This window comes from Bombyx mori, chromosome 5, assembly GCF_030269925.1.
Source record: "Bombyx mori chromosome 5, ASM3026992v2".
In the NCBI taxonomy this organism is placed as follows: Eukaryota; Metazoa; Arthropoda; class Insecta; order Lepidoptera; family Bombycidae; genus Bombyx; species Bombyx mori.
In genome coordinates this window covers 8,497,281-8,641,459 of record NC_085111.1, presented here as the reverse complement: position 1 = coordinate 8,641,459, position 144,179 = coordinate 8,497,281, and the positions used below count along the sequence as shown (strand labels likewise).

The following is a 144,179-nucleotide window of genomic DNA, read 5'->3' as shown; positions in this document are numbered from 1 at the left end:
TGTCCGGAGCTCGATAATTGCGAGGATCTCAGCTGGAATTTTTAAATTAATTCAAAGGAAAAATAAAATTAACGGAGTTAGCGAAGATTAAATTACACTCGTCGTAATTTATGTCAAGAAAGTTCGGATGTAGATCACCGCATCATGTTTTTACGCAAGGGGAAAATAGGGTTCCGGAGGAGGCGAGAAAATGAAACAAAAACATGAGCGAACACCATCTCTATATAGTAACATCAGGGGGTAACTACGATACACGTTACATCAAAATATTGAAACTCCTTAATCTTGTAATACTGTGTGTTTATTTCTCAGAGATAGCTTTCTTTTCGTAGCTTAAATTACAAATATAAGAAAAACAAAATATCCCGGTCTATTTTACAAATATAATATATAAATAATATAGCTTGTATTTTCTTGCCTAGCGGTGTTGGTTCATTGCACCATTCCTCATGACGAGAACATCGTGAAGGCAAAAAGGGATATTTTTTAAAATATTTAGATCTTATCCTAGGTACTACCACCATCTGGCGTGTAGTTTCAACTATCATTGTTCCGATAGTTTTGTCAGTGTGCATAAAAGCTTTGCCCAACATCTTAAGAAGCCTTAGGCTTCGACACCATCACTAGGGACAATCTATTGTGGATATAGTTTTTATTTATAAATGAAATTTTATAATATTTTTTTGTTAATATTTCTATTGCTATTAAGATTTCTTTTTGCAAAATATCTGTATTCTAAATAATACAATGCATAATGTCTTTTGTTTCCTGCCATTAATATTATAAAACTAAGTTTATTATAATAAATTATTATTTTTGCAGTAATCCATCTCAGCCTTCTTTAAAGTTTGCCGGTTTTTCTGTCTAGTACTAGTTGTTGCTATTGTCATTCCCCACATCATATACACATCACATACGGTCTTATTAATGTAAAATGTATTTAAGAAATGTAAATAACCGTATATCTGGCTGAGAAAGTTTTTATTTCTTCTATTCGCCATCTACAAACTACAAAATCTTTCAATAAACATTTGCCTTACGACCCGGTTTTGCACTCGTAAAAAGGGTTTGGAGAACTCCCTTAAACTCATTTGAACTTTTGCTCTAGGAGATCCGTTTTTTCGACAATTTAAATGTGAAACAGAATATGTAAAGAAAGCCGTATGTATATCGGTGATTATTTAAATTTAATCTTTGTTTATTTATAATATTTTTTTGTATGTTTTTTTTTTTTGCATAATTGGAACTAGTATTATAAATGTGAATGTGTGTGTGTGAGTGTTTGTTTACCTTCATTTCTCTTCGAAACAAAGCAACCGATGTACCTAATTTTTAAAGCGACAGTATTAGATCAGGCGTGTCACATCGATTACTTTTAATCGTGTAAAAACATTTCATCCCACGGAAAATCACACTGACCCTTTTCCCTGACCACGCGACCGAAGCCGCGGGCTACACTTAGTTTTTTTTAAATAATTAGTAGATGAACTCTTCGCCGTCCTGGTATTCAGGTGTTGCTGGAGCCCAAACTTATTACAGCGTGAATCACAATGGGGTTGACAATCTCAATTGAAATCATACATTTATATGTATGATCCCGTCTCGAAGCTGTGTTCCTTTATTACTTTAAACATGTATTACGAATAAGTCCTGGCCCTACTCTATTTATATACTACTATAGACTAACATATAGCCAAATATAAGAAGCACATTAATTCATGAGCAGATTATGTGCGTTTGCGTAAAATTCTATAATTTTTCCTGAAATGCCATTAACAACAAATTTTCAATCCAATGGGATAAATGGCATATTTTACCACACAGACTTTTTCATTTATTTTATCCATGTTTGCTTTATTGTACACAGAAAAAAATATATCAAAAATGTCTAAGAAGGATATTTACGAACAAAATCAAGCTTAACTTCGACATGAGGTTTCTTCCAGCAAATCACAAATACTAATATCGAGATAATGTAGAAAGTACGTATATGAATACATGAGCCATGTTGATCACATTGGTGAGCTATGAGTGAGCCGTCTCTTCTTTTATAGAAATAAAGAAATACTACCATACTGAAACATAGTCCATACTGATGGTACGACCTCTTGTGAGACCGCACGGGTGGGTAACACCATCCTGCCTATTTCTGCCGTGAAGCAGTAATGCGTTTTGGTTTGAAGGGTGGGGCAGCCGCTGTAACTATACTCGAGACCTTAGAACTTATATCTCAAGGTGGGTGGCGCATTTACGTTGTAGATGTCTATGGGCTCCAGCAGTTGGGCTGTGAGCTTGTCATCCCACTAAGAAATAAAAAAAAAAAAACCCATGAAATACATGATAGAAAATATAAGTTTCTGTGCAGGTAAACAGCTGAAAAGATGTATGGATAGAGTATTAAGTAATAGTAAGATATATTATAAATACTCAATATCCGCACGATCAGCTTTGATAACTCAAAGGGTCCAAACTTAAAGTACGCCTGGAGGCATTTCGTGAATTATGAAGGTTTTCTAATTTTAACTTCGAATTAGCGCCAGTGGGTAGGTAGCGATTTTCAAATTATTTTGCTTTGGCAGCTTTCTGAAGACTTGTTGATCTTTCAAAGGCTTTTTAGGGATCTGCTTTTCGAATCTGTCAATTTAAATTTAGGGAATTCAAATATTTTAACCATCAATTGCTGTTTTAAGTGTTTTAGAACGGAAACGTGAAACAAACTTTTTAAATACAAATAATAATTGAAATTGAGCATTTTTATATAGGCTGTGATTTTATATAGGCGTTTGACGCTATTTCTATTATTATATAAGTTTTTTGATTGTTTTTTTATAAAACTAAGAGGTTTAAGTTTTGATACCTCGGAGAGATATTGTCCTAGCCTTTTTAAGTTTTTGGAGGAATAAATCGTACTACATAGCTTATATAGCTTAACTTAAAATGCGTTATTATAATTTTTTCAATGGTGTAACTGCTACCGTACGTCATTGCTTAGAGTACTAGACAACGTCGCAGGAGTCAATATGCGGAACATTTCCTATTACACGCCCACTTCTTCCTGTGAGTTCAGATACATATAGAGTTGTAGTAGTAATTGCAAAATATATACTTCACATTCACACACAATTATTCACACACACAATTCACATAATTACTTTACAACTATTTTCACAATTATTTTATAACTAAAAAACAACAAATTAAAAAACAATCTTCTCCCTTAAACGTTACCAGAATTCAAGGAAGTGCCATAAATATTTTGTTGAAAATACAACTAGAAGGATCCTAATCTGTGATTTGTAATAAAATAGTTTGTTGATAAGATCATTGCTGGTTTTATCAAAACTAGTGTAGTTTTTTACTTATTTAATTGCATAGTTAGCGGAGCCCATAGATATCACAAAGTGAATTCCAGCACCTTGAAACATAAGTTCTAAGTCTCAATTTCTCAGAGTTATTCAAAGGCTGTTCCATATTTCAAACCAGAATGTATTACTACTTCGTAGCAGAAATCGACAGGGTGTTGGTTTCTGCCCGCACAGAACTCCCTACAACCATCATTTCTAGATAATAAAATACTATCAGAAAAAATAGCAATTAATGTTATTATGTTGCACAATTATGTATGTCACGCTCTTCACACTCAACAGTAACAAAGTATCAGCTCTATATAATTTCAGAGCATATTTTTATTCCAACACAATTTGTAATGGAAGCGACACGCGGAGACAAGAGAGCAAAGCTAGGGCGGGCGGGAGAAGGGTCGCGGGCCGGGGTGAAATTACTTGCAAATTCCATTTACGAACTCGGTGGCCACGCGTCAAAAGAAGCTGAATGCTCCCCGTCTTTGTTTCCTCTTGTCTAGATAGTCTTGCTTTTTAGATAGTAATCTAAATTCTACGATATCATTAAACATAGGATTTCCTAACTGTATAAGATATAATCAAAGAAACTGGCAAGAAAAACTACAAAAAAATTCAGACAAAATTTAATTATAAAAGCTTGGTTGATGGTGTCAGATATTGTTTAGAAATAGAACATTGAAAGTTTCATATCTGTTAATTAAATAAGTAATTTATAATAATCAGCCACAAGTTCAAAGATCTTTTGTAGTCAATTGTAGTAACAGTTTGAGTAACAGTATTTAATAATTCATAAATTGTTGGGTTAAAACAACATGACGCTCTCTATGTGTCTCTTCCGGTGGATGTCGTCAAGGCGATTAAGGGATTATCAGAGAATGAGCAGTACAGTTCTCTGAGTATTGTAGGTGTGCACTGATGAGTACTATTGCCTATTTCTGCTCGGAAGCGATCATGCGTTTCGATGTCATAGGCATGTATAGTTTTTTTTGCACTTGACGGATCTTATCAATTTTCCTTTTATAATTTATACATATAATGAAACTGTAGAATCTAGTGCGTCTGTATTTTTAACTAAATTAATAAAAATAAAAAGACGTAACTAAATCAGAGTAAGATAATACAAACCGTGATTTTAAAATTATTTTCTGTATGTCATGTTTCTATTAAACGTACGATTTTCATGTAGTTTTTTATAGATAGATAGAGATTGCAAATAAATTTTAGTCAATTGAAGACTTTTCGAATTTATTTTCATGCTATTAAATATTAGACGTTACATAGCAAACAGTATTATATGAAAGCAACTCTGTATCTGTTACGATTTTAAGCCCAAATTACTATTCGATTTCGACGATAAATTCAGCATGGAAAAAGTTTGAGTCCTGGGGAATGCTACGATAGGTACCTTTCATTATAATTCTGGGCAAAGAAAACGATACTTACAAGATAAAGTATAGTCCAGGCAGTCGAAGCAGCGGGCCGAAAGCCAGTAAATATAAACAAAAAGCAAATTACTAAGTGAAAATTTACCAATCTAACCTTTAAATCGGGAACATGATCCGAAGTTTCTTGTTTTCAATGTTTGTGGACGTCATGATTACCAATAGGGAGTGAACCTCCGATTGGTATGTAAGTTACGAGGCGTTACGGCGAACTTAGCTCATTACCACTCCACGCCAACGGAATGACAATGCCGAGAATTTTTACTTCATTCTAGTCCGCGCTTATTAGGTGCTCGGAGATGTAGTGGTGAGACTTGGAACTCTCCACCCGGCATATTGAATTCGTTCTTCGCCTAGATCGCTTTGAATTTCAAATGTTTTGCGCACGATCGTGTTTTGCTGCTTTTAATAATTGATAATTCATCAGAACGTGTGACTGACTATAATGACGTGGGGCGTACATATTTCGATATTAATTTTTAATCGACTAAGTCTAAAAGAAACCGTTTCTGGAATAAATAAACCGTGAAAAATGTTCAATTATTCAAATTTGAAAAAACGAAGGAAAACATAAGATTGACATCTTTACTAATACTACATAAAACACATAAGAGTGATAGCACATTTTCTGATAATTTGATGGTCTATATCAAGCAATCTTGTACCACAATATTATTGGTTCTACTTAAGAAATATAGCCAACCTTTAGTCTATGAATAATTTACGCGACCGCAAGCTGTTTATTGTGATAGCGCGCTTGGCTTCACAGCCAGACTCTCATGTGAAATAAAACACGTAGATTCTGCCTCACAATACTAGAGAAACATTATTCTATAAAAAATCATATTCCAAACGATTATAGATTACTGAGGTGTTCAAATAAAATATTATTAAATTCATAAATGAATAGGTCCGGTTTGTAAGCGGTTTCTGAGGCCATGTACGTCGTGACGGTGCAGGTACGAAGAGCCGAACGCAAGAAGTACCATCGAAAAATCGGTTAAAGAAAATCGAGTCAAATTTTAAGAGGATAAGGTTGATAATTATTTGAAGTGGTAACGGCTAGCCGCGGCAGCCGGGTCGGCACCCGGCAGTAAATAACCAGTGAGATCGGATTATTTCGATAAGATCGTAAAATGAAACAAGGCGCGCTTTGGCGAGACGTTTTCTTTTTGAATACGTTACATGTTAACCCGACACATTGCTCACGTAGGGGCGTAAAATGTGAAAGTTTGACTTAGCTCAAATTCTCTGGCATGCGCCGGCTGTATTAGCATATTTTGTCTTGAATTCAGTTATGTTTCTAACTTCAGTTTGGTTCTAAATTTGACCGATATTTAAAATTAACGACAGTTGTTTGCTATGTTAATGATTAGATTGAGTTGTTTTACTTTGAAATAAGTATAGGAATTTGTTGAAGAGAATGTCCTTAGCATATCTAAGCAAAGGCATAGGTCGGCGTATGGAAGCACGCGTGGCGGTTCAGAAGCGTCCGGTTGCAATCTTATTTTTCCGGCGGCTCGCTGGGTGGTTGCCGGCGGCTTATTGCCTACGTGCCACAGCGCCGGTCGCGCGCCGGCCGTATTATTCTATCGAGGGGCTATCGGTAGCGTCCACACGAACGATATTAGTACACCCGACGCTGCCTTCTTCAGATATTGGCAACGTATCGTAAGTAATTCCACTATAGGGATGAATTACATTTTTCATCTATACTAATATATAAATCTACAGTGGTTTTTACGGATGTTCCGTTATAACTACTGAACCATGCATCCGATTGACTTGAAACCTGGTTGGTATCCATGTAGAAAATGCATGTACTTAATGGATAGGCTCATATTTATATGAGTGTTGGACTCCCTAAACCAGTTGCGGGGGCGTTAATGATGAGAATCTTTGTGGGGGTGAGAAATAATAATGTTAATTTGAAATGCCCAGCGAAGCGGACGGGTACAGCTAGTATTTCTATAAAAATAATGCGCATTTACATAACCTCAAATTTTTGTAGTCTTCTGTATAGGAGTTATTCATTTATCACAGTACCTAATATGTATAATTAAATGTACCTAATATGATTAAATACTTTAATCACTTACAAACTTGTTTGAGTCGATTACGAAAACAATCCGTGATAAGGTCGACCGACGGATTATTGTCGACGACGAATATCGTCACGTAAAATTGTTGGAAAAAGTTAAAGTTTATAATTTCTTGGTCCCCGGACAACCTTTCTAATTTCTACAGGGGCGTATCTTGATCTTGAGACAGGGTTAGGCCTATACACGATCGTTGATCCGATAATTTCTGATCCACAGATATTCTCTATGTTAATGTTGTCAGTCGATTATAGCTACGAAGTCACCACAGAGTCATCAGAATATTTGAAAACTAGCGACCAGCGCCCTCGCTTCGCTTTGGAAACTGTAATTTATTATTGATTTCTCCACTATTTAATGGATGTTATTATACTTATAAGTCTTCCTCTTCAATCACTCTATCTATTAAAAAAAAACGCATCAAAATCCGTTGCGTAGTTTTAAAGATTTAAGCATACATAGGGACAGACAGATATAGGGACAGAGAAAGCGACTTTGTTTTATACTATGTAGTGATTCAATGAAACATTTATTTTTATTTTATTCACTGAAAACACAGCATTCGACTGTGAATATCAAGTACTGAATGTCATTTGTTTGTTCTTGATTTATTCGCTTAAACTGTTAAGACTTATTAAATTCTGAAACATGTAATTAATTTAGTAAAGTTTGTCAGAGAGACAATTTACTAAGTTACGATATTTTGTCAAGGAAATTTATATATTTACTTAATAAAATTACAAATAAAATACTGTTTATTTAATTTGTATACTATTTTTTAAATTGCATTCGTTTGTTTGAGGGTTTTAAGTTTGTAGTGACAGCTCTGAAGGGGTTCACTTTCTCCTTATTATTTACCTTTATCTTCGACCGAAAGGGTGATTTTTGGTCCGTTATCTGACGGCTTTAATAATAATTTTTAAGCTCGTAACTTGTATATTTGCTAGCTTCTCTTGTAAATGTCGCTATCGCGATTCACAGGGCTTTTGGAAATTTCTTCTGATCTATCATGGTTACAGCGACAAGTAAAATTTTATTGTTTTACGTTCTAAACGACGTTAATGTTAGTGGTCTGGTTTGAATAGTAGCACGGACGTTATGCATTAGAATTAGGGTGACCTTTTTGAACGTAGGTAGCGGTATTGACGCTGAGACCTTTATGGGTTCCAGCCCTCTTCCTACCAAGTGAGCCGTGAGCCTGTCTGCCTAATTACAGTAATAAAAAAATATAACAATTACTTTTGTTCATACATAATTCTAAAAAAGTCTTTGTGGAGAATTTTAATAACGTATGTATGTAGTCTTTGTTCAAATGATTTCTATATGAAACCACAAACATTCAACAGTCGATCGATTACAAAGAAGTCAGATTCGTTTTGCGATTCATCGTATCGTGTTTGAGGTTGGTAGGTAGTCGGAGTCCCTAATAAAATGAGTGGAGGTAATGTTGTGTTTGCCGTGACGCCCGCCGGAGATGTAAGATAAGGCACGCCCGGCGTTGGGCCGGCACACCGTTCTTCTCAACTAACACCGATTTAACCACCCTCCCGAGTGAATAGAAGCTTTCCTAAACTAAATATTGGCGCCAGTTCAACGTTTTTCATGTTGATTTAATTCACTACAATAATATCGAAGGTGTCGGTAGTTTTGTTCGTTTCGGTAGTTCTGTAATCAACGATGGTGCTTTATAATGGCCATTAAAGTAGCACTGTGATCATTTGATTTTGTGTTTTGTAGCAAACACGTTAAGTCGCCAAATTCTGTAACATAGTTTAATTATGCTGGGTTTCAAGGATTTGTTTTCAAAGCCGAAATGGTATAAATATTATCTCTTCATACAGAAGCTAGATACTGTTATTTACATATTATATTTTTCGGAAGTTCATAGTATGTTAAACCGCTAGGGCTAACGCGGTAATACTGCGGTGACATGCTCCCTCCGCGTTTTACGAGGTCGTTGACCCTGCGTATGCGTCAGGTGATTTGTATTGTAGTACAATTTGATAATGATAAATCCTTCTTCAAACGAGGCTTGCGGAGAGTACTTTATGGTAGGCAGCGGCTTGGCTCTGCTCCTGGCATTGCTGACTTCCATGAGCGACGGTGACCACTTACCATCAGGTGGGCCGTATGCTCGTCTGCCTACAAAGGCAATAAAAAAAAATTGCTAATGTTCAGAGGCACAAGCAAAAAATAGTCATAAAACCATATCAATAGCTATTATAAATTAGCCTAATAAGGTGGCCCCTAGACCTAAAATAACATTGTATGTCGATGCACGGGCACCCACGATCGCGCGGCGCGGGCGCCGGGAGGAGGACTACGGCGCGGGGTCGCGGTTTGACACCTTCTTCGACACATCGTGCAGCAACGCCACCCGCGACACTTTCTTGTTTTACTCTTTTTATAAATTAACCAAATATTAGGTACACCTATCGTATTATTACAGTCCACTCTTTTATTGGTCTACCCCACCCCCACCGGTCTACCCCAGAGCAGTCGAAAACATTGTACAATACATTTTATTGTACAATAAGATTGAAAGGCCCTCTAAATCCAAACGATCAATTAGGTATATTGCACAGTAATACGAACTGCACAATGTTTTCATATTATGGTTATAGGTGTACTCCTTGAACCTTGTACTCCTTCAAGAACTTTGAGAACCACAGACTGAAAAACATTACGCATTACTGGCTCTACCCGATGCAATTAAATATTTGGTGCAATAAAAAATAAGCTAGCTCAATTTTTCATTCAATTATTGCGCAATCTTCAATATTATCCCTAAACAGTCAATGATATTGCCCAATTCGTAATATTGCGCAATATAATTGATCGTCCAGACTGCCGCTTAGCATTTGAAATATGTTAAGTATTATTGCATAATTTTTCGGTAAGTAAGCAACAGGGAGCCCCGTATTTATAGCAACACTCGTTGCTCGTCGCAAATAAATCAACAGTTTTAATATAATTAAGCGGCTGCGTCTAAAGTACGCTTAAAAACTTTCTCGGTTTTAATTCGCTTGTGAGGGATTTTAATTTGGCGAGAAACGGTTTGCCAGAACTTGTTGTAGTATATTTACATACAAGTTTGACACCGCCGCTTCGCCAGCTATAGAAAGACTTAGACATTAACTATCCTGTAAAAAAATACCATAAATAACCTAGTCTTGTTAAACAGTTCCTTGAATATTATTCGAAGATCATCGCCGCAGAAATAAGCAGCGTGGAGTAGTTGAGGCCGGTTGTCACTTTGACACGACTTAATGTGTTGTTAATTGATAATGCCTATTTTATTGCAGATGTCTATGAGTGACTTAGTGAGTTAGATGATAATATAGCATCTTTATCAACTGCCTTTTATGAATTGGTTAGATGAGCTCTAGGCTCATAGTTCATGTTAAGTGATTACTGAAATCTAGAGACCGTGGCGCCACTGACCTTGAAATGAGATTTATGGCTCAATTCTATTGTCTGTCTAACAGCTGTCCCACCCTTCGAACTGGAACGCATTACTGCGGCAGTAGTGGTACGCGTGCTGGTTCATGGTTCACGTTTCTCTACAGTACTAGTACTCTTAGCCTATTTTTATTCACAGCTCTCCCCTTATATTATTGTCTTAATCAGATCCTTTAATTAACTTATCAAATTGTATTTGTGTTCGAAATTGAAACGAATCAAAAATTTTATGAATTTTTTTTACATAAAATACTCAATTCACAAACTTTGTGCACTCATTTTTTTAACCGTATTCGTATATTAGGAAAATACTGACATTCAACTCACTGGCGTTTGAATTTACTGCCCTAGTTCAGGAGTCACGTAGAGGTCTGAAAAAATGAGCCTCTCTGTACTTAGTTACGGCTTCAAATTGTGGACATTTTGTATGATGATGAAAAAGTATTGTAGTTTACGATTGCATTTCGTTAGATATAGCATTGATAATTTTAATTTCAGCATTAGTACTAAAATAAATACTAATTTGCAACAATTAATAGGCAGACGAACTCAAGGTCTATCCAATGTTAAATGGAAGTCCATAGATATCGCAAAGTGAATCCTTCTGTCTTTCTCAAGATAATAATTAGTAATAAAGTTTGAAATCGTCTTGGCCTAAAGGGATAAGATGCCCGGTGCATTCATGTCGAACGATGCAACGGTGTTCGAATCCCGCAGGCAGGTGCTAATTTTTCTAATTACTTTAAGTACTTAACAATTATTTACGATTGACTTCCACAGTGAAGTAATAACATCGTATAATAAAAATCAAACTCGCAAAATTACAATTTGTATAATTACTGGTGGTAGAGCATCTGGTGGGTCCTTAAGGGTAGGTACCACCCACTATTTCTGTCGTGAAGCAGTAATGCGTTTCAGTTTGAAGGGTGGGGCAGCCGTTGTACTGTTAAAACTGAGACGTTACAATTCATGTCTCGAGTTGGATGGCGGCATTAACGTTGTAGATTCTATAGGCTCCGGTTACGACTTAATATCGCCCAACCATCTAAGTTATAAAAAAGAAGAAGATAATACCGATAATAATAATCGATTTCGATTCGAATCGAATAATCAATCGAGACTTAGACCTCATGTGGCATTCACGTGGTGAAGTCAATGTGTTAATATCAGGTGAACCGAGAATTTGTCTGCCCCTGTATACTGTAATAAAAAAAGGTACGTACTTAATTGTTTTTTGCAAAAACCTGTTTACAGGTGATATTTAAGAGCCGCGTTCAGTCGAGAATGAGAAAGTATTACTTTGCACTGCAGCGACATATTTCTTTATGAACCGCTCGCCCCTGTTTTTATTAATTCCTGCTTTCCGGTTTCGAATAAGAACTTGAAAAAGAAATCTATACTAATATTATAAAGAGGAAAGATTTGTTTGTTTGTTTGTATTGAATAGGCTCCGAAAATACTGAACCGATTAGAAAAATTCTTTCACTGTTTGAAAGCTACACTATTCCCGAGTGACATAGGCTATAATCTTTTTTGAAAAAAATTAGGGATCGTTACTAAAACTCCAATAATGTAACCCTAGGTGTAAAAAAATTGCCTAAAATATTCTTTACATCGCGTGCCCTGCGAAAACTATTCATGATATAAAATAATGTACTTCGACTTTGTATAACACATTATTATTTACAAAAAGTGTCGCAACAGCATATGTCTTAACTATTATAGTTATGCCGCAATAAGTGTTTTTTTATTTAAAAAAATAAAACTACGTCAAATATCGTTGAAATGTTTTGTTAAAGACCCGAGCGGAGCCGGAGCGGGTCGCTAGTGTTTTCATAAAAGTATAAATTCAAAGTAATAAGGTGCTATGAGATGAATACTGAATTTTACCGCCCAAAATACTTGCCAACTCTCCACGTACCTACAGTTGCGAGTACATGCTTCTTGCGATACTTAATTAAGTTGTTGATTCAACGCAAGTGTAAGTTTTTTTTTGTGATGCCATTGGTTGTATCATGTAAATTGTTTATTATTATACCACTTCGAAAAAGCGGCACGACACGAGAACCCTCTCATCGTGGCCGCCGGTAACTACATTCCCGATCCTGCGGGCAGAATGGAAAGCAGTCGACGTCGCCCAAAACACGTCATCTCGGATCCTCCCGATCCACTAACGGTGCTTTTAGGTACTTCAAGCACCGGTCATCGTTCTCGTCGAACCCGTCGCTTGCGACGAAGGGCTTGACGAGTAAATTAACTCTCAGACACAGCCCACTGAGTTTCTCGCCGGATCTTCTCAGTGGGTCGCGTTTCCGATCCGGTGGTAGATTCTGCGAAGCACGGCTCTTGCTAGGGTTCGTGTCAGCAACGTCATCAGGTTTGAGCCCCGTGAGCTCACCTACTAGTTAGGGTTACGCTGGAATAGCCTCTCAAGGCTAACAGCTTAGATAGGAAGAAAAAAAAGAGTATTATATATTGTTTATTATATCATGTCAATTTATACTGGTGGTAGGACCTCTTGTGAGTCCGCGCGAGTAGGTACCACCACCCTGCCTATTTCTGCCGTGAAGCAGTAATGCGTTTCGGTTTGAAGGGTGGGGCAGCCGTTGTAACAATACTGAGACCTTAGTGGCGCATTTACGTGGTAGATGTCTATGGGCTCCAGTAACCACAAATGGGCTGTGAGCTCGTCCACTCATCTAAGCAATAAATAAAAAATTGTCCATATACATATATGTAAATATAGTTAATTCAATCGACTTATTAAAGAAATATGTATGTTGCGGCTGTTTATTAGGACGTATTAATCACATATTTTCCTAAATGTTTCTCCATAGTTATTAAAATATGAGAATTAATTAGAAATGAATAATGTATCATAAATTGTATTGTTTCAACAAAAATATGGTGATGACAAAGTATTGCTGCGCATTAGTAGTCTTAATTTTAGTAAGTCGAATAGGGCGGATTACTAAGCCCATATTTAATGAATGGGCTAATTATTAGCATATAAGATCTTCTATATCTATCTAATATTTGATCTAGTATGATTTTAATAGTAAAAAAAATTGAAAATTTTAAGCCATTGGAGAAATGTGACGCTTTTATTAGATGTCGCATAACAGAATTATATTCTACAATTTCATTGTAGCTGAAAGAAACCCGCATGGATTTTGGATTTAGTGCCGATGATTTATTCCCAAAGCTCCGATAGACCGGACAAATTGCGAGACCAATCAATACCGCTCGAAGAATGATTGCACTAGTCTAATTTCTCGATTCTCATTTTACGACGAGTCTGGGTTTTCAAGGCGTCGAGCGTAAAACTCTATTGTTAAAAGTTCAAGTTATGGGTGTTCTAATTTTATTCGGAAATAAAAATAATTATAAAAGTAGTCATTTAGTATAAATTTTTTCGATTTTGTTGAGTTGTCGGCATGATTAAAACCACTTTTACGATTATCGATCCACAGACAAGTGTAAAGAATTTGAAATGTTGGCTGAAGTTAGATGAAGTTATTGAATTCGAGTTTAAGCCGTAAAGGTAGCTTAAATTAGTAATTTGAAGAACTTTCATAAAATGCAAAGACTCAAATTGTAATACTGGTGGAACACCGTCTTTAGTAATGGTAGGGCGTCTTGTGAGCCTATATGGGTAGGTATCAAGCCCCTGCCTGTTTCTATCGTGAAGCGGTAATGCGTTTCGGTTTGAGGGGTGGGGCAGCCGTTGTGCTGTAAAAACTGAGACTCTGAGCTCATATCTCTAGGTGACATTTACCTTGTGGCTATGGGATCTTATTAAAATAATAAAATAATACAAATTTTCAATAATGCGTTTATAATGTCAAATAAAAATGGTCGATTCTGGATGTAGTGGACTGGACTTGGGTATGCCGTTATCGGTATTGATGGCGTCTATAACTATCTTCCATTAGGTTGACATAGAATATTGTGTCCTGCCATAAAATAGTATACCCACACGTTGTTCTGCTTGGGCGTGACAATAACTAGGTAAGCTAAAATATAGAGAAAGCAAAGGTTCATTTTGTTTGCTACGTCGTAGCATCGGTAGAGGAGGCGCTAAAGAATACATTGTACATGATACAATATATTTTCTTTTGTTTCAGAAAACGTTTATAAGCTCAACGATTGTGTTGGGATGTTTGTAAGCCTCATGGTAAGGGCAGGTCGATGCAGATTTATAACTTGCTTGTTTCACCTATACAGCTAGCCTGAAATGGAATTTAAATAGAGACAAAAACTCATAGCGTATGATAGTTGTATGGCACTAACGTTGGGGTATTTAAAGGCGATAGTCAATTAACGCTAGGTTGGCCGTAAATTTGTTGACTCATCTAGAGATATGGGAAATATAATGACGGTCAGTTTTGGTTTTATTAATGGGTATAAATGTTTAAAAAAATATAAATGACCTTGGCAGTCTTATTGCAAACTAGCATTTTTTTTATTTTTTTTTATTGCTTAGATGATTGGACGAGCTCACAGCCTACCTGATGTTAAGTGGTTACTGGAGCCCATAGACATCTACAACGTAAATGCGCCACCCACCCTGAGATATAAGTTCTAAGATCTTAAGTAGAGTTACGACGGCTGCCCCACCCTTCAAACCGAAACGCATTACTGCTTCACGGCAGAAATAGGCAGGGTGGTGGTACCTACACGTGCGGACTCACAAGAGGTTCTACCACCAGTAATTACGCAAATTATAATTTTGCGGGTTTGATTTTTATTACACGATGTTATTCCTTCACCGTGGAAGTCAATCTTGAACAATTGTTGAGTACGTATTTCATTAGAAAAATTGGTACCCGCCTGAGATTCGAACATCGATGCATCGAATTAACACGTATGCACCAGACGTCTTATCCATTAGGCCATGACGAATCAAAATCTATTATATATTCTCCAATCTCCAAAAAGAAAAAATGCTTATGCGTCTTTCTTTAAAGGAAAAAAACCTATTTAACGGAAATGTGTTTTAAATATGTAAAATTAACTTTAGATCTAAGTTAATGCTTCGCCGTTCGCGCAGATTGTAATTTAAAAAGCAGTTTGTAACAGTAACGCTATCGGAAATATCAATTATTAGTTCGTGAACTAAATATTTATTTTATGCGAAGTCCAATGGCAGGCGGGTAGCGCTCCGTTACTTATTTTTTTTTTTATGAATATGCGTGTTCTATTTTAATTAAAACTCCCCCGGTACACTGAATATTAACGGCTTCTTTAGCTTTGTGTTTCCTTTTCAGTAAAGAAATTAGTTTGGATGAAAAATTTGCGAAATTAAATACTTAGCTGCTCTCAATAGAAGTCGAAAAATGTACAGTTTTCTATCGACAGTAAATAAATTAAATAAGGTTGTAGGTTATTTATCATTTACCTCATAATGTGTTTTTTTTTTTCAATATAAAATCGAACTTTGTCTACAGATAAAATCAACGGTTCGTGGGTAAATACTTACCTCATTTATTCAAAACGCAACTGGTTACAAATAACGGTGGAGACGAATTGATTCTACATGTTAATGGCTCATTCAAGAAGTCGTAAAGTCGGTAGAGTTTCACTGCTTAATATAGCCGCGTTGCAAGAAACAATTAGACAACCGTCACAATCATCCGGGAGGTACGAAGATGTGCCATAAAACATGGATATGGCATTATTGTGAACAAGTATAAAATTTCAAACGTCGAACGAATTGAGCTGCAATTTTTATATTGGAATTGAAAACAGACGAGATTATATTATTATTTTAATGGACATTGCTATGGGCACAGTTCCTTAACACCAATGTTTTATTATTAAATTTTTTGCGCCTCATTTGAACAAATCATTAGAAAGTAATATTAAAATATAGCAGACTAAGGCAGTCAACTGATAGAATTAATAGTGGCCCGCGTTGTGCGTTGTACGGAAATGTTCTTACGTTATGCCACGCTTATTAATGAGGCATCAGTAGTTACGGAAACTGGGATATTCATTTATATAGTTCATATTTCAATTTCACTATCAATTTGAAGATAGAAAATCTTTTTTGTGTACATACATACATGAAATATCATACCGCCTTTTTGTGTTTGGGATGTAATTTTATTTGTTTTTTTATTGCTTAGATGGATGGACGAGCACACAGCCCACCTTGTGTTAAGTGGTTACTGGATCCCATAGACATCTACAACGTAATGCCGCCACCCACCTTGAAATATGAGCTCTAAAGTCTCAGTATAGTTACAACGGCTGCCCCGCCCTTCAAACCGAAACGCATTACTGCTTCACGGCAGAAACAGGCAGGGTGGTGGTGGCACCTACCCGTGCCGTACCTACTTTTTGCGAATATACTTGTAAGCTGGGTGGTTTTTTTACATAATTTTTTTTGGCTTAGGAAATAGAGGGCATACGACACGAGCGTACTGTCTCCCTGATGGTGAATGATCACCGTCGTTCTCAAACGTCAGCGTCGCCAGAGCAGAGTTCAGTGGTTCCTGTACATCAAGCTGGCTTTTTGAAAAAATAACTGTCACTACCATTGTATTTCTGCTGTAGCTTCAAAACGAGAAAGTCGTAAAAGTGGAGTTTTTTCTTTCTTCAAGACAAACACACTTTTTTTCGCAGATCCATGTGGCCCGTGGCAAGTGTCGAATAGCGTGTAATATGGCGGATATAAATCGTTGAGACACTGTGACGAGCGGAGCAGTTACACAGGGAATGAGAAATACATACGCGATGCGAGAGCCACCTACCACCCTGAATTTTCCATTTAATTGTTTTGCAGAATGTACCTACCGTTCAAATGAGCCGTTGAGACCGTTCCATAGTTTTAAATTGAACGATTGAGCTCTTAAAGCCATATTTAAAGGTTAAAATAGAAAGCAAACGCTTCCACATTTGTTCTTCAGTGAGTCGCATTTCCGATCCGGTGGTAGATTCTGCGAAGCACTGCTCTTGTTAGGGCCAGTGTTAACAACGCACCTTGTTTGAGCCCCGTGAGCTCGCTTACACGTCAAGGAGAAGCTGAAATAGCCTCTCACAGCTATCAACATAGGTAGGAAAAAAAGTAAAAAAACCACATTTGTTCGCTTTAGATATAGTAAATAATTCGTGAAACAACCAATGAGTTTACTTGTTCTGCAATCACGATACTGGCTTATGAGAGTCGGTGACCATCTATATGACCATATATTTTTATTAATAACCCGATTGCTATCGCTATGTTAAGTCTTCTACTTATACTTTAATAAATTATACGAGTAATGAGCGACTCTCACTACAGCACTATTAGGTTTATTAAAGACGGTTGATTTTCGTAGTATGTAAAATTCGTAGTATGTAATTTCGTAGTAGTAGTATGTAAAGTAAGTTATAATTTGCGTAATTACTGGTGGTATGACCTCTTGTGAGCCTGCGCAGGTAGGTACCACCACTCTGCCTATTTCTACCGTGAAGCAGTAATACGTTTCGGTTTGAAGGGTGGGGCAGTCGTTGTAACTATACTGAGACCTTAGAACTGATATCTCAAGATGGGTGGCGCATTTACGTCGTAGATGTCTATGGGCTCCAGTAACCATGTAACACCAGGTGGGCTGTGAACTCGTCCACCCATACAAGCAATAAAAAAAAAAGTATGTACTCCTGTTGTTATCTCGTATCTGTTTTTGGTGCAATAAAGAATAAAATTTTGGCAAGCCGCTTCTTGTGGTTTCACGGGCCGCGGAGGGCGCCACCCGTTGACACCCACATCGTGGTTGGAGGCGTCCGGATAGGGGTCGGGGTGCAGTTGAAGTACCTCGGCCTCGTGTTGGACAGCCGGTGGGCCTTTCGTGCTCACTTTGCGGAGCTGGTCCCCCGATTGATGGGGACGGCCGGTTCTTTGAGCCGGCTGCTCCCGAATATTGGGGGACCGGATCAGGTTGTGCGCCGTCTCTACGCGGGGGTGGTGCGATCGATGGCCCTGTACGGTGCACCTGTGTGGGCTGAGCCGCGCAACCGGGCCACTATGGCTCGGTTCCTGCGCCGGCCGCAGCGCACCGTTGCCATCAGGGTCATCCGCGGATATCGCACCGTCTCCTTCGAGGCGGCGTGTGTTTTGGCGGGGACGCCGCCATGGGAGCTGGAGGCGGAGTCGCTCGCTGCCGACTATCGGTGGCGCAGCGAGCTTCGTGCTCGGGGCGTGGCGCGTGTCCCCGAGAGTGAGCTGCGGGCGCGGAAGGCCCATTCTCGGCGGTCCGTGCTCGAGTCGTGGTCGAGGCGATTGGCCAACCCCACGTGGGGGCTACGGACCGTCGAGGCGGTTTACCCGGTCTTTGATGACTGGGTGAATCGTGGCGAGGGACGTCTCACCTTTCGTCTGGTGCAGGTGCTGACCGGGCACGGATGCTTCGGGAAGTACCTGCGCCGGATAGGGGCTGAGCCGACGACGAGGTGTCACCATTGTGGACACGACCTGGACACGGCGGAGCATACGCTCGCTGTCTGCCCCGCTTGGGAGGTGCAGCGCCGTGTCCTGGTCGCAAAGATAGGACCTGACTTGTCGCTGCCTGGCGTCGTGGCGTCGATGCTTGGCAGCGATGAGTCATGGAAGGCTATGCTCGACTTCTGCGAGTGCACCATCTCGCAGAAGGAGGCGGCGGGGCGAGTGAGGGAAAGCTCTCCTCACTACGCAGAAACCCGCCGCCGCCGAGCAGGGGGTCGGGACCGGGGTCGTATCCGTGACCTGGCCCCCTAAGAGCTAGGGGTCCCACCCGTTTTGTGCGGGGAGGGACCCAGACGAGGGGTGGCGTGCTCTGCACGCTCACCCGCAATAGGAAGCCGGGTGATGGTAGACCGCGTTCCCCCGACCGCTCTGGGGGAAGGTGTAACGCGGCGCCATCAAAGCGGGCTCTCGGCCCGCTGAACGAGGGAACCGGTGGTCGTTTCGCTGGCGGCCACCGGTCCGGCGTCCGTGGGACGGTGGGATGGATGTAATGTGCTCTGCGTCAACCCTGTCCCGCCGTTTCAATAGCCCCGACTGGGCTCCGGCCCGGTCCGAGGTAGGGCGCCGGTTGTGAGCGGCAGGAGTTTTTAGTGAGGTTCAACTCCCACATACCCCACCTGCCGCGCGGGTGGGGATCCGGCGATTTTCTCCTGTGGAAAAAAAAAAAAAAAAAAAAAAAAAAGCCGCTTCTTGTACAACAAAGTTTATATATATATTACTGTAATTATTACAGTTTATTTGGTTTTCTCTTCTGTTCAAAACAGTCGTTCCGAAGTTAAAAACAACTTACACGAACGCTTTGTATTTAAACGGCTTCAGTTAAGTGTATATCGTCGGATAACAGTCGACTTGCACAATATTCAAATGAAATTGCATCTTTGCCAAAACTAGCGGGAGAACGGCGTCGGTATCATTAATATACAATAGCGATTTGACCCTCCTTGCGTTGTAGGCGCCTCTTTGTTTTTATAGGTTGTTGAATAAGCATTAACTGAGTAATTCACGTAGCTCTAGTAGTGTTTCTATGTATGAAATCATAAGTTAATTTGATGTGTGAATTGTTTTGTTTGAGTAGTAAATTCGTTGTCGCCCAAAGAATTAAGGATTGCAGCAAGCGATGTGACAATGCCAGTATTCAGATTGCGGAGACTTCATTTTTTCTAAGAATACGTCGTCAGTCTTAACGTGTTCCACGATAAAGAAAAAACTTTAAAATTTATAAATTGTAAGCCCACACGGATAGCTATATAAGCTATAAAAATAAAAACATCCAATGAAAACACTTTCTTTAGTACTATTGTTTTTAAAAATAACAATGCATTCCACAAACCAAATTTCCGCGAAAAAAACTGAGTCAATTATTTAACCCTTGCATTTTTAATTGATGCTTTTTTTATTTAAAAAAATAACCGAGCTTGATTTCAAATGCATGTAATTCATTGAATATAACGACATTAGCAAACGTGTATTGAGATCACGCATGGTTAGACTTATCATTTGGCTTCACGAAGCTGTCGTGCGTTCAAATTCCATAAAAATATAAAGTAAAAGATTGTATCACCTCGTACAAGTATAAGGGCGTAAAAGGCTTTGGTAATCACTTAGAGTTAGGCGTGCCGTGAATTTTATTCCAAAAAGAAGATAGCGTAATATGATAAGTATGTTTACACATGTATAATACTTACACATTTTACATATGGAATGAGATACCAGGTAATTACAACTACTTAGATGTGGCACTTACTGGGTGGAGGACGAGGTGGTTACCCACTTTGAGTTATGAGCTCTCTAGGAATGAAGCGTGAATACGTGCCTTCGGATGAAATGGTTTTGATAACGAATTCCCGAAAGATTTTTTTAAATAATTCCTTAGTGAAAATAAATTGAATGGAACCGCATGACTTTGTTTACGTTATAAATATAGCGTGATAAGTGATACTCTAACATAAATAATGACTGACTTGGTGATGCAGTACTTAGAGCCTCTGACCATTAAGCCGAGGGTCATGGGTTCGATTTCCACATCAGGTAAACATTCGTGTGATGAACAGGTTTATTTGCTCTTGCTTTAGGTGTTTGTTATCTATATATGTATACTTTGAAACGTATATAAGTATGTTTGTCAGACTCTGGTGCCTATAGTACAGGGAATCGTAAATTAAGGCCGGATGACAGTGCGTGATTTGTTCCCAATGATTATTATTATTATCATAAAGTTAATTTTTAACTTTTGAAATTGGTATCTTCAAAACACCGATATTAATAGTAATGAAAAAAAAAACTTCTTTATTACAAAAAAACATTCAGTTGAATGGAAGTCGTTGAAGTTGTTAAAAATTCAAAAACAAATAAAGCTAGTTGTATTTGTCTCTCACACATAATAAACAAATAAACCACTAAAACCTATTAAAAACGTATTAAATAAATCTACGTAAAACATCCAAATACGTTCAAATTATTTTGGTAATACTTCACATGTGTTTCGGAGCGGTCATTCATTGGGCCACTACCGGCGGGCAGGCTTGCATCAATACCAAACGCAATTAGTTGGAGTGCACCGTTTTTGATGTAGTCCGCACACCGACAGTAGGTTGAGAGCTATCCTACATAAATAATCCTGTAGTTAATCGTATACGCATTCAGTTCATGTGTACTTGTAGAAAATTGATTTTGCGGTTCGTTCGTGGTTGTTTCGATCTGTTTTTGTTATTAATAACCCTAAAATATATTTTTGTTTTTTTATATTATCAACGCTACGATTAATTTGTTTTCCGTCTTAGATTCCTTCAAAAATCACTAGTAATTATATTCGCGTATAGTTTTTTTTATCTCTATCTTGGGATCTCGGTCTCTCTAGACAGTAACTTTTAAATTAAAGAATTCAATGAAAACCCTTCCTGAGGTCGTTGCGTATGTTATATAAGAAGCAAATAAAATTTTAAAGATTCAAATTTTAATGTTAATACGATAGATATGCAACCGATTATTGATTGTTTGTCTTTATTAGGAAAAGAAAGAAATGCGCTTGATGAGCTGAGAAATGATTCTTTTCTTCAGATTCAATTCATCAAAACATCATTGTATTGAGACAAAAATAATTGAAGTCACAGTGTAAGTCAAATTTTTAGGCTGATTTTTATTGGTAGTTATTTTTGTATATCTAGAGGATGAACCTTCTTACGGGCCAGTTGAAACTTAGTCTCAAAGTGAATAGCGGCATTAATTTGTGATGTGTATGAGCTTCTGTGACCAGTCGATATCAGAAGGGCCGTAAGGCGAGGATACTCAATACCAGGAAGATGAAAAAAACAAAATTCTTCAGAGTCAGAGTATGATTTACAAAAAGGAGATGCTTCATTAAATGGGTATCTTTTCGCCTCATTTCATAATATATAAGTATGGTAGTGGTTGGGATTGACTAGTTAAATGAAAAGTTCCTTCTGGGGTGCGTAAATCTAATACAACATTAAAAAGCCTCGCAACGGGATCGTTTAATTGCCCCTTTGTTGATCCACTCATCAAGTCTGGTTTTAATTCTATTAATTAAAAAGGCTGCCGTTGGGAGTTCGTTTGGAAACGAAATATTTCCATGTTGAAATCTGTCGATGTTTGTCGAGCATTGTTGATTTACGATTTCATTAGTTGCCTGCATTCTGCAACGTGACGTGTATGTAGGGGTTTATTTTCACTACCATTATCGTATTGAACGACTTACTGACTGAGATATAATTTTTATTTTTACTCATTACAATAATTCGATTTTACTGTATAAATGAAATCGAAGAGGAAGATAATTTAAAAAAATCGGTTGTCTGTAAAGTCGGTTTACTAACGATAGTTGAACGTGACAATGTCATAAGAAAATACTGATGGAATGGTTTCATTTTTCAAAAGAAAATTTTAATTTTATTCGTTTGATAGATATTTTGTATGGACAATTCACTTTTCACTGAACTTCATACTTGACGAAAACATATAATATGCATAGCAGCTGTCCACGCGGATGCATCGCTCACTCAAGTAGGAGAGAGACAGATGTCGAACGCTGCCGAACGCGGAGGCCGATTGTGCCTATTTGTCGCTCGTTGCGCGCTCTCGCTTGCACTTTCAAGCCTTAAATGGAACGCCTCAATGAGTCATGTTTTTTCGTGCGTGCAGCCGGCTCTATCGAATTATAAGACGTTATCACGTCAAAAAATGCACCAAAAAATAAATTCTGATGTTAGTGTTGTATAGATTACGATCAAGTTGGTCTAATGAGAGAAGGTGGATAGCACTAAGTACTATTAGTTACTTCTGCTCTATTGAATTGACACTTATTAGGTTGACTTTAAACTGAACTATTCATAAAGCGCTCCTTTTTAAAATTCTACTTATCCGTTTAACACGCTTTTATTAGTTCGGTATGAAACAATCCAATGAAATAGTTGAACGTCATTTTGACTTAATTTATAAAGCTTCGGTTTAAATTATTATTGAAATTTCGCATACTTCAAGGACTGATGATAAAAAAATAATAAAATTGTTCGATTATCATCCTCATATGGATCTTCAGGAGATCGACGGCACGGACAGTTAAAAGTCTTATGCCACGCGCCTGCTGCCTTCCTTGGATACGGTAACCGTTGCTTACGAGAAGGAGACTCCGGAATCGAGCCCTAATTCCCCGTTAAAACCCCAGTAGTAACAGAACCTCTCATCGGATAGAAGAACTTCATCGCTCAAAGTTCAGACGAATAGACCAGTGTAATGATGATTTGAATTGAATGAAATAATTACATTAACAAATACTTCATATACGGATTTAATAATTTGTTTTCACATAAGATGCATTAAAAGTCTGTTCTACCTTATTATGAAATTATCATAGTTCAAAACTAGAAAAGCAAAAAATCCAAGTCAGAAAATAGACTATTGTAACTAGGTTAACTAAAAATAGGAAATAATTTTATAGAATTTAAGTTTAAAAAAAAGTTACAGTTATTGAAAAAAAATTATAATTTAAAAAAGGGTGGAGTGGTTGATGTCAATTATTGTTGTCTCTTCGTGTTAGAGTAATAGTTTATTTTCGTTTGGTGTTTCTAGAATAATTGTCTATGTATGTAAGAATATGGATCTGACTCGCCCACAGACACAGCCCACTGAGTTTCTTGCCGGATCCTCTCCGTGGGTCGCGTTTCCGGTCCGGTGATAGATTATGCGAAGCTTGCTAGGGCTAGTGTTAGCAACGTCACCAGGATAGAGCTCTGTGAGCTCACCAACTCGCCCGGTTACGCTGGCATAACCTACTTAGGCTACCAGCTTAGGTAGAAAAAAAATCTGACTTACACGGAAAACAAACAAAGAAATTTTCTAGTATTCATTTCACTAATTTTAAGTCTAAATATCTGTTTATAAATATGAAAACCCGAGAGCTTATGAGGTTTGCTACCGATTCCTTGCTTTATATATCGGTCAGATAATTGTTTATCATGCTTCATTTACATAAGCATGATGCGTAATGCGCCTTTAATATTCTTATTCCGGTAAAACATAGAGTATCTTTACTTAATATTTCATATCAATCAAATTCGCACGAAATGTTTCGCGTTCAAAAACAATCAAACAGTCGGTTTTTGTTTTTTAATAGAATCGCTCACGTACTGCGAACGAGTGGATTGATTGCGTTTTCCGCAGGCGTCATCGCATAGAAAATATTGCGAATGGGTAATTGCGAATGTAGAATGGATATTATACAGCGTGCGTCGGTCGCACTTGACGTCTGTCGGTTGCGCGTGTCGCTGACGGTTCGCTAACAAATAATATGAAGGACTGAATGCTTACTACGCCTTGGTTTAATGCAATCCGACGTCACTAGTTAAAAACTCTCCGGAAGAGGCAATCATTTTCGGGTATTTGAAAGGCGAATTAGGCTTGTTCGATTTTGTTTTGTTTGAAGAACAGCTAAATTAATACTCAATTTTACTTGATTTCCGACACATATCTAAGTTCATAATACACAATAGTTTTTTTTTTAAATCCGCTTTAAGATATTCAGCCATTTATCATGAAATACCGTCGAATGTTCTAAAGGCTTTCCCGCTTTTGAAAGCGGAACGCGCCTTACTAACTCTCGGAGTGCTAACGAAAATCAGCTCGTATAACATAAAGCATTGCTGATGTCCATGAGCGACAGTGACCAATCACAATTAATGGGGCCATAAAATGTAAAAAAACTATGGTTTTGGAAACTTAGTTTTAGGATGAGTGGTTTTGTAAGGCTAGAAAGACGTATCAACATTAACGCCTATTTCAGCCATGATGTAATCATGGATTCCAATTTGAGTTGTCATCAGTCGAACAGTACGACAGCAATTAGGAACAGGGTTAATTCCGGTAAGAATTGAACTAAAGCCATGAGTTCGTTCTAAATTAAGGACTTCTAAAATATCTCTGAATATTTTAAAGTTTCACTATATCAAGTTCTTTATCAGGAGAATGTTTTGTTGCCCCAACCCGTACGTCGCTGTCGTGCCAAACGAAAATAGTTCTCTCACACTTGAGGTGAGAGAGGCGAAGCGAGGTGGGGACTATTGAATTGAACATTCGCTACGGAAATGTGACCCGTTCCGAGACTTCCGATTCGATTTCGATTCAATGGGTATTTTAGACCCCAGCCGATGCGAGACGGTTGAGTGTGATTTTTTAGGTTGCTGATAATGGCGATGCTTCTTTAGTAAGAGCTGCGGATCGCTTTTACAACGGTACGTAATTGTGGAACGTAAATGAAAATATGGACACAAGTCTTCACTTCAACATTTATTCAAAACTAGCTGACCCGGCAGACTTCGTAGTGCCTCAATCGATAAATAAAAGACAAAAGGAATCCGTCCGATGGGGGACACATCAAAGGACAAACAAAATTGTTATTTTTATTTAATTCCGAGCATTTTCATATTTATCTAACTTTTAAACCTTCCCTGGACTTCCACGAATAATTCAAAACCAAAATTAGCTAAATCGGTCCAGCCGTTCTCGAGTTTTAGCGAGACTAACGAACAGCAATTCATTTTTATATAATAATATATAGATTTCAAATGTTTTTTTTTTTTTATTATTTGTTTCATTGGTGTATTCTTCGGTATAAGTATACCGGGCATCTTATTTGTTAGACAGTACTTTCAAATGTAACTTTATTAGAAAAGGTTTTCCAAATAACATAATAAGTTAATCATAGAATTCACTTAACTTATAGTAGTCTAATTTTCTCGAGACGTTTTTTTTTTTTTCAATGCTCTTTATCGTAGACGCTTTGCTCACAACCGCACGGAGGTTTGAATAGTGCTTCACCGTTTTATTTTTCCAGCTCACAGTAAAATGTTTTGAAAGGACCGATTTCACTTTGCGTCGGCGTCGCCCCCGCGCCCGCATCCCCCGCCCCCGGGCCGACCATTGTAAAAGCAACTACAATCGTACATTATTGTTTCGACGGCGCGGCGTACCTAGTCCTTTTATTCGAGTTTTCATGCAACCGTATCTTCGCGAGCTGAGTTATGGTGATGAAATTAAAACGCAGCAGCGGTCTGAATGTTTTGTTTCGATTGAAATAGCGGCGATAACGTTGTGTCCGTTAAAAGATTACACGATGATACTTTTCAATGCGGGGACACGATTCGTTTGAGCTCCCCGAATGTTTCTTGTATTTTGAATTTATCGAATGTGGCGTATGAAAGTAATATGGATATGGTTTTTTTTTTTCAAATTTCCATAATCAACGAATGTCGTGTGTCTAAATACGATTTATGTTTTCACAATCAACAGTATTTAAAGAATAGAAAGCTGTTTAATCTTAGCCTTTTAGATGTGTGAAACGGAAATAAAATAATTTCATAATAATAATAAATAATTTGTAATAATTAAATAGATTATTAAAATATTAATTGTTTTATGATTTCTCGAAGAAAAGCAGACATTGTAGGTATATCGAAGAGAAAAACAATTCCTTCAGTTCTTCAACCATAACTAAAATTTATATTACACTACAGTAAGACTTACTTTACTGTAACTGATTCTGCGAAGCACGGCTCTTGCTAGGGTTCGTGTTAGCAACGTCGTCAGGCTTGAGCCCCGTGAGCTCACCTACTAGTTAAGGTTACGCTGAAATAGCCTCTCAGGGCTATCAGCTTAGGTAGAAAAATAATAATGAAAGAACAACGCAATAGCATAATCGTCTTTGAAGTTTTCTTCACTATTGTTTTGTAGGAAAACAGATAAATAGGCTGTTGAAATCGTGTCGAATGTTTTGATTAAATAACTTTAAAGTATCATTGCATTTTACTTATTTTTTCAAATTTCGTTAATTAGTAGATTTACTCTTTTTTTAAGTACGAAAATCACAATAAAATAATTTAAAAAAATAATTAATTAAAAATAAAAACAACGTTTCTATATCTATATGCAAGTATACAGTATGCTCTATGTTTCACGTAATAAAAGTTCTATATCATACACATACACAATCAGTTCTTTTTCTTTAATTACATATAGTGTTTATGTTAAATCTATAAAAATTCTAAAATTTTATGCTGACTGCTGATTCGTTTGTAACTACACTGCAAATCATTAGCAGGGAGACGGCTGTGGCCAACCACACTCGCTGTTTGCATTTGTAATTAATACACTGTTTGCACTTCTGATTTACGATAGAGCGTCCGCTCTGCAATACTAATGTGGTAATAGCTTAGAAAATTAACGTTAATAGTGTTATGGAGATCCGAAATTAAATATAATACCTTCAAAGATAACACGAATGCTATTATTCTTTTTAATACGAATAAATAATGTGCATCTATGTAAATAATATTATATAACGGAACGTAATTTCCGAACGTGCGATACCGCCCCCGCCGCCGCCTTACCGCCCGCTGAGACAGAGCTCTCTGAGCGCGAAAACACACGCCCTCAGCGCGCGCGACGACGACCAGTAAAATATTGCGAGTCTTAGTTTAAGTGTACGATTCTCAACTCATTTTGTATTTTATTTTAGTTATTGTGTCGCTTTTATATTAAAACCTCATACCAAATCGGCGTAAACATTATTTCTATATCATCTTCGCCAACAGCCCGGAACAACGAACTCACGAAAACTCACAAAAGCCCGCCAGTCGGACTTGTAGTGTTAAAAATGGCGCCCGAACGTTTAGCTGTGAAGTGATATTTATAAGAAATTATTGTGCCTGCATGAACGATTTGTGTTTTCCTGACTTTACCGACTAAACCGTCGTCAAATAATGCCGCCGAAGAAGATGCCCAACTCCGAGGAGCGCGACGCGAGAGCCGCGTCGCCACCCCACGCGCCGTCGAGTGACGCGCCGCCCGCCAGTGTTTGCTTCCGCCCGGAAGACATCACCATGCTGATCGACACCCTTCAACGAACGCAGCTAGACGCGTTCCGGGAGCTGTTAGATAGCGTCAGGCAGTCGGCGACTCCTACATTCGACCATCGGCCCGCCAACAACTTCAGCCGCTGCAAATCTGTATTCAGCGGACGCGCAGACGAGTCAGTAGAAGGTTTTATCGACGCAATAGAATCGTACAGAGACGCCGCCAATGTTCCCGATGACGTAGCCGTAAAAGGTATTTCCATGTTGCTGACACACACCGCCGCTACCTGGTGGCAGGGTATCAAGCATCAAGTTTCTACATGGGAAGACGTCATCTCAAATCTACGAAGTGCTTTTGGTGATCGCCGCCCACCCCACAGAATTTATGTCGACCTATTCGCAGACGGCCAGCAGCCTATGGAGAAAACCGACCTGTTTGTCGCCAGGGCTCGAGCACTCCTCGCGAAGCTACCTCGAGGCGACCTATGTGAAAAAGTGGAGCTCGATATGATATACGGATTATTGCATCATAAAATTCGTAAACGCCTTCGTAGAGAGGAAATCACCAGTTTCAATGTTCTCCTGCAAAAAGCACGAAGTATTGAGGATTCTACGAAAGAAGCGCATACTTCAAACGCCGTCGCCGAGACATCAAAGGGTGCCGCCGCCGCCGCCCGCGCTCGATTCGAGCCGCCGCGGCCTGCAACGCAGCGTGTACCTACGGCCGCTGTAGAAGTTTCCCCGCGCCAACGTTCGTCAGGCGATAACGCCGACGCCACTCCGACCGCCGAAAAACCCAAGAAACGTCGATACTGTGTTTATTGTAAAAGTTACGGTCATACGCGTGATCAGTGTCGTAAATTGTTATTAAAACAAACCGCGAATGACAGTAACGATAACGTAGTTAGTAAAGTAAATAATATTAAATGTTACGGTTGCGGCGCGAGCGGAGTCATACGTTCTAATTGTTCCAAATGTAGTTCAAATTTTAGCGCGGTCGATTTTATTCAAATACCGCGAACGCGATCGCGAAGTACAACGACCGCTGAGACATCAGCTGTTGGTAAGTCGTCCGTCCAGGTGAGTAATTTGGCAAGTTTACCTATGGGTTTTACTGGGGCTGTACCTGACTTGTGTTTATCCAGTAGTGTTCATACTGAGCGCCCAAATTATGTTAAGTCATCGCTACACACTGCTCAGCCAAGTTTGGTATCATGTAATAATGTAAGTACACTCCCCGTAAATAATAATTTTGCCCGTAAATGTAATGTAAACTCGTCCCATAAACGTGTTGATAAACAAATTGTTTCAAATTTGCCGCGTTCCGATGATACGCCTTTGTTTACATACTTATCTCGTCCTGTTAAGCAAGGGGAGTGTTTTAACCGCACTCATGTACCTAGCGAATTGAAATCAGTATCTCCTAGGGAATTTTGTGTTAATCAGTGCGTCGTAAATAATAGACATAAATGGAAAACGAAACTTTCTCGTCAGTGTCCATCACGTGGTCCGTTACCAACTAGGGCGACCATGATTTTTTCAGGACAAAACCAGGAATTCGATAATAAAAGTAGGGTGACCAAAAATTTTTCAGGACACAACCTGGAAAGTTGTGCACCGGTTAAAGGGACCACAAATTTTAATTGTGATAGTTTTGTCACCTTTTCGTCTGTAACTTCTTCGCAAAATGGCAACGCGCGACGACCTATTTTAGGTATAGAGATTTTAGGAATCCGAGGTAGGGGTTTAATCGACACCGCAGCCAAGCGAACTGTTGCCAGTTCTTCACTCTACGCCCTACTGCAACAGCATAATCAACCTTTTGTGCGTAGTTCTATGCGTGTTAAGCTCGCCGATGGTTCAATGCAAACACGACAAATGCTGACAACGACACTTGACGTGAAATTATTACCGTGTAAAGTTATTCCCATGGAATTTGTCGTATTTCCGGACGCCCAGGATAATGACACATTATTGGGTGTAGACTTTTTAGTAGCAGCTGGTTTAGCCATCGACTTCCATACTTCGACATGGCGCTACCATGGTTCTGAACGAGTTTTTCCATTGGAGTTCGAGTACCCTAGTGACCTCACGCCTTGTTCTGCTGCTGATTTCTTAAGAGAAGACGAGGGAACTATGCTGTGTCCTCCAGAGCGTTAACCGCCTAGCTTCTTTTCTGCAGTGCAACGAGGATGTCTTCAGACCAGGGGGAGCCCCAGTGCCTTACGCTGAACATCATCAGGATGATAGGAAGTAGCAAACCGACAAAATTCAGTTCTCTGGTCCCAGTTACCAAGTAGGTGATCTAGTCCTTCTCTCTACGCACTTGTTAAGTGATGCCGCCAAGGGTAGAACGAAGAAGTTCATGCCTAAGCGTGACGGACCCTACCAGATTAGTAATATCGTTAGTCCTACTACCTATGAGGTTACTGATTTGAATTCGCAGGTTTTAGGGAAATTTCATGTTTCTCATTTGAAGCCGTATCGTAATCAAACCGGTCAGGTCTCAGCTCCAGTACAGCCTCGACGCCTGCGTGGACGGCCCCGTCTTGTTGTTTCTGCCGAGCCACTAACGAGGCGTTCTAGTGACTCGGAGGGGGAGGATATAACGGAACGTAATTTCCGAACGTGCGATACCGCCCCCGCCGCCGCCTTACCGCCCGCTGAGACAGAGCTCTCTGAGCGCGAAAACACACGCCCTCAGCGCGCGCGACGACGACCAGTAAAATATTGCGAGTCTTAGTTTAACTGTACGATTCTCAACTCATTTTGTATTTTATTTTAGTTATTGTGTCGCTTTTATATTAAAACCTCATACCAAATCGGCGTAAACATTATTTCTATATCATCTTCGCCAACAGCCCGGAACAACGAACTCACGAAAACTCACAAAAGCCCGCCAGTCGGACTTGTAGTGTTAAAATTAATGTTTGTCTCCTATGCGTTTCGAAACTGAACCAATTTTGATGAAGCACAGGTTAGAATAACGGCAGCATGGACAGTTTTTCAGGATAAATCTGCGTTTTAGATTATGCATTGAAGAACGGCTGGGTTTCACTACTACAAAAAATATATATATTACAGACTAGCTGGATAAGTTACTTTAATGGTCCACTTGGTTAAGCGGTTGCCGGGGTCCATAACGTTCATCCACCATTAAATGAGAGAAAGTCTTAATTCAATTCTGCAACGAATATCCGAATTTGAAAAAAACCGCAACGCATGCTTCGATGCAAACAAGAGAATTGAAATTTCAAATGCCGATTTTAGAACCTAATGTAATACAAAAAAGGATTATATTAGTAATTAACTCTCTATTTTATCTCCATTTAACAGTTTATATTATTATTTTGACAGCTCGTCTACTAATCAATTGGTGCGTTACCGATACGAGTAGAATAATCGACAATGGTTCTGTGGCGGGTAGCCATCATACAAACGCAAGATAATTGACAGATGCCTGAATCTCGCTTACGACATTTTCAAGATAAAGCGCATATATACAAGTTCAGAACAACAACATTTGGACCGTCGGTCTACCGAACACATATCACCCGCTCGGTGGAAGATCTTCCCTTTCGTCGTTAAGCCTTTCCCAAACTGGTGACCTGCGACGAGATGTGAACACGCAACCTTCTGATTCATCATCAGCGCATCAAGAACTTCGGCTACCACAATCCCCGCATTCTCGCAGATAAAAGCAAGTCATCGACAGTCGTCCCACAGCAAGCCAGCATCGCAACCTCAACAGGACCATCGCAGCCGACTCACCGCGCTTCCTGGTCCTACGGCACGCAACTTCACTGCCTCATCACGCCGTTACAGTTCATCGCAGCCCACGACCGGATCATCAAAGCTTGGGGTCACACATCTCCGGCGTGGCAGCTCTGCATCACATGGACTACGCACGACACGCACGCAACATTCAAGCTCAGTCTCGACTCACCGCAGACTTCGAGCAGCACTGGCGACAATCACGCAGCATTCAGCTCAGTTTCGATTCACTGCAAACTTCGAGCAGCACTGGCAACACGCACGCAGCATTCAAGCTCAGCCTCGACTCACCGCAGGCTTCAGGCAGCACTGGCCCTTGCAAGCTAATCTCAGCACGGACAACGCTAACTAAAAATGACACGACCTCCAGTCTCGGAGGGGAGTGATGTGGCGGGTAGTCATCATACAAACGCAAGATAATTGACAGATGCCTGAATCTCGCTTACGACATTTTCAAGATAAAGCGCATATATTCAAGTTCCGAATAACAACATTCGGACCGTCGGTCTACCGAGCAATATCATCCGCTCGGTGGAAGATCTTCCCTCCGTCGTATATCTCCCAAAGTTCGTTTAAAAAAAAAAACACGTAATGTTTTATTATTTTATTTTTGATCAGCATTTTGTATTGTTTTAACCACATCCAGGCGTTTAATAATTTAATTGAATATTTTATGCATAAATAACGATTTATGTAAAGCACTGCCGTAAAATATTTATTGTCTTTAAAAAACAAACCGGCATATTCATCGCCAATGGACGCAGCGGCGACGCCATTTTGTTGTCACTTGCAACGAGATGTCACATTTTTCATCGTTCGTATTGATTTACTTGTAAATTCTTACGCTTGATTAAGTTGAGTGTTTTGTTCTTCTTCGTCACCCTTATTTATGGCCAAATACTTAAAGCTATGATAATTAAACGAAAATCAAGAGAGCATGTTTAGAAGTTTCTAGAGTATTTGAAAACGATAGTTATAGTGATTGATAATGCAGTAGCAATGTAATGTGTTAGTGTTCCAACAGTGGCAAACAATTGCCAAAGAAGCCTATATTAGCAGTGGCATGTAAAAGAACAGTCTATTTACACCTGAGAAAATGTCAGTTCTGTATTGTAACTGTATGTAGTTCACAGTTTTGACGCTGATACAATTCGCATGCCATTATTTGGAGCCACCAGAATCTCTTTGTTGTTCAATCGCAAATTTACAATGTGACACAAAAAAAATATTACTGGTACCTAAGCCGTTATGTTATTTTAATTCGGTGCGAATTTTAAGACAAAATAAAATAATTGAGTGTACGGATAATAGTATGTACCAGTAAACTAGCAATCAATAAGCCCGTCGGTATTTTCAATTACTAAACATGTAAATTCTTGTTCAAACTATTTGAAGTAAACTAAAAGTGGAGCAACGATTGCGAGAGCTAGAATTGCTTAATTATCGAATGTTTGGGGAAGCTCTAGTTACAGCGGTCTATCCAATGCATGTGCTAATGCATTTATCCCATGTTCGGAATTCTGCGTACTGGTTAATAAACTTTGTTGGTATATCATGGTATAGATCTTTGAGACTGTGGTTCGTAGGATTTCGGAGGAGAGTTCCATGAACAAATCTAGTGGGTCCTACTGTGGTTGGACTGTTATAATTAATCCAAGAAAAAAACACTATATACATCCAACGGTTGTATGAATTCACGCACAATGTAATAATAAAATACTGCCAGTAAATCTTCATATAAAGATTTTTAAATTATACAAAAATGATATTCCTGTATACCTTAATTATAAATTGCGTTGCGTTATATTCATGATCGCATCATTATATAAATGTAAACAAGTAATCTACGCTGAAACTTAAAAAAAAAAATGTTATTATTATTGCCCATTAGATTATCTATAATTATATTAATACGTGAAACAAAAACTTTGTACCCCTTTTTACCAAAATTACGCAGACGGAGGAGTATGAAATTTCCCACATTCATAGAGAATATAGAGGAGTGCAGAAAGATAATAGTTTTTTAAATTATGCATAAAAAATACATTAAATCAATAAAAAGAACATTACACACACTACCTACATGTATTTGACACACACACACACACGCATGCACACTATTTGTTTAATGTCAAACTTTTCTTATTGCTTCAAGTCTGTAGTCAAATTGAGAATAGGTTGAATATTGTTTCTTTATTAATATTTGTCTAAAGTGTATTTTTGGCGAAGTTAATGATTATAGAAGTATAATAGTCTTTGAAAATAGAATCATAATAGTGTACAAAGTTATAATTTCAATTAATTATACTCGAATTTTGACTACCGGGGGACTACTAGTTTCTCATAAACATCTCTAATTTTAAACGAAACAACTACTTAAAAAGACTGCCGCAAACACAACACTAAATGGATTTTAAGGGCATGTTTTTCTCAGTTGAAAAATTGTAGTCGTGTTTCAACTGGCCCCTCCCGTGCTCCTCTGCAGCTCCTCGGCCTGTCAGCTCTCGGCACGACCTCGCTGTCGAGGGCGTGGTATCAGACGCCTGAAGAATTTGCATTTTTAGCGAAAGTACGCAGACGCACGTCCCAAACAGACGGATTGCGCGGGAAGACGAATGATCCAGCTACGTAGATCGACATCGCTCTCATGTTTTGCAGATTTATTATAATAAATTCGAATACTGTTTTGAGGAAGAAATCACAGGCCATAAAATGTTCACTTTAAGCGTTGGCACATTTAACGATCCTCTTCAGAGCAAAAGCAGCCCCTGAAAAAAATACTTACTAGCCACTTATAATTATATAGTCGCTTGTTCTTTAAATGTAGAAAAGTTTGAAACTGCTGTTATTAATAAACTTATAGAGAGAGTAAACAGCTTTTGCAGCGCTGGAATTTTAATATTATTCCTCACGTTGTTTAAAAGCAATAAAAATCGAGAAACTTAGTTTTGCCTGAAAACTTTCGCTTTGCTTTCAGCTTAAGCGAGTTGAGCTGAGTGGAACGCACCCGGGCCCTACAAGGAATGGGCGTGTGCGGAATGCATAATAAAGCAGAAGATTAAAAACTACACAACCTTGTCAATAGCGAATCTGCGTTTGATGCGTTATCGTTATTGAAAAATGTGCTTGCTGAGCGAAATTCCACAAGGGGATAAACATTTGCGACTCGGAACAGTAACAAAAAATAATGAATACATTAGTTGGGTAAATGATACAAAAATTGCATCAATATTTATTATTTAAATATGCGATTTACAATAGTATTCCATTATTAAATATTTAATTTAAACCTCTTCGAAATTCAGCCATGAATCTTAAAGTTTTGACGGGGAAATCTGTTTCTTGTTTTTCGGTCAATTCGAACAAGAAGTGCTCACTCACAATACGATGTTCTTAATCTTGTTTGAGCTCGGTCACTATGCAAAACTCGGGTCGGACACACGGTGTTATGAATTTTTTATACTCTGCCCGTCAAAAATGACTACAAGAATAGTTGTTTCAGTTTGAAATCTATTACATAAAGTGCTAGTTTCAGATATCGATTTGGAGGTCTGTATGTTGATTTTAGAAGGCACAAAAATGATTCTTTTCTCTCACTGTAATGACCTATTTATGTAGATTCTATGTAATATTAAGTCTGATGAATATGTATTTTTTGTTCACCGTAATTTAATTTGCAACGATAGTTTCTACGTTGTGTTAATAAACATGAAGAAAAACCATTTTTATTTAACATCTAATAAAAAATTTTGATCGACTATTTTTTTATTTCTTAGATGGGTGGACGAGCTCACAGCCCACCTGGTGTTGGTTACTGGAGCCCGTAGACATCTACAACGTGAATACCGCCACCCATCTTGAGTTATAGGTTCTAAGGTCTCAGTATAGTAACGACGGCTACCCCACCCTTCATACCGAAAAGCATTACTGCTTCACGGCAGAAAGAGGCATGGTGGTGGTATCAACCCGTGCGGACACAGGTCTGAAGTCTAATAGGTCAAGGAATAAAGTGTAAAAATATCTGGATTTTTGTCTATAATATATAACATTTTGAATTCGTTTCTACAATATCTGAATCATTTCGAATTTGACGATTGAATGTAATTTAATGATACCAGTTTTCGATATGTTTGACAGTTCTATTATTTGAACGTGTGGTGTTCTAGAATATGAAACTAGAAGCAATAAGTATATTTATTACACAATGAAAGAGACCCAGCAATTACAGTACAAATTATTTTCACGAAAAAATTGTGTTTCCACCGAGAAAATTTCTGATAAATTACCAACACGTTATACGCGCACGTTTATTTACTTGAGAGCAATATAATAAGTGTTTTCAGAGGAAAAATGTCTCAGGTGCGGTCCACATCTGAATATTGAAACGAGTGTGATCAGAATCGAGTTGCATTTTTATTGTCACTTCGAACGAGTGGAGCTATGAAATTTTATTATTTTCTTTAAATTTGAACAGAGCGTACCTACTGCGATAGGTATTTGTAATGGTTTTTTTTTTGTAATCAATTTCATTTCTTCTCGAAAACATTGTGTGTGATATGAATGATTATGATGATTTCAATATGAATGATTGAATTTTGAAGCATATTTTCTTTGTTTAGTTCAACAGGAATATACGAAATGGAAAAAGCAATTGCAATATTTTAGTTGGGCGAACTTTTGTAAGTAAAGGAAACTGACGTAAACACTTTTAACCATTTCGGGGATTTGTAGATTTCTCGGTGTACTTTACAAAATTTGCAAACATGTTTCATTGGAATATACTTACTTAGTCTGGCCATAAATACTGTTACAATTAAAAATAAACAAAATATTACATTTGAATTTGGAATCTGTCATTTTTATATGATTGCTCATTGATTGAGTTTTCTCATTTTGGCGCCAATACATTGTACAATATTTTGCGATATTAAAATGCGGTGGGGTGATAAAGAGAACCGAACCGCTGTGATTGCATTACACAAAGTAGGTATGAAGCCAAATGCAATCTTTAAAACTCTCCATACGCTTGGTATTAGTTAAAGGTTTGTGTACCGGGCTATTAATAGGTGCAATGAGACCTCCTCTGTTTGTGACAGAAAAAGATCTGGCCGTCCACGTAGTGTTCGTACGAAAAAGGTGGTCAAAGCAGTAAGGGCAAGGATTTGAAGAAATCCTGCCCGAAAGCAAAATATTTTATCTCGGGAGATGAAGATAGCACCTAGAACCATGTCACGTATTTTAAAAGATGACTTAGGACTTGCAGCCTATAAGAGACGTACTGGTCATTTCTTAACTGATAATTTAAAAGAGAATAGGGTGGTAAAATGGAAACAACTACTGAAGCGGTACGCAAAAGGAGGTCATAGAAAATTTTTGTTTACGGATGAGAATTTTTTTACAATTGAGCAACATTTTAACAAACAAAATGACCGTATATATGCTCAAAGCTCTAAGGAAGTTTCCCAATTAGTCGACAGAGTGCAACGTGGGCACTATCCGACTTCAGTGATGGTTTGGTGGGGTATTAGCTATGAAGGAGTGACTGGGCCATACTTTTGTGAAAAAGGTATCAAAACATCGGCACAAGTGTATCAAGATACCATTCTTGAGAAGATAGTGAAGCCCCTTAACAACACCATGTTCAATAATTAAGAATGGTCCTTCCAGCAAGACTCGGCGCCAGGTCATAAAGCTCGGTCTCCGCAGTCTTGGTTGGAACGAACGTTTCGGATTTCATCAGAGCTGAAGACTGGCCGTCGTCTAGTCCAGATTTTAATCCGCTGGATTATGATTTATGGTCAGTTTTAGAGAGTACGGCTTGCTCTAAACGCCATGATAATTTGGAGTCTCTAAAACAATCCGTACGATTGGCAGTGAAATTTTTTCCTACGAAGTGACCGATCGTAAGCGTTCCTTGTTTGTGTCTTAGCACTACAAGATCTACCCTCTAATTAACATTGGGCAACATCAAGACATTTATTAATACGATAACAATAACTCGACGTGGTATGGACATGTGATGCGTAGAGAGAAGATGCATGTGACTAGGAGATGTATGGAAATGGTAGTGTAAGGTAGAGGGGGAAGAGGTCGACCGAAGAAGACGTGGATGGAGTGTGTGAATGACGATATGAGAGAGAGAGAGAGGAGTGAGTGTTGAGATGACGGCTGACAGAAGACAATGGAAGAGAAAAATTAGCTGTGCCGACCCCATCTAGTGGGGTAAGGTGGAGAAAAAAAGCAATAACTTACGTAATAACTTTTTTCTTTTGATAAATGTTTGTCAAAGAAAAGTTTAGACTGTTAGCTTAGAATATCTCCATCACATTTCTCCAGGTTGGTATCGTGAGAGGCTGAGCGTACTACGATCACCTGTTTGGTTGTAGAGAGTATTGTAAGCGCGCGCGGGTAGATATAAAAATTCCGGTTCGAGGGGTGGGATAGTCGTAAAAATACAATTTATTACACAAAACTTGGTTAAACTTGGTTCTCATGTCTCAAGGTGGGCAGCAGTATTGATGTTGCGATGCTTCTGGTCTCCGATGACCATTTCCACCAGTTAAGAGGTGAGCTTGTTCACCAATTATAGCAATTAAAAAAAAAAAATGTTTTTATCGTATAATATTTCTTCCTACCGTCATAAATACACTTGAAATTTATAACAACAACAAACCGAAATATCAATTAAAAGCCACACTAATTAAAATTTAGTAAATAAACTTTCGTCGACTGAGCGTCTGTTAATTAAATGATGTTATTAATTCATGTGCATGCATGTAAGACGTGGATGTGAGAGGGAAATAAGCGACTGTATCTAAGGATTCACACGCGAATGAGCTACGGTGCAGATTGTTACGAAATGTGCCGGCACTAATGTACCTAATGTTGTATGAAAGGGGCGCTATTGCTTTATCTAAGTCGTGTCGGGAGCGCGGGCCTTGTTACACGATTAGCCGTATTTATACGTAATTCCAGAATGCTTACTTACTGACGTTTTGATTCGAAAATACACTGGATTCTTTAGATATGAAACATTTATTGAGGCGCCTTGGCAGTAAAAACAAACCGTATGTCGTGCCGGCAAATGGAGGGATGCTCTCTCGTGACGTCCTGTCTTCTCTACGCCACTGCTCTCGACATTCGTACTTGTGTGCATGCGCATACAAGACACTTCGTGGTTTCTCTGTGTGAGTTGTGTACTGCGTATATATTTTTGTCAGTTTACTTAGCGCGTCAGCCGCTTGTTTATGTCCCATCGTTTTTCTTTTTAATATCATTTTCTATTTTTTACAGCACATTTGATTAATGCTTTTCATGAATTATAAAATCTTCCGTCAAATCTGATGCTTGATATCGGGCAGGTAACCCGTGACAGTCAATTGTTTTTTTTTTTTGAAAATACATTCGTAGTAAGTGTAGCACGACATATATTTTTTAAATACATTCAGAGTATGTAAGTGTAGCACGACACTATTAAGTAACTAGATTGGTTATTTTTGTAAAGCCTAACACGAATTGAGTAAGATTTCAAGACGCCGCGTTCTTGAAAAAAAAAGGTCTTTGTGTTGATGCAACGCGATTTAAAATTGTAGGCCAAGAAATGATATACAGGATATTATTACTCCCTTTTGCGAAGCGGGAGAAGAATTGCGATCATTTCACTTTAAAATTAGAGTAATCAGTATTTATCTTTAAATTACATATCGATTTTAATGGTTAGAAAGATAGACGAGCATACGATCTGTCTCATGATCCGTGGTCACCGTGGCACATACATACATATATACCTGTATGTAGGTATGTTAGTCAATACCCGGAACACAACAACGGGGCTACCTATCTCCGAATATGGCAAAGTGGCGATCATTGAAAACGAGCCGTTTTTTCATAAAATATATTGTTACGCGCTGGGGTTCGGGATAAATAAATGTTCCACCAACACTTTAAAATTCTCAATTCGCTTATTCCGCTTCGCTTCAGGTGATCCGTGCGCTGTTTCGCTTCGAGTAGTTCTGATTACTAATTAACTGCGTGCCCTCTCTGCCACGCTTTTATAGTCGAGACAAAATCCCTAGAATCCTCGAGAATATTCCACAAAAACCAAGTACTGTGTTTCCGCTATCTGACAATAGATAGCATTGTACTTCTCGAGCGTTCTAGATGCTACTAGATCCTTCGATATTCCTTCGACTATTCGGCGATAGATGGCGTTACTCTTACCGATGTAACAATATGTAGAAATGAGCAGTTTGTGAGTGTCATCGTTGAAACTGGCCGCTACGGCTACGATCGCTAGCGGGCATTCGCTTGGTAGAAAATAACTGTTAGTGGTAATTTGCATTTCACAAACCTACATATATCTGAATTAGTCTAATAATTTGAATATGTGTATCACATCAATTACGTAGGTACTCTTTGACCGTCGAGCGGGTGGCGGTGATACATCAATCACCCCGTTGTCGGCGTGACGCGAGCCTCGCAATCAAATAAAATTTAACTCAAAAGCCTACGTTAAGCCGTCACGTATAACGTATCATTGTTTTCTTTTTTAACATCCAAAGTTTAATCATCTAATGTGAGTGGTTTGTTTCGTGATTGATTTCGTGTTTGTTCCAAATTGTAATATGTAAAATGTTTTCGTAATAATATTAATTTTTTTCTTCTTGACTACTTATGAGACGTCATCGACGATCGTCAGACGATCAGGTGAAAGAATCGCGAAATTTGCAGTTGACTGACGCGACTAGGAAAACTGAAACATGTTCCAAACGTGGAAAGAATTCGATAAAGGGCTTGAGTTTAAACTGTAAATCTTTCTTTAAATCACTATTCGATGCTCTTTCTCGGTGTTTCGTAACTTTGCGAAATAAATCATTCTTATTTAATTTTTTATTTATTTTTGAATATATTCTCCATCCAGATCACTATTCTTCTTTCGGCACAGCTTATCCGCTGTATGTTACAAAGGGCGCCCTTCATACCTTGTTTGAAGACGAACATGCCAGAGTGTTCGGGGAACACCTGATTACTGAGGATGGGAAATTCAGAATAGGCTATTACATATATAGTTTCATGAGGACCGTGTTTCAGTAAAGCACATACATGGTTTGGGGAGTTAATTTACTTATCTGATAAACTGTTATGCTGGTGGTAGGGCATGTTGATGAACAAATAGGTAATGCGTTTCGGTTTGGAGAGTTGGACAGCCGTTGTACTTTAAAACTGTGACTTAGAACTCATAACTCAAGGTCCATTCATTCGTCCTCTCGTCTAAGATATAAAAAACATCATTGATTCATATTAAATTTGTTTTTATTTATTTTTTGTATTCTATGTGAAATGTTATTGTTAATTGATATAATATGGATGCAAAATCTGAATTAAAAGAAATAATTTTTTTTAATAAATTAATTAAATATTCAAATACTCTAGAGTTATAATACACATATATGTTTTATTTACCGCAAATAGTAATAGCGGACGTGCTGCGTGTTTTCACCTTATTAAACTTGTAATTCAGAAATAGTTTAAAAACGTTGCATTTTAACGAGATACAGACAAAGTTGCTTGTGTCTCTTCGTGGTATATAAACTACTAGCTGTACCCAGTGTACTTCGCTGGGCATTTAAAATTAATATTATTTCTCACCCCCACAAAGGTTCTCATCATTAATGCCCCCGCAACTGGTGTAGGCAGTCCAACACTCATATAAATATTAGCCTATCCATTAAGTGCATGTATTTTCTACATGGATACCAAGTTTCAAGTCGATCGGATGCATGGTTCAGTAGTTATAACGGAACATCCGTAAAAATCACTGTAGATTAATATATTAGTATAGATAGATCATAAATCTAAATCATAAATCTAAACTATAGATCTATATAAACTATAGTCAATCAAATTATATACTTAATTAGTGGTTTTGCAGATCCGTTAGTACATTAAATAACGAACGCACGGTCATATTTACTATAGTAGAATAGCAGTAGCATAGTCTTACATACCCGGCGTTATCCCGGTCACGTCATTTAACATTATATCAAGTATCTCATGTTTTATTCCAGTTTATGAACTATCTTAGCACAAAATTTCATTCAGTAGCAAACATCTAGATGTACAATAGATTATGCAACTTTAAAGTTTGTTTTCAGTTTAGTTATTTAAAGGTCAGATTGTGAGCGGGTAAGTTTGTCTGCTCAATTACTATCGTAAAATAATAAATCAAGACAAATAAAAAAGTTTTAATAACGCGAATTATGCTTTGTTTTGTGATTCTAAGGTAATCATTTTATTTTGAATAGGATGCACCAGGTGCTTCTACAAGAAAATATTATCTAATAAAAACTGGTTTAAGAAAATATTAGAGCGGTAAACCGAATGGTTTGCTCCGTATTACTATTTATTGCGTATTAGTAAGCACCACCCTTCATAACTGGGCCGAGGGCTTAATACCTAAATATGCATATGTTCAAACATATATAACTATTAAGCATAAATGAGGGCCAAAATAATAAAGCCTCTAATACGATTCCATTCACCCTCTAAAGTAAGTTCTCTATTTTAGGATTTCCGGTAATATTAGTTTTTAGCCGCGAGCGAGGACCGACGGACATAGATCTAATGATCAGCCACCTTGTATCCAACTACGTCGATTTCTTTGAATTCGACAAACTTTCATATTTCAATATTCAATCATCAATCATATTTAATCATAATTCAATGAAAATTCAAATAATAAAAGAGATATTATTGTGTTGTGTGTATTTGACATTGTTCTCTCATTTTGTTCATTAAACATGCTGTAGTAGGATAAACTTTCGTTTGTTTGTGCTATTGTATTATTATTATTATTTTCAACAAGACAGACATTAAATGATTCTCAATTTTACTCAACCACAAAAATTATCTTAAAACATTTTTTTTATTTTGTTACAATTACTTACAATGAATAGAAGTCATATGTGAATCCAGCCAGCACGAGCCATTAGGTCAAATTTAAATTGTGTTATCGTAAGCACTGTGCTATCTAAGTAAAGTTGTTCAAACTAATTAATCGATAAGAGGAAGGTACTTATATAACTGTAGCTTTTAGCTGGAGCACCTAAAAAGTTACTTGTAGATACAACTTTATAGGCAGCCGCTTGGATGTACCACTATTTGCTGTCAATGAGTGAGTCAGAATCAGACTTACACTAATACTTGGAAGACAACAGAAACATTTTATGACTAGATAATTTTTCAAAAAAGAAATTGCAGTTCAGCATCTCAAATATTGTGCAAGAATATCACAACAATAACATAACGAATAACAGTAGGATTTAAAATTACTTCTGTAAAAATAAATGTTATTTAAAATGATCGTTTTCCGTTCGCCTATCGAAATCAAAACAATGTATACATGCATTTCACGGCTATTACACTCATTCAATTGGCGTCTGTAATCGACAAAGTAGCGATACACTGTTCTGCGCGCACCACTGCTTTTAAATGTATTGCTTGTTGTATTATCGGGATGTCAAAATCGACGTAAAATATGGTACGGAATGAAGTTCAAAGCTTTGAAATGAGAATCTCGAAAATTTTCCCGTTTCTCTTTATGTATACGACTACTTTGAGTTGATTAAATTAGAATTGAAATATCGAACGAAGCTTGGATGTATTGTACTGTCTGATATTTTGTTTCTACGAGGATTCGTTGAGGTTTTGGTCGATAGCGCTGTAATAATAATTGGAAAGTAAAAATAAAAAATAAAGACTATCTAAGGCGTATTGTAATCTCACCTGTATTTGTCGTGAAGCATACATTAAGTTGGTTTGATGCCGATACAAGCGTCTTTCTATACGATTCCACAGGGCTTACGCTATGCTGTCTACGTGGTTCGGTAACCACATAACAATAGATGGGTCCGCAGCTTGTCTCCTCATTCAGAGGCACTACCTAAAAAAACAGCTCAAAATTGAAGTCGCAAACTCATTCATACACACCTTTTGAAAAAAAGAACTAATAACTGGCCATTAGATTTTTTAGCAATCCAATGAATTGATTCATTCATTCCGAGTAATGTTTTTTACGTCAATGGATGTCACATAGCTGTCCAAGCCAGAGTTTGGTATCCATGAGAGGTTATTGATTGACATCAACCTATGTAAGTACACACTTTGATGACCTTTGAAATTTGATGGTTTAATTAATATGATATCTGTATTCATATCATACAAATTAAAATACGAATATACAATATTAAAGTACTGCATTGGGAACGCGCTAGTGATTTAGTTGTTTTTAATAACGAAATAATATCGATAATTTAGGTATCTTAATTAATTCGATAATTTGTACCATTTTATTGCAATTTATGTTTCGATTCAATGTCAAGAACCCACAACCAGTGGGTTAGATTGATCGTTTATTGAATGAGCTATCAATTACTCGAACAATAAAGCCTAAAAAATATACGAATTTATTCAGCTGTGTTATTTATTATTTTTTCGCAAAGAAACATCGCCGGTCTGTTGCACCGGGTGATTTGTAAGAAACCTTCACTAGTTATGGCTCCACAATGATTTGAGTCTAACTTTGATGTCTGTTCCTCAATATGACCCCAAGTGGAATAGCCTGCATCTTCGAGTGATTGACCTGAAAAATTGTCTTGGACTTCAGAAAATTATTTAATTACCTACTATAAGTGTGGGAAATTTCATACTCCTCCATCTACGCAATTTTCGTAAAAAGGGATACAAAGCTTCACACGTGTTAAATAGGTCACCGTGAGGATGTATTCACACATCTAATGACATATGAATACAAATTATCTATTTTATTATATTGTAAAGTGGCAATGTTACCCTTCAAATCTATGTGGGCATTTAATTCGTCCTACCAATAATATTTAGGCAAATTTGTAAATTTTGATTTGATTTTGATTTTTTAAGATAAATTTTATTGATTCGTCGTTGTAATTTGAAGTCCTAAAGGATAAGATACCCGGTGCGTTAATATTGAGCGATGCGTCATTGCCAATGTTTCAATTTCGCAGGCAGGTACACTTTTTTCTAATGAGATAAGTACTTGAGAAGTGTACACGAATGACTTCCACGATCAAGGATTAACATCGTGTAATTCAGACAAAATCCGCAAAAAATAGAATTTGTGTAACTATTGATGGTAGGGCGTCTTGTGAGCCCACACGGGTATGTACTACCACCCTGCCTATTTCTGCCGCGAAGCAGTTATATGTTCCGATTTAAAGGGTAGAGTAGCTCTTGTACTATAGAACTAGGACTTAGAAGGCATGTCTCAAGGTGGCGGCATTTACGTTGTTGATGTCTTTGGGCTTCAATAACCATTGCGGTACCAGATGGGTTATAAGTTCGCTAACCCGTATATGCAATAAAAAAAGTTGAACACTTGCGAAGTACGTATTTCGTTAGAAAACTTAGTAATTGTCTTCGAGGTTATGGATATAGAGAAAGTCGTATAGGTTGGTACTAATACACGAGCATCTTTACTTTAAACCTTTCATATTTTACATCGGCACATTATATTTTAGCCTTTTCACTTTATTTTCTTAACTATTATAATTTACCTAATATCGTTCGGTACTGGAAAGGAAACATCAGGTCGCTAAATCCAATAAATAGGATATTGGGGTCTGGTACTTTTCTATGAAGGTTTTCACTTAGCATTTCAGTTATGAATACGGCTTCGTCTGCCGAATTCACGATTGCCAAGTTTCCTTCTTCGGACTTGCAGATTAAGTATGCGTCATACCAAGATAGGGGCTCTGCGTGAAACTTGTAGCATTTTCCGTTGTTTCTAGGTGTATATGCTGAAAAATGTTGTAAGCTATTGTAGCACAGAGATGGTATAAAGTATCTATTAGTATTTTATTGTCTAGAGTTTATCATTTCAGTTCTGCTTCTTGTATAGTTAATTTCCAAAATTACATCAGGATTGATAATAGAATTAGCGACGTCATATTGAGTTATAGAATTTCGTATTGGAAAAGGTATTTTTTTTAAAGTGCTGTAAAGCCACGGATGAGTTAATGGAGTCGCCTTTAGATATTTATTTTTAATTATATTCATGGATAAACGCGCTCATGGTCCATCTGATGTTACGTGGATACCCGAGGCCGTAGATGTCTCTTTTTGGGTGCCGTCACTATCCTTGATTGTCACATTTGGTCGAAGTCTGAATTGTTTTATACAACAGCTGTCTAACAATTCAAACTGACACGCATAACAGCTTTGTAGCCGAAATAGGGAAGACGGTGGTACAAGATCACAATATCTAAGCCTCAACTATAAAGTTGCATTTAAACTATGCAACTTTTCAGAATTGCTTGAGCTATTTGAGGTTGTTCAGCTTTGAAACAAACTAACTAAATTTCATCAAGGCTACGATTACCACTGCAGCTTGGAAATGTTTTGAATATGTTTCAAAGCATACCCAAATCGAAGTTATTGCACTTTTCGTTAAATTCAATTTCACTTCCAAGTATTTTGCAAACGAACGGGTATATGTCATCGCAGGGCCGATCATCCAGCAATCCTTCTCTGGTCATCACAACACAGTGTTCAGTGCCATTAACATTGTCAGGAGAACCCTGTGCCCACAAAAGCTCTATGGTTGTGCCAGCTATTGATTCTCCTGGAATGAAGTTAAATTGGATTGATATATAATGTGATTTTTAGTCGTCGTGGCCTAAAGGATAAGACGCCTGGTGCATTCGTATCAAGTGATATGACTCCTTGCCTATCTCTGTCATGAAGCAGTAATTTGTTTCGGTTTGAAGGACAGCCGTAGTAAAACTGAAATTTGAACTCATGTCTCATGTCATGGGCGTTGAGATTTTCCATCCGCCTAAACATTAAAAAATGATTTTGTAGTATTTAAATTGAAATTCGATGGTTTATATTTTAAACAGATATAAACCATTGACATGATCGCTAATGCATATTTTTCCATATAAATTTCAGCTAAATAAATAATTGAGTCGCATGCATCCGTATCTGTTTTAGATGATAATGATAAAATATGCTAAACATACCTTTTAATGTGACAAAGTTTCCGTCTGAGAACTTATCGTGTAATCCCATAAATATCCCAGTATACTGGGCTTTCATGTTGCTCATCAGCAATTTAAAACTTTCCATTTCATCTAATGAGTCCGGTATGAACAAATATGTCCCTTCGGCCTCGCATATTTGTCTGGCTTGATCCCAGTTGGTAGCTAGATCGTTCAAGCGGTAGTACGTCTTGAACATCTGGGCCCACATGTAATCCATGCGGAATTTCTGGGCTGATAACATTTTAGGATTTACTCGATCAGCACTGGCTTATCTAGGTTGATTTTTAATTGTAAGTAATAATTTTTAATTCTAAGGTAGTTTCAAATATACCTCAATTAAATTTTTGGGACAGCCTCGTAACGGATGCATTTGAGTAATAAGTGGGGATGGAGGATCTTTGTAAGCAGATTGTTCAGCGGTAGGCAACAGTTTGGTTATGTAACCAGCAATGCTGAAGCTCATGAGCGAATGTGATCACTCACCATCAAGTGGGATGTATACTGGTCTGCGAAAGTAAGAGAAGGAAATGCGCCAGAGCATGTTAATACACTTGCGTATTTCACACTGGAAGCGTACATCCTGGTACATTTTCCGTGTTCTTTGCCAATGATCTGGAGACTCGCTGAAGCTTCTTGTTGTTGTAGTGGCTTTTAGCTTTGCCCAGAGAGTCATATAATTATTTTTATTAGTCTCTTCACAATGACAATACAGACCGACACGAAAGCACTCCATGACACCAAAAAGTATTTATATATTATATATAGAAGTTAATTATTTTCATCGTTATTCCTCTCACCATTTGCACAATAAAATAATATTAATATATTCGACATTAAAAGATCTTTCATCTTCTTGTTCAGAATTAGTACGTGAATGTAATAATATTTTTGCTAGTTATTTTTGAACTTGCATGTATTTGATGGCTTTAGTGAGAGTGCAACTACAAAATAATACCATTCCATTCGTTACGAGTTTTGAATCGATTAATTAAAATTCGAATAGGTTTTTTTTTTCAATTTAGAATCTTGCATATTCTTTTTTTTTTTGTAAAAAACGGAACAAAATTGGCCGTAACTCAGAGACGCATTCAAGTGACGTTCGGTTTCAATTGGCCGCTATCGGTTTCACTCGATCGAATTTAAGATTTCTCTGTATCAGCCGCCGTGATCGCAGTACGGCGCAGACCACCCGCCTCGGTCCTTCTTGCACGCTTATTTGAATCCCCGTTCTGAGCGGCTTCCTCTTCTGTGAGTGTCAGGTAATTATCTGTGTGGCATTCCAATTTTACGATCGAACGGTTAATTCAGTTTAAATCTCTTCGTGTAATACGTAGGCAGTGCCTAATCCTAGTCCCTCGGAGTCGGTTCTCAAGTCCGGAGCAAGTTCGTTAATGTGGAGTACGTCTTTTTGTTTAAATAACGTCGTATTTTATTGGAGCTAATTAAAATAAATAACATTTACAATGCTAGTTTAAAGAAATAAATTTACATTATTGTTTTCAAAGTCTTCTGACATTGATAACTGACGTATAGTTGTTTGTTTTCATTCTCTATTAAAGCATTCTTCAACATATTCAGGAAGAAACTAGCAAAAAAGTAGTTGACAAACACATTCCGTGTCAATTTGATATTGTTAAAGCCGTTTTTTACTGGTGGTAGGACCCCTTCTGAGTCCGCGCGGGTGGGTACAACCACTCTGCCTATTTCTGCCGTGAAGCAGTAATGCGTTTCGGCTTGAAGGGTGGGGCAGCCGTTGTAACTATACTTAAGACTTTAGAACTTATATCTCAAGGTGGATGGCGCATTTACGTTGTAGATGTCTATGGGCTCCAGTAACCATTTAACACCAGGTGGGTTGTGAGCTTGTCCACCCACCTAAGTAATAAAAAAAAGCCGTAAAATCATACAAATGCCTCTGATTAATATGAACAAGATATTTTGCCTTAAATATCAATAAATATTAAATCCTTAATCCAAAATGAATCATTTTACTATTGAAAGTTGCTAAAATGTAATTAGAAAACGTATCACCCAAATAAATTCCATATTGACTTTTTTCGTATTAAAGTGAAATTAAATTAATTTTCAATGAAATCCGTTTCCATATTAGTGTACCGTAGTATCACTGAACAAGTTCGGTGCCAACTCATCAGGCGCACTGGGTTGGGATCTGATAAAAGTTGTCGGAAACTTTCTTTTGCGATATCGCCACCTTCGTCATGTAAATTGGACAACTTGCGGTAAAGATGATGGCTAACCATTAGCAAAATATATGAATTAGTTCTACTTACATGAGATAAAATTTTGTTATTATAGAAGGCTTCATGGGTGTTTTTCTAAATCTATTTTTGAACAAGAAATAAAGAATATTTTTTTATTTTCTTTGTTAGAATTTGTTAGTCATTTCTAATACACTATTATCTATAGTTATATTCAATTAAATATTGTTTTTTTTTCTCCAAAATTAGTTTTTTGTGATGCTTATTTATTGTTTTTGCCTTACAGAAATGATTCCAATCCAACCATTTATCCAATCAATCCGATCATTGTACTAATGCCATCGATATTTCAAAACAATTCACGCTAGGCGGCATATACTGCAGGGAGAGGAATAAGTGAACTGGACGGTGCTATATCTTAATAAACTTACATAAAAATATATACACATGTGAAAAATAAATACCACATAAGATAAACTTACATACGATTAAATACAAATAAATACTAAAAATATACAAGATAAAATGCAAAAGAAGTACATAAGTATTAACAGAAGAACATTAGTATTAACATAAGTATTAACAAGAAATAAAAAAGTATTAACTTCATTATACAATTTTACATTGTTGGGGTTTTCGCATTAAACGAAACCAAACATGTTTTTTTTTCACGGTTCATTTACCAGCTAGAAACCAGATGAAAAACAAAGGCACTTTTCAAATTAATGAAAATGTTAATTCTATAATTTTGGAAACGATACATTTGTAATCGTAATAAATTATTCTTCCAAAAGTTCCATCCCTGAACTTAATTTTCTGAAATATAGAGCGTGAATAATCGAAAAACAAACCAACAACCTGAAACTATTTTGTAAATTCGTTTTGTAAAGTCTCCGAAAAGATTTCACATCAAAGGTTCAAAACTTTTATTTATTCAAAGGGTTCACTGGAAAGTATTGCTTACTTCAATATAATGAAGCGCGTATCCAAACTCCGCCTTTAACAGATAAAAGTTTTATTGAATCGAAGCAGATCTAAAAAGTAAGCAGCCGTCGATACTTTTATCCTTTTCAACCCGGTTAACCCGTAAACCATCTCAGTTTAAGGAGGCATTAAATCGCAACTCAAACAAGAACCGTTACACTGAAGTTAACTCACATATTGCTTTGTGTCACGAACGTTAAAGCGAACCGAGTATAGTTGAAGAGATGCTAAGTCTGAGTGAGATGGGGCATGCTGTATGGGAGAATGGGTGTGGAGGGCGTAAAAGGAGAAAAACTACATCGCTAAAAGTGAATGCGGTCGAAAGCCGCGCTTATTTTCTGCGCTAAGTGCATGGATTTTTATATGAAGCAGCCAGCTCATTTCTGTTTATAAATGCTCGGATGTAAAATATTTCGTCTGAGCTGATTTTTTTATTCAATACACCTAATAATAAGTATGATATTTTAAATTATAAATTTCGTGAATCACATTCATTGAATTACGATTTAACAAAATCAGCTAAAACTTAGACCTCTAGGAGTTTTAGGATTGTCTCGTTTAACTTATTTCGGCAGAGAAAAAAAAGAGATAATTTATCTACAATTTACCTGTACCTAAGTTGATAAGTAATGTATTTCAAAGTGTTGAATACACTATTTAAAATTCTTGTAGATTAATAATATGTTAAAACCGAAAAATTAATTAATATTGTTGATTTTACACAATGTCCAGTTAATTACGCAAATGCACGATGCGGTTCGCAGCCCGTGACGACAGATAATTAGGCTTTTAAACTTGGACCCGGCAAATTGATCAGCCATTAAAAGCGGGCTTTTGTCTGATAGATTATCGGAATAACGCGAAATCAATCTGCTCTATAATCATATTGTTCCTAAGTGCTGACACTAAATAGACGGCCAAAGTATTTTTAAAAGAAATTCATTTATTGAAATTATTGAGAAGGATTTAAAACGTCGGAAGGAAATCTACAAGCAAGTGATCCGTGCAGAAATATAAATATGGTCAATTGATAATTATATTATGACTAGCTGGCCTGGCAGACTTCGTAGTATCTGAGTCGATAAATAAAAGACCTAAACTTTTGAATAAAATAAACTTAAAACAAACAAAAAGAATTCGTCCGACGGGGGACACATCAAAGGGAAAAGAAAATTGTTATTTTTATTTAATTCTGAGCATTTACATATTTATCTACCTTTTCAACCTTCTCTGGACATCCACAAATAATTCAAGATCAAAATTAGGCACATCGGTCCAACCGTTCTCGGGTTTTAGCAATTCATTTTTATATATTTAGATTGCAAAAACGCAATTTCTTCGCAACAATGTTTTTGCCGCCGTTGTAATAATGTGTTTGTAGCCTAAGAGCCCCTCATAGATATTGACAGTCGCCAGACAATAGTCAAGGTCAAAATGAAGATGTCTTGGCGCTAAGCGAGTACCGTAAAACAGAGTACATTCCAAAGTCTAAATGTACATAATATGTAGCAGAAAAGATCAATAACAATACACTGTCCTTGAAATCAGTTATTTGAGTTAGAATGGGTCCACGCTACTTTTTTTTGTATTGCACTATTTGGGTAGACGATAGAAAAGAAACCTTGGGTTTATGGTGTCGGGAAGTTGTATGTATAGCCCCTAAAGGGTGTAGACAGGATGATAAGTGGTCGTCAGAACGCATAGATATTACAATGTGAAAGCCGCCATGAGGTCGAAGTCTCAATGTTGCCTCAATGGCTGTCCTAATCGAACCGAATAGATGATTGCTTCGTGGCAGAAACAGGTAGGATGGTGACAGCGTACAATATGAGCTCCTCGGAGTTCCTCCCGTGGAATAGACACGAGAAAATACACAAAGGTCGCTAGCATTCTTAGCATGTCGTTTTTATTTAAATAAATAAAAAGATCTATCTGATTTCTGGTACATACGAGCGATATTTATTCAATGGTTTCATACTGGTGGCAGGACCTCTTGTGAGTCCGCGCGGGTAGGTACCACCACCCTGCCTATTTCCGCCGTGAAGCAGTAATGCGTTTCGGTTTCAAGGGTGGGGCAGCCGTTATCACTATTCTTGAGACCTTAGAACTTATATCTCAAGGTGGGTGGCGCGTTTACGTCATAAATGTCTATGGGCTCCAATAACCACTTAACACCAGGTGGGCTGTGAGAACGTACACGCATCAAAGCAATAAAAAATTATTATTTTATTGATATTAGAAGTACTTTTTCTTTATGTAGCTATTTATAGCTTACCTATTATTTTTGACTAAACTGTTCAATTTATAGCCGAGTAAAAACCGCATTGTATATTTATAGTCTCAATTAAAAACGTAGCACAGACTGTATTGAGCCACTTTATCGGTCGTAACAGTACCGATTCATCGCTTAAGGAAATAAAAATAACGTGTTTTTGACATTCATAACGTTATTGTAGGGAACACAAGGGTGAGGCCGCACCTGAGGCCCGACGCACTCACAATAGGCCCGTACAATATGCCCGAGAAGTAAACTGAATAACTTTATTTAAGAACACAATAAACCACTTTTTAGTAGAAAAGATCTGAATTGTGTAACGCTGCCTCGACTCGGATAAAAGAAAAATAGCAGGATATATACATTTTTTTATCAGTTTTCTAGAGAAATAAAACTGAAATGTTAGTGGATGTTGTTAGTTTCACGTTTAAGAAGTGTTCTGTTTTTTTTTATCTTTGACTCTCTGTTAACTGTTCTGTTGGGGATAATAGGTTTATTATTTTGTCTTAGACTTAATAATTTTTTTTAAACATTTTTCTGAGTTACCTACTTGAAGGTGATATACGTATGTGTATATTATATATTAGAGGAAGAGGTAGACCTAAGAAATGGATGGATTGCGTGAAAGACGATATGTATAAGAGGGGAGTGAGCCAAGAAATGTTAGAGAGGTATAAATACAGAGGTATAATAATAGAGGAGTATGGAAGGAGAAAACATGTTGTGCTGATTCCAGGTGACTGGGAGAAGGGCAAGAGAATGATGATGATACGTATGTATATATAGTATTACTTGAATCTTTTTTGTTTTCCTACCTAAGTTGATGGTCTAGAGAGACCATATCAGCGTAACCTTAACTAGTAGGTGAGCTCACGGGGCTCAAACCTGACGATGTTGTTAACACGAACCCTAGCAAGAGCCGTGCTTCGCAGAATCTATCACCGGATCGGAAACGCGACCCACTGAGAAGATCCGGCGAGAAACTCAGTGAGCTGTATCTGTGGGTTAATTTACCCGCCGCGCCCTTCGTCGCAAGCGACGGGTTCGACGAGAACGATGACCGGTCACTCTGCCTATTTTTACTGTGGAGAAGTACAACGTTTCGGTTTGAAGGGTGAGGCAGCCGTTCTATAGAACTGAGACTTAGGAGTCATATCTCAAGGTGGGTGGCCGAATTTCGCTTGTTGATGTGTATGGGTTCCGTTAACCATTTAACTTACCATCGCACCGCCCGCCATCAGAGCAGATTTCATTCATACTACCTGGAGCTACTGCGTTCATCCACGGTGCGTTTCCAGAGATCTTTTTTGCCACGTACCATCCGGCTTTGGAATGAAACACCGTAGAGGGCCTCCACGGTGTTTCCCGAGCGCTATGGCATATCTTTCTTCAAACGAGACTTGTGGAGAGTACTTAAAGGTAGACAGCGGCTTGGCTCTGACCCCGGCACTGCTGAAGTCCATGGGCAATGGTAACCACTCACCAGAAGGGGCTGTGAGCTTGTCCACCAGTCTAAGCTACAGCTGAAAAAGGTTAGAAACTTACTTGCCTACATTTACCAAGTAGTTGGTTTTTGATTGAACTATAAGACAGGCGCGATTACACCCTGTATATAGCGCTATAATTGTTAGATTACTCTACGGACTAAAAAAAAAACTAAAACTTAAAAAAAAATCATTAATTTTGGAATTTCCAAAAATAAGGCACGTGAAATTTGTCGAGATTCGTTACGTTGTGTTTGCTAAGCGATCGACATACATAATTTATAATGAACCCTGACGGAGCACTGTTCTGGTTTTTGAATTGTGCGGTCGAGCCGTAAAACTTATAGTCGATCTCGTATTAAGTGGCCGCTGGAGCCTATGGACTAGAGACAACGAATAATTTCGTCCATCGATACTCGCAGCCGAAATCTTATTGCATTGTTTAACTGTCAAATAAAATCGGAAAGTATGACTTCTTCGCGAATTTAATGGGTTAAACGGCTTTATCCGCTGCCGGGCTCACAATACGCTCTACAACACAATTTCGGCTCTGTTATAATCTATACATATAAATAAAATTAAAGTGTCTGTTTGTAATATTGAAATAACCGCTTTTTACTACATGCATATGAATATGTATACGGTACATACACCAAAATATTTTTTTTTACAATTTTTGTCTGTCTGTCTGTTTGTTCCGGGTAATCTCTGGAACGGTTGGTACGATTTTGACGAGACTTTCACCGATAGGTAGCTAATGATATAAGGAGTAACTTAGACTACTTTTTTTAAACTAGCTTCGCCCTACGGCGTCACCCGCGGTGCGACAATAACCGCGGGTAACATCACGGGACTTAGCTATCAATAATAAAATTTAATGTTTCCGAAGCGAAGCGAGGGCGGGTCGCTTGTAATATATAGAATTACTCGTAGTACACTAGGTACCTTGTTCACTATGCGACGGCTCAAACACTATTAGCACCACCACATCCACAAGGTTAGCAACGTTTCTCATCTCCTAGTCCTCTCATAGTTTAGTATTGAAATGAATTTAGGTGGAATCGGATTATTGTATTGTTACTCGGCCGTCGCAGACAAAGGGTCGTGACATCTTATAGCCAAGGCTTGTTCGTCCACTTCATTTAGACATGAATTATGAATGGAGGAGGCATTAGCATCCGTCTGGAGCACGGAGAACGGCACCATTGTTATGCAGATTGTAACCGGATGTCCCCAGCGGCGAGTCTTTCGAGCAATCTGAGATGTTTGTAAACAAACATAATATGTATATCGGGTGGATTAGTTGACGCTCTCGATTTCAAGTAATCGACCAGTGTTACATATAAAATACAGTTGTCAGGCCCCTGCTAAAATTTGTGTAGTACTACTTATGTGTACAGATTCTTTGAATAATACCAACTGTTTGTACTATGCAGAAACATTTTAAATATAATAATATAAGCTTTTAGCTTTATTAAGCTTTTCTACATCCACGCTAATTTTCTGGTGTCCACTGACGAATTGACTCCGATTTGTTTCCGCCTTTACAGTTTCAGAAATATTTGAGCTTGTTATTAGTGTGGGCATTACAGGATAATAAGATGTTTTTTGCGTGTAGTCTGTTTTCAAAGTATATTTTTTAAAATGTGAATGAAAAATAAGATGAAAACAATTGTCATGACTGAATCAAGACGATCCCGAACGTATATCAGTGAGCACTTAAGATGCAAACAGAAACTCACGGACGGCAAACCACATGGGGATTCCCGAAATATACATACGCCTATATTGGGTTAGAGAGGCACTATTCCCAACAAAGATGGCCGCACGTACATTCATCTAGAATGTTTTACGAGTTCAATGCAGTTCATAAAGATTTTTGATTACAGTTTTGTGATTCCACTTAATATCGTTTTTGAGCTAATCCAAAGTAATGTAATACGATTCGTTAATATGAACCGATTCTACAATAAAAAAAAATACGGATGAAATTTTAATGCATTGTAATTGGACCCGGTCACCGTCCTCGTCGAACCCGTCGCTTGCGACGAAGGGCTCGACGAGCGAATCAACCCACAGGCACAGCCAACTGAGTTTCTCGCCGGATCTGCTCAGTGGGTCGCGTTTCCGATCCGGTGGTAGATTCTGCGAAGCACTGCTCTTGCTAGGGTCAGTGTTAGCAACTCTCCGGTTTGAGCCCCGTGAATTCACCTATAAACGTTAGGGCGAAGCTGAAATAGCCTCTCAAGGCTATCAGCATAGGTAGGGAAAAAAAAAGTAATTGGAAGTTTCCGTTGTATGTTTTTATGAATGGCATATTTAGCATATTTTTTTTTAACAAGTGTTTCAAAACATTTTATCCTTATTTATATGGGAATTTCACTTCATGCTAAAGTCTCAGACATTAAGTTAAGGCTTAGTATTTTCTTCGGTTTTTGCGTACCGCAGACATAATAAAAAAACTTTCACTGCTTAATTTAATGTTTTTTTTAAACTGTAATTACATTATTATTATTTCCGACTCTTCAAACTCTTCACAGCGGTTCGTAACCACGAAAACTGTGCTGCAGTATTTGAATCGTCCAAAATAATATAATGACAATAAACAGACTCGGTGGTGCAGTAGTTAGCGCTCCTGACTATTGCGCTGAGGGTCGTGGGTTCGATTCCCACATCGGGCAAACATCGTTCGTGTGATGAACAGGTTTGTTTGTTCTTTATCTGGCTGTTTATTATCTATATACATATGTACATATATATTTAAACATATATGTTTATCAGTCTCTGGTACCTATAACATAGGGCTATATTGGGGCCGGATGAGAGTGCGTGATTTGTTTCCAGATTTTATTATTGTTATTCTTACTTCATAAAATAAATAGCGTGTAATTAAGGCGTAAAATTAGTTTTAATTAAGTCAAGACTTAATAAGTTGAGAAATACTATTCTTGTACCGTTTAGTCAAATTCTTATTACAAGACCTCAATAACAGACGTAGTCTTAGTTTCGCAATGAAAATAACAAAGGCCCAGGTAATTTCGCTAATGCAAGTGGTTACACCCTATCTCCATCGCACTTATACAAGCCTCGCCCGAAGGTACCTATTAAGAGGGACCATACACGGAAAATTGTCAGACCCTCCTCGAAATTATATATTTTGACTAAGTGTTAAATTAAGGTAAGATCGCCTTGTGGGAATTTATAGTCAGTTAATTGTTAGGGAAAATTACTTTCTTGTAATGTTTATGATTTTGCGAAAACCATCTAATATGTAAACTATTGTTTGCACATTGATCTCGATATTTAGTTTCTTTAAGTGATGTAAATTATTTTATTATTATTTCATTTTTGTTATTGAAATTTTTTCCTGCAGGTACATTTTTACAGGAAGAAAAATAGTAATTTCTTTCTTAGATAACAACACTAAGGTTCGTCAATAAAAATAAAAATAAAACCGGGTGATAAACTGAGAAAAAAGATTGAACTATTTTGTCTTTGCTTATATTAAATATATGTAGTTGATATAGACCGTGATATTACTAGTTTTTTTACACTGTGGTTAGTAAGTAGTAGTAAGTAAGTATAATAATATAATACTAAGTAGTAATTGCTTAAAAATATAAGTACTAATTGTATTTCATCTAATTAGTATGTTAATACGTTTGATTGATTTGTAATGCAAACGTCCAAGCAATTTGGGTGTCAGAAGGAAATACTCCACGCTTTTTTTGAATGCTTGCCAAAAACGGGTACTACTAAATTGTTTAGTAATAGTTCAACTTTGTTTATTTATTGTGCGTTTTATTTCATTCGCATTTTTTTTTTATTGCTTAGATGTGGTGACGAGCTCACAGCCCACCTGGTGTTAAGTGGTTACTGGAGCCCATCGACATCCACAAGGTAAATGCGGTTGCCCCACCCTTCAAACCGAAACGCATTATTGCTTCACGGCAGAAATAGGCAGGGTGGTGGTACCCACCCGCGCGGACTCACAAGAGGTCCTACCACCAGTAATTACGCAAATTATAATTTTGCGGGTTTCATTTTTATTACACGATGTTATTCCTTCACCGCGGAAGTGAAGAATGTGAAGAAAGAAGTGAAGAAGTATAAGTAAAGACGATCTCCAGTTTTATAAATGAAAAACAAAGATAAATTAAATCCGTTTATATATTCGTTATGCAGGCATTTCATACATGTCTTAAGAGCGTTCCAATAAGAGACTGTTTACAATACGAGCTCTTTACAACACAAAAAAAAAACGACGACATTTACTTGATTATATTTTTACATTCTTATTAAACATACCTACACATCTGTCTCGCTCGTCCGTACAATATTGATTACAAAATGATTTCATAAAATTTAACATTATTCAAAACTTTAACAATTTATCCCTATAACCTTTTTTTTTAATAATTTACACTTAGTTATGATAACGAAGCTTTAAGCGAAATCACAATAATAACAAAACAATGAACGGAAATGAAAAAAACATTCATTTGTTTTGTCAAACAGACTACTTATTTAATAGACATACACTTCAATAGCTTCTATGTTACGTTTATTTTTTATACTCATAAATAAATTTCGCTTTAGTCTTGGGCAAATCCTATTCTTTTTCCATTTACAATATCATACAATATTATTTTAATCAAAAGAACGTAGCAAATTAAAAACAGTACCATGGACGCCCAAACTTAGTGAAAACCTAGTGTTATCTGTGCTATCTTTTCTTTGAGGTAATCAATATATGAAGCAAACACTGCCTGTTAAGCTGACACTTGATGAAACTAATTCCTATAGTATATTTTCATATTTAAAAGTACATTTACAACCACTTACGAATATTACTCCGTTCCGTGAAAATCGCATAGTCCCTACATTAAACACTGCATTGTTCTCGTCTCAATGAAAGGCATTCACAATTTTAAGGTCGAATAAAAACTCAAGCAGGTTCGTGACTTTTCTCCGTCGAAAGAATATCGTGTAAAACGATTTCTTAAGTCGAGAATAAATCTTTGCCTGCGCGATATTATATTGTCTTTAAGTTGAGGAAGCCCTAACTTTGCACATGGCTTTTGAGGAAAGTTTAGCACGCAGCAAGGGCAAAGGCCGATATTAAAAAGATTGCGTGTGGGGCGGTGTGAGGCGCGGAGCCTGCGAGCGGCCCACCCCCTCCCAGGAAGCCGGCATCCTCAGCCCGGGGTCCTCCTTCCCGAAGCGGGCCCTGGAGACCGGACCGTACATCATTGGACTCCTCAGACGAGATATCGCGGTCATCTTCATCACCTGACTTGCGGTTGGGAAGTTCCATTTCTGTATAAGGAGTAGGGTTCGATTAGTAGTTGTCATTATCATGTTATTTGTCCGCAAAATGTTTGTTGTTTATGCGATCCTATAAATAAATAAAGTGTTAGAAGTTCATATTACCTAACCTAAATCATTATATTAATTGACTTATGTATAACTCAGTTCACATAGTTTTAATAAATTAGGTATTCTTTTTAATTCTTGGAATGTCATCGAAGTAAAATTTGAAAGTGCCGTACCATATAACCTTATATTTCCTTCTGCATCACCTATGGAGTTCTTCGAGATACATTTGTATCCCCCAAGATCACTGCGTTGGATGTTGCGGATGACGAGTTTCATTTGCACGCTGTATGCGGAACGATTTATTTCGCTCATGTGATATTTTTCATTTGAAATTATCATCTCACCTGTAACAAGCAGCTCCATTAATTAACCCAGCATTTGTTCTTAGTCTAGTAGCAGTTTTGGGACTAGTTTTGGGAATATAAGTATGTTTATCTATTTATCAGACCATGTTCTATTTTTTTTAATTTTGTTTATTATTTGTTTCTATGTAGTTCTGTAACACTAAATCTGTTTAGATTGTCAACAACAGATTATTTCAGTGATAAACTTAATATAGTCACCGATGCCGTAATGGCTGAAACTGCCGCATTCGAAATCTGCATAATTTTAATTATTACTAATATTATTTTGTACTACTCCTACTAATCAGTACGAAATTAAATCTTATAATATATTTTCTACCTTACCTATACATTCGTAAAAACTCAAGAACTTTCTACGTCTCAGTATTAGTGAAATAATAAGACCATGATTTAATATTATGTTTATTTCATAGTCCCTTATTCGATAGTCGATACCTTTCCGTCCATTAATATTCGGTCGCATCCTGCCATTGTCCGCCTGATATCGAATTGAAATATTGTTTCGGCATGTCGTTTGCCAAAAACTGTTTGCTAACGTATGCATTCGATATTCTGTTGATTACCACATGTAGACTGTTCAAAATAAATGTTCATTGGATTTCAGGTCGAAACATTAACATGTTGATTTAAGTGGAAGTGTGACATAATATGAACTGTAAATCGTACATTACAAATGGCTTTTAACTTCTCTCCGCACCGGATAATACGAAAATTCCTATATATTCAAGCAATACCGGAAAATACCAACACATATCATCGGCAAATGTCAAAGCAAAAATCATGTCTGAAGTATTTTTTTTATTTTTTTTTTATTGCTTAGATGTGTGGACGAGCTCACAGCCCACCTGGTGTTAAGTGGTTACTGGAGCCCATAGACATCTACAATGTAAATAAATGCGCCACACACCTTGAGATATAGTTGTAAGGTCTCAGTATAGTCACAACGGCTGCCCCACCCTTCAAACCGAAACGCATTACTGCTTCACGGCAGAAATAGGCGGGGCGGTGGTACCTACCCGTGCGGACTCACAAGAGGTCCTACCACCAGTAAAAGTCTGTAGCTTTGGTCTTTGAAGATGTCCCCGTATTTGGAAATACAGGTTAACCTGTCATCTCAGAAAGCCGAAGGTGGAACATTTGTACGAAATGAACAAAAAGCTAAGACCAATATTGATGGAGTGGCAGTATTAAAGAATGACTTGTTATTCCATATGTAAATAGGCTCACGGCTCACCTAGTGCTTGGCGGCTACCAGGACCTATAGATATGAAAAAAAAAAGAAGTTAATGGCGCGAATCACCTCGAGACATCAGGTCTAAGTCTCAATTGTATAGTATGACAGCTGTAGCGGCCCTTCAAATAGAATGCATTACGGCTTCTGTGAATAAAACATAATGATATGGAATACTCCAGAATTAATAAACAATAAAATACTTTATTGTGTTTTCTGTGATATAATAAGAAAACAACATTTAAAGCACTTAATCTCTTTTAAAATTAATATTTTAAACAGTATTATTATACTATAATATTACAAAGCTGAACTTTCTTTTCACTGAACGACAGACAGGTGAGTGATTACGTCTAAAAAAAATCTTTTTTTCAAAACTAGAGAGTTTGTAAAGATTTTAAATAATAAAGGTTTTTCTTTGGACCTATTTAAAATACAATTCAACCAGGTAACTGAATTGCAAATGTACGGAAAAAGATCAAATATGGGATATATCTTCTTTTATGTACGTAAATGCCATATATTGTCGTTCAAAACGAATTTATAAATAATATTAAGATGGAAGTTTATTAGGTTAGATTATATTCAAAGACGTCTGCAAATTTTATCGGTAGAGAGCCGCATTCGAAGACTCGGGTGATTCCGTTGAATTTTTGTCGTTAGCTACATTATTACAGCGGCTGAGGGTCACATTGCTTCCTCGTCGTTCTACATTAAAAATTGCTTGCATTCTTCTTGCTTCGCTTTATTTTGTGGGGCCGGTTTAGTATTTTTTTATTTTGCACAGTCGCGGCTTGTGTAGGTATCAAATTAAATTTTCGTTTATTTTTGGAATGAAATAAAGATCAGCTCTGCATTTTAACGATTTTTGTTTCAAAACGGAATGTTAAGAATGAAAAAAAATACATGTATGAATAATTTATTTTCAGCTTAGTAGGTGAATATTTTTTTTTTTTCTTTTTTTTTTTTTATTGCTTAGATGGGTGGACGAGCTCACAGCCCACCTGATGTTAAGAGGTTACTGGAGCCTATGGACATCTATAACGTAAATGCGCCATCCACCTTGAGATATAAGTTCTAAGATCTCAGTATAGTTACAACGGCTGCCCCACCCTTCAAACCGAAACGCATTACTGCTTCACTGCAGAAATAGGCAGGGCGGTGGTACCTACCCGCGCGGACTCACAAGAGGTCCTACCACCAGTAATGTGGTGTTTATGTGTAACAAAAATAGTTGGTTTGGTAATATTCTTTATGCATTGTGAATTCTTTGCCAATACAACTGAACCTATTTCCTATTTAATGTAATTCTTAGGTGATTTGAGGAACTTGATTGTTTAAATATTTTTTAAGCTATTTCACTGGTGGTAGGACCTCTTGGGAGTCCGCATGAGTAGGTACCACCACTCTGCTTATTTCTGCCGTGAAGTAGTAATGCGTTTGGGTTTGAAGGGTGGGGCAGCCGTTGTAACTATACTGAGACCTTAGAACTTATATCTCAAAGTGGGTGGTGCATTTACGTTGAAGATATCTATGGGCTCCAGTAACCACTTAACACCAGGTGGGCTGTGAGCTCGTCCAGCTATATAAGAAATAAAAAAAATCACATCTTTATGTTGTTTAAATAATGAATTATTTTGGTATCAATTGATATCCATTAATAACTGTGGTCACGGTGAAGACATCCAGTCCAGTGAAGTGACGTCAGCTGGCGCTTGATCGGCGAATTGACCACAAATCTGTGGTCCGTTCGTTGCAACTGACATCTCCGCCAACAAATCCCATCCGCAGATACGCCCCCTTTTGTTTATTGCTAGGCAACTTCGTTAATTAATTATCAATATTCAAGCCGCTATGCGAGCCGAAGTTTGTGACTTTAATTGGAACAGAATTAATTTTGTGATTGGTAAATCAATGAAACGATTAATATTACGGAATGAGGTGCTTTGATTAATTACGTAGTGAATAGCTTCTTTTTAATAACAATAAATGTATGTATTTCGGTGATAGTGGTTTATATCGGATAGATACATAGATATATGTACATGGTTACACAATATCATGATAACATCGCAAACTTTTATTCAATTTTATTTTATGTCGCAATTAATCAACATATAACGTTTTCAAAACGAGCCGCGTATTTCTGAGAAGAGGAGCGGAAACAAACTCAGGGTGCTAGTATTTTTATTTTTTCAAATTCTTAACTTGATTTGAAATCGCCTATAGGAAAATGAAAGGCCACTGGTTGGTCCATAAAATCAGCATTATTAAAATGTTTTTTTTTTTTTTAATGTTTCAAATTAGAAAACGGGTCATTGAAATCGGAACAAAAACTTCCGTATGCGCACGGACGTTTCGCGGGGAGGACACACCCATTCCATGTCGGTCGTGGACGACCGCCGCTTGTCCTATCTCGTCACGGCCATGTATTACCTAATTTAATTTGTAGCCTCCGCAATTTATGGGCCGCAGGATGACTACTCCCATGTGTTCAGTAATGACTAGCCAGACAGATAAATTATTAATCAACCATAATGTAAAGTTTCCTGAGAATCGATACTCAACTTCGTAGTTATTCTTTTGTGGGATGAAAAACGAAATAAACGCTTCGTAATAATAACCGTACCTGAAAGCTTCACATTAAGCCGTGTGAGATCGCGATACTGATAAGCTGATATTTTAATAATTATCTTTTATCAGACAATCAAATCCGCAAAATTATAATTTGCATAATTACTGGTGGTAGGACCTCTTGTGAGTCCGCACGGGTAGGTACCACCAACCTGCCTATTTCTGCCGTGAAGCAGTAATGCGTTTCGGTTTAAAGAGTGGACCAGTCGTTGTAACTATATTCAGACCTTAGAACTCATATTTCAAGGTGGGTGGCGGCATTTACGTTGTAGATGTCTATGGGCTCCAATAACCATTTATCACCAGATAGACTGTGATCTCGTCCATGCATCTAAGCAATAAAAAAATGCGCTATTTCAAGAATTCGAAGGTACCTAATAAATAAGATAAATAAATAAGGCGTTTACATTGAAAGTTAGTGTCACTGATTTCTCTTTGAGTACTTTTGCAAAAAAAATATTGTGTGTTTCAAAGGCTATAAGTTCGAGAATCAGATTGAGTTTATTAATCAAATCTGAATGCCAGTTAAGTTTTCTAAGAAAATCATAATTCAATTCAACATTAAAAAATAAATAAACAAGTTTTTGAAGTTTCCGTGATCTAAACGATAACATAATTTTTTTTTAAATCATAAGTGCAATTCTAGTCTATGGTACTGTATCATTTTTTTTTCCAGCTGATACGTATACGTTATGTACCATGTGCTTGCGAATTACAAAAAGGAAAACTCAAAAAAAAAAAACAAAATACGCAAACTGAAGTTTGTAAATTAAAGAACAAACTTTTTAGGTTTAGTTAAGCTCGTCCCGTCAAACCAGACAGATCTTGTGCAGTAATGTGCGCCTGTAGTATTGCTTTAACTGAAATCGATTTTAGGTTCGAATGAATATTGCGGTGTGTACTCGACAGTAAATATTGTGACTCTAGCCTAAAGCAATTTGAGGCGGGCGGACCGGCGGTCTTTGTTGAATATCGGCGGTAATAGAATTTGGTTCGCTTTTTGCGCGGTCGTCGGGCTGGTCTCGTAATGGCAGGCTCGGTTGCCTTTGTAACTGCATCGGAATCTGGCGACGAATAATATGTGGTCACGTGTGTTTGTGTACTTATATTTTACTCGATTTTTACTGATTTCGTCAATGCTGTAGGTATCTATTTTAGATACATACATATTCCTATAGTTTTGTCATTATTCATAGGAAATGTTAACGATGTTTGATTGGAATTATTAGTGTTTTAATTTAATGTAAATCTTTTAATGAAATCAGTTCAGAATTGAGCAAAATATAAAAATGTATTGGTTTTAATTTTTATATTTTTGAAAAGACATTCATAACAAAACATGAAAGTTACTATGCATTTTTGAACGGATCTGCTTCTAGCTATTAGAACTGTAGACATACCTAACGTATTTCTTTTATAATTAGTACATTATAATTGAATCGACGTCCCTATCTGCGTTTTTTGGAGATACTCGTTAAGTTTTACATTCATAAAACAGCAAATATAACATTACGTTGTCAAAACAAATAAACTGTAAGTACTCTGCGTTACTTAAAGTATTAAAATAATATTATGTACCATATACGTACGTACATTGCTACTACAGTTAATATTTTACATTCTAAATGTTTACCTAAATTTGTGTTGTTTTAAAAGTTAAGTAGCAATGGACTGACTGAGTAATTTATTCAATTAATCAAAAAAGATCGTGGACCGCACTGCGAAAAAAGTTTTGCTCGTTTTGTTGGGTTACAGTTGGCGAGCACGAGGATCGCTCACACATGTTGCGGCCGATGTCGTTCCGTTAGTGTTGCCAAACAGAAATTAAAAGAAACCGAGTTTTTGCCATTTCGCGTTGAGAAAGCAACTTTTTTATTAATATCATTATAGATTATTAAGAAAAATCTTGTAATTATAGCTTAAAATAAATCGTGTAGCGTATCAGTTATTAAGGTATTTAAATTTTAGTACGTACTTGTGTAGCACAAGTATCGTGGCATTCGGCAAACTATGATTTAAGATCTAAATTCCTACGTAAGGTTGAAGAAAGCCGTTTTGTTCTCTTTAACGCGACTTTCGAACCATCTTATGACTTTTCTGTTAATTTTTTTTATTGTCCTTGTAGACCCTAGGGTGAATGGTTGAGTCCTTTGTCCTTGATTAAGTCCTAAGCAATGCCAGAGGTAGAGCCAAGCCACTGCCTACCATTAAGTATTTTCCGCAAGTCTTGTTTGAAGAACGACATGTCATAGCGCTCGGAAAACACTGTAAAAGGGAGCTCATGCCAAAGCGTACGTGGCAAAAAATATGTCTGGAAAAGCACTGTCTATGAATGCAGTGGTTCTAGGTAGTGCGGATGATCTAGATGATCTCTACTCCTGTGGCGAGCGGTGCGATGGTAATGATGAGATGATAGGATCATATTTTTTTGATTGCTTAGATGGGTGGACGAGCTCACAGCCAACCTGGTGTTAAATGGTTACTGGAGCCCATAGACATCTACAACGGAAATGCGCGACCCACCTTGAGATATAAGTTCTAAGGTCTCAGTATTGTTACAGCGGCATGGCTGCCCCACCCTTCAAACCGAAACGCATTACTGCTTCACGGCAGAAATAGGCGGGGTGGTGGTACTTACCCGTGCGGACTCACAAGAGGTCCTACCACCCGTAATTACGCAAATTATAATTTTGCGGGTTTGATTTTTATTACACGATGTTATTCCTTCACCGTGGAAGTCAATCGTGAACATTCGTTAAGTACGTATTTCATTAGAAAATTTAGTACCCGCCTACGGGATTCGAACACCGTTGCATCGCTTGATATGAATGCACCAGACATCTTATCCTTTAGGTCACGATGACTTTTACAAAATTTCTATATTTATATTACATTTGCTTTAAATGACGTCCGATAAGTGTTTTACAAATGTGTAGAATAAGTCGGTGAGATATAGATATAGGGTAACACTAAATGCAACGAGTAGGTTGTGAGTGCGGCGCGCAAAACGAACGACGGGCGGTAAACCGTAAATCCATTCCTAACACGAATTTAGTGACCGAACGTTGTCGCCAGGTCTGGGAGTTTGTTACACCATATTATCTAGTGCTGGATTAAAAATTTTTATTTCGTAAATAAAAAATTGGAAGCGTTTCTTGCTAAAATCGCGTACAATATTTATTTATTCAATAACCGAATTTAGTGACCGAACGTTGTCGCCAGGTCTAGGAGTTTGTTACACCATATTATCTAGTGCTGAAATAAAAAAAAATATTTCGTAAAAAAATATTTGTAACGTTCATTACTAAAATCGCGTGCAATCTTTATTTATTTAATAACGTTGATATAGTTAATTTAAAAAGTGAAATTAGAGGTAGCTCGCATTCATTATACATATGTATGTCGGAGAAGCCACAATTATTAACACCATCGTCAGACATCATAGGGGCGAATAGGGTGATCGAGCTTAGCAGACGAAACGTATGACAGTTCTTAAGACGGAGGCACCGCTCTTCAAGAAGGCTGGTTGGTAAGTGTGATGGCGTCTACGCGCCTCCATCGGCTATGTTCTGTCGTAGCACGAAGTTAGCCGAGTTACGACGATATCGCAATCGTGCTGCCATCTCTCGGGAATCGTGCTGCGTTTAGCTACCAAACTAATGACCGTCTCCGACATGTATATATCATGCATTATAGCTATGCCCCTACCATTTCACATTAATTATTTTAAATGGTAAGACGACAAAATCTTATCGCACATAAAATGGTGCCATGTTAAATTTAATTTTGTTTATGGCTTCGATACAGAGCCAAATGTGGAAGCCTGCGTAATGCTCGACTTAATATACGAGTATAAATAAGTACGTATTTGTTTGAACCGCTTAAAGAATATCTATGACATGAAAAGCGCTTAAAAGCCGCTTTAATACAATATTCTATTTAACGTCAGAGTTAAAGAAAATATCTCTATAACTCTTATCTGCAGCTTATTGCTCTCAGAGAAAAGTGCTTTTGTCCATCTGTCACCGGGACACTAAATAAGCAACTTTTATCCTGAGGGCGCCATTTTAATGAGAAATTATGAAGTCCCCGACCCCGGCGGTGTTATGTTAGGTGACAGACGTATTTGTATTAGTTAGCACGTGTTTTTACACCTCCCGCATTTATTTTTCAACCGTCGTAATTAGTTCTTTAGAATTTAATTTCATTTGAAACTGAAACGTTTCCTAATTACTTTTTATTCTTAGTGAGTATTTTTAATCGAACAAAATAATATTTTTTATTGAAACACCACAATATAAATATATAGGTATAATAAATACCTTATACCGGTATGAGCGTGTACAAAAATGGGCTGATTTATCGCTTAGATCGATCTCATTCAGGTAATCATGTACGGAAATAAACGATTCAATAATCAAGGATGGTGAATTAAAAAAGTATATGTTTGCGCATACATAAATACGTGCACACATTTACCAAATACAAAATCTGATTTATGAACTGACATATAAACGATAAAAACAAATCATTTTTATTACTTTTTACACTTTTTTCTTCCTTTTTTTTATTTGTGAATAATGTTTTATCTCACAACCATGTAAATAGACAACTAATGTCATTTGTAGTATTTTTTATATTTGTTAGTCCTTACTGACCAGCTTACACCTCGTCGTATGTAAATCGATAATTCGATCATATGGAGACCATTTCATGTTATTTTTAATAGAACGACATTTTAATGTATGAATTTAAGAGGACACTACTCCTGTGGATAATGACGAAGTATCTTCTATTACCCGTGATTGTCAAAATCGCGTACAAGTATTTTTTGATAAAAATAACAATATAAGATCTTCTGGCTTAGCTGATTTATAATATGTCTTAAGAAACCTACCTTATTAAGTATAGATAAAGACCCATTTATTAACGGTAACCACAGAACTATATAGGGCTGTCATCGTCTTTATATTTACGAGGTCGTTAATAAGTCATAAAAATGGCTCCATATAATCAAAACGAGCATAAATCATATCGGAATGAAAAAACGGACATGAAATAACCGCATATTTTTCCTTTAAATACAACCATAAAAACGCCGTAACTTGTAACCAGGCCCTAGGCCTCGTGGCCTGTCACGGAGGATAGTAGGAACGTGAATAATGGCTCGTTTAATGAGTGCTTTGACGCTTCCAATGTGCTTTATGAATAATGAAATTAGTTGCTTATGCCGTCGTTCTTGAGTTCGTGCTTGGAACTTAATAAGGTTTACGAGATACGGCCGAGCCGTAAACAACTTTGGGGGGCAATCAAAGATTATTATAATTACCAAGTCGTACTATTGCATTTTTAATTAAGGCAAGTTTAGGTTAAGCCATGAAAGTGTTGCCCGATGACTTTAGCTTTGTATTTTACTTTATTTACAATATTTTTCGTTCAAACGTGCTGTGAATATTTTGTTACTAAATTTGGTTTTATGTATTCTTCTTTCTCGTTGGTGCTGTAGTCACATAGCAAAGCTATAGGGCTTAACTAAAGGGCCTCCTAGTCTAAAGCAGTTATCGAAATTAACCAAAATCATAAATCGTGAGTAAATCTTAAAATTCCAGTTTTAATTTCACTTCATTGCTTGCTAATGAGATACACCAGTAGCTAAATTGTTAAAACGTGACAAATTCATGGCGGTTCATACTGATGGTATCATTTAATTTTATTGCAAGTCGACAAGGCGTCACAAGTCCACAGGGCGTTACACAATATCAAGTCTATGACTTCATAACATAACCAAGGAGGTATTAATGCTGCGATGTTTACAATCTCCGGTGAGCCATTAATATAGGTGATACATTATCTTGTTTGTCTATCGACGGAAAAAAAGTTAAGTAAATTAAATAACATTTTTTACACACCGTTCTCTCTGGTCCAGTAGTTGATGGCTTTGGGCGATGCTTCGACATGACACTGTAGCGTGACGTCAGTGCCGGTCGGTGCTCCCACAAGCTGATTTGGCACTTGTACCAGAGGGTGAACTGCAAAAAAATGCTTTATTAAAAATTTCCATGCCAATACAGAACCCTAGAGTATGTTTCGATGTATTTGTAATTAATAGAAAGAAACCCCTTCTGTCTGCGTGAGGAATTAGTACACAACATTTGCGATATTACTAATTAAATGCAGCCATGTTAGATTTTTACCCCGTGATATCTGGAATATAATGATATCTGATAGTAGTTTAATATTTTTTATTTGCAGTACCAAATATATTTGTTAATGAATAAAATAAGTTTCCTAAACAGAAACGCAACTGTCGATTAATTATTTATTTATTTATTATGAATTTACATAAAAAAAAATCATGAATGTACGATTCAGATACAATAATACGTTATAAAATTGTAATATAATAATAACAGCAATACCCATAACGCTTACAAAGCTTCGAGCGATTGCAGTTGCATTTTGTGAACATAACTTTCTATTTTCACTCCTTTTATGCATAGGCACGCGAGCATTTGCATTTGGCATGGAATGCATATGAGCTGGCTGTAAGAATTTTACAGGCTTATTCATTTTTAAAATATGCTAGCATAAACTTTCCTTTTAAGCATGCCAGTATTATTTCTTAGTCTAAGTGAATTAAAATGGTTTATATGTGATGGAATATTACAAATATATATTTACGGATACGCAAGAGTTCTCGTTAAAAACGACTAATATGTTTTATTCATTTCGATACAGAAATTGACATAAAAAAATCCGTACTAACTTTGAGAACATGTCACATTTAATTGATGCTTAGTAATATTGAAACAAAAAAAAAAAAAATTATTCATATTTCGGCTTCCTTTATTTCAAATATTTTATTCATCATGATGAATACAATGAATGTATGATAGGTAGTATACTCTAGATTTGTATTTCTAGTAGTAGAAAATACAATGTAAAATTTATATCTTCTACATTGTGTGATAAATGAAGGTGACAGACGTCTTTTACATTTTAAAACGTTGTATTTGTGAAAGTGTAGAAATATATATGAAAAGCAACTCTATTTTGAAGTCTATAAGCATTAGGTGTATGTTTTTCCTGCTTGTCTTAGCAGTAGGACGTCGCCACGATAATCAAGTGAAATATTATCAATAAATGCCACATGGTAGATTTTAAAATTGCCAACGAAAATAAAGACAGTTGTGATTAGTGCTACAAATTACATTTGGAAACCAATAGTCGATATATTTTACGTTATATCCGATTTTATATTTACTGATGTTTCTACATTGTTAGCGATATTGAATTTTTTGGAAATAGGGGTCGCGTCAACATCATGTCTTCAAAAAAAATGGCGGGCTTATGAAGCTTATAGGTTTTTGTAATTTTTATTGCTTTTGTATGTAGACGAGCAGACCATCTGGTGGTTGGTGGTTGGACATTAGAAAAGCTATCGCTGCCTACCAATGAGTTTATTCCCCAAATCTCTTTGAAGTTGAACATGTCATAGCGTTCAAGACACATCATGGGGAGAATGTTATTCAAAGGCCGGATGACCCGTGCTAAAAACGATCTCTGGAAACGCACTGTGGATGAACGCAGCGCTTCTAAGTCGTACGCAAGAGCGCTGTTTCGGTGGCGGGCCGTTTGATGGTAAAAATAAGATACTGGGATCTCAGATAATTCCTCAGGGCACTCCTCATGGAATATATAGTACAAAAAAGTCCACTGATAATCAAGATCCTTCAGTAAAACAGAGGTCGTAAACGATCCGTATTTATAGAATACCTATCGTATAATGAAGTCCGATCACGCTCCGGTAGTGCTATAGCTAAATTGCACATTTATTTTATAAAAAAAAATACCGAACAAATCTTATCCTTACAATTACACAAACAACAAAATGGAAATCAGCCAAAACGGTCGAGTCGTTCTTGATCGATGCTCCGTAATACAAGTGACAATTTGAATTTTTTATAAGATTAAGATTAAGAATTATCAATAAATAGTTTTCTGTTTGTATTAGGTTAGCGGCTTGTCACGTTTTCGGTAAAGTTTGGTGTGCACCCTACATAACTTGTGTGTGTTCTATCAATTCACTGCGATCGTTGTTTGCATGCAATTACACTTTACGACACTATAATAATACGGAAGCTACTTCTGCGATCGGCTTTTGTTTATTTGGTTTTGTAATACTTGAAATAAATTTAAACTAATTAGTTTAATTCATACTCAGAGACTAAAATATTTATTATGGATCATAGCTATCTTCTCTTAGCGTTTCATAGTAATAATAATTCAAAATGATTTATTTGCTATCGTTTGTATTTGGCTTTCGGATCTCAGTTTGTCATGAAACAGTGCTGGCGCCATTTTCACGAGTTTAACTCAATCACCTTTTGCTATTATCGCAAACATATTATTTGGCTCGAAGTTAAGCGAAAATAAAATAAAGAAACTCGCACCAATACAGCTCTGTGAATGTGTGTCGAGATAAAGAATAAATGTTTCGAGAAAGGATTATTTTATAAATGCAAACAATCGCGCTCCGACTCTGTCCGGGGTGAATTAAGGAAAACGGAATTTTCTCGCAAGACCTTAGATCGGAGCTTATTTGCGGTTATTCTCTTTGACCGTCGTTAAGTTCCTTAGGACGGCTTTTACGAGTTTGAGTGGCCAATTTGCCGAACAAAATCTGAACGATCAGAATTTTTGTTCTAATTAATAATTCTAAAGGGCAACAAGGCCGGCCCTTTGCTTATTAAATGAAGCTGAATAATGAACCAAGTCAAGATCTTAATGTAATTGACATTGAGGATTAAAAAGCTTTGAAAAAAAAAACTGTTTCAGATTAATGACTTGTATATTTTTACTAACGAGATGACTAAGTAGACATTTCAATTAAATTCAAGAGGCATTGCCTGTTTGCTATAACAAAGAAATTTGCGATTGATTCAAGCGAAAAACAAAAATTGACTGATAATCTCCGAACAAAACTTTCCCTACTGCGCTAAAGTTGAATTTCTTTTTAAATTATCTACGACATATCAGAAGTGATTAAGTCAATATAATCTGTAGATATACCAGATAGCTCTCTACGACAGCAATCAAAAGTTACTTGGAGTTTTCTCGGAAAGGATTCCGCGCGGAATTCCTCGAGTGACAGTTTGATTAACCGAACGGCGCACACGCTTTCAACGTTTTCGGATTTCTTGGCGCTTTGTAGCTATTACCTGTTTTAGTTGACTCTGGAATTTATTAAGCTGAAGCTAGAGGCTACATAGAAGACAATTTAGTTTCATTACATACGATAATTGGATGTAAATTAGAAGCATAATTCTCGGTGAGCTTAGCACGGTTGCACTGAGCCCTTTGTCTTCGATTGTAATGAAAACTTCGTTGAGAATATTATTTAATTTAGAAGTTACAAGAATTAATAACATATTTTTTTTCAGTTTTTTTTTACTTTATTACAATGTTATGTTTTAAACATTGCAATAAATTCACAAACTATTACAACAAACGCAATATTGTTTAGAAGTCGTCGTGCCCTAAAAGATAAAACGTCTAGTGTACTTTTGTAGATAAATTTTACTGTAGCTATTTTTAAAGTTTGCAGGCAATAATAGATGTACTTAGTGCACGAATTAATTCTACAATGAAGAAATAACACGATGTAATTTAAAATCAAACTCGCATATTTTTTCATTGATGATTTGATATTGAAATTTATACATTGACATATATGTCCTAGACACAGAATGATGACATTACCAATTAAATTATTTTGGTAAACTATTTTTCTTTGTATTATTAGATTATTCCGAGAAGCTTAACACAAACGAAAACCTCTGGCTTTCTTCGCGAGCTAAATCGTCTTTTTACGTTCTCTCACCGCGGTAAGTTCGTCTATTCACTGTTATCATTCGTTTGGGGGGAGGAAGGGGGTAGAAATTTAAATTAAATATTTGAGAGCGTTAATTTTGTCTCCTCATCGAGCGAACGCGACGCATTCTTTGTGAAGTAATTAAACTGAGTGGAAGGGTTTTCAGACGGTAGTAGTTTGTTTGTTCGCCTTCAAATTGCGTTTCCTATGAAGTGAATTTCTCTTGTTGTCGTAAAGTGTGACTTCGCGCTGTTTGCTTTAGGGGGGATCCATGAAATGATTGTTTCAATCGTCCGTTATTTCTGTTGCTAAGGTTGGATTCTTTAGCCTTTTAATTTTAATTTGACTCATCAATACTCTAGATGTTTCTAAACGACCCGCCAAAAAATTCTAAGTAAAAGGTGACTTAGTCATATTAGTGTGTAGGCTAGAACGTCATAGTCACGATCTTTCTAGAAAAAAAAACATTAACAAATTTTGTATAAACAATCCGCTTCTCGAGTAATCCACGTTCGATCGAAATTCAAACAAATGAAATAGCTCGTAGTACGTGGACGCATCATCCAATCAGTCGTATGCTATCAGCATCAGAACTGCTAATAACATAATGCAAATACGCAGCCGGCAGCAGTTCGGAACTGGTGGCTGCTTAACAATCAAAAAGTTTAAGCCCGCACTCAACTAAAATAATACCAGTGTTTTATCCGATCGATCTCAGTTCTAAAATTGCTGGTATAAAATAACGAAGTACCCACGAAAAGTATGAGTGACATTTTTCATGATGGAATGGTTTATTGACAAAAATTCTGATGGATTGGGGGAATTTTTAAAATTGGAATCTTTATTGCGTTAAAAGAGTAATAATAACGTTAGCCGCTCGAACGATTATTAAGAGCAGTTATGGTCCATTGTTCATAACTATCTGTGACGTCATCGATAGTTACAATGTCACCGAGTTTCAGGATTCCACAGAGTGATCAGAGTGTTATCCCCAGTGGACACTATCCATGCAAATGGCGGCCGTTGCTGTATGCAGTGCATCATTTCTGTAGAAATTTCGCGATCTACCGGTGTGCAACCGGTCGATTACGGCGCATAGAGATTAATTTGTCTGAGTGCCGATGTTCGGTATAGGTAATAATCCTTCTGTGAAACACCACATTGTAATTTGGATTATTAATACACATCACTACGTTGGACCGTTTATGTTTTCAATTTAGTAAACGAATGAGTTTTTATTGGTTTCAATAGGGAGATACGGCCTTAACGTAGCGGTAATGTAAATTTTCGAAGAAAAAAGAAAAGAACTCGTTGATAAAGCTATTTAATATACGCCCTAAATTCTCGTTCGTGACTTTATTTACTCTCACGTTTCAAGTCAGCAGTTTTTCTAACCGTTGCTTTTGAAACGTTACGATGCTACGACATGGTTACGATGCCAGGGGATCTGCTACGAAATATCGTAGCGGATTGTAGACGTGCGTTACGGCATTGAGTTTTTTTTGTTGTCTACAATACTTTTTAATCACGTTTTAGTAACTCGCCTTTTTAAAAGTCTATTCGAATTGTCGATTTTTGAATATCGATTTAGCATAGATAGGTGAACGAGTTTACGGCCCGCTTGGTGTTAAGCGGTTTGCGGACTCCATAGATATCACAATGTAAATGCAGCCTCACCTTGAGTCTTGAGGTTTATGTTTCAATTGTATAGTAATTACACAAATTGCTGTGTAATTTGAACTTTAGTGCATCGTTCGATACGAGTACATTTCTAAGCCACTGCGACTCACACATCAACTTTATAGCTCAGTATTGGATGATAATGTAAGAAAACTAGAAGTTAAATTATTATATTTGTTGTTAAACCCCATATGTTAAATTACGTAATAATAATAGCATAACATGAGTTTTAGCAAATACTTAGTTTTATGTGTCGGTAAGACCGAAAAGCTTATGTAAGTTACTTTTATTCAAAAAAACACTCGTCTGCGTGATTTTTAGTTGACAATGTATCCTCGGGTTGATTTTATTCGTAGTAATACATAGTAAACTAAGCCATTATAATATATGAACTTAATTTATTCTAAATATTTTATAATTTCGTTAGATATAAGTTAAACTAGCTTTTGTACATTTAATTTGGATGCATCTTTAATTACATTTTTATATGTAAATATGCGTTAAATATTTTTTTTTTCCTATTAAAAAAGAGCTAATTCTTTCAATTAATTTTTAGTTAAAGGATATCGGCAACTTATACAGTCAGCGCAGTGATACTTAAAATTTTTTAATATACTGAACCTTGTTTAATGTTTATCTGACTTGTGCTTAGCTCAACATCATCGAAACATTATTTTTTCATTAAAAGAAAAACAAATGAATCTAATAAAAGCGTATTAAAATGGCATTCATCAGTGCATCTTACAACTGATTAAAAAAGACCAGAGATTCCAAAAAGTCTTTTAAAACTGTTAAGCAATTTTTTTTAATGTTTTTTTTTTTTTCTGAGCATGTAAGCTAATATTATAATGAGCATTTACAATACTCAATCGGTCGATGTCAATTTTATTTTATTTTATCGTTGTGCTTGAAAACTATTTGCAATTAGTCAGTCATTCTTAAGGTGCAATTTTTTAAAAAAAATTATGAGGTAGTAATCATGATTCAGTGGTCCTAAACAGTTTGGAAGACATGCTAATCAAAAGCTTGAAATTCAATCGAATTTATTTTTACACAAAAAATAATTGAATCGAAAATCAAACCTTCAACAGATATCCAAGAGAAAATAAACCCCGTCGAAATTAAATTCCGATAGTCAACGAGGCAGTAACTTTCACTAAACACGGCCCGTCGACTACAGGCGGCGTCGTAATTCCTATGCAAGACACGCACCGAAGATGATACGTGATAACACGAAAATCTCCCAATTGCTTACGTGTTGGAGCCGTCGGGCGCGCCGGTGTTCTCCACGTAACCGAGCATTGAATAACTCCTGGTTATAAATTAACCGTTGGATCGTCTGATAAGTGAGCTCGGTACAGGTTTTGCTCGCTCTACGCAGGTGAGTAGACTTTATCGATGATTGAATTGATACATGTTGAGAATATGTAATGTTACCGTTACCGTTCGGCTTTCCCTGGTAATCGAGAGGCCCCATTTCTATGAATTTCAAAAATATTCTAGAGACTAGTCTTGAACAAATACTTAGAGGAAGACGTTGAAAGCAAAAAAAAAGATGTGTGGTGTCGTGGGATACCGGATAGGAACCAAGTTCCTTATTATAAAAATATTAATTTTAAGGTCTATTCGAGGTATAAAAAAAATAAAACTGGAGGTTTCGCAACAACCCACGGTCATTCGGTAACGTGCGAACTTATTGTGGTACACTTCATTCACGGCTGTTTGCATAAGAGAGAGAGTCTATTGCGCAAACGAACGCTCTGAGATCGTGGTCAATGAATGATAAAAAAATATGTTATTTTTTGTACGTTATTACAAAGTTAAGTCGTACATTGTGTGCATTACTAATAAAAATCTTACGTTACGGACGTTTTTTCCCGGTTAGGGTACCCCTCCTCATCGTCCCATAAGGAACTTCATTTCAAAAATATAATTGAAAATGGAAAAAAAATAAGACAGATCGAGACAGGAAAGCAGTTGCCAGATAAATACGAAGATCAAAATCAATTCACAAGAAATACGATTTTTTTTTTCTAAAAAAACTTTTGTCGCTATACTTACAATGAACGTGAAGCATGATTCTTTTGCTGACAGAAGGAGGTACTCCGTTGGCTGCAATGCATAAATACGCACCCATCTCTGATCTGGTCACTTTTGTTAGATTCACTATCTCACCTTCCAGTGATGTCACTGTTCAAAATATTATCATTAGATTAATATAAAGATTAATAATTCGTTTTTTAGTAGACAGAATCTTAGGTTATGTTACAACGTCAATGTTGTCGCTCACCTTGAGACATTAGGTTGAAGCTTTATTCTAAGGCAACTTGTCAACCTTTGTCACCCCATGTCGGCTAACAACACGCTCTGCCCTTTGTACTCAAGTAAACATTAGTTATGTTGGAAATCAAGGACTATGTTACAATCACGGGCGTGGTTTGATGGTGCAGAATCAATAATGTTGTAGCTTTTGGAGATAGATCTGTACATGTAGGTTGACTAGCATCATGTAAGAGGTATTGGCATTTACAAATTATTTCTTTTTTATAGACCAAAGCACAAAAAATACGGCTGGTATGTGAAAAATTACATATTTACTTAAAATCGCCATATCGAAATATCTAAATGGCTCAACCCTAGTTGAAGTAAGGTACTTCTAGACAAGCGCTGTACAGAGACTCGACTAGATATACGGAAAACGACTTCTTAATACTTGTTCCAAGAAGTGGTTCAACTCCCATCTCTTCTAGTGCTTACTTTACTTTTCGGCAATAACTGGAAAACACTTTTCGGTCCACCAAAAGTTGACGGGTTAAGCAAACAAGTGCCGTTAGTGGTTTGAACTTGACTTGTTATCCGGACACCTTTCTAAAATGGCACCCGAGTGCGTTTACAGCCATTATTCAAACAAGAGGATAAAAAGCCGGGGCAATATTTTCCGAGGGAGGAAGCGTTGATGGTTTAAAGTGAAGAGCTCTTGGTCTCTGTCGAACGACGGTTCGTTAGCAAACAATGCGCGAACTAGGAGTGTTGTGGAGTGGCTATTGGTCTCGGGAATATTGAAAATTTAAGATGTTTAACAAAGTGAAAGGAAAGTGAGTAATTAATTTTCTGCTGGTGTTACTTGTAGAGAGGATAATAATTTAATAGATTTAAAATTAATTGATTAAAAGTTCTAGTGAAATTGCACCTTTTTTTACTTTTAATAAATAGAACATCGAAATATTGTGCAAAATATATTCCAGTAGTAACCTTTTTACATTTTAAAGTTAATCAATTCCTTTATTTAGCTTTTTTATTTGCGACACTTCATTAAGCTTACTGCGACCAATATTAATTAGTTTTAATTTATGTGATAAATCGTCTCCATGGATTTTTGAACACTCTTTGAGCGGTCCGTCGAATAACTTTGGCTTGTCGATGTGTCATAAGCCAAGGGGAGGCGCTTAAACTGATTTTATCTGTCATTTTCTTTGTATGGGATAGAAATTAACGGTCGAATTTTCATCTACTTTTTCATTAAAATTTTGGTTTCAGAACTAAAAGCAAAACTTTTTTTTATGTAGTACCACTGTCTAGTTTTTTAATGAATTTTTCAACTCGTAAATAAACACAGCCATAGAAAACGTATTTTTTTAAAGAAATTTGTTTCAAAATTCCCAGAGATCCCAGAGGCAACAAAAGCACTGACGGACTTTTGTGAAGTGTTCTCAAGTAAAATGGAATGGCAACATTTATTTTAGTCGTTCTTCGTTCAAAAGTGATAATTTTAATTAAGCAAGTGGCTATAGGCTTGTAGGTTTGAAGTGTGCTCTTTTTGAGTGGGTGGTAGCTATTGACTTCAATCAACGTGAGAGTGTTGATTTATCTTCTTAGTACAGTTGTATCAAAACTGCTCGTAGTTTTTAGGGTTTGATTATTTTTCTTTAACAACCGTTTTAAATGTGTTGAACTCTTCATTGAAATTGTTGGGTTATTTTAGGCACATTTCATGGAAACATGTACAGACGTCTATATAAGATTTATAGATAGAGAGAGATGTCCATGCAGCATCTCTTTGGGAATTTTTTTATCAAAAATACGAAACGTTAATTAAATATCTGCAAAGTTGGTCAATAATGGATAGTGAATCTCGGTAGCACTAGCGAGAATCTACTCGTATTTGTTTGAAACTCCGCGAGGTAAATGAAAAGCGTCGAACGGGAGGATAGCGGAGTTAATTTGCATCACTCCACGACTAAGTTTCCATCCACCATTCATTCGCTTATCTGCATAATTTGGTGTAGAACATGAAACAAATAGGCACACGACACGGCGTTGTCACCAGTAACATGTTTCATTCGAAACACAAAAGAGTAAATTTTGAATAATACCTCTTTGTTTTCGCTACTGTTTTCTGTCCGTATTATATGTAATTATTGTCATATGTGATTTACACGAATTTCGTTGGACGGATCTGTTGTGGAATTTTGTCTTTTGTTCGACATATTATGTAAGAAATTATTTGGTCAATTGGATACTAAATAAACTTATCAAGTACATTTTAACATTTAATTTATGAAATTAACAAACTAATTGATAAACTTCATAGCAATATGACGTTGATTTATTCGACTAAATCAACAAAACAACTTACAAACTTCATAAAATATCGTGTTTTCTAGGTGCACAAAAGCGATAACTAATAAATTAGAAATTGGTCCGAAGAGCAGGGTCATTAAAAAACTATATCAGTCAGTCGCCCCTCGAACTTTACTCATCGGAATATTCCTGAAGAAATATTGGCCACGGTAATGGATAGCCTGTATTGTTTTCTACTCAGATTTATGGAGGTAACTTGTAACGGCTTCTTTAATTAGACTTCTTCACTCAAATTGATGACTGTTATTGATGTTTGTAATTTAAAATTGTTCGAGGTGGCGTTTCATATTGCTATCCCCCCCTCAATTAAGTAATACTAGATCCGTATCGAGTTCCTTCAAATTGATTTGTGTTTGAGGTGAATGTTATTTTGGCTGTATTAGACGCATGGAATGGAAAGCCTGAGATATCTTAAGCGTAGCATAGAGCTCCGTTGTGAAAGTCATTACCGGTAGTACTTTGTTAGCTTAATGAATTGACTGATGGCAAGAGGAGCTCTGAACAGTGCCAGGGTTAAGTGGGAGCAGCTGATTAATCACCCTGTCAGTACAGTTTCCAATTGCCACTCGTCACGAATCCCCTTGTATAATTTTTGCGTTCAGTTCGAATTTCAAAGTAAGTTTTTTATCCTATAGTAAAATATTGTTTTGATTTTTTGTTATTAATATTTACGTTATGATAAATTTATCGATTAATTCAATTGAATGATTTTTTCTTTTTTCGGTACCAGAGAAGCATGGTGAACTGATTAGTTAATAAGTTTTTGTAGATTTTATTGCTGAGCTTAAATAAATAACTAAGATTTATTTTTATTGCAAGATGGGTGGACGAGCTCACAGCCCACCTGGTGTTAAGTGGTTACTGGAGCCCACAGATATCCACAACGTACCAAACCCACCTTGACATATAAGTTCTAAGATCTCAAGTATAGTTACAACGGCTGCCCCACCCTTCAAACCGAAACGCATTACTGCTTCATGGCAGAAATAGGCGGGGTGGTGGTACCTACCCGTGCGGACTCACAAGAGGTCCTACCAGCAGTAAAATTTGATGATGATTATTTTTTCTTTTTTCGGTACCAGGGAAGCATGGTGAACTGATTAGTTAATAAGTTTTTGTAGATTTTATTGCTGAGCTTAAATAAATTATTGAGCACAAAAGTTATTTTACTAATTGAGGATACAAGACGATTTTTCATAATGTAAGTCTGTGTACCTACTAATCGGCAGATACAAGTTTCTGATCACAGCGTTGAGTTATTTACATTTTCACTATTGTTTCCACTTTTTTTTTAGCTAAGCTAACCTAATGCTTTCCAACATTCAGAACTATTGGTAAGAAATGTTGTATTACTAGTCTCGTTCCCATTCCTGCGGCGAAGCATACACCCTTCTGAAGAGCGGGGCTACCATTGTTGCAATGATGTTTACGATCATCTTTTAGATCACGTGGACCACGGCCTATGAGCTTGCGTGCCGATCTTCATCATCATTATCAACTCACAGACGTCCAATGCTGTATATAGGCACGAGAGCCACAGGAGCCCTAAGGACCGGTCCTGCGTTGCTCGTATTCCGCGGATTCTCGTGACCTTAAGCAGGTCGACGGTTCACCTTATGTATATTAAGTGGGTGGTGCATTTACGTTGTAGGTGTCTATGAGCTCCAGTAACCATTTAACACCAGGTGAGCTGTGAGTTCGTCCACCCATATAAGCAATAAACAAAAAAAACACTGCGTTTTCCGGTACCGTCGACACTAGAGAACATTTCAGTAATAATGGCCGTCTAATCTTTGAGCAATGTGCTCTGAATACTGACCCGTCAACCTCATAATCCATCGTTCTAAGTCAGTTGGTTCTTCTCTGAATGTTTTTATTCTTGGTTCGATCTGGTAGGGAAACTCCAAGCATAGTCTTCTCAGTTTGCTCTTTGAGTGACTTTTAGCCTTCTGATAAGGCCCACGTTTCACTGCCATATGTCATAATTGACAATATATACTGATCAAAGACTTTCATCTTGAGACAATGCGGTATTTGAAAAGTGAAGATTTCGCTTAGCATTCCGAATGCTGCTCATCCTAGTTGGTATCAACAATTGATCTCTTTCTATACAGCTATTTTTCAACAGCGTAGAGCTTCCGATGTTTACTGGAGGGGGTATTACATGGGCATTTGGGATAATTTTCCTCTTGTTCATTGCCATTCCAAGGCCCACTCTAACAGAAGCTCTTCTGAGGTCATTGAACATTTTATTGAGGTTCTCCAAGTTCTCAGCCATAATCACGATATTGTTGGCAAATCGAAGGTGATTTATGTAATGGCCGTTGATGTTGATGCTTTTTTGTCTTATCCTAATTAGAACTTACCGGTGGTAGGACCTCTTGTGAGTCCGCGCGGGTAGGTACCACCGCCCTGCTTATTTCTGCCGTGAAGCAGTAATGCGTTTCGGTTTGAAGGGTGGGGCAGCCGTTGTAACTATACTTGAGACCTTAGAACTTATATCTCAAGGTGGGTGGTGCATTTACGTTGTAGGCGTCTATGGGCTCCAGTAACCACTTAACACCAGTGGGCTGTGGGCTCGTCCAACCATCCAAGCAATAAAAAAAAATAAAAAAATATAACCTTCCAAACATTCTCCAATCCTGCCCATTTACGCAAATAAAAATAAGTAGACGTACATATTTCATTCATATTTCACACCAAAAAGACGAGGAGTCTTTGTTATAGTAGTATTGTCTCTACTCGTAGCTTATAGGTTAAGTAGGCAAGTAATTATTCGAAGACCGCTTCAAGATATTAATCCGTCGAGATTAGAAAGGGCGGTGTGAATGGTAATAGTTCGGAATGTGGCGCGGTCTGATTTACTGCTCAGCACCAATACTGAATATTTTAAAGGAAGACTCGTTTGTTTAAAGATTCGTTTGATTCACTGAGATTTTACTTAGGTATTATATGCGAGGAGTTTTTTATGTTTGAACGGTTTTTGGTGGCCCAGAGGCCTTTCCAATTACAACCAAGAGAGGTTTGCGAGCAAAGGCGCAGCCAGCAGGAGTGGGATTAGCTAACAGCCGCTCGAACGCCTCCGGAGGAGACCTAACAACTCAAGACCAGCTGCTTCACGAATTAATGTACTACCGGATCGGAATCGCGATCCCCTGAGGAGATCCGGCGAGAAACTCAGCGGGTTGATGGGTTAAGCTGCACATCGAGCTCTTAATCGACGTGTTCAACGAATACGGTTACCGGGGTCCCTAAGCCCTAACCTAGCGTAAGAGGTAAAGGTGAAGGAAGGAAAAGATGAGAAGAAAAATAAGGAAGCTGCTCTTTAGTGTTTTGAAACAAATGACAATTCTCGTGAAAATCAGTATTATTGTATCATCATTGATTTATTTAATCCCAGTACATAAATCGTTATGTTTCCGAAGTCACAAAACCGTAAATTCGTAAAACTTATAACACGTTATTTTAAAATCTAAATCAAATTTGAAAATCACTTCTTCAATTTGGATGCCTTTTCAGTATATCAGTAATAACAAATTAAAGATAAAGTAACTGACTTTAAAAGGAAAAAGACGAAGACTTTTCTATTGTATATGAATGAAAAGGAATCGTCATTTAAATTTGCTGGATTAAATGTGGATTTGTTAAAAAATAGTATTAAAAAAATAATATTACAATTAGTATCAAATATTTTACCTTTGGTTTTTCCTTGCGGTCCGCCTCGAGATATAATATCCCCACCATCCTCTCTACGCCAGACGATCTTTGGTGGCGGATAGCCTCTAGCTTTGCAGACTAGTTTAGCTGAACCCCCTTCGGGTACCATCATATCGCCCGAAGTCTCTTCATAAACAATATCCGGTGGTATGACCACTTCTAAAAACGCAGTCTAAAAGAAAAATTAAGTAGAACTTAAGTAGAAAATTAAGTAATGTTAATGCGGACCTTATAAAATAAATTCGGCTATTTATCATTATTTTATTACTAAAGTTAAATACGAGAAAGTAGGTAAACCCTTTATGTACCATGTTCATTCTTATTTAAAGATTTCTTATCTTCACGTATACTTTCGTTCATATAAAAATATAGAATAAAATTAATGGTATTACAATAAAAAATTAAAATACAATGACTCGAGATTTCTCCAAATAAAATATTTAAAAAAAAGGAAAACTAATATATTTCAGTTTCACTCTCCCTCTATTGTGTGTATTTCAAATAAAAATATACTGTACCTGCATTTTCATAGGGTCAGTGTTGACTTGGCACATGTATTGTCCCCTGTCCTCTCGCTTCACGCCCCTGATATTGAGCGTCCACGTGTTGTAATCGTTGTGTGTGACGCTCAGCCTCGCATTGTTCGTGATGACGTGCTCATGAATTGCCAGTATAGCTTTCGTGTCCGCCTTGATCCACGCTACCTAAATCCCGTAACAATTGACATTCAACATTAACCCCGAGAAATTGCAAACGTTTCAAGTATACGGAACTCTAATTTCGAAAGGCATCGTTTTCACTAGGGTTATTTATATTATACGACGTTATGGAAACGAGCGATGAAGACTTTGGAACGAACAAGTCTAATTACAAGCAAATGCTTCCCGAGAGGCAGTCACGGCAACGATCCTCGAGTGCCAGCAACACTATCTTGTAGCGAGGGCCGCGCGAAATGCTCTCGGAATTTTTAATTACATTTTCGTTTGGTCGCCGCTATGAGGCTAGCTGCGGGCGCGCTGAAAACGCCCTCGTTCCACCCGTTTTACCAAAAGCGTCGACATTGCAATAGAAGCTAATTTCCTGCATAGCGCGTAGTAAAAAACACGAACAAAAATGTAGCGTTTACCCTACTTTGTGGTACTCGAACTTTTATTGTGGGCAATTTATGTTAGAGACAACAACCTTTAGAAGAAATACTTACTTAGCACTTGTAAATAATTTAAAATTATTGTTACGCTTAAAAAAAAAATTATATATCAATTAAATTACATTATTTGGTACAGTGAACTAATACAGGTGCTGGAAAAGGAAGACACTACAAGAGAGATCAAGAATAGTGCTCACAGTGCTCCAAAAGTAACTTGTCGCTAATCAGTGCATACACTCTGAAATATATCTACATAATATTAGACAGAGTAAGATTTTGGTGCGTGTAACTAAAATTTGCTTAATGTCAATAATAGTTGTACAAACGTTTCTCTGGCGCAGCATTACTCAAGAACTTGAATTATTAGAGAAACGTTCATAAAACTTCAAGGTAATATAAAGCTACGGTGTATTTTCAATGATAAAAATAATCTTTGAAAGTACATCGCAGATTGAACTTCGTTTAAATAAAATATTTGTAAGAAAATATAACCAAAACATATTTACCAATTGAACTCATCCATACCAGCGGTGCATATCGAAATCGATCGTATTTTTTTGTTAGCAAATGACGTGTAACATGTATAGAGATGTTTGTAAAATATAAAAATGTGAATTGTAGGTGGAGGATAGTTCAAAAGAGATTGGAATTTTATTCATTCGGGAATACTGTGCATCTGATGGGTAAGTTATTGCTCTTGAGTAATTACTCACGTGAAATCGATATAAAGACGAGTTCATTCGAGATGTATCGCGAGAAAATCGAGTAGCCCAACCGAACAGTCCCAAAGAGACTATTTTCGAATCTTGTTTCTTGCACACAATTCGCGAAATACTTGTATTTTCCTTTATAGTATCGTTTGTTTTTGTCTGTATCGGTTCAAATCACATGGGCATTGAACTTATTTCATATTGCGATTAATTAAACATTTTTTTTGGTAATAAATTCGATATTTATAACTAATCGAATTTACTTCTGTAACTATCGTGTAGAAAAAGGTAAATAAATAAATAAATAAATAAATATTTACTAACAATCACGCCACGTTAACTGGTCCCATGATAAGTTCGTAAAGAACTTGTGTTACAGGTACCAGATAACGGAAATAAATGTAAGATTTTTATTATACACATACATAAATTTAATATACATCCATTACCCTGGAAAAGACATTTATATTTATCATACAAATATCTTCCCTTGGCGGGATTCGAACCCGCGACCCCCTTGTGTAGTGACCATGTCACTTACCACTACACAAGACGGTCGTCAGTAAAATCAGTGTGATATTATTTCACATTTAAAGCGATGTTAAACATAACAGCGTTAGTCTCCTAGATTAGCTTTCGGGACAGTTTGAGAGCAGTGTCTCTTGAAATGATTGAACGGGGACCAAGGGGGTTTGTCTACGGCTTAATTTTAATTTCGCAAAGTGACTGTTTTGCAACTTAAATTCTCGCCTCGAACGAAACGCCGCTCATCGTGTTGGCTTTTGCGGTTTTTGTTGTGACAATGATCGACTTGGCTAAGATTGATCACCTAAGTGCTTTTGCATAAAACATAAATAATAATAAAAAAAGTCTAAACAATTGTTATGTGCGTCAGGGTAGAGCATGCGTATTTCTTTTGCTTCCGAAGACTAAGGAACTTAATTATTATTTGTTTCTTATTATTCAAAGATATTCGTTTTGAGTTCCATAGTTTCTATTCCAAGTGCGGGTACACAATTACTGTCAAGTGCAAGTTGTGCGGAGTAGGACTAATTCTACTACTATTGTGTAGGAAAGTATTTTAGTGCAAAATAGTTGTGTGTACTCTATACTAAGATAGAGAGAGAGGTACTAAGTGCGAGTGGATTTGGAAGAATTCCGAAGAAGTGCATCATAGTTTGTGTGCTAAAGAAGTGTGAAAGTAAGTGCGGAAGTCTATGTGTTTAGATCTGTAGCTTTTAAGTGATAGATTCATCAATTGTTTAAAATAAGTTGTACGAAAAAGCAAATTCATTTTTGAAATCTGAAACAGTAAAAAAACTTTTCTAAAGAAAGATTCTAGTCAAGCGGCTTAGGTTTATTTATTCCTAAGCAATCATTTTATATTTTTTAAGTTAAATATCGAGCTATAGATCTAAACGTAGGAGTGCAGAGTGAGAGTGCTTCTCTATCGGTAGCTGTAATGAGTTAGTTTGATACACACCCTGGCCGTGGCGGAGTCGCCACTCACCCTGTAACCACCCAGGTTATTGACCACGCATGTGAACATCGCATCCCTCCCCTGTGCGATCGTCACGTTCTCCAAAGGATAAAGAAAATCCGGTTCTAGACCTAAGGCTGAAACAAATTTTTTATTATTACTAACGTTATACAGGAATAGCTAAAATTACTTTTACAATACAATTTACAGTAAAATTTACAATTTCGCGTTTATTAGTTTTCTTTTCAGGATCCGGTCCTCGAAAGCAAAAGGAAGGGATCCATTTTGGGGTCGCTTTCTTATGCGTTACTTGTCTTTTAGACAATTAAAGTAGTTTTTTTTTTTCTTCATGAAAGTCTAAATGTATTATGTTCATATTAGTAGTGAATACTACGGTAGAGAATAGTTATAAAAAAATTATATCAAGCTTCTCAGTGAATGTATTTAAGAATAAAGGCATATTTTTTGTCATACCTAAATGGCTTTCTTGTGGACCTAACATTAGTAAATTAGGCAAGAGGCATATGCATATAAGCATAAGTCAAGGAAAAATAATTAAATAGTATATTATATCAATAATCAAATAGTATAATATATATAATAGGTATATTTCGTATCTTAGATATAAAAAAAAACAATCTTAGCTTTGTAGGTTACCACCGTTGTTTACAGGAATATGGGGAATATTTTTTTCGACCGCCAATCCTATTTTTTATCATGAAATAGGAGAATTCTTGCAATAACAGTGATTTCTGGTTTTAAATAAAAATTATTTATAAAAAAAAACATAATCACATGTTATAAGGTCTCAGTATAGTTACAACGGCTGCCCCATCCTTCAAACCGAAACGCATTACTGCTTCACGGCAGAAATAGGGGGGTGGTGGTACCTACCCGTGCGGACTCACAAGAGGTCCTACCACCAGTAAAAATTTGAAAAATTTTAAAAGTACAAATCTGTTCGTGCAAGGTTTGGTAAGTACGATGAATAATGCAGAACTTCCAGCCCTAGCTCTTGTAGTATAGACACCGTCTGTGCCACATGAGGTCGAGCATTGTCTTGTAGGAGCAGCGGAGTCGAGCGATTTACCAAGGCTGGCCTCGCAGTACACATCTGCACTGATGTTGGTGCCGTTTGGTAAGAAGCTGAAGAAATGAATTATACGGGCAGTAGACTACCCAACAATGATCATGATGACTTTTTTAGGGGCAAGTTCATGGCATTGTCTGGGCCTAAGCCAGTGTAAAACTTGGTAAAACTACCTAAAATGATCACATAATTTTTTTTTACCTTGCCAATTTGACGCAAAAGGACCAATGCTGTTTTGATGCTTACGTTGAAAGATACTACTAACTGCCTTTAATTCGTTGTTGTTGATTTTAGTTTTTTGTCGACAACGGGGTTAATTTTTAGATCAAAATTTCCATATCGGAAGTTTTCAAACCAATAACGAGTCGTACGTTTGTTTGTAATGCTTCCTTCGTACGCTTCCTTAATGCTGTGAGCCATTTGTGCGGTATTGCTACTGCGATGGAACTCGTATCCCATAATTAGTCGTATTTTTATCGTGTTCATATTGATGAAAAAGTTCCTAATTTACCGTAGATTGCGGGAAATTGGACCCTTTCCAAATCCAACACAAATTTTCAATGGTTTTTCTTAGGGTAATAATAATAAAAAATGTATATACGATGCGTTATTATACCTAGTTCATTACAAAATATACCCAAAAACTGAAAAAAATTGCTTGACCCGATTCACCTTGGTTTTGGAGTAAATCAGGTTATGTATGGGGACAATAGAGTTTTCTCGATAGGGCTTGCACTATTTGGGTGTTAGGTGGCACTATTTAGGTGTTAGATAAGTACCAAACTTTAGGTAATTACTTTTTTAATATCTTTAATGGGCTACAAAACTTTGATGACTAAATTAAATTATTTAATATTCTTAAACACTAAATAAAAGTAATTTTCAGTCCAAAAAAGTTTAATCTAACAACTCAACAAAAGTATTTTGACATTCCAGATTTTTCCCTATTCTAACTCTAGTCTCTATCACCCCCATCTACTGTAGTAAAAACAAAGCAATAATCAATAAACAAATGCCTGAATTTGAAAATATGATTCCGTATTTTTTTAATAAAATTCGTATGACTTTAGAATTTATTGCTTCATACCTAAATTACGTTTCAAATGGCCACTATTATAAAACGGCTACTTTATGAAGTACAGGCTTATTATTGTTATAAGACGGGTTAGGGTAGCATACAGATTCTGACGACTAATACTTTATTCAACTGTGACAATTAAAACTGTAAAGTATTTGAAATTGTAAAAAGAAAACAATAAAGCCGTAGGTTAGACTGTACAATTGTTTTTATTATGTCTACGACTTGCCTGAACAATAACAGAATAAAGAAAAAAATATTAACAGTAAAAATTCTCAGATACTTAATTTTTCTAGTGATTTCTTTTTATTCCAGTTTGTATGATTTAGAATATATATTTATGAAGAATTTACAGTTTAGACATTTAATTTTTGGTAATTTGGATAGTGGAACCTATTTATGTGAACTAACTTTATGCCCAGAATGCTGATATTTTTTTATTGATTAGATGGGTGGACGAGCTCACAGACATCTACATACAACATAAATGCGTCACACACCTTGAGATATAAGTTCTGAGGTCTCAAGTGTAGTTGCAACGGCTGCCCCACCCTTCAAACCGAAACGCATTACTGCTTCACGGCAGAAATGGGCAGGGTAGTGGTACTTACCCACGTGGACTCACAAGAGGAGCTACCACCATACTATAATTATGAACGCCGCTTACCATACTTTTGTGAACCTTATATTTGCTTATACAGCACCTATGGTAAGAGAGGGGATGTACAAAGTACAGACATTTGTATATGCTATAAAAAAATGGTACATAAATTTTTATAAATACACAACAAGAATCTCATTAGAACAACAACGAGAAATAACTTTCGATCGTTTTAAATCAAAGGAATTTTGTAAAGAAAACTTTGATATTAACTTAATGTTCATCGTTCGGAAAACAAAATCAATCTCATGTTATAAATAGAATTAATTTGATTTTCGTTCGCACTTAGAAGTTCCCGCTACCCGAAGTAGGCTTCTAAGTGATTTCAACTCCCGACGCGACGTCTGCAACGCTCCTAGCACCGATTTGCATAAATGGCGACAAGCAAATTCTTGGGTTCACCCAAGACCAACGGAGCTTTTTGAAACGGAGGCATTCTGAATATCTATCTATCTATATATATAAAAATGAATTGCTGTTCGTTACTTAAAACTCGAGAACGGCTGGACCGATTTGGCTAATTTTGGTCTTGAATTATTTGTGGAAGTCCAGAGAAGGTTGAAAGGTAGATAAATATTAGTAGTTAAATATAAATGCTCGGAATTAAATAAAAATAAAAAAAATGTTTTTCCTTTGATCTGTCCCCCGTCGGATGAATTCCTCTTGTTTGTTTTAAATTTATTTTATACAAAAGTTAAGTCTTCTATTTATCAATTGAAGCACTACGAAGTCTGCCGGGTCAGCTATAAGCTATATTTTTCTATAAGTCAGCTATAAGCTATATTTTTTTTTTATAGTATAATATACATTTCTTCTGTGCGTGCGTTTGTCACTAAACTCCCCCTAAGCGGCTGGACCGATTTTAATGAAATTTTCTGTGTACCTTCAGGTGGATTGGAGAATAGTTTAGATTTATAAATCAGCTCGAGAGATGGCGCTGCAGTCGGTATCTGGGTTATTTATCTTTCCTAGAAATAATTTATATGGCAAAACAAAGTTTGCCGGGCCAGCTAGTATTTAATAAAACGTAAAATAAAAACCATAGAGTTTTATATTTCTATCTCTATTAGTATCTCTGTTCGTAGCGAAGGTATAGTCCCTTTCGAATGAATAGCTGGAGGCGTCAATATTCTACGTGACCAGTTACTTGTGTCGCGTCCACGGAAACATGTGTCGGAAGTAAGGACCATCTATTTACTCATAGAATAGCGATCGTGCTACTGATTTATTCGCGTGTACTCACGCTTCAGGAGAGGCGAATATGATTACGATAATATATGTATATATCTTAATATTAAAAGATAATGTTAGATGGGCTGTCTGAAATATTTATGTCGATTTCGTGAAGGCTTCAAAAAGTGTGTTAGTTGAACACTGTACTAAAAACGATAAACATAACCAAATTAATGCAATAAATTAGTTGCTGGTTTATGCTAAGAGCCATACACGGACAAGGGGAATGGGTCAAGTGAAACACCACTGCAAATGTCCCCAGTATAAATGTCACCAATATACGTACAAGCGCTTTTCACGTTCTATATTTAGAACCAGCGAAATGCCGACCTACACCGTGTAGGCCTGTTAACATTTCTGTTTCAAATGTATACGAATTGATTGGCCATTACGAATTCGCATTCCCTTTTTAAAACGTAAAACGGAACTTAACGTTTGTCTGTTGTTGGTGTTACTTTCCGAAACCGATGCGCTGTTATATTTTATCCTTCTTTTGAAGTGAAACTTCTTTAGGCGCATGAGGGTAAAATTTTTACAGAACGTCACGCAGGTATGCAACGGAAGTGACATCAAACTACTATTGAAATCAAGTACTTGTCAAATGTCAGTAGTAGTAGTTGTCATTCCGATAGAGGCACCCGTCACGTGCGGACGTGCTCATCGTCCACTCGATCGCCCGGTCTTTGTTCGCCCGGCTTTTGTTAGCCCGGCCATTGTTCGCGCGGCCTGTGTTTGTGGTACATCTGCCGACTAAGTGCTCTTTCTGGAAGTTTTTATTTGTTTTGTTTCCTTTTGTTGTTTCTGTGTTCGTGGTACATCTGCCGACAAAGTGGTTTCCTGCAAGTATTTATTTGTTTTGTTTCTTTTCGTAATTTCTGTTTTGTTGTGCTTTTTCTCGTCCTGTAGTAATCGCGCCGCATTGCCACCTGTGTTCAATAGAACCGCTCAGGTCCGAGAAGTTGGGGCCTCGCCGCAAGGCGAGTGTTTTCAAGACCCGGGGCCGCCCCACCTGGGTACTCAGCGATCATGGACGCTGTATTCGCGGAATTCCTCCGACTTCGCCACCCACAGCTCGCCTCGGAGTTTTTGGCCTTCAAGGCCAATCACACTGCGAGCCCTCTCGAGGACTCCGCCGCGCTCGCTGCTCCTGCGTCGCCTGTACCTGCGTGCAGAGCTTCTGCATTGAGCACCGCAGCCTCTGTCGTGCCTGCCGCTCCCGTGTCGCCTATACTGGCGAGAAAAGCTGCTGCGTCGTCCGCCGTGACCATCGTTTCAGCTGAGCGATCATCCGCGGCCTCCGTCGCGCCCTCTAAAACACCTACACTTGCTCGTAGGTCGCCTGCACCCGCCTCCTCGTGCTCCGACTCTGACTCGGACATGGAGGTCGACCTCGCCCCCGCCTCATCGACGGATGGATTCACCCTGGTACAGAAGGGTAAGAAGCGTGCCGCGGAGTCTCGAGCTCCCGCGGCCGCTAAAATTAGCAAAGCCGTGAACGCGTCGCGCCCCCGCCCTCAGACTCCCGTTGCGCCCCCAGCCCGTGCCACTCCGTCGCCGCGTCCGGTGGCACAAAATAAAACCCAGACCCCTCCCCCGGTTATCCTTCAGGAGAAGGCAGCTTGGGATCGAGTTTGCCTGGCCCTTAAGGCCAAAAATATATATTTCACGAATGCCCGTAACCTCGCGAACGGCATTCAAATTAAGGTTCAAACACCCGACGACCATAGGGCCCTCTCTTCTTACCTCCGTAAGGAGCGTATAAGTTTCCATACGTATACGCTCCAGGAGGAGCGCGAACTCCGCGTTGTAATACGCGGAATCCCTAAAGAGTTAGATGTAGAGCTCGTAAAAGCCGACCTGTTAGAACAAGGCCTACCAGTGAATTCTGTGCACCGTATGCACACCGGTCGCGGTAGGGAGCCATATAATATGGTTCTAGTTGCTCTCCAGCCTACCCCCGAGGGTAAGAAAATCTTTAACACACAGACCGTCTGTAGGCTCTCTGGTATCGCTGTCGAAGCCCCCCATAAAAAAGGCACTCCTAGCCAGTGCCATAACTGTCAATTGTACGGGCACTCTTCCCGTAACTGTCACGCGCGCCCCCGATGTGTTAAGTGTTTGGGCGATCACGCCACGGCCCTCTGCGCTCGCGACCAAAAAACCGCGACGGAACCGCCTAGCTGCGTCCTGTGTCGAACACAGGGTCACCCCGCGAATTACCGTGGTTGCCCCCGAGCCCCTAAAATAAATCGCCGCGTCGCCCGCCAAAACCGCCTCCGAGCTTCCGGCCCAGACATCAAAGCCTCGGCACCCTCTGCGTCGCAGGCTAAGCCAGCGTTCGTTCCGGCGGCGGTGCCCAGTGTCTCGGCCTGGGCAAAACCGCTGCCGTACACGAACACGGCTACAACTCCCTCCTCCGCGATTCGTCCCGCCCCCGCGACTCGTCCCTCTCCCGCGACTTGCCCTCCGACCGCGTCCGACAATCTCGCTTTAGCGATCGACTTCTTTCAGTCGATCAACTTTGAGCGCGTTAACGCTTTGGGCGACGCCATTCGCGCTGCCTCCACTGCACAACACTTTATCGCCGTTGTGCAGGAATACGCCGACGTATACGCGTCATTAAATACGTACGTCCTCCCCTCACTCCGCCGGTAATCAATGGCGTATATAAGTAGAATAAAGCCCCTATCCGTAACGATAGGATTTTTTAACGCTTACGGTCTCGCAAATCAACGTGATCAGGTTTCTGACTTTTTGCGTGACCACCAAATTGATATCTTTTTAGTGCAGGAGACCCTACTTAAGCCCGCGCGCCGTGACCCTAAAATCGCGAACTATAACATGGTCAGGAACGACAGGCTCTCTGCCCGTGGTGGTGGTACCGTCATTTACTATAGAAGAGCCCTGCATTGCGTCCCGCTCGATCCTCCCGCGCTCGCTAATATCGAAGCATCAGTGTGCCGAATCTCACTGACGGGACACGCGCCGATCGTTATCGCGTCCGTTTATCTTCCACCGGATAAGATCGTTCTAAGCAGTGATATCGAGGCGCTGCTCGGTATGGGGAGCTCTGTCATTCTGGCGGGCGACCTAAATTGTAAACACATCAGGTGGAACTCACACACCACAACCCCGAATGGCAGGCGGCTTGACGCGTTAGTTGATGATCTCGCCTTCGATATCGTCGCTCCGCTAACCCCGACTCACTACCCGCTAAATATCGCGCATCGCCCGGATATACTCGACATAGCGTTATTAAAAAACGTAACTCTGCGCTTACACTCGATCGAAGTAGTTTCAGAGTTAGATTCAGACCACCGTCCCGTCGTTATGAAGCTCGGTCGCGCTCCCGATTCCGTTCCCGTCACGAGGACTGTGGTGGATTGGCACACGCTGGGCATCAGCCTGGCTGAATCTGATCCACCATCGCTTCCGTTTAGTCCGGACTCTATCCCGTCTCCTCAGGATACCGCTGAAGCCATAGACATCGTAACGTCACACATCACCTCGACATTAGATAGGTCATCGAAGCAAGTTGTAGCGGAGGACTTCCTTCACCGCTTCAAATTGCCCGACGATATTAGGGAACTCCTTAGAGCTAAGAACGCCTCGATCCGTGCGTACGATAGGTATCCTACCGCGGAAAATCGTATTCGAATGCGTGCCCTACAACGCGACGTAAAGTCTCGCATCACCGAAGTCCGAGATGCCAGATGGTCTGATTTCTTAGAAGGACTCGCGCCCTCTCAAAGGTCTTACTACCGCTTAGCTCGTACTCTCAAATCGGATACGGTAGTAACTATGCTCCCCCTCGTAGGCCCCTCAGGCCGACTCGCGGCGTTCGATGATGACGAAAAAGCAGAGCTGCTGGCCGATACATTGCAAACCCAGTGCACGCCCAGCACTCAATCCGTGGACCCTGTTCATGTAGAATTAGTAGACAGTGAGGTAGAACGCAGAGCCTCCTTGCCACCCTCTGATGCGTTACCACCCGTCACCCCGATGGAAGTTAAAGACTTGATCAAAGACCTACGTCCTCGCAAGGCTCCCGGTTCCGACGGTATATCCAACCGCGTTATTAAACTTCTACCCGTCCAACTCATCGTGATGTTGGCATCTATTTTCAATGCCGCTATGGCGAACTGTATCTTTCCCGCGGTGTGGAAAGAAGCGGACGTTATCGGCATACATAAACCCGGTAAACCAAAAAATCATCCGACGAGCTACCGCCCGATTAGCCTCCTCATGTCTCTAGGCAAACTGTATGAGCGTCTGCTCTACAAACGCCTCAGAGACTTCGTCTCATCCAAGGGCATTCTTATCGATGAACAATTCGGATTCCGTACAAATCACTCATGCGTTCAACAGGTGCACCGCCTCACGGAGCACATTCTTGTGGGGCTTAATCGACCAAAACCGTTATACACGGGAGCTCTCTTCTTCGAAGTCGCAAAAGCGTTCGACAAAGTCTGGCACAATGGTTTGATTTTCAAACTATTCAACATGGGCGTGCCGGATAGTCTCGTGCTCATCATACGGGACTTCTTGTCGAACCGCTCTTTTCGATATCGAGTCGAGGGAACCCGCTCCTCCCCACGACCTCTCACAGCTGGAGTCCCGCAAGGCTCTGTCCTCTCACCCCTCCTATTTAGCTTATTCGTCAACGATATTCCCCGGTCGCCGCCGACCCATTTAGCTTTATTCGCCGACGACACGACTGTTTACTATTCTAGTAGAAATAAGTCCCTAATCGCGAAGAAGCTTCAGAGCGCAGCCCTAGCCCTAGGACAGTGGTTCCGAAAATGGCGCATAGACATCAACCCAGCGAAAAGTACTGCGGTGCTATTTCAGAGGGGAAGCTCCACACGGATTTCCTCCCGGATTAGGAGGAGGAATCTCACACCCCCGATTACTCTCTTTAGACAACCCATACCCTGGGCCAGGAAGGTCAAGTACCTGGGCGTTACCCTGGATGCATCGATGACATTCCGCCCGCATATAAAATCAGTCCGTGACCGTGCCGCGTTTATTCTCGGTAGACTCTACCCCATGATCTGTAAGCGGAGTAAAATGTCCCTTCGGAACAAGGTGACACTTTACAAAACTTGCATAAGGCCCGTCATGACTTACGCGAGTGTGGTGTTCGCTCACGCGGCCCGCACACACATAGACACCCTCCAATCCCTACAATCCCGCTTTTGCAGGTTAGCTGTCGGGGCTCCGTGGTTCGTGAGGAACGTTGACCTACACGACGACCTGGGCCTCGAATCAATTCGGAAATACATGAAGTCAGCGTCGGAACGATACTTCGATAAGGCTATGCGTCATGATAATCGCCTTATCGTTGCCGCCGCTGACTACTCCCCGAATCCTGATCATGCAGGAGCCAGTCACCGTCGACGCCCTAGACACGTCCTTACGGATCCATCAGATCCAATAACCTTTGCATTAGATGCCTTCAGCTCTAATACTAGGGGCAGGCTTAGGGACCCCGGTAACCGTACTCGTCGAACTCGACAAAGAGGTCGACGTGCAACCTAACCCATGCATCAGCCCGCTGAGTTTCTCGCCGGATCTTCTCAGCGGGTCGCGATTCCGATCCGGTAGTAGATTCATTCGCGAAACAATTGCTCTTGAGTTGTTAGGTCTCCTTCGGAGGCGCTCGGGCAGTTGTTAGCAAATCCCACCCCTCTTGGCTGAGCCTTTGCTCGCCCACCTGTCCTGGTGAAACTGGAAAGGCCTTCGGGCCACCAGTAAACTTTCAATCATAAAAAAAAAAAAAAAAAAAAAAAAAAAAAAAAAAAAAAAAAAAAAAAAAAAAAAAAAAAAAAAAAATAGTAGTAGTTGTTGTATTTTTCCAACTGGAAAGGCAAATGTATCATACCATACAGCCTAATATTTTATAATTTTTTTGTGAAAAATGTTAATAGGAATTGAAATGAAATGAAAAGAATTTGAAACATTAATCAAATAGCATAAAATAAAATTAGTCAATTCTATTGGCAAAATATTAGTCATTTACAATTTAGAAATCTAAATGTGACTGTCAACACTGAGGTTTGAGATTGACATTTGACAGACTTTTGGCGGGAACATATCTTCCTTTTTCCCTTCCTCTAAGTCTCGGAAATCTAAAGTTTTAGATTTGTATAAATATAAGCAAGACTTATAAATTAGTTCGCCAAAAAAGTTTCACTTCTGACATGTGTACTTTGTACGCACGCACTTTTTTTTTAATTAAGGTAGGTAAAGGTTTTAATAATAATAATCCACTTGGCTAGTTTAATCCAAATATTGAAAAGTCGATAAAACCTATTAATTCGACAGCAAATAATCTTTAACGCCTTGCAATATCTTATATAGTTTCTAAAAAGTATCTAAATTGAACTAACATAATACTTTTGCATTTTTATAATAGAAAAAGAATATAGGCGTTGAATATTTTGTAGGTATTGTTTTGTTTCCAAGGTATTGTTTTGAAATTACGAAAAGTAGTTACTAATTGCTTTGAACTTTGCGACTGTATAAACAACAGTCTTCTAATCTTACGTTGTTTATTTTTGATTTTTTTTTTCATTGAAAAAATAATAATTACAGTTTAAAATATAAACAAAAAAATCTTTTGGCACTTGTATACTAGAATCAGTCTTTGAAGACAAAACAAAGTCAAAACAAATCAGAAATAACATTAAAAATAAACCGTATATTTATTGAAACGAAAGTTCAAACAGTGACATGTTGTCTCAAGTTAACTCACGCGACATCAAAACTAAATAAACAACGGTGCGGAACTGGTGTAAATGATATCGGCAAGTCCTTCGTTGACAAATGCCTTAGGGTGCGTCAAGTTCCGCCACTTACAATTCACGCCAACCGATCAAACATTATCTCTACATTCGACATTTCATTTAATTTTTTTTCACGGCCGACTGCCCGCCTCCTTTCTGCTGTAAAGCCTTGTTCGGACTAGGCGAGTATTTTAGTCGAGTACCGAGTAATTTAGTGGCTGAACTACTCGTTACTCGCCCGAAAAAATAGAACAAAATGGATTGACTTGACTAAATTATTTACTAAACTTTTGATGCTCAGACACATTTAGCTACTAAATTACTCGGTACTCGACTAAAATACTCGCCTAGTCCGAACAAGGCTTTATGGTTGTAGGCAGTCCATAGGCACGACATCATGAATACCACTGTCCACTTTAAGAGAATGCAACTTTTACTTATCTGGGGTAATAGCGTCTTCCATTTTCCTTAGTATGAATTAGGGTGAGAGACGAATATTTAACATTACCGTTACAAATAAATAGAGAAGTAAAAGATCTCAAAAAATTCATGATGAATCAATAACGTTTTGTAATAAATGAAATCCTATAGAATTTATAAATTTGTGTTACACTATATACTTTCGTTACACTACAATTAAGAGTCCTCAGGTCTCAAGGTAGGAGCCATTAACGATGATCTGTTAGAAAGTCGACTATATAATATAATCGAATATAAACCTTACTGTTTCTTGTTCTCCCTTTCTAACATATTTTTCAGTGTAAATTAAGCCTGCATCAACTTACAAATATACTATTTTTTTCACAGCCCACCTGGCGTTAAGTGGTTACTGGAGCCCATAGACATCTACAACGTAAATGCGACTTATATCTCAAGGTGGGTACCTTGAGATATAAGTCCTAAGGTTTCAAATATAGTTACAACGGCTGCCCCACCCTTAAAACCTAGTATATATAATACTAGCGACCCGCGATTTTTCCACTATTTAATGGATGTTATTATACATTTAAACCTTTCTCTTCAATCACTCTATCTATTTAAAAAAACCGCATCAAAATCCGTTGCGTAGTTTAAAAGATTTAAGCATACATAGGGATATAGGGACAGAGAAAGCGGCTTTATTTTATATTATGTAGTGGTAATATATAATAACTATACCACAAGAAGCGTGAACGTTTCTTGAGCAGTTTACGTCTCGTGAAGTCGAGACGTCGTTGATGTTCAAAACAAATATTTTCGTAGATGTTTTTGAAGTCGTTACGAACAAGTTGCCTGCGACGCATTCGACTGCACTTCACGCCACTAGACTCTCGCTCTGGATTTGTTTGCTCCAACTAGTTAAATGTTGGGCCAAACTTTATTTCGGACGTCGAAGTCTTCCAGGCTCCGTAGTCGGTAACCCAATGTTATTGTTGTTTGAATGTATTTGGAGAGGTTAAGAGCAAAGCACGAAATAAATATACCTTAAGGCCATTAAATATTCATGTGTTGTGTCGTCAGGTACGGGCTGCAGAACTAGACCTGAATAATTACTTTGATTTCGATCTTGGTTGTCACAAATACTGTTGGGAATAGAGTGTTTTATATATGTACTGTTTATTCTGTTATTCGATTTTCAATTAGCATTAAGTATATTCTATTCTTAATCTACAAAAAAAAGCAGATAAATTGCTTTGGAAAACTACGAAAACTGAAAGTTTATTTTTGAAAGAAAAAATTACAACAAAAACATAAACGTCTATAGCCTCACATCGTGATTATTTTCTACATTATTACTGAAGACAGGGTGTAGTGCTAGTCGGTCCGGATTTTTTTTTTTATTGCATAGATGGGTGGACGAGCTCACAGTGTACCCGGTGTTAAGTGGTTACTGGAGCCCATATATATCGTAAATGCCGCCACCCACTTAGAGCTGTGAGTTCTAAGGTCTCAGTAGGTATAGTTACTACGGCTGCCCCACCCTTGAAACCGAAACGCATTACTGATTCATGGCAGAAATAGGAAGGGTGGTGGTGCGGACTCACAAGAGATCCTACCACCAGTAGTTATGCAAATTATAATTTTGCGGGTTTTGATTTTTATTACACGATGTTATTTCTTCACCGTGGAAGTTAATAGTAAACATTTGTTAAGTACGTATTTCATTAAAAAATTGATACCCGCCTGGGATTCGAACACTGGTGCATCGCTCATCGCTCAACACGAATGCACCGAACGTCTTAATCCTTTAGAACACGACGACTTACAACTACTATAATACTGTTTATTTCAATAGCAGAGCCGTCTGTTCCAGTTTGGAGGGTAGAACTTTGATGACTTTGACCTCACGCCTCAAGACGAACAAAAATATCCACGATTCGCAAAAATAATCGATAACGTTCAAAGCCCACACGTTCATTCTGATTATACTCATTAGACTTTAGGTTACATTTCCCATAAAGAATGATTATTTCGTAATAAATTCCGTCGTATCTTACGTTTCAAGAACAAAATTAGAATATTGAATTCGAAAACGCGATTAAGATAAAAATCAAATCAAAAACAAACAAGAAAGCAATAACCGTAAAACAATCTTGTACTAAACCAAGAATTCTGGTTCGAGATTGCGTAGAGCTCACTGGAAGTAAGGGAATTCTTTAACAACATTGTTTCTAAATTAAAACAATCTCATAATTGCACATTCTCTAACTTCTTTGCTGCAGCGTAGGTCTTTGTGGTGGGGAAAAATTTAGGGGGAAGAGCGTCGGGAGGTTAAGTTTTGAGGCGAAGTTAAACCGATTAAGTGTCATTTCCGTAGCGGAACTAGCGTTGTTCATTAAATATTTCGAGTGACTTAATTGCTGAGGTCGGGCGTCTTCCAAGTTTTGATGGGAACAGATTCGTTCCCTTTCTTTGTCCTATCTCGACGAGTTTCACGGAAATGTTTCGTATTATTGTATTATCTTTAATTTGCTTCCATTTTTTTTCGGATTTTTTGCTTTGGGTTTATTCTCTCGGCATTCTGTATAACTGTCGTAAATACTTTCAGTAATATTGGACCGATGTAAATTTTATAGAAATACTACCCGGTTCTATTAACTATCAATATGTGAATCTTATTATTTTTACACGCTCTTTTTCTAGTTAGATTAATAAATATTTATCTATTTATATATAACGAAATCTTTCAAAGTAATTTTCACAAATTTCAAGACGTCCATGTAACTTAAAATAATGTACAATTATCAATGACCCAATGATGATACTCAAATTTGATTGATTTAATATCCTGACCAGGATCATCAGGATAAAAAACGAATACTCAAAGTTCGGCTTGCTATTAAAATGTTATTATTTTTGACTAGGAACATAATATTTTATGTACTTACTGTGGCATAACCAAAATACAAACACAATAATTTTACTCAAAAAACCAGACTCCATTAAGAACGTTCATAATAAAAGCCAAATTCAATTCGCGACGGCGACAAAAAGTATTTAATGTTATCTTTAGCTTGTAAATATTAACTTCTTTGTGCGAACAGAGGAAAAAAGTTGTTCCACATTCGTCCGGGCACAAAGTCCATTACGGTCAATAATTCGTCTAGACGGAGGCACGTGTTGAAGCTATTCTCACGGGTAAACGAATTACACGCGTTGTGTAAATAAAAGAAACTGCCGGCAGGATAAACAGTATAACAATTAAGGTGAGGTCAAATGAAAAATGTGATGTGCCTTGAGAAGCGCGCTAGTGAGCCAATGATTGCCGTCTCTGGGTGCTTATATTGCATTGCTTGTGTTTAATTAACATTAGAAAGAACTAGAATCACTCTTAATTTCAGGTGGCAGTGTTAATAAATTTTCGTTAAGGGAATCTTATAAAAGAGGTTTGTCAAAGTATTTTGAGTATTTATAAAGATGTGAAAAGGTCATTTAGACGTAAGAGTTTTTCGTCTCAAATATACGATTATTCAAAGAATATCAAAAAAGTTTCTTCTTGATAGCATTCGCAATTCCCGCTCTTCGACATCGGCTATAAGCGTGTCGCCATTAAATATTTAATATCTCCCAGTAAACAGAACTTAATGAGTGAACTCGTATGACAAATCTGACATATAAAATGGTTGAAATTGATTTGTGCAATATTTGTGTGAATTTAAAACATGATACATCCGATCGTATTTAAATCAATTAAAGAGCTCAAAGAGCAAACCCCTTTGCCGTGTTCCGCTGTGTAAAAAGTGTCAGGGACCGGAATTCCAGGGACAGGAAATTCTTGAATGAGGTTTTATGTCTTGCCTGTATGTAGCACTTGAGTTAATCATAATTAACGCTTATTTTACCTATATGGGTGAACCAGATTTGGTCTACCTAGTGTTAAATGATTATTGAACTCCATAGACAGAGCAATGCTACCACCCACTTTGCGGTATAAAGTCGAAATCTCAATTATATTTTAGAACAGCTATTCTATCCTTCAACTCTGAATACGCTTGAGTAACGCGGCAGAAGTTTGCAGGATAGTGGTTCCTGACCACCTGCATAACTTTTGGCGATTTTTTCTTGCAAATGTATCGTTCGATTTCTCTTTCGGGAACAGTGTCATTTAAAAGACCACATTCTAAAAAAAAGTAAAAGCGTATTTTTTTTTCTTTTTTCCTACCTATACTGATAGCCTTAAGAGGCAATTTCAACTTCTCCCCCACGTGTAGGTGAGCTAACTGGGCTCAAATCGGGAGTGTTGCTAACACTGGCCCTAGGTAGAGCAGTGCTTCGGATAATCTACCACCGGATCGGAAACGCGATTCACTGAGAAGATCCGGCGAGAAACTCAGTGAGCTGTGTCTATGGGTTAATGGTTAATTCATTCGTCGAGCCCTTCGTCGCAAGCGACGGGTTCGACGAGGACGGTGACCGGTGTAAAAGCGTATATTATGCTATTTATATGAGTTCTGATTAACTCGTAGCTTTCAATGTTACCTATTTAAATACGTAATTCCTATATTAGATACAAGGGAAGGAAGATGATGTTACCAGAGCGTTGGGTGTGTTCTGTGTATTTCACTTTATTATTGTTTATGAATTCCAATTATTGCGTTACTTCATATGAATCGTAAATTCATCTACCAAATCTTACTTAATATCAAGACTTTTTTAATCGCCTTCATAGACCGCACGAATCCCACTGATGGTGAGCAAACACCGTTGCTTGTGTACATTACCAACGCAATGGGCATAGTCAAGTCGCTTGCTACCGTTTACAAGACAACACACGTTTTTGATGTAAAACTTCATACTAATGGTCTTCAAGTAGACCGATTTATATAGAAAGACTAAATTGTTCATAGCTTTTTAATTAATAATTCACATCCAGTAAAATGGTGAGGAATTTTCATAATTTATCATTGTTCATATCATATGATCTGCCGTGACGGTCTATAGAATTATTATTCATATTAAATTATCGAGATTAATGTATTTCGTGACCTGTCTTATAAGGTATACGTGACCGCGGGAAGGTACAATTAAACGTTAATTGACGGTAACAAAACAATTTTCTTGGACTTTTATTGGATCAGAACTCAGCGAGTCAAGAAACACTGTGTTGTTAGATCTGGGCAAGTAGGTACCGCTGGCTTGATTCTAGAACTAGGACGATAAGTTTTAAAATATGTGAAATCTAGATATCGACAATAATTTAGAAGTGAAAAAGCGTTTTACCTTTGCCTTTATGTTTTTTTTTTATTGCTTAGATGGGTAGACGAGCTCACAGCCCACCTGGTGTTAAGTGGTCACTGGAACCCATAGACATTTACAACGTAAACCCACCTTGAGATATAAGTTCTAAGGTCTCAGTATAGTTACAACGGCTGTCCCATCCTTCAAGCCGAAACGCGTTACTGCTTCACGGCAGAAATAGGCGGGGTGGTGGTACCTACCCGTGCGGACTCACAAGAGGTCCTACCACAAGTGATTACGCAAATTACAATTTTGCGGGTTTCATTTTTATTAAACGATGTTATTCCTTCACCGTGGAAGTCAATCGTGAACATTTGTTAAGTACATATTTCATTACAAAAATTTGTAACCGCCAGCCAGGGATTCGAAGACCGGCGAATCGCTACATACGAATGCACCGGACGTCTTATCCTTTAGGCCACGATGACTTCGTAGTGTTTTGCCTTTGCCTTTGTGTTTGTGATCGCGCTTTATTTAGTAAGATAGAAATGGCATTTGTAACGCGCATGAAATGGCCAGCATACAATCATAGGAAATATTACTTATTTTATTATTTATTCACCTTTGGAGTACAACATAAAAACGCAAATAGTATGTTTGGTGGAATTAAGTTTTAAACTAGTATCTCAAGTAGTAGAACGTCTCGTAATACGATTAATAATAATTAATAAACAACACGATCTCGGAAAGACAAAATCCGTGTACAACATAACAATTGCAACAGATTCAATCCGTTAACGAAAAAAATAAATAAATCATTGGTAGTAGCGCGTAGATTGTTATGTATGTACGTCGATCGGTCGGGCTCACTTTTTCAATATCCCGAACCTAATGGCCGTCAGATGGCAAGTTGGGAAAAGTGATGCTATCAAAAAGCGATAGGCCGCGGTTACGCCCGTTATCGGAGCACTTTGCGCTTCCTATGACGTGGGTCAACTTACAAAACGTGTTGTACAACGGTTTTATATAACTGAATTGATATGAGTTACCGTCATTCCTAAGAGGAAAAGCCTTTTGAGAAGATCATCATACATGTATGTAGGATAGAAACGGTATGGATGAATTATAGGAGATGTCGTGTTAGGAGGTGAGGAAGACGGCGAATGAATGTTGAACACTGTTTTATTTTTAAGCCAGAGGAGGAATGAGGGTCGTTACTGGACGCGACGGCAGACAGACGCAGTGTAACTCTGAAGACGAAAGACGTTTGTATTTTATTTACTGGTAATAAGAAAGTCGGGATAAAAATCAAGTTTGTATGAAGCCCGTAACTGTCTCATTGGCCCAAACCGAATAGATGAAGATTCCACATGTATAAAAGCTAAGTTTATGGGTAGTAGAACCTCTTGTAAGTCCTCACGGGTAGGTACCACCGTCCTACCTATTTCCGTCGTGAAGCAGTAATGCGTTTGGACTTAAAGGGTGGGGCAGCCGTTATAACTATACTGAGACCTTAGAACTTATATCTCAAGGTGGGTGGCGCATTTACATTGCAGATGTCTATGGGCTCCAGTAACCATTTAACACCAGGTGGGCTGTGAGCTCGTCCACCCATCTAAGCTATAAAAAAAAAGTAATCAATAAAGTTTTTTTGCACTAGATATGGATTAAGTAACTACCGGAGACTATAAACAAGCTAATACCACTACTTATGCTTGAGACATGAAGTCTCAAATGTATTGTGTAACCAATGTCCAATGCTTCAAATAATTGATAATGGTAACTGCTTGAAGGTAGTATTAGGTAGAATGACGATGCCAATACGTACGGGTTCACAATACGTCCTAGACCAAGTTTTAGAAACTCATAAAATATTTAGGTTACGAGCAGTTAGTTCTACCTGTTAGTTTATCTAAGCCTACGTGGGTTGGAAGTCCCGAAAATGACCGTGTGTTCCTTTATATACAACGCAATGAACTAGAATAAGATTTTCAACGTGTTTTTAAATGAAATTCAGGACATTTTCTTTTACTGTATATAATCACTTCACTCTGATGATAGAGATTAGGATAGGACAGAAGGTGTTTCCCGAGCGCTATGACATGTCCTTCTTCAAACGAGGCTTATCGAGAGTATTAAGCGGTAGGCAGTGGCTTGGCTCTGCCCCTGGCATTGCTGAAGTCCATGGGCGACGGTATCCACTTACCATCAGGTGGGCCGTAAGCTCATCTGCCTGCTAAGACAATAAAAAAAAAAACGGTTTGAAATGCTACTTGCTGACAGCGCTGTGGAGCATATTTATGTTGTTTTTTACTCGTCTACGTATTTATAGCAATAAATGCTATAACATAGGCCAAGAGAAAATGAGATTAAGCATGTCACCTGAACAAAATTAAAAATCAAGTGTTCGATATAATTTTTTTTTTATTGCATAGGTTGATGGACGATCTCACAGTTCACCTGGTATTCAGTTAATCACTTGAACCCGTAGATAACAACCACACCCACATTGAGACATGAGTTCTAAGTCCCAGGTTTTACAGTACAACGGTTGCCCCTCAAATCGAAACCTATTAATGCTTTACGGCAGAAATAGATAGTGCGTTATCTACCCGTGCGGCCTCACAAGATGCACTATCACCATTATTATTTATATTCCTTTAGTGTGGAAATCATTCGTGAATATTTGTTAAATGCATTTTTCATTTAAAAAAAAAAACGTACCTGCCTGAAGGTTTCGAACACGGAAACCGTCGCATCGCTCGATACGAATGCACCGGGCGTCTTATCCTTTAGGCCATGACGACTTCAAGCTTTTATTTGATTTAATTATTTTAATTATTATCACTATTATAACGCAGACGAAACCGAAAATCACTTCTTATATCGTTCATAAAAAGTTACCTAATCATTTCAAAGTTTCAAACTCACAATTCAGCAAAGCAATGACAATAATTCGCGTATAAATGATGAAGAAATTATTTAGCTTAGTCATGCATTGTATTTCCGCTCATTAGGTGTGTATTTATTTAATTTACAACGGCTGGGGAAGGACGATAAGCCGGGAGCGTGCGCGGCCGCGACTCCGTCGACTGAATAACAATGCTAACGACCTCCTAAAATGCTGGCTCTCGTGGCTCAGGAAAATGAATGAATGAGAACCGCACTGTAAACAAATGTGATGCAATAAAAATGCACATCTGATATATTATGTATGCATTCGAAATAATTTTAAATCATATTATTAATAACGATAAAGAGTGTTTTTTAAAAGAGTAATAAATAAATATTTACTAACAGTCACGCCACGTTAACTGGTCCCGTGATAAGTTCGTAAAGAACTTGTGTTACAGGTACCACATAACGGAAATAAATATAACATTTTTATTATACACTTACACATATTAAATATACATCCATAACCCTGGAAATTACATTTATATTTATCATACAATTATCTTTCCTTGGTGGGATTCGAACCCGCGACCCCCTTGTGTAGTGAATGATTTTATTGAAAACTACATCAAGTTCTTCACTTAGATATTAGGTAGATACATACAGGTGAGGCTTATAAAAGCGCATTAAGAAATCGATTTTAGTGATCGATTTAAGCGATCATTTTAAGGTCATTAAATTTTGTTTTAAATATATTTTTAAAATTCATTCTCGCATTTGGAACTTTAGTAGCGTTTAACGAGCATTGGTTATTTTAATAGATTGTTTACGATAATATTATTATGTGATTTTAAGTAGACAACTTGAGATGTAGTCAGCTGAGAAAGTTATTTTATCGACTACCCGCAAAGAGCGAGTTGCATCCACGAGAGCTCAGAGTACTAATAAATTAAATATTTTATTCGACGAAACTCCCAACTCTCCATTGTACATGAGTGTTGTGACATTCTAAGATCGCGTCTTGTACCTAGAGTGCTAGTAAAATCAGACCATAAACATAATTCAACTGGTCACTGAAGCGTTAAGCTCAATGTAAATTTATTCAAACGGAAACACGTCCGGGAATCACAATTCTCAGTTTCTCCTTCAGTTTTAAATTATGCCAAAACTATGTATAATTTATTGCATTGCTTTATGCTATGATAAGATCATATTTGTGGATTAAAGGATGATATTCAGATTGCTTAGTCAAAATATATTAATCCGTTAGATTTACTCGTGAACACTAAGCAGTACAATTTAAGCCCACTGAGTTTCTCGCCGGATCTTCTCAGTTTTATTTAGGTCGCGTTTCCGATCCGGTGGTAGATTCTGCGAAGCACCGCCCTTGCTAGGGTCAGTGTTAGCAACACTCCGGTTTGAGCCCCGTGAGCTCACCTACACACGTTAGAGTGAAGCTGAAATAGCCTCTCAAGGCTACCCAGCATAGATAGGAAGGAAAAAAAAACAATTTAGTATTCGAGTCAAACAATCAGGTCGGACTACCTGTGTAATTTCTAAGAGTAAAATAAACTCGTATCATTGAAACCTTTTGGAATGGAAATTGAGAGCAGTAATATTATGTTTTGTCGAATAAAACCGCAAAAAGTTGGTGGAAATAATCGCAGGAAATAATGAAAGGCGTTCTTTGTACGAAACGTAAGAAAGGATGAGTTTTGTGTGAAGTGCTCATGATGGTACAGGAAAGAGGAGCTCTCTACACCCTTGTACATTGATCTGAGTGGGAACGTACGGCTTGTTTCCTACGAACACATCCTTTGAGGCGGTCGGGCCGGCCTTTGAACCGTCTAGCACGGGTGCATTTTGATAACGGTATCGATTCTAACAGTGAATAGTTTTTACTATATTCCAAGTTTGGTTGAGAGTAAATTTTGAATTTCAAATTTCGATTACAGTGAATAGTTTGTAAATGTATGAATGTAATAACCTTACGTATCTAAATATAACTCTTATCTCGGTCTTGGTATGACCACAAATCGATTTTAATAGCGTAATATTTGGGCGTTTCGGTTTTAAAGCTATGTCATTACTCTAATGCAATTTAAACATCAGATCGGTTATGAGTTAGTCCAGTCATATCTGCTTACAAAAAAGTCATTTTAAAAATGTACTTAAAAAATTTAATTCTAATTTTCGTTGACTATTTTTATTAAATCCATTTTTTCAAATCAATTTAGAAAGAGAAACCTCAACTAGCGCAATTCCTGGTTAATAATGAAAAATGCCGTCCATTTTCCATCCACGTCCATTTTAAGTGTTCCAAGCAACTGAGTTCGTTATTAAACTTGAAGAGACAATACAAAGGCTCCGTACGTCTCCTTCAAAGAAAAATGATATTTGATCACATTAATCGAACATTCAAAGTATTTGTCTTTTGGCTCTGACCCGCTCCCGGTTACGAAAGGGAGACTGTTCGAGAATTTCAATTTAGGAGAAGAATGTGTCGACATAACGTGTGTGGCCCGAGATATTTTGATAGGACATGTTCGCCGTGAATAAATTTCTTTCCACATATTAAAAGTTTTAAGTGGTTTTATTTATTGCCTGCGCGCTCAAATTTTCGTAAACTTCATATATAATATTCACTGGACAAATACGTGTCGTAAAAGAAATCGAAGGGACCCGTGGTCAGGACAAACGTTACAGTACAAAAATGAGTCCTCTTTTGTTATTTTAACCAGCGAAATAACTGAAAAAAAAAAGTTTTATGTTCTAATCTTTTATTTCACTTACTATTTTACTGTCGTGAAGAAGTTGCATGTGAATTGTTTCGTTATTCTATTTACATTTTAGTGCCAGCCCTTGACATTTTTATGCACTTCCGATAAGTTATAGATAAGATATGATTAAGATATGGTTTTTATGCTTCCACTTTCGAAATTTCATCTAAATAGTTCCATACGGATAGAAATAATCACGGAATTGTAATTTTTTTATATATGGAACCCTAAACATGTGAAAAATTCACGTAAATCTTTTGTAAATCCGATTGTAGTATGTCTGTTTCATCATGCCTTTTGCAGCTTTAGCGTCCAGAAAAATAAAGGGTCCATACAATGCAAAGCGGTCACAATCATAGATGACGGCGAGTGTTAGGGAAATCTCTATATGTATGTATATAAAAATGAATTGCTGTTCGTTATTCTCGCTAAAACTCGAGAACGGCTGAACCGATTTGGCTAATTTTAGTCTTGAATTATTTGTGGAAGTCCAGAGAAGGTTTAAAAGGTCGATAAATATGAAAATGTTCGGAATTAAATAAAAATAATAATTTTGTTTTTCCTTTGATGTGTCCCCCGTTGGTCTTTTATTTATCGATTGAGGCACTACGAAGTCTGCCGGGTTAGCTAGTTGGAAATAAAAGTTCAATTCGATTAAAAAAGTGTATGTTTCGATGGTGTAGTTTTATCGCTTTAGTAAAATCGATTTACATTTCCGATTTTAAGGAAAAACTTAAAAAAAAATGATGATACGGGAAACAGGGGTAATTCTATTTTCATAAACCATATCAAATTCATTACGACAATAAACCCCCAAATGTATTTACGAGGGATCACGTCATGAATAAATTTCGTCAACGGAAAGTTTGATGCGTAAAATAGCTGCCGCAACTTAGACAAAGCTTCGTAAGCCGAGTATTTTCCCGAGCTGTACTTTCTTGTACTTAATTACGGGAACTTGATTTTTCGAGTTCGCGGGAGTTTGTTCTTTGACATGATTTATTAGCAATAGGCAGATGAGCTTCTGGCTCACTTATTATTAAGCTTTTACTGGATCTTATATATATCACCACACGTATGTTATTACTCACCCTTAAATATACAGTTGTTTTTTTAGTTTAAAGTGCCCAAATGGGAAACGGGCTTCAACAGTATTTCGTCATCGCGTTTCGTCTTGGGCTATGCATTTTACTTTGGGCCAGGTTAGTCTGATTATCTTCATATCCGCTGCCACAGTACACACCACCAGATCAGCTTTGGAAGGCCTACTTTGCGCTTGCCCTGGATGGTCATATCCAGAACTTATCTCATGGCTGACCCATGACCATTTTTGACGCACAGTATGCTTATCAATTGCCATTTTCCGACACGCCTCCCACAGCCGTTCTTTAGAGTTCTTCTCAGGCCAGAAAATACCATGCATACAGTACTATCCTTCAAACTAGTATTCATGATTGTTCGCGGAGAGAATAATAGGCTGCGTTATCCGTGCGGGCTTACAGCATGTCATAGGGAAAATGTTGATAGTATAATCAAAACTAGGTCTATAATTTTATCGTGCGTTACTCGTAATGATATTTGATGTTCCGAAAACTATAGCTTACTTGGTTAGGGATTATTAGGTGGAAACAGAATTAGATATTTGTGATAAATTTATAAATTGAACTCGTTTTGACTTCTTTAATTCTTGTTGTGAGTGTGGTAGGTAATAGTAGGTATGTTATGTCGCAAAGATTGGTAACACTTTCCTAGTCCTGTCGCGAAATAGTCCCGCGTTCTAGTCGTAGCATAGCCACGACATGCATCTCATGCATGTTTCTATTTTCCGATTACCGTCTAGCCATACAAAGTCGTAAACTCGCCAGTCTATCAAGGCTTCGCCAGTCTATCAAGGCCGCAAACTTCGATACAGATCTCTATAAGTCCAAACATTACTTCATAATCTATCTCAAAATTCAAACAGTAATGCATGATTGCATTATGGCAAATATATAAATGACGTTGGTGCCGACCCGCTTGGCCTCATAGACGAGTGCTTAAGATACGAATTTTACGAGGGCACAAGAGCAAACAGTTAATAAAATCACTGACGCCCCCTTAAGTTTTCGATACGAGAGCCCGCGCCGTAACGCAACAATTTTACATCGCATAAATTTTCGTAACATATTACATTTAGTGGCATTATAAAAAATGGAAGACGCCAAAAATAAAATGAACGTAGTAAAACTCTAAGAGATACAGATGAAAGTTTCGTTTTAATAAATAAACACGGCTTATTGTGGAGGGTGGCGCGGAGTAGATAAAACCCTTATGGGCGTTTGGCCGACAAGTGACGACGGTCACGTTTTTAATTACCCGCGTCTCATCCGTAACGCGTCGCAGGGGAGTTTGTATAGAAATGTGTGACCGATCTTAGTGTATGGAGTTTCACTGAAAATCCCGCCCGGTCAAGAAGTAAACGTAAGGGTAATTACGCGACTGCGCATCACTAGTTCATTGTGAATGTACGATGTACATTATACTACATTACATAAATGGGTAATAATAATACCGGTCATCGTTCTCGTCGAACCTGTCTCTTGCGACGAAATGCTCGGCGAGTAAATTAACCCACAGACACAGCCCACTGAGTTTCTCGCCGGATCTTCTCAGTGAGTCGCGTTTCCGATTCGGTGGTAGATTCTGCGAAGCACGGCTCTTGCTAGGGTTCGTGTTAGCAATATTGTCAGGTTTGAGCCCCGTGAGCTCACCTACTAACTAGTTAAGGTTACGCTAATATGGTCTCTCTAGACCATCAGCTTAGGTAAGAAAAAAAAGAAGAAAGGCAATAATATTTATTATCTACGATATTTCAATACGTTATATGGCTCTAAAGTACGTTTTAGTGATTCATTTTGTTATATTATTTAAAGGCTTTGTCAGAATTCAAAAAAATAAAGAACTATTTAATAGTAAAATATTATTATCTACTTCAATATATTGTCTCATTCTGAAGCGTAAGCGTTCGTTGGCCTAGTAATTGCTGACTCTGAAAAATATATTTTGTTGAGATCTGGGTTCGATTCTTAGTTGGAAGCTATTTTTGTTTAATTTGTAATTTTTTATTTCCTATTTCTCAGGAGAGAATTCAAAGCAATTAAATTGATTAAGAAATCAATCAATGATAATGAAATGAATGAATGAAAATAATTGTACGTTAGTATTGCACTTTTAAAGTATTAAATACTTATAAAAATAACTGAATAAAACATATAAAAAAAGAAAATGATCCATAGATGAGGAATTAATATCATGATTATTATTTTATCCGTGACACAATAATTTTTGATGCAAATACTTGTTGGCATTCAAATCACAACGATATCTTCATTTTTTTTTATATTTACGTCATTCTTCGTTTACGTAATCTATGGATTACAAATTGTCACAATGGAATACAATCATTGGAATTTATATAATACGTAGTAAACGACAATTATCACTATAATTCAAATGACAAGAAATTTTCAAAAAATAACTTCTCAGTTACTCACGCTACGTTTTCGATAAAGGTATTATTTCAAATGACTTAGATCTAAAATCATTTAAAAAAAAAAGACACAGCATTCACAGTTTCACATATTCGTGAACAAACGAAATTCACATATATGAAGTGGCGGTAATATCTCACGTCGACAGCACTGACAATCTTGACGCGCCACCAAGTCAAGAGGGCAATAAATAAAATCGTTCCCCTTCCTCCCAATTTTACATAAAAAAAAACGCGCCTCATCCGCAATCTGCATGTTTATGAGGGAATATTCTATAAACAAGTCGAAAGCCAGTCCAACAGTGTATGCCGGGGACAGCAATACACTGAATTGCATGCAAATAAGATAACGGCAATAAATATAAGCATTTGTTTCTCGAGGCTTTGTTCTTCAACGTTTCCTTATTGCTAGGTTACTTTATGGGGTTTTTGACCTTTGTTTTAAGTGTATTTTTGTGGGGCGATTGTGTTTTAGACTTTCTCGGATAGTGTTTTCATTTCAATGATTTTATCGAGTACCTAGTAAGCGTGAATAAAATGTGTGCGATTCGTGATCTGCTCTGACGCTTATTTTACAGAGCCATGACAACGCAAAACTTACGTTACCAGGACAATGGAAAATTATTTAAAATGTCGGAAAATTAATATGATATGAATAGTTTAGGCGTAATTTTACACGTGTCTATGTATATGATTTGGCTTACTTATATGTATTTAGAACACACTGACTGATTGCTTTCAGAATGATATTCGAAATACGAAAAAAGTATAGCAAGAGAATTTATCAATAATGTTTGTGAAGAAGCTTCGATCAACAATGTTACTATTGTTGATCGAAGTGAAGAATATATTTGAATAATAGAAGGAAAAGAAAACTTTGTTGAATTAGATTGGCCAGGAAAAACCTAAAATAAATTCTAAGGTATCAGGTAGTCCGTTTCTGATATAATCAGATGATCTGACACACAGAGTTCGAGACGTAACACAATCCATTTAATAAGCTACGCTGATTTTGTTAAGAGAAAAATGTATCTCGATAAAATAAATATCTCGTATATTAGAAAATAAATAAACAAAAATGATGGTCAACAGCGTGATATTAAAGCTATTTCGTGCTTGTCAGTAAATCACAAGGGAAGGATTATACATCGGCGGTGTCCAAACAAAACGGCTCATTGACTTCCTGATTAATTACTATGAGGACCGTGGTGACATTACGATACAGAGCATCATTTGCAAAAACTAAAACCGCATTTAATGTATTGCTACAAAACTCGTTAAGAAAAATAGACTATAGCGGTCTACATTGAGAAACTTGGAGTGATTTTTATGATAAAACTTAATTCGATTTAGGTGTAGCATATCTAATATGAATGAGAGAGTTAACTAGAATATGAAATATGAACAGCGGGAAAGCCACTCTCTTTGCGATAACACGTAGTGATAATCCCGTGTTGCCTACGCGAGTATGTCGTGTCTCACATAAGTAGGGATTTCGCAAAAAGGTAGTAATAAGGTATGCATGCCCTCTTTCCTTTGTCGGCCACTCGCTCGCAACGTGACGTGAATCAACGCAAGAAATTCGCTAACCCTATGCGAAGAATCCGGGAGGTGAAATGTAGACGACACAATTCGTGAAAGTGTTTATTCATTCATACGTTTCAAGTGTGAGCTTTTCGAAAGCACGTTGTCGATAGTGGAGGGCACTTAGCTTGAATCCAAATATATTTTAGATCGTGAAGAGAACCTGTTTGGTAAGTGATACGCGTTCAGCCTATCCTCATTTATTATAGAAACTCAAATTTGTATGATAGTATAAAGGTGGGTGAATACAGGCAGGGTCGAATGGGTACATCATTGTGCGGGCGAACCGCGGCCGCGATTACAATGCTTTCGCTGTGACATTTTCGCTAATGGTTCCAGGGTAGGCATAATAAAACGACAATACGACGGAAGATAAGGTGGCAACTGAAAATTTTACAACGAGATTAATTCAATTCCGCTTGCAGTGTCTAGATACGAGCTAGCTCCGGGACCTTTGTATTTAAAAAGAACGCGAAGAGCATTCAAATAAAAATTAATGTTTTCTTTGTGAATTAAGTTTTTGTGTTATATATTTTTTTTTATTAACTTTTAAATCTGCTAAAGAATTTAGGAATCAATTTATTTGGAATCTAATATGAAATTACAAGTATGAAGATTAAAATAATCGAGATATTTTTTGCGCGCATTTTCGTAACGTGAGCTACTCTGTTTTGATCCTCGTATCCTGTATTTCAATGAGAATTCCATTGCTTTGACTCCTGAAAGGGTTATCCACGCTACTCTAACCCGGCTCTCATTTTTTTATCGTTGCTGAATGAATTGCTTTGAAAGATAACTACGAATGTCCGTTTGTGGAATGTATTTGTTTCAACATTCAGATAAAACTTGAGCCCGCTCGGATGTATAGTACCAAAACTGTCCAGGTAGGGTGATTGTGGTACTTGCTAAGCAGACATATGTTTGGGTGTAAAGAAATAGTCATAAAGAAACAATTGAGGTTTCGTGATAATTGAGGTGGCAATAGTGTTGTCGTGGTTATTGGTTACATTGGTTTCCGAATGTTTACCCAATACAATGGGACTTGTTCAACTGTCATTACAACATAATATATAGCATAAATAATGGTAAATATTAGTAATCGTTCACCCTTACTAGTCCTTAAGGAATTACTAATTAAATTCAATTAAGTAATAGCGTATTTGGTAGTAAATGTGTAATAATGTAAGGTTTTCATGTAATGTTGTATAGAGTTTTTTTTTTTTTTTCGTATACATCGCTTTCGTATACATACAACTGCTTTTTTTATCATTGCATGCAGTCGGTACCTGTAATTGTGTTAGCATTTAGTGTGAAATCTATGTTTAAGTTACTTGTAATTTTCTGTACTGATGTATAACATGTTGGTACCCAATAAATAAAATAAAATACTAAATCAGCTATTGGATATCTGCAGCTTCAAGGTTATGAGCGCATGTAGGGACTCTGATAACCGTACTCGTCAAACTCGTCGAAGAGTTCAACCTGAAACCTAAGTTACAACATCAGTGCGCTGACGTTTTCGTGGTAGATGCATTTGCGGAGCGGCTGACCTTGAGTTGTTAGGGCTTCTTTGGAGATGTTCAAATATCTGTTAGCCAACCCAAAAAAAAAATGAATACACCTAATTCCCAAACGACGCAACTACATTCTTATGTGGTCAGTCGAAGTACATTACGGCTATTAATAAATCAGCTCGGGTGATTCAGGGAATTTAAAGTAGTCTGAAATAGTTTGTTGTCGTGAAAAGCTGTTTACGCAAACGCTATGAAAGCTTGCACTTTGTGAAATGAGAGTACGAAACAAAACCACCCCTGGACACAGACCGCGCGAATGTCGTAAATGTACGGCGAAGCGTTAAGGCGCTGTCACATACAATTTCGTCAAAATTTAATCTCTCACGAATATCCAACTAAATATTTTAATCTCAACAAATTGATGTAGTTGGTATATAAAGTACGGAAGGCTGGAAAGGCAATACGTCTGGCGCAGCGTAATTACGGGCAGAGTTCTGCTGCGGGTCGATTTTGCAGTAGCTTTTTTTTTAATTGCTTAGATGGGTGGACGAGCTCACAGCCCACCTGATGTTAAGTGGTTACTGGAGCCCATAGACATCTACAATGTAAATGCGCTACCCACCTTGAGATATAAGTTCTAAGGTCTCAGTATAGTTACAACGGCTGCCCCACCCTTCAAACCGAAACGCATTACTGCTTCACGGCAGAAATGGGCAAGACGGTGGTACCTACCCGTCCAGACTCCCAAGAGGTCCTACCACCAGTAGATAGCTACATTTAGAATATGATACATGTGTTTAAGAGCAGTTTAAGAATATCTGAACGTTTGTCCCAATAATTCAAATCATCTGAATGTTTCGCAGCAGAAATAGGCCGGGTGGTGGTGCTTACCCGAAATCTACCATACGCTTTACTACCCAGAAAGACGCAAGTTACATTTTTTGCGAGTTTGATTTTTACTATAACATCTTATTTCATCGTGAAATTCAATTGTGAATACGTGCTAAGTACCTACGTATTTTATTAATATAATTACGGCATTTGAGCGTCGACATAGCCGCCTCGCTCTATCTAAACAAACCTTGCGATTTGTGCATTAGGTTACGACCACTTTTGATTGAACTTGAACTATTAATATTATGATATGTACTTATTGATTAACTATGATACAATCAACACATATTTATGCGACACGTTGCATGTCAGAGAGGGTGGGGGACGATTACGCACTACTATAAGACTTCTGGACACGACTGTCAGAAATCCGAGTTGAAGGGGAGCTATGATAGGTCGATAAGCTCAAGACAGCGATTCTATATGTTCTAGAATCTATTAACACCACAAATTACATATCAGTGCTAGCCCTGAGATACATATATGTAATTAATAGTGATCTGATGACGCAGTGGTATTGGTATTGCCCTTAGCCTCTATACTGAGGATCGTGGGTTCGATTCCCCTTCCAAAATTCCTGTGATGAACAGGTTAGCTTACTTAATTTTCTTTACATATTATCTGGGTATGTATTATATATTATATGGAATATACATATTATGTTTAAACTATACATTTAAGTATAATCAATCTGTGGTTCCTATAGTATGGCGAATCCTATTTCGGACCTAGATGCCCGTGTGCTCAGTTTCTTTTTTTATTTATTTATTTATTTTGTAAGTTTCAATTGCATTGCAATAAAAATTGTACTTAAAGCAATTCATATTTTTTTTATGTTTTTTTTATATTAAAAGTATGGTATGTATTAAAATATTATTATTTATATTATACTTTATAAAATTATAGTATGATATAACATTCTTATTTGTGTAATATGCTATGCGATTGAGAATGTCAATCGAATAAGCCTCTCAAGTAAATCAGCTAAAGTTGTTTAACTTTAATCTAGTCCATCTCCATTAATAGGACAGCTCCTTTACCATTCAATGTTGAGTCTAATTTTGATGAGAACCCACACAGTATCCTACACAAACAGATATTTTACATTTATTTGATAAAATTTCATTACAAATTAAACAATAATATGTATTAACAAATTAATGATATAATTAATTATAATATTATGCTAATGAGTTTGAACCAAACCGTAACGAGGTTTCCATTAAGGTTTCATAAATACACCTAATTATACAAGATTCGGAGAATTCTCAATTTGGTGTTTAACTAAAGAGTTACGTGAACTTTTCTCGTTAAAGGTTCGTTTAGAAATTCTATCGTAAAGATAAAAAATATATTTGACGGCTGCTCCAAGCAGACGCTGAAATTTGATCGATTTTACACTAAGAATTCCGTATTCAAATTAGGTGCGGTAACTTAAACGTGATTTAAAAGTACACGAACTTTATGACCTTGACCATAACCAGAGCTTCAAGTTTGATAACCGAACAGTTTTTTTTTTTAAGATTTTTTTTTATTGTTTCGATGGGTGGACGAACTCACAGCCCACCTGGTGTTGAGTGGTTACTGGAGCCCATAGACATCAACAACGTAAATGCGCAACCCACCTTGAGATATAAGTTCTAAGATCTCAGTATAGTTACCGTTACACTCCAAACCGAAACGCATTACTGCTTCACGGCAGAAATAGGCAGAGCGGTGGTACCTACCCATGCGGACTCACAAGAGGTCCAACCACCAGTAAATGATAAAGATAACATAAATATAAGATTTAAAGATATTTAATAAAATAATATCAAGCTATAGGTATCCAGGCTTAGGGGTAATCATTATTATCTTGTACTCTTGCATATTTCTGGCACTCATCACAAAAAATAACAATTTGAAACTCGAAGTGTGATGGGTCCGGGGAATGTGTAATAAATATTATTATAATGTTTTAATATGACTTTTAAGAAAACTTCTAAATTTAAGTATTTATACGTGAAGCAAAAGCTTTGTATCCCTAAAAAACACCATGTATTATGCTTATTGTCAAACTTTTGTAATTGTTTAAAGTCTACGGTTAAATTGAGAATAAATTATTATTTTTTGTCTTTAATATTATTTGTCTATAGTGTAGTCTTGGCGAAATATGTGATTATAGAAGTATAATATAGTCTTTGATTTTAGGATCATTATAATGTTCAAACATATTTTCTTTATCTTTATTTTTTATTGCTTAGATGGGTGGTAGAGCTCACAGCCCACCTGGTGTTAAGTGGTTACTGGAGCCCATAGACATCCACAACGTAAATGCGCCACCCACCTTGAGATATAAGTTCCAAGGTTCAACTATAGTTACAACGGCGGCCCCACCCTTCAAACCAAAACGCATTACTGCTTCACGGCAGAAATAGGCAGGGTGGTGGTACCCACCCGCGCGGACTCACAAGAGGTCCTACCACCAGTAAAACATATAATTTCAATTAAATAAAGTCGAATTTCGACTACTGGGAGTCTACTTACTTATAATAAATACTTCTAATAATGTACTTCTAAATACTTACCTACAAAGTTAACATGTAGGATTGCCAAGATTAAAAGGCGCGCGAGTGGTCCACCACCCATCGCCTGCGCACCTGCAGCCATTTTGTTTCAACGCAGTATCCAGTGTTGCCACCTGCTACTTCTTTTTCCTGTCCACACGAAACCCTTGCTCCTCATCGTGTTGAATAATCCACCAGAACCCTCTGTTTCATTCGCGTTGAAGTCTCTGAAAAAAAAAATCGGTTGTCTGTAAAGTCGGTTTACTGACGATAGTTGAACGTGACAACGTCATAAAAAAATACTGAATAACAGAAAAACGGAATGGTTTCATTTTTCAAAAGAAAATTTTAATTTTATTTGTTAGATAGATATTTTGTATGGACAATTGACACCATATTCACTTTTCACTGAAGTTCATACTTGACGAAAACATGTAAATGTATTATTGTATAGCAGCTGTCCACGCGGATGCATCGCTCACTCAAGTAGGAGAGAGACAGATGTTGAATGCTGTCGAACGCGGAGGCTGATTGTGCCTCTTTGTCGCTCGTTGCGCGCTCTCGCTTGTATTTCAAACCTTAAATGGAACGCCTCAGAGCGAGGTAACGCCGCATGAGTCATGTTTTTTCGTGCGTGCAGCCGGCTCCATCGAATTATAAGACGTTGTCACGTCAAAAAACGCACAGAAAATTAGGTTTTTGTTTTCATTACCGCAATGGTTTGAAGTTCTTATTCATGAAGTTTGGTTATCCCAAAAAATATTTCGAAACATTGCAGATGTAATATGGCAGGTGTAACTTGGCTTTCGTACAAGTTCACCGCAGCTACAATAGCTAAAAACGTTTACCGGAAGACCACGTCAATTTTTTTGTAACAACGTTTCAGTGAAACCGCCTAGTCATTGTTGCGTAGGATGGGCAGCAGCCACGCAAGTTAAGTGTGTGGGTTTCAGTATGTGCCTGCGCTGTTTGAGTAACGTAGGCGACACTTCCCAGTGCTATGCGTCTGCTGGTGACGTCATCAAGCTAAGAATACGCATACAATGACATGGCAGCACATCTCCGCAGTAGTATAATAAAACTATATTTTCTTTAAAGCGTAATAAAGTACTTTTGTGGAGCATGGCCGTGTGCACTATTGGAATGATATCCGATGCTTAAAATGTAAGGAAAAGAAACGCAGTTGGATTCCTTTTAATATATACAGATATAAACAAGCTGTTCAGATATTTTATAATATGTAAAATTGTAATATTAAAAAAAAGTAAACAAAATACCTCATGCCGACGCACATAAATTTCGGTATTATAGCCGTCGCACTGTACACAAAGGTGTTGAAATATTTTCGCATTTTTATTCATAACATTCAGAATGCAGCGCGCCACAGGAATAGTCGAACGCTATCTTAAATATGAGAGAGTTAGGGTCAGCTACGTGTGCTATGTTTCAAAGAGACTGAGATAAACTTGTGTATATAAATATTGTTGAAACATAATATAGACGACCTGTATACGCAACAACAAATTATAAGACAAATCTTACTGCAGTCAATTGTATTTATTGACTATCAATTATGGAACTGCTCAATTAGATATCTGTGTGATCACAAGCGATCGTGATCCGGCTAAACGACCTTCGTAAAAACAGCGCTGTAAGCCTAAAGTTATTAACTACTAATCAGAAAATGAACATAAAATACGATACAGATCGTCCAGTTCTATGTTAGTAAATAATCTAATCATTTGGGAATAGTACATTCGCTTATATGAAGACTACTCTATGATATTTTCTGTACCCCTGACAGAATGTATACGAATAAGGTTCATTTCAATTCAAATAACATTCATAGCGTTCGTTTGAGTGATTAAAACCTGAAAGTATGAGAAACAGATAAAATAATTTTTGCATTTATAATCGAAGTATGCATTAAATTGAAAAAACTGCGCGTCAATGTAATGCAAAATTTCGTTGATAGCACTTTGAAGCATAATGTGAAAATGTCGAATGTCTTACTGGTGGTAGGACCTCTTGTGAGTCTATGCGGGTAGGTACCACCACCCTGCCTATTTCTGCCGTGAAGCAGTAATGCGTTTCGGTTTGAAAGGTGGGGCAGCCGTTGTAACTATACTTGAGACCTTAGAACTTATATTTCAAGGTGGGTGGCGTATTTACGTCGTAGATGTATATGGGCTCCAGTAACCACTTAGCACCAGGTGGGCTATGAGCTCGTCCACCCATCTAAGCAATGAAAAAAAATTCTATTGTAACACAGACTTAATAAATAGGCAGGAACTGACAAAATATTTTAACGAACAGCATAAATAAGTAGGATGTCCAGTGTTCATACTAATTCCGATTTGCACTGGCGAACTTGCAATAACGATGGATATTAGTATCGGTAGACAGGATTTTTTTAGGAAGGTAATATAGGAAATATCGTGAAATAGTGCAACTATGATTGAGTTATGTAGTAGTAGTAGCTAGAGGGCGCTGAGGTCACTTAATGCAAATATTACCGTAATATTACCGGGGATATCTACATATTATACAAATTATCTACATAGATCCTTCCTTAACAATTGCCCGCCTATTTCTGCCGTGAAGCAGTAATGCGTTTCGGTTTGAAGGGTGGGGCAGCCGTTGTAACTATACTTGAGACCTTAGAACTTATATCTCAAGGTGGGTGGCGCATTTACTTTGTAGATGTCTATGGGCTCCAGTAACCACTTAACACCAGGTGGGCTGTGAGCTCGTCAACCATCCAAGCCATAAAAAAAAATTGCTTTTCTTCTGGCTTAAACATAACTTAGTTTTCTATATTTTCATTACCGTTATACCATTATCATCGCAAATGTTTCTAACTATATTTTTTTGGTAGTTAGCCGATTTAAATAGACCACACACATTTTAGACCAAGTTTTAAACAAAATTAATAAATGCGTATTTGATATTTGAAACTAGCAATTTTCACCGTACACACGATACGTGTGGACTCGTGTGATATAATGGGCTTGATAACTCGACTTGGCAATGACGAATCGTACCCGCGCGCGGTGCCATAAACAGGTATGCGATAGCAAGGCGATCGCCATCGGAAGTCGTAATTAATGCCAACGCCGCATTATGCGTTTCCCGCTCATACATATATTATAATACATATGCTTAAAGGATTGAGTAAGCTGCCGCGATTTGCATTCATATCTGAGATTACGACAACGTAATAATTTTAATTAATTCTTCGACGTTTTAATGACGGTTGGATGGTTGAATGCTGTAGATAAGCAGTTGTATTCACAGCTTACCTAGTAAGTAGGTACTAAGAGGTTACCGGAGCTCATAGATATCATAACGTGAATGCTAAATTCTTTAGACATGAGGTATTAATCGCGTCGATGTAAAATCACTTTTCCGATTTGTAACGAAATTTTGTTTCAGGTTATTCTGACTCGTGAGCCTTTTCTTTATTGTTTTGACAAAAAATAGTTTTGTTCCGAAACTTCGGCTGCTACTATAGTGAGAAAAACTGTAAAATAATTGAAGCCTCAAATCATAAACTTTTAATTGGTATTTGGCTGTGTCGAACTGTCGAAGTGGCGGACAACTTTTGACCATTCCTACCGTACGCTTCGCCTGTTTTGGGTGAAAACAAAAACACGTGAAGCGAATCGACAAAAACTTACCTCTAAACATCATAATTCTATTTTTGTAAATTTCTTCGAAGTTCATGAATATTTGTGATGATTTTACAATCACAACAAATTACTAATAAGCATACGAAAATTCCGTGACATTTGAAAAACATAAACAAACATAAAAAACATATTTTTTTTATTGTTCTGGCCGATGAATTAGCTCACAGACCATCTAGTGTGAAGTCGGTACTGAGTCTTGAGACCTGAGGTCTATGTCTCAATTATGCAAATTAATATTTTTTGTGTATTTGATTTTTAATACATCTATACTAATATTATAAAGCTGAAGAGTTTGTTTGTTTGAACGCGCTAATCTCAGGAACTAATGGTCCGATTTGAAAAATTCTTTCAGTGTTAGATAGCCCATTTATCGAGAAAGGATATTGGCTATATAACATCACGCCAAAATCAATAGAAGCAGAGCATCAATAAAGAATGTTTCAAAATCGGGGTTTTAATCCCTTTTGAGAACTTCCACTGCGTGCGCTGCGGAAACGGTTAAAGTTTCGCTAAAGTAATGTATGAGAGAATTGTTCCCCTTTAAAAGATCTAAAAAAAAATCCGGGACAGCATATGTCTATATATTAAGGTTTAGCTCACTATAACGTTTTTTATGCTAACCAAATTTGTTCTAAAATAAAGCATTATTTGTGAACTATTCCATGGTGACGAAGTCGCGGGTAAAAGCTATCCTTTAATAATTCATTCATCGTTGAAATCACGCGTGAACATGAGTTGCCTACATATTTAAGTTTGTACGTACTTCCGGAATATGATTACCGATATAGAGGCATCGCTCGATTCTAGTACATCAGTTGTCTTATCCTTTAAATCACAAGCAACTTCCTATTCAACCGAAGTTATAGAAGAACCTACTATAAGAATCTATATATTAATACGTGAAGCAAAAACTTTTGTATTCCTTTTTACAAAAATTGCGCGGACGGAGGAGTATCAAATTTCCCACACTTATAGAGAATATAGAGAAGGAGTGCAGAATGTTAATATATTTTTTTATTATGCATAAAAAATCATTAAATCAATAAAAAACATTACACACACTATTGACATATTTGACACAACACATATACACACACATATACTCTGCGTTTATTGTCAAACTTTTGTTATTGTTCAAAGTATGTGGTCAAATTGAGAATAAATTAATATTGTTTGTCTTTAATACTATTTATCTATAGTGTAGTTTTGACAAAATCTGTGATTATAATATTAAAGAAGTCTAATAGTGTTTGACAGTAGAACCATAACAATGTTTATAAAGAAAATTTCAATTAATTATAGTCGAATTTCGACTACTGCGGGGCCACTGGTACTTTATTAATATTTGACAATTGAAACTCTAAAAAGTTGTAGTTTTTGAATAAAATTATTTAAAATGCAAAATCACATTACTTTTAATGCATGGCATTGTGCCATGTTTTAGTATAAAATGTATTACGATCATGCCCGTAACTTTGCTTTAAGAGTCGTGGTTTGTTGTGGTGCAGCAGTCCCAAGTGAATTATTTCAGGTTTCAGAAGCTATATACCGTTTCTAGTGCCCGAGTTATTAACATTATTTCAGTTTATTTGATGGGCTAGTGTCCATGTTCAAACTCAAAGTTTGAAGCATTTATTTTGAAATTGTTTTTGAGAAACAGGGATCTATAGGCAGATAAACTAAAAAAAAAAAAAAAGATGCTGTAATTTATGTTAACGACCGAATACAAACCGGCATTATTGAACAAGTAATAAATTACAAATGTATAGTCAGAATTTACGATTATCTCATGTTAATCAAGGCATTCCAAGTCCAGCTTATAGAAATGCATATACACAAACTTTAATAAAGATATTATTATATTTTATTTTATCAAAGTTAGCTAAACTATTACTAACTTGGTTTTTATTTTAGTTTGTGAGCTAAAAGCGTATTATATTGTCTTTTTAGGTAGAAAGAGCGAAGGGAAACGTGGGTAGGGAAACACCCTCGAGGGTTTAGTAAACTAGCTGACAATGATCTGCTAAATTGTTATATAAGGAGTCGAAGCCAAACAGGTATTGAGTGTTTAGTTTAAAGCAAAATACAAACAGTTTTTTACTGGTGGTAGGACCTCTTGTGAGTCCGCGCGGGTAGGTACCACCACCCTGTCTATTTTTGCCGTGAAGTAATGCATTTCGGTTTGAAGGGTGGGGTAGCCGTTGTAACTATATTTGAGACTTTAGAACTTATATCTCAAGGGGGTTGGCGCATTTTCATTGTAGATGTCTATGGGCTTCAGCAACTAATTAACACCAGATGGGGTAAGAGCCACCGGTGGACATAAGACCCGAAGTTCGTCACTATGCCCGGTTCATAAATCCCAACAAATTCGATTTGATTGTAGTTTCAGTTTAATCAGTCGAAAGTCAAAATTGACACAATATACTGAAATTAATGAACGCCGATCGTATGAAAGGATTTTCGCCATCGTCGATTTGGCATTTCGGCCTCATTTGTAAGAGCGGTAATTATAAACCGGCCGTAATCAGCCCGCGGCCGTGCGGTCGTGTCTGATTCAGCAATAGATGCAACTGATTAGTATAATTTGTGTAATGAGTTTATTGTTCCCATTGGATATTTTCATTCCCAGTTTTGTTCTACAATAAATAAAGAAAACTATTTTCATCCATTCGTCACAATATGTCACATAAACATCAGTAAATGAAATGAGTCTGTTTATTGAATTTATTTAAAAGATTCCGATATCGGATTTGATTGATGTATCTGACTAAAATCGATTATTTTTACATTTTTATCAATCACTCTGTTAGCTTAGTGTTACTTTGGGATATTTGTTCGCATGGTTTTGATGTTTTTTAGGTTTTTTTCCAAAAACCTAACTATCGTGTACTTTGATCATAAAATTACTGTTTACAAAACAAAAGACTTTACTAATCTAAATAAAAAGCTATATTGATTTGCCTAGCATGAGCAATTGTGATTAAAACTGATCTTAGGGCGTATTTTGAGTGGCGGGTTAAGTGTGGCGAATGGGGTTCATAATCCCTTCCATTTCTATCGCGAAGGAGTCGTGTCTACTGGGTTTGGACGGTAGGATAGCCGCTATACAATACAATTAAAACTTCCGCTTCTCGGGTCAAGGAGTGTTGCCACGTTCAAGTTGTGATATCTATGAGTTTGGTAACCACCTAACATTAGATGGGCTGTGAGTTCTTTTAACGGTCTAAGCAATAAAAATGTAGCCTAACTAAATGTGAAATGAGTAAGATATAGAGCCGAGCACCAGCTTATTCACGAACGATGTAAATTTACTATAGAAGATTATAGTTATAGATACAATTTATGGATTATTCGCGTATAAAATACAATGGTTTAAGCTAACGTTTTAAAATCTATAGAGTGATTAGTGTAAATGCTCTGGGTGATGGAAGGCCGGCTATCTTTGACCCCCGCTGGTTCTGACCCATCGGGGTATTCCGTAGGATAAGTCACTCTAACCGGCGCCATCTAGGCGGGCTTCAGATAGCCTGCCGACCGAGGGCTGGTGGCGCCGACGACCGCTGGTCCGGCGTCCCAAGAAGGAGGGTGATGGGAGAGATGTGCTCCGCACTAAACGCTACACTTTCCCCCCTTTGCCTTTTCATGAGTTCTGTCTCATGCGAGGTTTGGACGTTGGTTGTTGAACGACGAGAGGTTTTAGTCGGTTTGACTCCGAAATTCTCCGCCCGCCATCCCCAGTGAAGGGCGGAAGTCAAGCGATTTCGTCCTGACCAAAAAAAAAAAGAGTGTAGATGCTGTTTCTGTATATTCTGTTATTGTTAGTGTATATAGGTTACGCGGCTCATAATCTGCTGGTTGTTAGTAAAATTTATAAATATTGCACCACCTTTAATTTTTATAACCACGAGTCACAAGTTGGTAGAAATAATAGGATTTGCTTTCAACAATTTTTAGGTTTTTAAAGTTTTAGATTTTAATACTCGTATTCATCAAACCATCCAGTTGTTATTATGGACGCGGACAGTGGTGGCATAACGAATGGATCACGTTACGTGTCGTGCAAAAACTGATATGTCATATACGCTTCCGTTCGTAAAGCTGGGTCTTTATTGTAGCGGAGGAAGTTTTAGAATTGACTAAAACATAAAATTTTCATTTCTGTAGATCTCTCGCGATCACTTAATTTAAAGCGGTCATCGTAGCTCACAGCCACCATAGCGTGAATACCGTCATCAACCTGGAAATATCAGATCCAAGCCATGATTTTATTTAGAAACACCCAGCTCTAAAACTGGAACGCACAACTGTTTCAGTGCAAAAATTAGCGTAAAATAGAAATAGGCGTTTACAATAATTTGTACTAATACTATAAATATGTGTGTGTATATGTTTAGAAATAAAACCGGTACTAGCCATGTTTTATTTTCCTATATTTTATAGATGTATAAAAATCGAGGAAATCTTTTTGTAATTATATGTATTATCTCCGACGTTCAGTCGTCCACAAAAATTATATTATAAAGTGTGCGAAAAATCGGAAATAATATAGCGTAGATATTTTATTTATTTCTAATGTATTATTCTGTTGCACATTTACATAATACAATAATGTATCATATAATACACGTTCTAATTCGTTCTTCAATTTTATATTAAACATTAACGGAACTTGGAACTCTAATATATTCTACATATTTCATGATTTAGGAATTTTGTGACTGAGCCGGTGGTTATTTTTAATTTATTGCTTAGATGGATGGACTAGCTCACAGCCTACCTGGTGTTTAGTGGTTACTGGAGCCCATAGACATCTACAGCGTAAATGCGCCACCCACCTTGAGATATGAGTTCTAAGGTCTCCGTATAGTTACAGCGGCTACCCCGCCTTTCAAACCAAAACGCATTACTGCTTCACGGCCGAATTAGGGCAGGGCGGTGGTACCTACCCGTACGGACACACAAGAGATCCTACCACCAGTAATTATGCAAATTATATTTTTGCGGGTTTGATTTTTGGAGTTTACTCCTTAAGAATCGATTTACATATATAGGCCCGGGGTATGAAAATTATGGGGACCAAAATCGTACTAGAGAGTATAGCATGTCACACGAAATGCGTTATGCGCCTGATTGGCCATGGTGATGCGTGTGCGCGCCAATCAGGAGCCAACGCGCGGCCGCGTTATCGCAGGTGACGCCGGGCTGCTGCGCCGGCAGTCCGCCACAAAGCCTCGTACTGATCGCGCGTTTCTCTCATTATTGTATTTTCATATATTTGTTAGTCGTTTGTTTTGTGTCTCGTTAATTTGTTAATAATCTGTAGTGTATCGTGTTGTCGTAATATAGAACTATTTCTCGTATTGTTTCGTTTAATTTACCGACATCGTTTTGCTTGTGGCCGGACGCCGTTCGGGTTCGATTCCTGAACGTATCAACTGTTAGTGGGTTGATACCCGAATATAACCCGCTACAAATCATTTATTAATAAAGCTTTTTTAATAAATGCATATTTTACTGTATTCAACTGACACAAATTTATATTTATATCCAGTAAACTCCAGTCGTGCGTCGGAGCGGACACACACACTTTTTTTTTTATTACACGATGTTATTCCTTCACCGTGGAAGTGCAGTAGTTTGCGCTCCTGACTTATGCGTCGAGGGTTATGGGTTCGATTCCTATATCGGGAAAACATTCATGAGATGAACAGGTTTGTTTGCCCTTTGTTTGAGTGTTCATTATCTATATATGGTATATATTCAAACGCATATAAGTATGTATGTCAGTCTCTGTTACACACAGGGAATCCTAAATTAGGGTCGGAGGACCGTTCGTGATTTTTACAAAGTTATTTATTATTTAATTGAAAGACGATTTTTTTTAAAGTTCAAACTGAAACAAAAGGTTGTCTGATTTAATTTACGTATGAAATATATTTTTTTCGTTTCCAATAAAATTTCTTTAATAATCTTTCCGCTTTCAATAAGACTACCTTCAAACAGCAGTCGTGGACATCAACACAGCTGTTTATATCGAACTGGCGAGAAACACATTCCGAGTGGTTATTAGTTTTCAGCGGATGTGGAAGCAGGAACAAATAATAGTAATTTAAAACTTATTAATCTTTTTACGGTGGAAAAAATAAGTTAAGATAATTCGTCTTAACTTATTTTCTTATTGCTACCTTTAGAGTAAAAGCGTATCTCGTTTAATTTTATGATCTTCTAATATGAAGTACCAGCCTTTCCTATACAATCGATAATCGGTTCAGATGTTTTCATTATTCTTAATTGGTTAAATTTTAGTATATACGTGTGATATAGAAATGTTTTGTTCTTCAATATATCATCATCATCATCATTATATTCACGTTTGTCAGTTGATGCAGAACTAAATTAGATCGATAGTTCTGTTCGTGATCTAATTGGCAAGTCTAATTGCTCAGTGCTCTGTACTCATGCAAAGATAGCGTGATTGCATTTTGAAGCAGCACCAATTTCCCAATCAATTATGACAATATTAACTCTGTATTTAATAAGTTTACTAGTATGTTGAATTGCTTAATGAGTATTTAGATGAGAAATTATTATTTTACTATTATTATTGCGGTAGACTTATGACTATTATTATAAATTATTATAAAAATTACTATTGAAATTAACAAAGATTGAATTTAAGAAAATGTATTTTCTAATAAAATGTAACTTTGAAATAGCAGCTCTATAAGGTCTACGTTTGGGACTTGTCAGCTTATTCGCACCTTGTTAGCTGAGATATACTTATGAAAGAATTCCTCGATGACAAATTAAGATGCAGTGTTTAAACTTAAATAAAACAACTTTTACGATTTAATCCTGCGGTTTTTTTTATTTTCATTACATTATATTCGATCTTTCGATATCATTTACATATTTCGTGGTAGCTGTCAGATATCCGTAAAGTAGTTTTAATTATGTCTACTACTCGCAAAAATCGGTGAAAACGTGTAATAATTGATTGTAGAGTTGTATGATGTCTATTTCTGCACCGTTTTTTTTTTTATAAAATTTACTTTTTGTTTTCATGACTTGAACATATGATGTGACGTATCTATTAGTTTAAGAGTGGAGTCCTATGTTTTACTTTTGTCTTCTGCCTCACAGTTGTTTTAATATAAACTTGTTTTTGGGTGGAAGGAGTCTAAATGTGATTTTTCGATCAATAACTAAAGTTCGAGGTCAGATACAGCTTATGTTTGTGTGTATTTTTAAACAATTATCTTCCAAATTATTACATTTATAATAATTTGAAATTAGCGAATATGTAATAGGATTCGTAATTTTTTTAATTAAATAAGAAAGTCTTGTATACACTTTTTTGTATTTACCAAACATATTTCTCTCAAAAATTTCATAGCTTTAGAAAAAAATCTCTTATGCTTAAAAAGTGATATACATTTAAAGTTTTTATTCTTAGTACATAAAAAATGCATAATTGCAATCGTATCATTCCACGAAAACTACGAATTTGAAAATTGTAAAAATAACCATTATTGATATTAAAAACAATAATTCACTTGCCGTATTAAATTTGTGCATTTTATTTGATTCATGCACTTTAGTGATAGCTAATTAATTGATCAAATAATAAGCTGTTCCAAAAAAACAAGAAGCAAAAGAGGTTTTGTATTTTCAGCGAGTTTCCTTGTGAAAATATTGAATTCAGTTTCTCTATAATTACGAAGATCGGTTTATGTGCTTCGAGGTACACAGTAGTACAAAATTTACAGCACAATATAAATCAGTGAATAAGTATAGTCGTACATAATTTATAGGACGCCTTTGCCGGGCCGGTTTAATGGATGCCCCGCAGATATCAAACCTTAGCCGTCTTTAAATTACTCACTGTTCAGGAAACGGGGGCTCACTCTTGACTACAAAGCTGTTTCCCACAGTTAGATAAGGCTTTTTAATAAATAAAAAAAACACTTACAACGTTTAATTGTAATTGTTATTCATTGCTTCCGTTTGATTGGAGATAGAGAGGTAATTTATTAAAGTACCATTTAAAAAAAGACCTAGCTCGGCCCCAGGCACCAGGCGGTTCGATTGTGGAATGCTCTACCGGATGCAGTGAGAAGTGCTCAAACTTTAAACTGTTTTAAAAGAATGGTGAAGGAACACTACTTATCTGCTTAGTGCTGTTTGTTTGCATCATCATTTATTATTTCCATACTGTTGATGTATTGTGTGTATGTAAGTATATTAGTATGTATTGTATGTAAGTATATATATTGGTATATAATTGGTATATAAATATTGGTATATATTTCATATTATATGTAAACGGTATATATTTTGTTTATTGTATGTATATATTTTCTATAATAATGTTTTATCTATAGTACACCGCAACATACCTGCTATATTTTTTATATTTTCCAGAATTTCTATAAATTAAACGGTTGTCTGGAAGAGGTCGCTTTTAGCGATAAGACCGCCTATTGTACAAAAGTATCTGCTTTTATTGATTGGTTTTTTGAATGTAAATTGTGTTTTGGTGTGCAATAAAGTGTATTCTCTCTCTCTCTCTAGTTCAACCTCTATCTGAATCGTAATCATATTATCTTCGGTTTTCGGGAGTTGTACTCGTAGAGATAATGAAAACTAATTTCGGGGTGAAATCTCGAGTTTTTTATTGTCGTTAGATTATTATCGATGCGTCGAATACTTTACAATGTTTGTGGTCACGGTTTTTGAGGTGGGTGGCGCATTTACGTTGTAGATGTCTATGGGCTCCAGTAACCACTTAACACCAGGTGGGCTGTGAACTCGTCCACCCATATAAGCAATAAAAAATAAAAAATAAAATTAAGGCTTTACAAGTTGACATTTATGTAGAAATATTTATATTATAGAATTTTATATACAGACGGTAGATAGACATGATATTGAAATTAATGCATATGCACAATAAAAAAAATTGTGACTAAACCGTGAAATTAGCTTTAATTCAATTGTTGTTGTTTTAGATTGAGTCAAGTCAAAGAACATTTACTACACTTTTTTTATTGCCCTTGTGGGCAGACGAGCGTACGGCCCACCTGATGTTGAGTGGTTACCGTCGCCCTTGGACCTTAGGAATGCCAGGGGCAGAGACAAGCCGCTGCCTGCATACTTACTAATTTTTTTTACGGCTAAATCTTGTTTTATTAGTCTGAGTATATTGTTTCAAATGTTTCCACTTATTTAATGTTTTCGTGGGTGCGTACGACTGAGGTGCTTTGACATTTGAATGTGCCAACTATACGTTTTTTGTTTTTTTTAATTTCCTTTAAGATTTTGTAAATATATATGTATATAGTTTTTGATGAGCTCCCAGGCACTGCTACCATTTTTCTGTAATCCAACTGTAGTATACTGGACATATTCAAGTCTGAGAGAACAGCCGTTGTATCAAAGCAATTGAGACTTACTTTCTTACGGCTTTTTTTTTTTTTTTTATTGCTTAGATGGGTAGACGAGCTCACAGCCCACCTGGTGTTAAGTGGTTACTGGAGCCCATAGACATCCATAACGTAAATGCGCCCCCCACCTTGAGATATAAGTTCTAAGGTCTCAGTATAGTTACAACGGCTGCCCCACCCTTCAAACCGAAACGCATTACTGCTTCACGGCAGAAATAGGCAGGGCGGTGGTACCTATCCGCGCGGACTCACAAGAGGTCCTACCACCAGTAATTACGCAAATTATAATTTTGCGGGTTTCATTTTTATTACACGATGTTATTCCTTCACCGTGGAAGTCAATCGTGAACATTTGTTGAGTACGTATTTCATTAGAAAAATTGGTACCCGCCTGAGATTCGAACATCAGTGCATCGCTCAATACGAATGCACCGGACGTCTTATCCGTTAGGCCACGACGGCGACGGCTTTAAATATAAAGTGTCTCCTTGGGGTCCTAAAGGGTCTTCTAAAGGGACTCCGTTAAAAACAACCAAAAAGTATTAAATAACAATGACACAACGATCTGGGTGCAGGATGAGGGTGACAAGACCGTTCTCAAAATTATTATCAGACCGCCAATGCTTTATGCTAAGTTCATAAACTGAGTATAATTAAATCAGTAACAATCGTATGAAACAAAAATAAATTGATGATAACGATATGCATTCGTAAAGTGTGGGACAACAGTGACATGTCCTTCTTCAAACGAGGCTTGTGGAGAGTATTAAGCGGTAGGCAGCGGCTTGGCTCTGCCCCTGGCATTGTTGAAGTCCATGGACGATGGTAACCACTCATCATCAGGTGGACCGTATGCTCGTCTGCCTACAAGGGCAATAAAAAAAAATTGGCTTACTAGAAGTTTGTTCGTTCGTTACCGGGTCCTTTAAATTTTTAGTGGAAATCAAAGAAAAGGCTTTATTTGTTTACCTTGTGACGGGTTTCGTCTTTGTAGAACTGAAGGGATTGTTTATTAAAAAAACTTAATTTAACGTCACAAGGTTCTGCCATAAACGTTTTTTAGTACTGATAATTAAGATAAGAAGATACTGCTGTATCAATTAAAGACAATACTCTGTCTAGGAGAACTGTAAAACACCTAATTCCGGTGAAATATTTTACTGGTGGTAGGACCTCTTGTGAGTCCGCGCGGGTAGGTACCACCGCTCTGCCTATTTCTGCCGTGGAGCAGTAATGCGTTTCGGTTTGAAGGGTGGAGCAGCTGTTGTAACTATACAGAGATCTTAGAACTTATATCTCAAGGTGGGTGGCGCATTTACGTTGTAGATGTCCATGGGCTCCAGTAACCACTTAACAACAGGTGGGCTGTGAGCTCGTCCACCCATCTGAACAATACATTTTTTTTTAATAAAAACTATGTAGGTATATCACAGAAAGTATTTTACAACTACCACATCGCGTTGGTGGATAAAAATACGGACTGACAAATTTTATTTTTATAACGACACAAAATCAGAGCGTCACACGAAAACAATTTTCATTCAGGTAAAGCAAAGAGCAATAACAGTATAATACAGTTCTTTTTTTTATCAAAGCTCTTTAAAAATTCCGTACACAGAAATTCATACAGAAAATGAATAGAATATTAAATTATGTTCGCCCGCATTTTGTAAAACTGACGAAGCTTCTTGTTAAGCTTTCAAGAAGCTTTTAAGTTAATGAAAAACTTATTTTAAAAAAAATCTATTGACTCTTTTATAATGGGTGCTCTGGACAAATTAATATTATGAATAAGAGTCGAGGAATCATTTTGTCATTTGATCATCATTTATAAAGTAATTAATTCATATTTATTTTAAGAGAATTTCTTGTTGTTTACTTACTCTGGGTTAGAAATTATTTTAATAGAATTCGGTTTCAATGGCTCATTAATAATCTTACCAGTAATTGGATGGTGTCATCTTATAGTCCATGAAATAAAATTGTATCTTTAGTACTTTCCTCAAGTATAATAATGTCTTGAATTAAGCAATAGAAAATTTCAACTGGAATTAAGATATCTTTTACGGTAATTATTATCTTTATGGTGAAAATAATTGAATATTTATTACTAATCTAAATGCGAATATATATTTTTTTGATTGCGTGAATAATTATAATAAAAAAATTACAGTTAAAATTTTATTAATTTAATGCGAATATTTTATTATTATAATGTATATAATTATAATTAAAAAAATACAGTTTAAATTTGTTTACAGTTCTTATGTATATCGTATATCAAATTGTATATACCAACTGAAATTTAGGAAAATAAAATCAGTTGTAATCGGTTGTCTGTGTACTAACTGAATGTTTTTTAAATAAAAACACTACTTTTGTCTCAACACACACGAATTCGAAATCATATCTGAACCTTGTAGTACTTACTGTAATCAGGTTCAATAATCACTTACCGATGACGTCATAGATGGGTAAAAACAATTTTCTCCTTTGATGTCGTTTCATTCAATAATATCATACAATACTTACATTAAAATTTAATATGGATCAAATAGTTATTTTATGAAATACTGATTATTGCAGTTCAATAATATAAATTAAATTCGTTCGTTTACTGGTGGTAGGACCTCTTGTGAGTCCGCACGGGTAGGTCCCACCATCCCACCTATTTCTGCCGTGAAGCAGTAATGCGTTTCGGTTTGAAGGGTGGGGCAGACATTGTAAATTTACTGAGACCTTAGAAATTATAACTCAAGGTGGGTGGCGCATTTACGTTATAGATGTCTATGGGCTCCTGTAACCACTTGACATCAGGTGAGCTGTGAGATCGTCCACCCATAAAAGCAATAAAAAAATAAAAAAGTGTATAGCGTAGCAATGAAAAGTAGATATATGCATACAATTATAAACACCTTTGATCAAAATAGGCTAGATCATTGATAGTTCACTACATCCAATTTGTAACATAAGAGCTATTGTTTGTTTAAATTTCAGTGCATCTGAGACCAGTACCTTATTTTCCAGGGGCGGCGCATTCACGCTTAGTAAGCTCGTAATGAGGGTGTAAGTAGATAATTACTTAAAATAGCCCATGAAGTCGTCTCTTGTTACTACAAATGATCACTTTCTACTAAACAACAAACTATAAAGTATTAATGAAGTAAATTCAATCAAAATAATTAATTATTTTTTTGTTATTTCTATTTAAGGATAAATAAATTTCGTAATGAACTAAATGAGATGTAAAAATACAAGTAATTTGCTTTAAAATGTTACGTACAATATAATTAATAGTGCAAGATATCGTTGTGAGATACTCTTTGAATTAATGAAGATTTAGTCTCAAAAGTCTTTAATAAAAAATATACAAATCAATGTTGAGCTCGGATCTGCACATACTTACACCAAAATATAAACTTTTAAATGAAGATTGTTCCAAGTATATTTTAAAATGCAGCCATTTATTATTAGGTAGGTACTAACTAAAGTTATTCCAAGTCTATGGTAAAATCTGTCCTAATATTTATAAGCTTACCTTTGAAATTTAAAACGAAATAACCATTATAAAGTCTTCATTTAAGCTTTAGATCCACAAAAGTTCGTCATCCTGGCTAAGCTCACCGAACAGCATCCCACTAAAGAACATCCTCTAACGTAATTAATTTTAATATGTTAAAAGACCATTACTTTCCTTATCTCACTTGTCGAGTTTACCCGGTGAAGTTATATTAAATTTCGACGAAGTCAAACACAAAAGTTTCGGTGTTCGCTCGTAAGTCGGGATCAAAGTAAAGAACGCGGCCGGGAACTAATCTCGCAAACGGGAGAGAAGTTATCACGCCGCTCGGCACAGACCTGACGCGCGGCTCCGTTCGAACTGACTTGGTCCGTGCGACTCGTGAGCGATATCGCTGCGATTCATGCGCGTCTCACCGGGTAGGAGGAGTCTCCCCAAAAAACCACGCCTACCAAGGAGCTACACATTTCTTTTTCAATATGTGTAATTCAATTTCGCTTATGTCTTCGCTGGGAAAGTTGATGCCCCGTTGTCGTTCAACACGATGTTTTTATGTAAACTGTAATGTAGTTCGCGAACCGAGTCGGCCCGTGATGCTACGTACGCTCCGTGTGATTTTCTTTTTTTTTTTTTTCTTATTTTATTACCAATTTCACGTGCTGTTGCTTGTTCGTATCTACTGGAATGATAAAATACTTACAGAAAAAACTTTATTTGATACGGAGTAAACTGATTTTCTGTATATTTAACAGATCTTTTTGTTCGATTACTTGTCTTTCTCTTGACCTAATTTTTTTTTTATTGTTTAGATGGTTGGACGAGCTCACAGCCCACTTGGTGTTAAGCGGTTACTGGAGCCCATAGACATCTGCAACGTAAATGCGCCACCTTGAGATATAAGTTCTAAGGTCTCAGTATAGTTACAACGGCTGCCCCACCCTTCAAACCGAAACGCATTACTGCTTCACGGCAGAAATAGGCAGGGTGGTGGTACCTATCCGTGCGGACTCACAAGAGGTCCTACCTACTAGTAAGAAATAAATCTAATAGGTTTAAAAAAAAAGAATTAATTAAGTTTTTTTTTTCAAACTTTGTATCTTGATAACGCTTTAGCTACTATCCCACGAGGGGATCCTGTAAAGGAATTTCCTAAATTATACCAGTAAATTAAGCGCTAGTTTCATTTGCGTTACAAAGTGAGTTATGCGTTAGTATCTTAGTTCTGTCACCATCTAAGTTACTACGGTTCAAAATTAATACAGTGCCATAAGCCAACGCTAATACTCTGCGTTCGCACTCCTATTTGCCGTATCAAATTTAAACGAAACATCAATAAGTTTAAAACTTTATTGTCATCGCAATAGAGAACAAAATGCACTGGCCGTTGGGCAGGTGAATAGGCTTTTGCATCTTTACTTAATAAATATAAAGTGAACACCTATTTGTTTGGTGTCGTATGTAACGGGATCCTAATGACGACTGACATCAATAAATTTAATTAAATAGAGCTTGACAATGAATAATTGACGTACATCGACTCTCAGTATCGTTGTACATGAAAATTTTAGAGCAAATTTATTTGGGAAAAATTCACTTTAATTTTGAAGTAGATATTTTTGAGACTCTTTTTATGGCACTAAATGATTGAAAGAAATTTACGTCTTCTTGGTATCAAGTGGTTACTAGAACCTATAGACGTTCACGTCCCGTATGCAACACACTTTGAGATATTACTATTTTGAAGCCTAAATTTTATTACAAAACAGTTGTATATTGAGTAAGAACACTTAGTTATAACTCTTTTGAATAACATTAATGTTTAGTGATTATTTAAAAAAAAATGGAATAATAAAAGACATACATATTACATATTTAAACTTTCAAATGAAGAACAAAATCACTTGAATGGTCCTTCCATTAGGTGTAGGTGTTGGGTTCCAAAAATAATATCACAAACACGATGTTGGCTAAAGTCTTGAAATCTTCTTTATAATTAAAATCAAAATTAATTGAATATACATATTTACCACATAACTAAATATCTTACTATCGTAATAACAAAACTGATATGAATTGAATGTGGTATATTTGAAACCACTTTTACGATTTAATCTTAAGTTTATAATTTGATATTTTTTCTTTTTGACTAGTGACGGTAGTTACTAGGCAGTCAATACGTACTTATTCTTAATCGCGAGTTTTAGCCGTAAAAGTAGTTATATTTATATCTGTAACTTGCGAAAACCAACAAAAATACTTTATAAAACGATTTTCTTGAAATTTGGGATTTTTTATTTTAATTTAATAATAAACAAGTCCTCCAATAAAAAAGCCTCAGAGTCGTTGCGTTATAAACCAGTTTTACAATAAGATTGTGATTTTGATCACCTATGTATCTCAAAGCATGGGACGCTATTCAAGATATCATTTCTGTAGTGGACGTTATTCATATAAGGCTGCTGTAAAGTCGTCTGCCTGACTGCCTCTAAAAGAGCATTTTCGTGGACAGTTTACCATATTTAGACGTCTATGTGCGACGGTAACCACTCACCATCAGGTGGGCCATCAGGTGGGGGTAGACTGCGTATGGGAAATGAAAAAAAAAATTCAGAACGTACATACAAACATAACTGTTAATGGCCGTTCGGTGTAGTGGTAAGTGACGTGGTCATTACACAAGGGGGCGCGGGTTCGAATCCCGCCAAGGGAAGAAATTTGTATGATAAATATAAAATGTCTTTACCAGGGTTATGGATGTATATTAAAAATATATGTATGTGTATAATAAAAATCTTACATTTATTTCCGTTATCTGGTACCTGCAATACAAGTTCTTTACGAACTTAACACGGGACGAATTAAAGTGGCGTGACTGTTTAAAAAAAAAAAAATTGTATCTGCCGAAACAGGCTTTTCAATTACGTAGTAAATGTGGCTTGCCGATTTTTTTTTCTCTTATTAAATACAATTTGAGCATTGACTTAGGTGCTAAGATAAGAGCAGAAGAAAGCTCAGCTATGGATGATTTTAACTGTAGCTTATCCGTTGTTAGATATCGCGGTTCTTCTAGTTCAAGTCATCCTTACACAGAATATTTTGAGACTAACCTCAGTGCATATTATAAATATTTATTACTAATGATAATATATAGTATATAGTAATAATATATAATATATTATTACTCTACAACACCCTTGTTTTTTTATTTTTAAAAATCAGGCCGGTCAATGCAGGTCACTCATGCCAACTGTGTGGCCAATGTAAAATATTCAATGTCCCGATTTTATTGAAATATGTATTGTATTAATATGTAATGAATTTACATCGCCGCTATGGTCCGTGTAAATAATTTCAAATCACCACAGTTTTAATACAATTTACTCTACACCGATATGAATGAGATTTTATAATATAAAAATGTGTATACGTTATGTATTATTAATACGATTTATCTTGCTCATTTATTTCAGTTTTCAAAATGCGTTTCGAATCTGTAGTAAAATTATATCGATTTATGGTAGTTGTATAAAAAAAAAAGTTTTTAATATCAATGCAATATTTTTTTTCTAATACAATATCATTTTCCTAGAACGCTACTTTATGCAGTTTTCTTCTTTTTTCTTACTTGTATCGTTATTTATTAATAATACACAGAAACAAAATAGGTTTTGCAACGGTCAGTACGTTTGTAATAATTTATTAAATATCAAATTGATCTTAAGATAATTTTTTATCTTTATTTAAGGAGATTATTTACCAAGTGAATATGCCACTCCATTGGGCAACAAAAGAGATTAAAAAAATAGTTATATAAAAAAATAAGGGTAACGTCTATCGTCTCTGAAGGCCCACCAAAACTATTTTATAAAGTGACTTATCCATTTCGGATTCCGGAAAGGTTAATACGTAATTCACAGCTCCAACTTGTCGAAAATCTGTATATTTTGCAAAGAATTATTGTCTCAAATCATCCTTCCGTGCACACTCCACCATAATGTGAAAAGCATTTTCCACTACAACATAAACTGAACACTTCGGATCAGGAGCCTTCCCTATTAAATGAGCAAATTTATTGAGTGGTATGTGCCCGGAACGAAGTCTGAAAACACTCATTCAACTTAAGATAATTTTAACTATGCAAAATGTCAAATCGAATGCTTCAAAATCAAACATAAACACTGTATCCATAAAAAATCACATTAAATGGATATATACTCGTACAAAAAGTATTTGAAAGTGATTCATACTTTCTTTTTCTTTTCAATAATTGAAACATCTGAATCCGAAGCTTGATAAATTCCCATAAAACAATAAAAAACTGTCTCGATTCAAAACAAAACAAGTATGACAAGATAATTTACTTGCCTTACAAGATTTACCTATAAGGGCTGTTTACATTATTTTTGTACATCTGCGAACGAAAGTATTGTGTAAATTGTAATCCAGGCAAGTTCGCACTCGATCGACTCAAGTTCAGGAATAAGGCAAAAAGAGGCCGATAGCCCGACGTCCCTGGGGGCTCGTTTAAGCCGAAGCGGTTTACTCGTTCTTATGATTAAGTCAGTTCTTGGGGGATTCGGGTTCCGCAAACCGTTGTACTGAGTTTTAAGCACTTCATTTTAAGGATCCGCATTTTTATGTTCTGCTATTCTCCCTTCTATTGCTGGTTGCACAAACGAGCGCACAAAGGTGTTATTTGCTGCTGCCCATTGATATAGCACCATAAATTCAAAAATATTAAATTGTCATTGGTCTCGTAAAAAGTCTGTCTTACTGGTGTTTTACTGGTGGTAGGACCTCTTGTGAGTCCGCGCGGGTAGGTACCACCACCCTGCCTATTTCTGCCGTGAAGCAGTAATGCATTTCGGTTTGAAGGGCGGGGCAACCGTTGTAACTATACTTGAGACCTTAGAACTTATATCTCAAGGTAGGTGGCGCATTTACGTTGTAGGTGTCTATGGGCTCCAGTAACCGCTTAACACCGGGTGGGCCTGTGAGCTCGTCCACCTATCTAAGCAATTAAAACTAAAAAAAAAAACTTGGTAACAAAATTCCTTCGAAAAAGTTAATTCTTTTAAGTTTAGTCTAGGATCTGTAACTTAGTAGTCTACTTGCATGTAACTGAGCTAACTAGCTGCTTAAGTTGTCCACTTACTATTATGAAGTCTCACAGTTATCTAATGTACCTAAAATGTAACTAAAAATAAAAGATCAAGAAGCTAAAGCGTTTTTTTCTACATCTTGTTTGATCTACTTGACAAAAAAAAAGTAGAATTAATTGAGTTCAATAATATTTTTGACCGTACGATTCTCGTGGTAAACATTTAATGAGGGAATTTGCGAATTGCAAGCCTCTACAGGTTTACATGTCTATTTTTGACACAAAGCAGTAAGGACTCATCCTTATTGCTTTATGTCACTCACACTTACAGCCGTTGTAGAATACAATTGGGACATTGACCTCATGTCTGTTAAAAATATTTATGATTGCTAACGACAACATTCAGCATAATTATGTGATGAGTAGAATTAATCGGGAAATTCACATCATACTGTAAACGTTAAATTGCAATTACTTCCATAGTTGAGCTTTTAACATTTTAACACAGTGTATATTCCGATAGTCCGATAATAAATGATTCATACGGCTGGACGGTCTCTTCCTGCTTAATTACTTATGCGTTTCTGTATGGAATCATAGCTACTAGCCTTTTAAAAAATCTATATACATTTTTGTTTTTGAAAATACATTTCGTGATATTAATAATTATAAGCATTAGCATATATGTACATGTAGTTTTATTTATTTATTGCTTAGTTGTGTGGACGAACTCACAGCCCACCTGCTGTTAAGTGGTTACTGGAGCCCATAGATATCTACAACGTAAATGCGCCACACGCCTTGAGATGTAAGTTCTAAGGTATCAAGTATAGTTACAACGGCTGCCCCACCCGTCAAATCGAAACGCATTACTGCTTCACGGCAGAAATAGGCAGGGTGGAGGTACCTACCCGTGCGAACTCACAATAGGTCCTACCACCAGTAATTACGCAAATTATAATTTGCAAATTTGATTTTTATTACACGATCGCTTTCACAAGTCTCACCATAATACTGGTAATGCGTTGCCAGCATCCGGCTGCTTCTCGCAACCTTCATTTACTTTATGATTAGCATACCAACATGCTCAGACAACGTGCAGGATAAACTAAAAAAAACTCGTATAAGGGTTTTTTATTAAATGATCGGAACCCTAAAAAGGACAGGAAAAACAAAATTAGAATAAAAATTGAGTACAATTGACGGTAATTATTGTTGTACCGAGTTACGTTCATCTCACTGCAAGCTTCATTTCAAAAATTTTATGTTCTATTCTTCATGACTAATTGAGTCGAATATATTCATTCCCGATAAAACTACTCCTTTACGACTGAAATCCGAAATATCCCTCCTTGAATTTTCAAAAGACTACGAAAAAATCCAACTAATGAAATAAACATAAATAAGTTCATAAAAGAAACAGGAAAACACGATAAAGGGGAAAGTGTGTTCCATTTGAACGGAAAGTTGTTTTATATTAGGCAAATTTTCTTTATTTACATTTAGGTAAAAAGAAAACTTTAGCTGTTTTCTCGAGATAGTATATTCAGCGTTTTATGAAGGATTTTATTGTTAAAAGTATTCACAGTTCAGAGGACGTTTATGTGTGAAATAAACTTAGAATGATTAAGGTTTGCTTTGAAGTCGTCGGGGCTTAAAGGATAAGACGTCCGGTGCATTCGTGTTGAGCGATGCGCCGGTATTCGAATCTCAGGCGGGTACCAATTTTTCTAATGAAATACGTACTCAACAAATGTTCACGATTGACTTCCACGGTGAAGGAATAACAACGTATAATAAAAATCAAACCCGCAAAATTATAATTTGCGTAATTACTGGTAGTAGGACTTCTTGTCAGTCCGTGCGGGTAGGTACCACCACCCTGCCTATTTCTGCCGTAAAACAGTAATGCGTTTCGGTTTGAAGGGTGGGCAGCCGTCGTAACTATACTGAGACCTTAGAACTTATATCTCAAGGTGGGTGGCGCATTTACGTCGTAGTTGTCTATGGGCTCCAGTAACCACTTAAAACCAGGTGGCTTGTGAGCTCGTCCAACTATCTAAGCAATAAAAAAAAAACTCAGGGTTAACTGAAAGTGTCACTGCTACTGGAGTGCATAGTTGCAGCAACGTGAATGAATGTATCTGTCCACTTTGAGAGTTCATCCATATTATCTGGAACCGCTGCGTTCATCGACATTGCGTTTCCAAAGATCTTTTCTGCCACGTACCATCCGGCTTTGCAATGAACTCCCTTCCACGGTGTTTCTTCGCTATGACATGTCCTTCTTCAAACGAGGCTTGTGGAGAGTATGAAGCTGTAGGCAGCGGCTTGGCTCTGCCCCTAGCATTGCTGATGTCCATGAGCGACGGTAACCGCTTACCATCAGGTGGGTCGTATGCTCATCTGCATGCAAAGGCAATAAAAACATCTATGCGGTAATTATTGATTTTTATGGTTCTCCAGCCATCATTGAACACAAAATAAAAGCATGACGTGTGAATTTTACGCATTAATTTTATATTTTTTATTGTCACTATATTATTTCCGACGTTTCGCATACCTGATAGTTTTCGTCGTGGTCACATTATACAGGTAATTTTTTTTTTATTGCTTAGATGGGTGGACGAGCTCACAGCCCACCTGATGTTAAGTGGTTACTGGAGCCCATAGATACCTACAACGTAAATGCGCCACACGCCTTGAGATGAAAGATCTAAGGTATCAGTATGGTTACAACGGCTGCCCCACCCTTCAAACCGAAACGCATTACTGCTTCACGGCAGAAATAGGCAGGGCGGTGGTACCTGCCCGCGCGGACTCACAAGAGGTCCTACCACCAGTAAAATTTATTTTTAAGGTAATTTTAATTAGAGCATAAGTTTTCATGTATAAAAGTACAATTGACCTATATGAATTGATAAGCCCGTCTGGGTAGGTACTATCTATTATCTTGCTTATTTCTACCGCGTAGAGATCGCGCTTTTGGGTTTGACGGGCCGCAGAGCCGATAAACCAATCAATTGCAATTCCGACCTAAATGTCTTAGGGTGGCAATCAGTTTGTGATGTCCATGGGCATCGACACGTTCTCAAAACTGGTCGTTTTATATTAATTTTAAGACAATATTAAATAGGGGAACACAAATTACGCTATTTATTAACGAGTGTAATTTATTAAATTTTCTTGTTTTATGTATGTATTATTATGTATACTAGAGGCCCCGCAGTAGTCGAAATTCGACTATAATTAATGGATATTTTAAGTTTGTACACTACTAT

The 144,179-nt window shown here is 37.1% G+C and overlaps 2 protein-coding genes and 2 long non-coding RNA genes across 8 annotated transcripts; 2 read left to right on the top strand and 2 right to left on the bottom strand.

Annotated features, from left to right (window-relative positions):
* Positions 1 to 44,272: 44,272 nt before the first annotated feature.
* LOC101741078 (C-type mannose receptor 2) lies at positions 44,273 to 47,708 on the bottom strand. Its single transcript, NM_001130900.2, has 5 exons — positions 47,616 to 47,708; positions 47,046 to 47,297; positions 46,445 to 46,645; positions 45,579 to 45,821; positions 44,273 to 44,629 (listed from the first exon to the last, which is right to left on the bottom strand). Exons 1-5 carry the CDS (start codon positions 47,653 to 47,655, stop codon positions 44,454 to 44,456), a joined length of 912 nt encoding a protein of 303 aa, NP_001124372.2. The 5' UTR covers positions 47,656 to 47,708; the 3' UTR covers positions 44,273 to 44,453.
* Positions 47,709 to 58,180: 10,472 nt separating this feature from the next.
* Positions 58,181 to 136,174, bottom strand: LOC101742169 (lachesin). Of its 5 annotated transcripts, XM_021350645.3 has the most exons (10): positions 122,817 to 122,930; positions 120,414 to 120,540; positions 119,158 to 119,363; positions 86,890 to 87,023; positions 84,068 to 84,253; positions 83,529 to 83,721; positions 77,253 to 77,381; positions 69,547 to 69,666; positions 59,581 to 59,751; positions 58,181 to 59,347 (listed from the first exon to the last, which is right to left on the bottom strand). In XM_021350645.3, exons 3-10 carry the CDS (start codon positions 119,237 to 119,239, stop codon positions 59,121 to 59,123), a joined length of 1,242 nt encoding a protein of 413 aa, XP_021206320.1. In that variant the 5' UTR covers positions 119,240 to 119,363; positions 120,414 to 120,540; positions 122,817 to 122,930; the 3' UTR covers positions 58,181 to 59,120. The 5 variants fall into 5 exon arrangements, with proteins under 5 accessions (XP_021206320.1, XP_021206319.1, XP_012549132.1 ...); XM_021350644.3 differs by lacking the exons at positions 120,414 to 120,540; positions 122,817 to 122,930 and adding an exon at positions 135,816 to 136,174; XM_012693678.4 differs by lacking the exons at positions 120,414 to 120,540; positions 122,817 to 122,930 and adding an exon at positions 135,816 to 136,160 and having other exon boundaries at positions 86,917 to 87,023.
* Positions 79,567 to 80,992, top strand: LOC110385894 (uncharacterized). The gene is made up of 3 exons (XR_009973195.1): positions 79,567 to 79,683; positions 79,856 to 80,023; positions 80,915 to 80,992. It is a non-coding gene; the product is annotated as an uncharacterized LOC110385894 (long non-coding RNA).
* On the top strand, positions 112,494 to 114,698 carry LOC134198983 (uncharacterized). Its single transcript, XR_009973293.1, has 2 exons — positions 112,494 to 112,620; positions 113,341 to 114,698. It is a non-coding gene; the product is annotated as an uncharacterized LOC134198983 (long non-coding RNA).
* Positions 136,175 to 144,179: the final 8,005 nt, after the last annotated feature.

Excerpts from the sequence above, each read along its gene's own strand:
- LOC101741078 (NM_001130900.2), bottom strand. The coding sequence starts at position 47,655 with ATGTACCAGGATGTACGCTTCCAGTGTGAAATACGCAAGT. Across the intron at positions 46,646-47,045 it reads AAACTTTGTCACATTAAAAG|GAGAATCAATAGCTGGCACA; the intron begins GTATGTTTAGCA and ends ACTTCATTCCAG. Across the intron at positions 45,822-46,444 it reads GTGCAATAACTTCGATTTGG|CATATACACCTAGAAACAAC; the intron begins GTATGCTTTGAA and ends AACATTTTTCAG.
- LOC101742169 (XM_021350644.3), bottom strand. The coding sequence starts at position 119,239 with ATGGCTGCAGGTGCGCAGGCGATGGGTGGTGGACCACTCGCGCGCCTT. Across the intron at positions 84,254-86,889 it reads GCGACTCCGCCACGGCCAGG|GTAGCGTGGATCAAGGCGGA; the intron begins GTGTGTATCAAA and ends TACGGGATTTAG. Across the intron at positions 77,382-83,528 it reads ACCGCAAGGAAAAACCAAAG|TGACATCACTGGAAGGTGAG; the intron begins GTAAAATATTTG and ends TATTTTGAACAG.